This window comes from Raphanus sativus, chromosome 3 (genome assembly GCF_000801105.2).
Source record: "Raphanus sativus cultivar WK10039 chromosome 3, ASM80110v3, whole genome shotgun sequence".
In the NCBI taxonomy this organism is placed as follows: Eukaryota; Viridiplantae; Streptophyta; class Magnoliopsida; order Brassicales; family Brassicaceae; genus Raphanus; species Raphanus sativus.
This window is the reverse complement of record NC_079513.1, coordinates 1,430,258-1,572,077: the sequence shown is the minus strand read 5'-3', so window position 1 is coordinate 1,572,077 and position 141,820 is coordinate 1,430,258. Positions and strand designations below refer to the sequence as shown.

Below are 141,820 nucleotides of genomic sequence, written 5' to 3'. Positions count from 1 at the left end.
GAAAATATAATCTTTTTCCTCTCTCTTTCGATTGTCTAGAAATATCCTATTTTCTTTTTTTTTTCTTTTCTCTCTCTGTGCGACAAACAAAGCGAATCTCTGGTTCTCTATGGTTGTTTCCGGTCAGATCCCTCCGGCCTCAGTCGGAACCCGCGTCCGTCCTCCTCCCTCCCCCCGATCCTCCTGACCCCGCCTTGTCCCTTCCCCTTTCCTCCTCCTCTCCTCCCTCCCTCCCTCTCCCTTCCCTCTCCTCTGTCTCTACTGTTCTCCCTCGGCTCTACTCGCCGGCTCAAGGAGTCCCGAACCCTCAATCACCCACGCCCCTAATTGGAGTCTCAGCGGCTGAGCTCCTAGCCCTTTTCACTTCCTCCCCAAATCCCTCTGCCACAGACCCTAATTTCATCACTGTTCCCGAAGTTTCACATGCTAATCCCCTTCCCGTTAGGGCTTCTACAAGCATTCTAGGCTCTGTACCACTCCGGTCCCCTCCCTCCCCTCCTCCCATCCCCTGTCATCGAATCGTTATCTGCTCCGGCTTCCGCAGCGGTGACGACCTCCGCTCCGTCTACTACAGCGGCGGCGCCCACTTGGCAGAAAAAACAAAGGCTTCAATTGATAAAACGCTAAAAAAATAGCGTATGTCTCTACCTCCCTCTCTCCCGAGGGTATTCCCCGTGTTGCGATACCGGACGAAGTGTTTGAGCGCGGAGCTCAGCAGCATAAAGACTTCATAGTAGGGCGGTTTTTTTTGCAAAACTCCCGACGTACAAGACTATTCAAAACGTCCTAAACTTTCTTTGGGGAAAAGGTAAAAAATTGGAAATCCATTTGATCCATGCCACCAGATCGATGATTGTTCGTATCCCAAATGACCACATCCGAGAGAAGGTTCTAAAGAAGAGGGTATGGTACGTTGATACGGCGATGTTCCATGTAGCCAGGTGGTCTGAGGGAGAGGTAGCTAATCCTACTTCCCTGGAATCAATTCAGATATGGGCTCATCTTAAGGGTGTTCCGTTTGATCTCATGACAAATGAAGGTCTTTCTTGGATAGCTGATGCGATTGGTATCCCGAGAGAAATGGACGATTGGACTAAAAATCTTTCTAGTCTTTCTGTTGCTCATGTAAAGGTGGAAGCGGACGCTACAAAACCATTTCCAACTACTCTTGAATTAGTCCGGCAGAGTGGAGCTATCATCCGGGTGGAAGTGGATTATCCTTGGCTACCCCCCCAAGTGCTCTCATTGTGGCGAGCTGGGTCACATTATTAAAGACTGCCTCAAGATTACTCGCAAGTGGCTTCCAGTTCAAAGAAATGATGCTCCAAACCCTCCAGCCCCCATTCATTCCACAGTTTTAGAGCCTCCTCCTGCTGGTTCTCAACCCCAATCTCCGCCTCCACTTTCAGCCTCTCCTACTGATCCCCTAGCACCCCCACAATCACCCTCAGCCTGCTCTCTCCCTATCCCTCCCACCTCCTCCCTTCCCGTTCAAACATCAAACTCCCTCCATACCTCTCTCTCCCCTGATTTTCAAATCATTGCATCCACCCGGCTCCACTTGAACCTTCCTCCCCTCTCCCCCTTCCTCAGGCCCCCATTCCCTCGTCTCCTCAAAGAGCTATGGATATAGACTCTCCCATTATCTCTCGCGATTCCCCTCTCTACCTAGACTCGTTTCCTAGTCTTTCCCCATCTACCTCCCCCCCTTCTCCCCCCTTGATCCTCCCTCCCAAAATTATGTGTTAGCTCTTGCTGCTACCGTAATGCCCAAATCCTCTATTCCTCCTGCCCCTCCCATATTCCTACCTCCTCCCTCCCCTCAGGCTACCACCCAAACTGTTGAGTCCCACCTCTGCCCTCCAAATCAGTCCTCCTACTCCCTTGCCCCTCAAGCTATCCACTCCCCCACGAACTGGGAATCACCTAAACGGAAAAAAAAAATTCTCCATAAGTCCTCCCCTCCAGTATCTGCCCCGCTCCCTATTGACTTCCTAAACCCATTTGCCCCCCTTTCCAATCTCGCCCCCCTGCTTCAGCTTCATCAATTCCATCTGGCCTAGTGGTCACCTCGCCTGACCCAGACCCTGATATCTCTTCACCGCCAGGTCCTCAAGATTTGTCCCCTGCGATGGGTTCTCTCCTTACCCAAGGAGTGGCCTCAGCAGATTTTTAAATGTGTACAAACATTTTTTTTTTTTTGGAACGTCCGCGGTATAAATGATGCGGAGAAGCACCAACCTTTTGCTCAATGGCTTCTTAGTAACAAGCCATGTATTGGTGCTCTTTTGGAAACACACATTAAGGAAACAAACTTGATTCAGAAAATGGCGGTTCTTTGTCCTGGTTGGAATTACATCTCAAACCACAACACCGATGAAGATGGGAGAGTTATTGTTATCTGGAAAACCCCGGTTACAGTCCAAGAGATCCATCAGACCCGTCAGTCCATCACCTGTAAAGTTCTCCTCCAATCAGGTCAACCTTTCTATCTTCTCAGCTGTCTATGCGTCTAACCTGAGAGAGGAAAGAATTGACCTGTGGAACGGGCTTATGGAAGTTCAGCAAACATACTACTTAGAGGATCAGAGCTGGCTTATCGGCGGAGATCTTAATCAGATCATCCATCATGCTGAACATTCGTCTCCCGCTGTTGATCACCTAACTTCAGATATGCTGGAGCTCAGAGACTTCATGATGGATCTGGGTGTTGAGGACCTTCGTTTCCAAGGAAATGCCAATACTTGGACCAACAAATGTCCAGTAAGTCCGGTCACTAAAAAACTGGATAGAGCCCTCGTCAATCACCAGTGGATTCGAAACTTCCCAAACAGCATTGCCACCTTTCTACCCCACCTTTTCTCAGACCACTCACCCTGTCTAATTGACCTTGCCTGCCCTCTCCCCTCCTCCGGAACTAAGCCGTTTAAATTCTATAACCATCTCACCTCTCTCCCTACCTTCCTGGCCTCGGTTGAGGCTGCATGGGATTTTACCGGAAACAAAGCATTTGATCTACATTCGCTCGGGTTCAAACTCAAAAATATAAAGCAGCCTTTGAAAACTCTTCACAAAGAAAATTCTTCGGATATACAAAAAAGAGTGTGTGAGGTTAACAGTTTGTTGCAAATTGTGCAGGTTCAGGCTATGGCGAATCCATCTACTGTCTTATTTCAGGAGGAGAGAGAGTTACAAGAAAATACACTTTCCTGCGCAGGATAGAGGAGTCATTTTTTCATCAGAAATCACGGGTGAACTGGCTGAGACTAGGTGATCAAAATACCCTCTTCTACCTGAATGTAGCTGCGGCTAGAGCATCCCAAAATTCTATCAGGTCCATCACTCTTCAAGATGGCACTATTCTTATTGATCCAGACCTCATCAGTGTTGTGGCGCTTGCTCACTTTCAGCAAATCCTTGCTCCCCAGCAACTCCCTGATATCTTACCGTCTTATGGCTGGCTGCATGAGCTACACTCTCAGTCCTGCTCCACCCATGACCGGTTCTTGATGGTGTCAGCCCCTACTACAGCTGAAATAGCAAATGTTCTAAGGAAATTAAATCCAAGTAAGTCCCCAGGACCTGATGGCTTCACTTCTGCTTTTTTCAAGTCAGCTTGGTCAGTAGTGGGGGAAGAGGTGCTGCTGGCGATCTCGAGATTCTTCTCCTCTGGTTTCATGCCTCGATCTACAAACGCTACTATTCTCACTTTGGTCCCTAAGAAGCCAGGAGCTACATTTATCACTGATTATAGGCCCATTTCCTGTTGTAACACAACCTACAAAACCATCTCAAGACTGCTTGTGAAACGTCTGAAGCCAATACTACCGAGAGTCATCCTCCCAAACCAGACGGCTTTTGTACAAGGGAGATTGCTTATCGAAAACACTTTGCTTGCTTCGGAAATAGTGCAAGGCTACCACAGGAAAAGAGGGGAAAAAAGGCTAACTATCAAAGTGGATATAGCGAAGGCGTTTGACACAGTACGATGGGAGTTTCTCTTTGCTTGTTTGCGCAACTACAACATCCCGGAAATCTACATTCGATGGCTCGAGGGCTGTGTCTGCACCCCATCCTTCTCTATTGCTTTCAATGGTTCTACATATGGCTATTTCAAAGGGAAGCGTGGTCTGAGGCAAGGGGACCCTCTATCCCCCTACCTCTTTGTATTGGTTATGAACTGCCTCTCTATGGCTCTGGATAAGGCGGCGGCTCAAGGGCGTTTTCACTACCATCCTAGATGCGGGAAATCTAAACTCACTCACCTTTCTTTTGCTGACGATTTACTAATTTTCACTGATGGCTCTTTAAGCTCTGTTCAGGAAATCCTTACTATTCTGAAAGACTTTGAGGGACGATCGGGCTTGGCGGTTAGCATTCAAAAGACTTGTTTCTTTGCAGCCGGAATGAATGACTCTGAGCTTGACGACCTAAAACAGCAGACGGGTCTCACTCCGGGTCTTTTCCCCATTAGGTATTTGGGAGTACCTCTCCATACCAAAAGGATCTCGGTTCTTCAGTGTGCTCCTCTTCTCCAAGCCATAAAAGCAAAACTGAGATCATGGACTGTGCGCACACTCTCCTACGCTGGAAGACTACAGCTCATTACCTCGGTCATCAATGGGATAACAAATTTCTGGACCAGCTCTTTCATCATCCCAAAAACGGTAATAAAAGAAATTGACTCCCTATGTTCTAAATTTCTGTGGAAAGGTGACATCTCCGCTAATGCGAATGCAAAAGTTTCGTGGGAATCCTGTTGCAATGCTAAAAGAGAGGGTGGTTTAGGTTTGCGGAATATTGATGCGTGGAATACTGCCTGTGCAATAAAAATGATTTGGCTCATTTTCTTTGGGGGGGATTCGATCTGGTCTGCTTGGTTTATTTCTGAAATTTTACAGGGCAAACTGCAGAGTTTTTGGGTGATAAATACAAGACAGAAACACTCATGGCTTGTCAATAAACTGCTTGAGCTCCGTCCATTAGTGTTCCAGTGGATAAAGCAGTCTGTTGGCAATGGTGAAACCTGTTACTTCTGGACAGGAAATTGGTCCCCTTTCGGTAAAATGAGTGACTATCTAGAGACCACAGGTTCCTTGACGCTTCCGCTGCGTCGGGATATTACACTGGCAGAATTATGGGAGGATGACGCCTGGGTTCTCCCGCACGCAAGATCAGACAGGCAGCTGGAGGTCATCGCTTTCTTCTCTACCTTCGGGATCACTGAAGCACCAGACTCTCTACAATGGGCTCCTTGAAACTCCCTAAAAGCCACTTATTCAACAGGGGAGATCTACAACCTCTTGAGGCTGCACCAGCCGGAGGTTTCATGGCATAAGGAGGTTTGGTTCAGTGGAGGGATACCAAAGCATAAGTTTTTGACTTGGTTGTTGGTGTTAAACAGATGTCCGACTCGAGATAGAATGCTCGCTTGGGGTCTGCAAACTGATGAACTTTGTCTCTTCTGTAATAGAGCTGCAGAATCTATAGAGCATTGTTTCTTTCAGTGTAGCTTTACTTGGGAAATCTGGAAGGTTATTGCGGGGAAGTGTAAGCTCCAAACGCCCAGACAATGGCAGCCACTTCTCTATCACCTGTCGGTTACTAAGCCAGGGAAACATCAGAAAATATTAATCCTTCTTGCTTGGCAGGCTACACTATACACGCTATGGACAGAGCGAAACAATCGCATCCATCGTTCCCAGTTTATCTCACCGGAAGGACTTCTCAAGCAGATAACTCTTACTATCAAAAACAGGATCTCTAGCTTTAGACCTGACAGGCCACTACTTGCTTTTGCCCTCCTTCAGTTATGGTTCTCGGTATGAGATCGTTGTTTTCTAGCTAATCATTAACTGAATCAAGTTGGTATTTCCCCTTCCTTGGTGTTTAAAATATGTATAAGGCCTCTTGGCCTACTGTGTCTCAACACTGTATTATTTTCGGTCTCTCGCATTTTAATAGAAAAATCTTTGTCAAAAAAAAAAAAAAAATGGAGAACAATAGGTTGCGTTTTACAACAAAAGCATCGTAGTCATTCAGTAGCTCACGGAAAGTACAGTATACTAGATAAAGTCAATTTTAGAATACGGCCTTGAATGGGATCTAATACACATAAATGGGCGAATGGCTGAAATATCTTCTTGGAGAAATTATTTTATTACACTTCCACATATTTTTCTGGCTTTCAATGATATGTAAATTTTTTAATATATCCTCAAATATTATATATAATTAATTAAATAAGAAAATAAAATATGATATATCTTCATGGACATAATCATAGGCAAATCTAGATATATATACTATTATTAGATGATGATCCGCACACTTGTGCGAATTTTTAATTATCCAATTAATTTAAATTTTAACATAATTTTTGATTTTAATATATATTTTTAATTAGTTTCGAATATTAAATTAATCAGAAAATAAAAATTTACTTTTTATTACAACATAACATAAATAATAGTTTGATACTTGTAAAATCTTTTGTTTATTCTATTACTTAATATCAAATGTAAAAAGTATCATCATAGTAATAATCTAATAAAGTCTTATAAATACTTTAAATAACATAAAATTTAAGTGTACAAAATAAATCATAAGTACCAATTATCAGTAAAGTTTATAAAATCAACCCTTTTTCATCAAAGTATTAATTGCACTTTATATGAATTGCCTCTTCAACGGAGTTTATTAGTGACACATATTGATAAAATCTATAATTATTAAAAACATCAATTTAACAAAAAGTTTATAAACAAAAGTAATAAATTATTTATGTCTAGTAAAATCTGGACTCATATTTTATTTTTTTATGGGTGAAAAATTCTATTATTTATACTCATAGTTTTGATTGGTAAGATAATCTGGTGACATAAAAAATAAGCAAACTTATTTTTTAAATAATAAATAAAACATTTAAATAATTTAATATTAATCTAAAGTAATCATAAGATGAAAAAAACTATAAATTATTGCTAAAATTTGATAATACTTGTTAATAATATTTATCCTTGAATATAATGAAAATATTTATTAAATAATCACTAAAAATGTTAAAAATTAGAATGATTTAATATCGTTTATACCTTTAATGATAAAATATATAAATTATATAAAATAAAAAGGAATTTAAACTATTTTGATTAGATAAGTGATTAAAATTAATAGTAATAAGAAATTTTTCAAATAAGAAATTATCCAAAATCTATATAATCAATACTATTAAAACATGAACATGTCCTCTTGGTAATAGTTGTGTCCAACTTAAAATATAATTGTATCTAAGATATAACTACATAAAGTAAACTATAAATTCAACTAAAATATAACTGTATCTAAAATATAACTGCTCCACATTTGATAACCACTAAAAATCATATTTTATCTACCATAAAAAGTTATAATATGTCCATTTCATTATTTACATAATATGACATAATAATCAATAATTTTCTCTATTAAAAGAGGAGAAATTGCCAAAAATACCATTTTCATAGTACCACTTTTCATGTTTACACTAACCACTTTTACCACTACTTTTAATGAAGGGTTTAGATTTGGACGTTTAGGATTTTAGGGTTTAGATTTTATGTTTTAGGGTTTAGATTTGATGTTTTAGGGTTTAGGGTATAAATTTTAGGGTTTAGAGTTGAGGATTTAGGGTTTATAGTTGAGGTTTCAGGGTTTAGGGTTTAGGATATTGAATTTAGGGTATATAGTTTAGGGTTTAGAGTTGAAGATTTAGGGTTTAGGGTTTAGAATTTGGGGTTTAGGATTTAGAATTTTGGATTAAAATTTTGAAAAGCATATAAAAATAAAGTTATAAGAGTCTTTAACATTTTAATAAATAAAGTATTTTTGAAAATGTGTACTTAGTGGTGGTAAAAATGAATAATGGTTGGAGAAGGATGTTACAGAGGAAGAGATTCGTAAAGTGTTATTTGAGATGCCATCAAATAAAACACCTGGGCCAGATGGATTTCCTTGCGAGTTCTTTAAACAGTCTTGGTCTGTGATTTCTAAGGACTTTACGGTTGCTATTCAATCAGTATTCAGATTTGGTTTCTTGCCCAAAGGAGTTAATTCAACAGTTCTTGCTTTGGTTCCTAAGAAGTTAGACTCGATGGTGATGAAAGACTTCAAGCCCATAGCTTGTTGTAACGTTCTCTACAAGGTTGTTTCAAAGATTCTTGCTAATAGACTGAAAGTGATTCTGCCAAGGATTATTACAGCAAATCAGTCTGCTTTTATTCAAGGAAGACTTCTGATGGAAAATGTCTTATTAGCTTCTGAGTTAGTAAGAGGTTATCATAAGGAAGACATCACGCCTAGGTGTGTTATGAAGATTGATATATCCAAAGCTTTCGACTCAGTTCAGTGGGAGTTTGTTTTGAGAACCTTGGAGGCTTTGGGTTTTCCAAGCAGGTTTGTTCACTGGATAAAGCTTTGTATAACTACTCCTTCATTCTCAATCCAAGTGAATGGGGAACTTGCGGGATATTTTCAGAGTTCAAGAGGTCTTCGTCAAGGATGTTCTCTTTCTCCTTATTTGTTTGTTCTTTGCATGAATATCCTTTCTCTTCAGATTGACAAAGCTGCTAAGGAGAAGAAGTTCAATTTCCATCCAAGTTGTAAATCGATTTCCCTAACCCATCTCTGTTTCGCTGATGACCTTATGGTATTTGTGGAGGGTTCAAAGAGTTCTATTGAGGGGGCTTTATCAGTTTTTGATGACTTTGCTAAGTGGTCGGGATTAAAGATTAGCATAGAGAAGTCTACTCTTTACATGGCAGGGGTTCCAGAGGACGAAAGAAGTAGGATCTTGTTGAACTTCCCTTTTGCTGTAGGGAGTCTTCCTGTGCGGTATTTAGGATTGCCACTGATGACTAAATGTATGAGAAGGCAAGATTATTTACCTCTGGTGGAAAAAATTCGTAGCAAGATCAGTACTTGGACTTGTAGATACCTTTCCTACGCGGGTAGATTACAACTGATCAAAGCTGTGTTAGTGAGTATTGCAAATTTCTGGGCTGCTGTTTTCAGGTTACCGAGTAAATGCATTAAGGAGGTTGAGCAGCTGTGTGCCTCTTTTCTTTGGACGGGTCCTGTTCTTAAGTCTTCGGGGGCTAAGGTCGCTTGGAAAGATGTCTGCAAATTAAAAGCTGAGGGAGGTCTGGGTATTAGATCTCTAAGGGAAGTGAATAGAGTTTATGGTTTAAAGATTATTTGGAGAATGTTGACTGGTGACTCTTTATGGGGGCGTTGGATAAAAAGTAATTTGCTAAAGAAGAAATGCTTTTGGGAAGTGAAGGATGATACTCAGGCTGGCTCTTGGATGTGGAGAAAAATAATAAAAATCAGAGATATTGCCAAAAATTTCTACAAGAAGGAAGTGGGGAATGGGTGTAATACTTCTTTCTGGTATGATAATTGGTCTTCTGAAGGTGTTTTGGTCGATACTTTTGGTACTAGAGGACCTATTGTGTTGGGGATAAGAAATGAAGCTACTGTGGCAGAAGCTGCAATTGGTGTTCGTAGAACAAGAAGGCATCGTAATGAGGTGTTTAATGCTATAGCAATGGAGTTGGAACCTGTTAAAGAAAGGGTGAGTGGTGCTGTGGAAGATCTCAGTCTTTGGAGATGTAATGCAGGTTTTAAAAGTGACTTCTCTTCTCAAGAGACTTGGCTCTTAACTCGGTCTACCTATGCACAAACTGATTGGGCAAAATCTGTTTGGTTCTCTCAAGCTACTCCTAAGTATGCTTTCATTTCGTGGTTGGCTATGCTGGATAGGCTAGCTACTATGGATAGGATTGTGCGCTGGAGTAGTGGTGTCGACGGTACTTGTGTGTTGTGTAAAAGTGCATTAGAATCCAGAAGTCATCTCTTCTTTGAATGTTCTTACTCATCTCAGCTATGGGAGCACCTTGTTCTTGGGGTTGTGGGGAATTTGTATACGACAGCCTGGACTTCTATTTTGGATTTGCTCAAGAGGCCTGAGAGAGATAAGAGAAAATTATTCTGCTTGAGATATGCATTTCAGGTCGCTATCTATGTGATTTGGCGTGAGAGGAACAAGATCAAGCATGGTGAAAAGCCTCTTCCTGTGATTGTAGTGAAGAAGCTAGTAGATAAGGAGGTCAGAAATAAACTAAGTCTTATGAAATCTAAGGGGTGCAAGGGTATGGAGCTTGCTCTTCAATACTGGTTCAGCACAAGGGTTTGAGAGGCTTTCTTTTGGTTTGTTTGCAGCAGGTTGTGGAGTTTTTATTATACCCTAGCTAAGAGATTCTTACTCTTTTTCCCCATTAGAGTTTTGTCCCATTTGGGTTTTCTCTAATGTGGGTTTTAATGAGGAGAGTCTCTTAGCATTTCCAAATTTCGACTTGTTTCACATGGTCAAATTTGAGGGGTTTTGGTATTTGAGATGAGTAAGAAAATAGGTTTATTTCTTTTCTGAGTTTGTCGTTTTTTTCGCTTGTTCCGCAAGTATTCAGTATGCACTAGATTGTACAACGGCTTTTTTGATGAATAAAATTTAACATTCATTCAAAAAAAAAAAAAATGAATAATGGTACCTTCAAAGTGGTATTTTTGAAAATTCCCCAAAGAGGAGTACTATTTTTATCTACCATAATATTAAATATAAAAAAAATCCTACTGAACTTTTTAAAAGTCTAACAAAGTCCTACTAAACTTTTTAAAAATTTTATATTAAATAATGCATTAATTAATTTCGTAACTAATAATATAATATTAATTTTATTATAAAACAAAAAAAGTCTATCTACTTTTTATAAATTTATAATTATAGCATGTATTATATTAAAATACAAGTATTGTATAAATAAAACATGACAAAATTTTATTAAATTGATAAATTAACCTATTTTTTAATTTTTTCATTTAAATAAATTATCATTTACCACTAAAGGGGTTTAAATTTGTTAACTATGTAATATTTTTGTACCAAAATAAAGTTATTAACATATGATGAAAAATTATTTCTACAACTATATATTTTTCAAAAATCATATATTGAAGAAGATTCTTAATTTGATTATTTCAAACTATATATTAATTGTACTCAAACTCAAAAATGTAATAACATTTAATAGGAAGGTAAAACACATATAATAAACCATTATATATTGATAAAAAAAATAAAAAACATAAACAATAAGATTTAATAGTTATAAAATACATAACACTAAAATATAATTCATATATTAAAAAAATTACGATAATATCAAAGTTTATAAAATGAAAAATCATCCGCACGAAAGTGCGGATTAAAATCTAGTTAATTATAATAAATCACAACAAAATTCAACTACTCGAATATGTGTAGTACATTTTCCAAACAAGAAAATATCTTATAATAAAGAATCAGATTAGAAATTTGGTTTATTCTTTCGGTATGTCAATAACTTTTACAAGGAGCGAGTTTATAATTCTTTTGAAAATAACGAATAAGCATTTGTAGTTGGACAAAAAAATAATATGCATGACTTATATCTTACATGAGTAAAAACAGATGATCGACTTATGTTTACTATATTGACATTTTAATCATTATACAATCGTAATTATCTATCTATTTTTTTTTTTTGAATTATACAGAGGTATCTGGCCCCACATAAGTGGTCCAGACTAGTCACGTGTTGACACATGTCGGTCCTCTGTCCCTGGCGATGCCGAAATGTTAATTCCCCAGTGGCCGGGATTCGAACCCAGGTGGCGTATCTATCTATTTTTTACATTATATAGTATTACATTTTACTCATTATATAATCAAGCTAGTTGTCTTTTCCCTATGGTAAAACATTATGGGTGAGGAGATGGATTCGATAGTCATTTACATTAGGCGCGCAATGTTTTTGGACGCACTCAAGTTTCTAGAATTCAAAAGGATGAAAGGCAGCTGCTTCTCCAAACATCTGTCGGGGCCGCAGATCTATAACGTTGAAAGAATAGGTCAAGCATGCCCCATCAAATCAAAAAGACCATACAACAACAAGACTAAATTCTTCCTTGAAGATATCACACTTTCTTTATTTTTCTTATTATTCGAACTGATTTAATTTGGTGATTCCAATCATCACCAGCGACTCTATAGATACCTAAATGCTTACTACTAGAGATTCAAACTGAGTGCCACAAAATCACCACGCTAGAGGTGGCACATCTACTGATTTTACAGCTTTTTTTTGTAACACAACAACATTAATTCAAATCTAAAATGAAGATGTAGTTTTGAGAGATGTTCTGTAACAGTTCGTAAAATACTATTACAAACATGTGACACGAAGATGGGCTTAGGTTGAGTTTGTGTTTCATGATGAAAATTGGCTTGCTGAGCTCATAAAAAGAAAGAGAATATATGCTTGAAGACATATGGATATTTTACATAAAACAAAAGGAGTTTATTTGATGGTCAAGTTTTTCAATAAAGATAATGGAAATGTTTCATAAGTGTATTTGAAAGATTTGGAGAGAAAGTTGAAGACTTGGAAAACAAGTTGAAGATGTGGAGAGCAAGTTCTGGTCTGCTATATAAGGAGGGACATGCCTTATAAGAAAGGCAGACCTCACATAAGAGAGAGAGGGGTTTCATTGTATAGTGGTGTTTGTTACTATTTGGTGTCGAAGTAGTGTTGAAGTAGTGTCTGAAGTAGTTTCCGATGGAGCCTGATGTAGACTTAGTTTGGTGGCGTTGGAGTTGACGCTTTGTGTGGTGGAGTTGGCCATCGTGTGTAGCTCGTAGTGAGCATGTGGTGCTTTGGGGATGACGTACTCTTGGTGTCACTGGTGTGCGTTGGATGCTGACGTATTTGGTGAAGTACTTTCGAGAAGTGTAAGATTGAAGCCTAGATTCTGGAGGAGTTTAGCAAATGTGGTTTCATTGAAGAGATCTGTGAAGATTGCAGCTGTAGAATACAATGTGCTCCGGTGAGCCGGATGGTGATTTATGCATGGGTGCTTGATTCATAATCTTTGTAGATTGCTTCTTAGAAAAGAGTGGTAAACACTAGTGTGTATGTTGTACCATATAGCAATTGTAGGTTGCTCCTTGTTCTAAATCAATGAAATCTGGATAAGGTCCCGGGAATGTAAGAAATGAACTTTGTTAACAACTTTGTGTGATTTTACTTTATGCACTAGTTTTCCATCGTCTCATCTGCACTAACATAAAATGTTTCAGCGATTACAACTGGAGGTATACTCGACGGTAAGATAAATAACAAAGACAACAAAGCAGTAAAACAAGGGATAGAAGTGTTGCAAGGAGAGGCTAGCTCGAAGTAGAGAGATCCGCGGATAGTCTTCACTCGAATCCTTGAAACCACAATTCGGGAAAACTTTAAATAGTCTGAAGAGATGTTGAAATACCCTAGTGAAAGGAGTTAGAAGAGGGGTAAAAAGCCAATAGAGACTAAGTTACCCGTCAAACGAAAAAGACCTTCTCTACAACCTTCAAACGAAAAGACCTGCTCTACAACTGATTTTACAGCTTAAAATAAAGGAAACCAAAGTATGGGATCATTTAAAAGAACACAAGAAAATCTTGTGGAAATGAGCTTTGCAAGGTTTGGTGATGATGACAATGAAAAGGATGATGATGAACAACCCCCCATCAAATAGCCTAGCAAACCAACCAACAGCATCAACACAAAGGAATATATATATATATATAGTGTTATTCTTTGTAAACAAAATGACAAGTAAATTACTTAATAATTTGCAATGCGAGATCCGAGAATAGAATTTGAGGGTTTGGAACATTTTTTAAAGAATTTTAGTAAAAAAACTAAACAAAATTTGTAGCCAAGACGTATATAAAAAATCCAAAACTTTTAGGTGCCAAAACTAATCTTTCATTTGCCTATGCCATATCCGGCTTTGATAATCTGTAGTAGTTGCTGTCGGAGCTTCTGACTTTTCTGACTTTGGATAGCAATAGTCTTCTCCCCCGTCAATAGTCTTTTCTGACTTTGTTTTTTGATCAATTAGTACCAAACTCTAAGTTTGCTGTCTGAGTAAAAGAAACCTAAAAGCATTGTTATCGCAGGTTTTTGGGGGAAGTTTTAGGAGAAAAAATGGTGTGGATCTCAGGTAAAAAGGAAAAAATGTCCGGAAGGGAACACATTTGTTGTTGGTTTTGTTCACTGTTTGTGGGCACTACCGACACGTGGCGACCCGCAATTAGTGCATTTTAATTTTTTTTTTTAAGATAAAAAGTAAAAAAAAAAAATTTTAAAGAAACCCTTTCGGTCTGTGTCATGCTCTAAGGTAAATATATGGCGGCTGATTTGTAAAGACTGAAGTCTGTTCTCAAACCGGTTGCCGACTAAAGAAAACTCAATCTGGTTTTCTAAACCGGTTTTAATAATTTTCTTATCACGACTCCGGTTTAGTGTTTCAACCGTTTTTCTTTTTTTTTTGGCTTGCATGTTTCAAACGATTTTCATTATTATATTTATTCGTCTTCCCAATCGACAAGACACCGTACTGTATTTTATTACAACATAAGATCAACTACACATTTGTTTTTGATCATTAGTCATTGTTTGCGCATCAGTGGAGATTTTCTGTGGTAATATTTTCTTCCTCAATGTTGATTATTTCTTTGATTATCGTGTTTCTCCAACTTGATTAACATAGATCGTACTTTTGTAAAGTTCCATTAAGTGCTTAGTTTAATGATCAAAAGAGTGTTGACTTTTCATACGCTTTTAGAGATCTCAAGCTAAAGGATGAAGACTTTACAGTCCTGTCTAGCTTGTTCCTCGGATCTAGTCGTTTACTTTGATTTCAAGTTGACTTTGAAGTTGCTATTGATTCTTGATCAGTGATCTATCAATGTTTCGATCTAATGTGTTTAAGTTCTTATAATTCTTCAGATTTATGATCATGTATAGCTCAAAGAAGCTCAAGGCACCTGAACACCAAGTTGCTGGCCACTCTGCTAAAGAAGGGAGGCTTGGTCCACTCGTAGACGGGGAAGGCCGATTCTTCAAGCCATTTCAACGTGATTTTCGTGGGAAAAACGAGGATACGTTTTACGAGTTCTTCTCGTCGAACAAGAATGCTCCAAATCATATCCATGGATATTTCCCTTCGTATCAGGGCACTCAAGTAGTCGAAGCATCTAACGGATCTGGTAAGCTTCCACACATTGTTCTTGAAGATGTTGTTACGGGTTACCTAAAGCCGTCGATAATGGATATCAAGATTGGATCTAGAACATGGTACCCTAATATATCCCAAGAGTATTTCAAAAAATGCATGGGGAAAGATAGAGGGACCACTTCGGTTTCCTTGGGGTTTAGGATTTCGGGTTTTAAGATTTTTGACCATGAAGAATCGAGTTACTGGATGCCGGATAAGAAGGTTGTTCATGGATACAATGTCGATGAGGCTAGACTGGCTCTGAGGAAGTTTGTGTCATCTAACTCGCTAGCTGACTCGATACCAGACTGTGCATTTGCCTCGGAAATTTATGGTGGTCCTAACGGGATCTTAGCGCAGTTGTTAGAGCTAAAGGCTTGGTTTGAAACTCAAACGCTTTACCATCTCTACTCTAGCTCGGTTTTGATGTTTTATGAGAACGAATCTGTTTTGATGAAAGGAGGGGATGATGCGCGTGCACGAGTAAAGCTGATTGATTTTGCGCATTCTTTTGATGGAAGCGGTGTCATCGACCATAACTTCTTGGGAGGACTCTGTTCTTTCATAAAATTGATCCAAGATATACTTGAGAGCTCGGACAACAACAATGAAACCAACATTTTCCAGTTTAAAAATGGGCACTAGGGATCGCCCGTGTGTTACTTCTCACTCTGTTTCCAAATAATATTGAGTCTTTCCTTCGTTCCTTAAGCTATGTGTTGTTTGAACATAAACCTTTTGTCCCCTTGAGTTGTACAATAATTTGCTATACCTTCCGAACCAAACTATTGTATTGTAACGTTTCATTTGAGGAATAAGGAAATTTCCATGGTTTAAAGAAATTTGAAAAAAAAAAAATACATAAATGATTAAGATAAATCGTTAAAGTTAATATCATTCTATAAAGCTAATCCGCGTTAAGGGTCGGAGCGTTGAACACCAGCGGGATAAATCTATCTCGATGTTGCAACTTTTGGTGAAGATGATGTATGTATCACACTTTCTTTACTCTCCTTATTATTCAAACTGATTTTGATGATTATAATCATTACCAACGACTCTAAAGATCTTACTAACCTAAATGCTTAATTACTACTAGAGATGTGCCGCAAAATCACCTCTACATCTACTACTGATTTTACAGCTTAAAATAAAGGAAACCCCCAAAAAAAGTAAATGATCATTTTGAAAAGAAAAAAGAAAAAAACAGAAGAAAATTTGGGGAAAATAAGCGCTTTGCAGACAATGAAAATAGGATGATGAACCTAACCCCACATTTTCAGTTTAAGTATGTCCGGACCGGACGTTCAAGATGTATCCAATCACACAGCCGAGTAGACCCACCAACAGCATCAACACCAAGGAATGACCACCACCAGACTGCTTGTTGCTTGATTCTCTCCTCAGCATCTCCTGTGAATATATAGAGCAGGCAGGAATATATATATATTTTCTTTATAAAACAAAAACGACAAGAAAATCAAGTCAACTAGGAATCACACATACCAGTTCCTGTCGGAGCTTCTGACTTTGCTGGACAGCACTAGTCTTCTCCTCCGTCAACTTGTGAATCATGGACCATGCCTGAGAAAGAAAAAAACACAATGATTATGGTATTGAGAAGAAGAGGAAACATGTGTAGGCGTAGAATAGAAGAAGAGATTTGAGAGTGAACCTCGGAGGATTTCTCATTTGTTTCTTCTAGCGTTCTGGACACCTGAAACAAGAAAAGATAGGATGCATATTAGGCATCACCCACTCACTAAAATCTCTCTCTCACTCTGTCTTATCTTACGTGGTCATCAAATTGAGAGGCAGGAAAGTCGGTCCTTGGAGAGTTGCCTTCTTCAGAGCCTTCAGGGACAGGTGAAGGGGGATTAGCAGGGATGTAAACAACCCTCAATTTGAAATCCTCAATCACTCTACCAGGCTCCTTGTTGAACTGCCACACAACCACCAATGCAATGTAATGTAATGCAAGAAGACTAATCAGAGGAGAGTGGAAGATGAAAAGAGAACCATTTCAGCGAGGACATCTTTGGAAGTAGTAGCGTCAGAGACGATAACAGACTGAACAAGGAACTTGTCTTTGCATTGCATATCGAGAGGTGCCTCTTTCTGGGCTTGCATCGTCACTAATTACGCAACATACTTCAGTTCAGTATAAATATAGATATTATTTTTATAACAATTCAATTGATCTCACCTGTAACATTGCAGGAATCACCGGGTAAGACAACACCTGTGTTTGGTCGGACACAGTATTTGCGAGGATTAGTTGTCTTAACCTTAAATGCGACAACTTGAGTACCAGTCTTGTTGCTAATTTGCAACGAGCACGAGCTTTGCTTCTTCAACTCAACTTTCAATAGTTTTGTCAATTTCAACAACAACAGGACACGACAAATCACATCAAAAATTCCCAATCGTCGTCGAACGAACGAACCAACAGGAATATCGAAACATTTGTTTCAATTTAATTATTTGAAAGAAAAAAAAAACTTACAAGGGAACTTAAGCTCTGTAGGATGGATATTCACCAGATCTCCCGTCGTCATGATTCTCTCTCTTCTTTTTCTAGGGTTTACTCTCAATTTGATCTGTTACCAAAATATAATTTGTAGCCAAAAATGGTTAAATACCCTCTCTCTCTCTCTCTCTCTTTTTTTCTTAAAGAAAAAGAAGTAATTAATGCCATATAGCTATGCCGGTCACCGATTTACTTTGTTTTTCTTTTCTAAACAACCGTTATGTTTATTGGTGCAACCCCTAGTGCATATTTAAATAGTGAAAATTAAATTAAAAAGTTTTGTTAGAATCACATAATATTAGTTTCTTCTCAATAATAGTTTCTTAACTAAGGGTTCTTAAGAAAATTTACCACATTTTACTACATTGCCATCATCACTAGTTAAAAAAAAAAAAAAATTAACCACATTGCCGTAAGGTTTGGTTGGGGTATACACTCTAAACCCATGAGCCTCGTTACCACACTCAGTGCTTTAACTACATTGCCATCATCACTAGTTACAGAGGATGGATGCACAACAGCTAGAGTTGCTTCCCTGGTTGAAAGTTGACTTCTTTACAGACTGATCAGCCTCAAACTGATCACACAAGGAGGGCTCCTCCTACCAAAAGCATCTTTACCAAACAATAGCATTCTTGATCTCTCCTGATAGAGTTAAAGGTTATGAGCAAGTAAAAGAAAACAGCAACTGATAATTAAGAAGAAAACAACACCATTGTAAGCAAGAATGTTTCCACCAATGGCTATAGATTATATGAGTAAGTTCCTCTAAGCTGCAATGTGGAACCTATAAAATGCAGTTTGTTTACCGGAAGAACCTTCTTTTCAACTACACTATCAGGCATGACCTCTTTGTCCTAAAACGAAGATTTCCACATCCTCAACAGATAATTCTAACCAACAAAACACCAATCAGTTACCTTATCATCAAAACAAAAAAAACAGAACAACCAGTTCACTCATCTCATTACATTCTCAGTGAAAAACTGTAAAAAAAAAAAGAGTAATCTTTTCTTTCTACTTAGATGTTGAAACAGAGTTTGACATTCACTAAACAAACAATAATGTACGTAAGAGCAATCGTCGTCACTTGAAGACAGAACAAAGCCTTAAACTTCAAACCCACAAGTAGTTCATACTCATTTTCAAACTGTTAAAAACGGAACTAACAAGGTAAGAGATCAAAAGTAGATTTTACTTGTTCGAAAGGTGGCTCCGAGACAGACAAAAGTGTCGAGAGCGAGCGAGCTCGATACGAACGCCGCAAACGATTATGGTCAAATTGTTAGGGTTTGTGGTCTTAGATTAGTACTCGATTTGAATTGTGTTTACAAGTTCTGAGATTAGTCCTGGATTCGAATTGTGTTTTCTATAGAATTGTGTTTGCAAGAGACAAACCAGAGAGAGAAAGAGAGAAGAGAAGAAAGGAGGCCGAAGCAGTGCCGGACCAACATTTGATACTGCCCCAATCAAAATTTAAAATTATGTCCTCGTACATATTTTATCAATATTGCAAAATCGTAAAAATAGTGTAATATTTATTAAAAATCAAAATCTACAATATGTTTATAAAAACAGTGATATTATATACATCTACTAGATTTTCAATTCGCGCTACGCGCGAATCTATATTAATAATTAGTATCATTGTATACTAATACTAAGATAATATGCATTTTATATGAAATTTTATTCAATGTGTGCTTTATTATTTTTCATATTCAGACTTTTATACAAGTATATTTTAATAACTAATATTTAGATATCATCTTGTTGACCCAAAAAATATCTTATTCTGTGTATGTAAATTTGTTGTATATTTATAAATGTGTTTAAATTTTTTTAATAATATTCTTAAAAAATTATATTAACTGTAATATTCATATTAATTAATATTACACTATAATAATTATTTTATTATATTTTATCTACCTTTCTATTTGAAGGAAATACAAAAATTAATGCAGATGCACCATATCTAACTTTACTTTGTATTTACCAAAATTTTACAATAAAATTATAATTATTATATATTTTGGCATATGTAATTGAAATATTCATTTTAATTCTATTTAATGCATATCTGGTAGTATTATATTTAGGGATGTTCCATAAAAATGTTTTTTTGATTAGCTTAATGAATATTTTGATTATTATTCTTGAAAATATTTATGTAAAAATTTTATTCAAATTTTAATTGTTGATTAGTAAATAAATATGTTAATTCATTTGATTGATAAAAGTCAGTTTGAAACAACATAGATAAACGATTTGAAAACACATAGATAAATTACATGTTTAACAATATATGACCTTACATAAGTTTTTTTTTTGCTTAATTTCATTTCTTTTGTTATAAATTATCCTTATCTTATTTTTATTTTACTTTGAGATAAATAATTTTCTGACATTTAATATTTAAATATAAAATTAAAATGCTGATATTTTATATTATTGCCATGAATTTTTTAATTATATGTGAACACTATAAATAATATATATCCTAAGATTTACTTTCTATTGTTTCATTATTTTCATTTTTTACTAAATTTAATATTGACTTCTTTTTTTAGGAAATAGCATCAATTTTTAAATCATATGTTTTCAGTATGTAATTAAAATTGCTTTAGATTCTTATTTTTTTATCATTTAAAATATTTAAAATCAAACTGATTTTAATTATTTTTCTTTTTTACTAAATCTAATATTTATTTCCTTTTTATGTTGAAAGAAACATTTTTGAAAGTTTTAAAATTTTGTAAGATGATATCTAAAAGGTAATTTGGCATATTTTTGGTGCTTTAAAATAATATGTGGACATTCTCAATTATTTTGTGCAACAAATAATATATAATATATATTTTTGAATATTGTCAGTAGCATATAACCTATACTTTAAAAGATCATGTTTTTAGTTTTATATAGGTATAGTTGTTCGAAAGTATTGCATTTTAAAATTAATTATTAATTTTTTTGTTATTTTTATGTTAATGTTTGAACATTTTTTTATATTAATTTAAATAATACATGATGGTTTTAATTTTATAATATAAATTATTTGACATTTATTTATATTTTGTTTTGAAATAAAAAGTTTTCGTAATATTAACTTTTTAGAAATAGAAAAATTAAAAAAATGATCTTGGCATTGTTTGGTGCTTTAAAATAATATGTAGACATTCTTTTTTTTAATATGTAGACATTCTCAATGATTTATAATATCAAATTATATATTGTACATGTTATTTATTTATGAATATTTAAAACAGTATATAACCTAAACTTTGAAAATCATGAGTTTAAATTTAGATTTATATAGTTATAATTGTTTGAAAGTTTTGCATTTTTAAACTAATAATTTATTTATTTATTTATTAATTTTGAAAAACTATTATACTATGTTAACTAATATATAGTATTTATATTTTTGTAAATTCATCTTATTTTATATTGATTTATATTTTATTTTGAAATAAATGATTTTTGGTAATATTGATATTTTTAAAATTAATAAACAAAATAACTATTTATCATATTTTGATTGGTAGTCTGGCAATAATGCATGGAAATTCTCAATGGTTTATATAATCAAATTATATATAGTATATGTTATTTATGAATTTTTTCAGTGATGTAGTCTTTAAACGAAACTTTGAAAATTATGAGTTTAAATTTAAATTTATATAGTTATAATTATTTGAAATCTTTTATTTTTAAATTTATTATTGTTTTGTTATTTATTTGTTACTTTCCGAAAATAATATTATAGATTATGTTAACTTATATATAGTATTTATATTTTTATAAATTTACCTTATTTGATATCAAATTATATTTTATTTTATATTAAATGATTTTCTTGTAATATTTACAATTTTAGAAATAACAAACTAAAAATATGATTTGAATTAAGAATTTGTAAGAAGTCACCTTGTAACTTGTTTTGTTGTTGATGACCAAGAAGTTCTTTATCATGTAGATTACATCAGTCCTTAAATCTCCTTCATACTATTCAATTAGTTGGTATGAAAGCGTGGATTGTTCCTCTCTGTAAAAATTTGTGTCAAACAATATACACTGTTTATAAAGTTTTGGATTGACAATTTATAAATAAAATTCTTTATACCTTATTTGTAACAAAAGGGTGATTGTATCCAAAGGTTGATGATCTCAGAAAATTTTTTGTTACATCCTTTCCAAAAGTAAACCACTCTAGCAAGAACTTCATTATTAGTAAAACTTTTTCTAAGATCATCAAAAATCAACAAAGAAGCAACCATTGTGTAAGTCTCTCGTTTTCTTTCAATACTCCCCTCAAGTTAAACTTGAAAACTTTTTCAAGCTTTAGACAATTGTTTATAGTTACCAAATACTTCGTATATTAAAAAGTTTCTTCTTTTGTATTTAAGTGATTTTCCCTTTTCAGATGTTTAACTTTTTGTTATTCATTGACTTTAAATTTAGTTTTCTATTTTCTTGTATAAATGATACTTTTAAAATAAAAAATTAAATTATAACAAAAATGGTAAATTAACTTAAAATAATACATTAACTAACACAACAATCTAAAAGTATTTGTTATACCTAAAAATAATTATTTATTTTGCTAATATTAATATTTTCTTTTTATTTTCCTTTTTACTTTAATAATTAGCATATATAAGTAAGATGTGAACTGTTAATTTTTAAGTTTAAACTATATATGTAAATTAATTTAGTTTTTAAATATTTTTTGGAAATATTGACATTTTAAAAATCAATAAATTATGTTGCTGATTTGTCGAGTTTCTTAATTTGTTAATTTAACTATGTTGATTTTCCAATTTTCTCTAACATTTACCATTTATTTAATTAAGTTGTAAAATGTTAATATTTATTTTGTTAGTTTAATTATATATATTATCAATTTCGTTTTAAAAAATTGGAAATACTAACATTTTTAAAATAATAAATTAAAAGATGTGTGTCATATTTTAACTGGTCGTTTAAAATCCTATGTGGACGTTTTCAATGGCTTATAACCTCAACTTTTATATTTCAATATCTCACCCCTCAAGTTAAACTTGAAAACTTTTTCAAGCTTTAGACAATTATTTATAGTTACCAAATACTTCATATATTGTGTATTTAAGTGATTTTTCTTTTTCAGATGTTTAACTTTTTGTTATTCATTGACTTTAAATTTAGTTTTCCATTTTTAATAATCGAGTTTTCCATTTTCTTGTATAAATGATACTTTTAAAATAACAAATTAAATTTTATAACAAAAATGGTAATTTAACTTAAAATAATTACATTAACAAACACAAAAAAAAATCTAAAAGTATTTGTTATACCTAAAAATAAATATTTATTTTGCTAATATTAATATTTTCTTTTTATTTTCCTTTTTAATGTAATAACTAGATTTTGACCCGCGCTTTTAAAGCGCGGAATAATTTTTGTTAACAAATTTATTAACCCGTTTATCTGTTCACTAATATGTTTACGTGTGTGTTCGTTTCAGGTTCGTTTTTAAATTGTATTTTTTGGTTCAATTCTGTTGTGGTTTTCTATTTTTTTCTTCATCAATAAATATATATAAAACTATTCGTTTATTTATGAATTTGAGTTTGGTTTTTGTTTGGATTTTGGTTTTTGGTTTGGTTCGAATACTAATGTTAGGGATTGCGAGTTCAATTTGATTCTAGTCTGGTTCATGTTTGTGGATTACATTTAATTTTTTGGATAAAATACAAGATAAGTCAGAAATTCATCAGTTTTCAATTTTAACTTTTGAATTTTTATTTTATAATACTTTGTCGTCTTTGATTATAAATTGATAATTATTATAATATGGGACATATGTTTTTTTAAATATAGTTTTTTGTATTTAAATTTCTGAATTTTAATAGTTTACCCTTTATAAGTTATCAATGTAATATAACTAAAATGTATTTTAACTAATTTAGTTTTATGTAAACTTTGATTTTTCATAAACAACTATTTTATATTATTAAATAATAGATGCAAACAAATTAAATTGACTGCTATAACATTATCAGATATTGAGATATCTAATAAACTATTGACAATTGAAAAGTATAGTATATGATATGAGATTTAGTGGAAATGTTTATATATGATATGATTATTATACTACATAGTAAAGAGGAAGTTAGAAATGTCGCATATATATAAAACGTTTAACTTGCCCTTGTTTCAAATCATATATTACTCCTATATGATAAAGTGATAATATAAAACACTACTTTCAAATGCATTTACGCCTAAAAATCAAAATACTTGATATATTAAGAGTTATGATTAGGTGAGATATTTAAGGAAAATAGATTGTTGGTTACAATAATTAACATTTTATTTTTAAAAAATTAATAAAAGAGAGTGGCACTCCTGTAAATAATTTGAAACATTAAAGGGATGTCAAAAAAAAGGTTGCTGTTTTAATTGTATTGATTAGCATATGTAAGTAAGATGTAAAATGTTAATTTTTAAGTTTAAGCTACATATGTAAATTAATTTCGTTTTTAAATATTGTTTTAGAAATATTAATATTTTAAAAATCAATAAATTATGTTGCTGATTTGTCGTTATACGATTTGCTAATTTAACTATTTTGATTTTCCAATTTTCTCTAGCACTTACCATTTATTTAATTAAGCTGTAAAATGTTAATATTTATTTTGTTAGTTTAAGTTATATATATTATCAATTTAATTTTAAAAAAATTGGAAATATTATCAGTTTTAAAAATAATAAATTAAAAGAATGATTTGTCGTATTTTAACTGGTCGTTTAAAATCCTATGTGGACGTCCTCAATGGCTTATAGCCTCAACTTTTATATAGTATAAATTGTTAGAAATATAATTTACTTACATTTTTTTACAAAATCATCTTTTAGAGTCATATAGTCAAGTCTTTTAACCATAACCATTTTAATTGATAATATAACTAACTCATTTAATTTTTCTAGTAACAATGAAGATTGCAAATAAATATTTATTAGCATCAATTTCAAAAAACTTCTTTCAGATGTGGCGACTACACCGAAATGGTGAACAATATGCGATAAAAAATAATGTGTTTCAAACTTTTTCGGACATTGATTATTGAAGAATCTTTAGTTCTTTAAACAAATCATCACCAATTACATATGAAAGGGTAACATTCCTTAAAGAAACTTCCAGATTCAAACATGATATCCTCAAAATATCTTCACTTGCATCTATCAACTTTTTAAAAATTAAACAAAAATCCAAAACAATTTCATAATTTTAGAATTGTTCAAATCTGAATTCAAGAGAAATTAGAACTGGAGATTTAAAATTTTTTATTCTAACTAAAGATGCCTAGTAAATCTATCTTATTAAACAGAAACATTATGTTGGACCTAACATTTATTTTGTAAGTTTTTAAATTAAATATACCTTTATAGTTAAATCTACATTAAATCACTAATGTTCCTTTCTTTATTCTACTATCTATGTTTCCAAACAATATACTTATTTCTTTATATTACTATCAATGTTTCCAAACAATATATTTTTATATTACTATCAATTTTTCCAAACAATACAATAATTAATCATATTATTTTATATTTATCATTTTCTCTTTAAAATTTTGTAGAAACGTCATATTTTAATAAATTGCAAAATAATGAACTTTAAAATTTGGATTATAAGATTACAAATTATGAAACTATTACAATTTAAATCTAATTAGATTACATATCGGTCATCCATCAGTTCAATCGGTTAGTCTCGGTTTTTAATGATTTTTTAATATGAATATTTTAAAAACCAAAATTGAATTGTCAGATCTCCGGATTAACGGGTATAGTCACAATTGGGTTGAATTTAAAAATACTGATTTAAATGCAAAAGTATTTTAAATACATACTCTTTTAAAAATTACCAAAATATTTGTTAAGTTATTAGTGAAATTTTTTATCGTAAAATATTCCGCGCTTCCAAAGCGCGGGTCAAAATCTAGTTATATCTTAATAAAAAAACCTACAAAATTTACTTATTTATATATACAACTAATTTTTTTTGAAAAAAAATATGTCCCACTACTTTGGTTATCCTAATCCGTTGTTTGGGTGGCTTTCCCTCTGGACCGGTCCTGGACAACAGAAGCAACGCGAGGCCTCTCCTCTACCCAAATATTTTGTCACACGTGCCTCTAAGAGACGTGCATTCCCTCTCTTTAATAGTTTTTTTTTAAATCCTAATTAACCTAAGAGCCCATGTTAAGAGCCAGCGATAAACATGCTCCTCTTGTTCCACGTCACTGTGTGTTTGAAGATGATCAAAATGCCCTGATATTTTTGCACCCAGTCCTTACACTGAACTGGATAATATTCTAGGCCACTAGATCGACTGCAAATGAACTGTAAATTAATATATAAATTAGTTTTATTATATAATAATATATTAATTATGAAAATAAATATATCAAAACTAAATTTAAGTATTTACTAATTATTTTATAAAACATAAAATAATAGTTGGATATTTAGAAAATACTTAACATTACTTCTTATATTTTATCTTCATTTGACATACAAAATAAAAAAAAATATTTTATACTATCTAAAATTTTTGTGATAAATTAAGAGTTTTGACATCTAACAAATAATATCAAAATTTAAAATCTACATTATTATAAAAAACAGTTTGTTCTCTTCTCTTTAGGACACGTCAGTGCCACCTAAGAAAATTGAACTACTTCACGCTGACACGTGTTATAAAAAATTTAAATTCGGCGTTTCGTTTAGTCCAATTCGATATGGGCTTTGTTCTTTTGATGTGTGTTGGGCTGTTAATTTGGATGTTGTATCTGGCTCCGGTAGATGGAGATTGCCTTCTAACCCTAGTTCTGCTTGCTCGAAAAACGATCTCGGTGGCGTCTTAACTTCTTCTCACCATCTGAAACGGTCTGAGTTATGGCTTCGTGTTTAGTCCCACTGATTCACTTTTACCCTGGCGTCGTCTTCAATCGCCCACGATGAGGTCATTCAGAGTCCAGTCCTATGACCTCCTGTTCAATTTATCTTCACCGTCTTCTACAGCACAAGGGACATAGTTTTGTTATAAGCTCACTACACAAATACGCTTTTATTAGTTGAGAGACAAAACAGAAGTTTGAATCATAATTAAGTCAAATCAACAAGGAACCCAACTTCAACCCTCTATATACATTCATGATGTCAACAAGAATCTACTCTTCAATTGACTCCATAAGTTTTAAAAAATTACAAAATTAATTAGATACTTAAAAGGTTTATTTAAGTAAAAATGAAATATACATTTGTATTATAGATAATTACAAAATTAATTAAATATTTAAAAGGTTTTTTAAGTGAAAAACGAATTATTCATTTATATTTTAAATAAATAGAATGTATGATTATATTGTAAATAAAAAGATTTGAAAAGATTTTTATTCGGATGTATAGATAAGAGTAAATGTAGGAATATCTCAGACTTGGTTGTGCTGCAACCCTCGTCCTTTACTGGACTTAGTCGACTTCAGCTCGGCCATCTCGGCAGGAGCCATGCAGTATGGGTTCTTTGATATTGGGGCCGTCCCTGGTTCCAGTTCTATTGTGAACGGGTCAGCCCTATCAGGGGGAATTCCCTGTAGCGCCCGAAACACATCCTCGAACACACTGACCAGCGGTATCCCGTCCGGGCCATCAACCCCTACGACCTCCTTAGTGGTGGTTGTGGCTATATAAGCTTCACAACCTTGCTCCAGCATCCTTTTTGCACGGAATGCTGATAACACTAAGCATCCAGAGGCCGGATTAATACCTTGGTACTTGATCGGGGTCCACACCCACTTTCAAACTGCATCCTCTCATGATGACAGTCCAAGGTTGCCCGATTCTTGCCAAGCCAGTCCATGCCTATGATCACCTCGTGATTCTTAAGGCGGACCACAATCAGATCCACAAACTTTAAGTACCTAGATGAGTAAGATATCAGTTTGATCACACATTTGGAAAACGTCCCGTACCATTCTCCAAAGTGTCACACTTCTGTGAATGTCCCATACCATTCACAAGAGTGTTTATAATATACCTCAATCCCCATCATACTAAGCCACTTAACATCATGTTCTCAATCCATTCAACTTGATCTAAGGAATCCTACATTGACTTATACCGATTCCAAGCTGATCCATCTGATCCCAAGCCACTCGTATACTAGCCATGTAGCGTCTCCCTTAAACCAACTTGAACCTCGCAAATGCTCACTTGTTTTGAACAGCCACAAAGGATAACACTTACCCCTAAAGAGTGCTGCACGTTTCTTTCAACCTAAGCCACTCTCAGGTTCATGTTACTTCCCTGGTCCAGTCGTCCATAAAAGATCTTGCATTGCATCGATCCGTCCAACCCGTCTATTATTTCCAGATAACTAGATCAACCAACCTTCTGTTTCAGGATCTTGCCCTTCGGGAGTGCATCTTGGCCAAGCCGGTTCACCTTGGAACTTTCCCATTCACAAGCATGATACCATATCTTGCCTCAACTCCCTCTTGGCTCACCTAGTAAGGTTTCATGGTCATCTCAGTTTTCCAGAAATAATTTAGGTTTGGAACACAATACCTTTGAGCAGTGAGTTGAGCTGAAGTTACAACCCAATCAGAACCTCCACTCATCTGCCTCAAAAGGATCCACACTACCTGAGAAATACTTAGTTCTCATCTGAGCTATGTGCTCCAGCACCCTCAGGTAGTCCACTAACCAAGCTGTCCTAGCTGGTGGATCAATCTAGACCACCTCAGCTACTGGCCCAGCTTGATCATTAGCTGCCAAAACAGCTGCCCAATCAACCGGTTAGTCCTCTCATTGTTTGCAACAATTGTTTGGATCAACCCGGTTCACATCACAAGAGGATTCAACTTCCCCTTCCAGCTGCAGCTCAGCTCTCCCCCACTAGAACCTTAGTAGGGTTGAACTGACTTACAGTCAATCAAGCTTCATTGTTAACTTCCTCCAGCTGAGTCAACAATAAAACTGGTGGATTAATCACATCAGCATCTACTTGTCCGGATGCATGGGTGAACAACCACAACCCAACGATCCTAGAATCAAGCATGCTCTGATACCAACTTGTAAGACCCGAACCCGGCCGACTAAGCCGCGGTCGATGCCTCACGTCGCTCTGTCCATACCCTGACCGAACCTCTCAATTTTTTCGTCCTTTATCTATACTTTCGCCTAAGGGCGAAGTATATCTTAGACCTTAGCTTAAGACTACCTTAGTCATTCCCTAACTTAGATCCTTTCAACTTATGCACAGTGGAATATTATCTATCAACCATTGGTCTAAAACCAATCTAACACTTGTCAGGTCGGATCACCTTAGCCATGATTAGTATACACAACTACCACCAGCTCCAAGGTTGATCCTGAACCTAATCCAAGTCATACAATAACTGAGATTCCATTCCCCTAACCATTCTAACTAGACCTAAGCAACATTGGTAGATCATACCTTTGCCACATCCACGGAGCTTGATAGCTCATTGTATCAGCTGACTTAGCTGTTTAGACTAGCTCGTCCAGCTCAGCTGAGCTGAACCACTTCACTTGAGCTTCCATACACTCTCGTCCAGCTGATCGAGCTGCGAGGCAGCTTCGCCCAGCTACCCGTCTACTCGTCTAGCTCTCCTGTGTCTGCATAAACCCTTCCCTTGGTTACTTAGTCATTCAACCAGCCATCCCCACAGACCAAGTACCTTTGGGAAGTCTTCAGCTACAAAAACAACCTCAAGCAAACATGCTCCAAAAACTAATTAAAATTCATGATAATTCATGATAATTCATAACTAAGAGAATAGTCAAGTCAGATTTCTCAGAACTGGCCTCGATCATACTGATCTCGCCCATGAACAGCCCATATGGGCATAACTGACCACCTCTAAATCAATGAGATAAAACTAATCTTTCACCATGATAATTCATGATAAATACCCATTAAGAGATATTTGAAGTCGGATCCTAACAATTCCTTCAGGAACTATCAGATCTCCACATGGATGAATTAGTTCAACTATGATCCGCATCTTTCCTGAAGGTCATGTATCCCTAAAATACATCACAATATATGGTCTCCAAGGGCGTGCCATACTTGGCCTCATATGCACCTCAAGAGACACCAACATAAACCACAAAGTAATCATATGTACATGTTACCTTATACTTGATCTTACTAGATCTTGTGCTTCCTATATCATGTCTGACCATGCTCCTCCATTGCACGCCTCTACCAAGCCTTATCATATACCTCCAGTATTGATAAGATCCAATAATGGGTCGCACCCATCATCCATTTCATGGAACTTCTATGAAACCAGTTTCTGCACTGCATCCACCTTCAAGGTTGTACATGCCTTTGGGAGTGGAGTCCGGCCTTCTCCATTCTCTTCTGGCCATTTGCGTGTGTCCTTAAGACACAATAGGAATCCTAGGGTGTGTTCATACATGATCAAACACCACCCAAGGGTCGTCCATCACTTTTCACTTCAGTGCCCATGAAACTGCCTTTCTACACACATCTGCCTTCAAGGCTGTCTCAATCATTGGAAGTGCACTCCGGCCCTCCATCTTCTCTCCTGGCTATTTGAGTGTGTAGTAAGGATGTAGAGGAAACCCAAGGCGTGGCAAACCATAATTAAAACACACCAGATGGTCGTTCTCAACTCCCCTCTTGATTGCCATCAAAACTGCCTCTTTGCTGCCTTCATCCCACTCTTGGGGTTGGATGTTGCCATCCGACTTTCTCTCTGTTTTCTCTGGTTTTTCTTTGTGTTTCAGGAAGAAGAATGAAGCCCTGGCGTGCCTGCAAAAGCACGGACTTGCCCTTGTATTTATAGAAAAGGAATGGTCACATTTCCAGAGGTTGCACCCTTTCGGTATTAGTTCTGGCCATTGATTTAATCAATGGTCTAGATCACACCTGTTCTCATAGGGCAGTTACCAGACGTCTCTGACAGCCCTAACTGCTCCTAGACACATCACACACAAGCCTAGGCTGGTTGCCCAAGCCCCTAGTTCAACCACAAGTGCCCACCGGCTCACCGGCACACCCGGGTGGTCCACATGGTCCGACCACTGTCCGGACCTGGCCCAACTGCCCAAAACTTGAACACTCAGTCTAGCTGAGTTGAGCTGATCCCCAGCTGACCCAACTGAGTGAGCTAGTTCATCCAGCTCAAGGAGCTAACACACTCTTCAGTGAGCTACACTGAGTTGCACTACACTTCTTCTAGCTGGTCGAGCTTGCTTACCGCATCGCCCAGCTGCCATATCACTTATGCAGCTTGATATCTTCATATTAATCAATATGTCTATGTCCCATGATCCATTCCTTGACCTTGACTAAGCTTTCCCATGATCTCTCCTGATCATACAGCTCATTCCACCTTGTTCACGATCTAATCTGATGATCTGAACCAAGGCAGCTTGTTTCTATCGAAACATTCAAACCATAGGTCAAGTTCCAGGAACGGGGACATGACAGTTCCCCGTTACTCTTTTATTACGTGGCTGGCCCTCCGAAACAGACTCTCGACTGGTGACCGTACTCAAGTATGGGGTGAGCATCAGTCATGTCGTTTATGTGGTGAGCCAAAAAAGTCCCGCGACCACCTCTTCTTCGCATGCCCATATTCATCACGATTTGGACAGAGCTCACAGGTTCTCTTCTACCTCGGCCAAGCCCTGACTGGCAGTGGCGAATGTATGAATTTTATTTTGTGTGGGCATAAAATAAATAAAAGAGAAGTAAATGGAACAAGAAGGGATTTGGTGGAGGGACAAACATATGACTGAAACCAACTATCCTACAGAAAACAAATTAATTCTTATCCAAATAAATTTATTTCTAAATTTTTGTGGAGGCAACTGCCTCCTCCTTGCCCAACGTAGGTTCGCCACTGCTGACTGGAGCATCACGGTTACAACACTGTTGTCTCCTCGCAGGTCTACCATTGACTCATGTCTTCTTCGACTATCCTTCCAGGCTGTAATCCACAGTATATGGAGGGAACGGAACAGCAGGAAGCACACGGGTGCTTATCGTACAGCTCAACAACTCACGAAGTTTATAGACAAGACAATACACAATCGCATCTCCTCTCTTCGTTGTAGAAACACAGGTAACTGCAGTAGCCTTATGATTCGCTGGATGGGAAGGAATGGATAGCTTCTGATTCTCTGTTAAGCTGATGTTGCTTTCAGATTTTTGAACTTTTTCGTATTGTAAACTTTTTTCTTTTGTTGATAAATAAATTTAACATTTCAACAAAAAAAAATGTTCCACAAAACAGTTTGTGTCTAATTGCAGTTAGTTTTCTTCAAATAGCTAGTAAGTGTAGTTTAGCCACAAAATTCTAATTGTAGCTATTTTATGGTTATTTGTGGCTTAAAAATTTCAGCCACAAAAGTTTTGTTGCTAATTTGTAGATATATGATGTTTTTTTGTAGTGAAAGAAACCGAGATCAGAAAGTGGAAAAACAAAGTGCAAAAATTGTCTTACATAGTTTTGTTAACATGCATATTACATATGGTTTTATTGATTTACCAAAAAAACATTATTTTATATCACCACAAAATTAAGAAAAAATCGCATAAAAAACCTTTAAAATGGCACCCACTTACATTTTAAACTTTGAGCGTATTTCACAAACACTTTAAACATTCAAGTTGACAAATTTAGCATGTTAAACTTCCAATCTAACTTACTTATATATCAAGTCAAAAACGTAACCGGTACTGTTCAAAATTGATGATGTGTCGGTTTTTTTAATTATTTTAAGAATAAATAAATATAAAATAAAGAAAATATTAAAAAATCATAAAAATCATAAAATCATAAAAAATTACAAAAAATCACAAAAATAAAAATATAAAGTAATAAAAACTTGAAAGAAATCATAAAATCCCCAAAAAATCAGAAAATTCATTGAAATCAAAATAAAATCAAAAGTTAAATTTAAATAAAATAAATATAATAATAATAGATAAAATAAATATAATAATAATAGATATAAATTGAAAAATATAAATTCAAGAATAAACTATATTTTGATGTTTATGGGTCGGGGTTTTCTGAATCAGAAAAAATTCATTATCTTCAAGTGATTCTCGTAAACCAAATCAAAGCAAGCAAATTAAATGACCCACGAGTTTTACGAGTTTGGACCCTCAATTACACATACTAAGTCAATACTTTAAACCGTAAACCATGAGCTAACCACCTTGCTGAACCAGATTAACCATCCTCTTCAATCTTGACTTCTCAATTGACATAACCATTCGTGGTTTAAGTTAACCAGAATTGATTCTCGTCACCAAAGCACTACACGAACAAATTAAAGTCCAAGTGTTTCCTTTTGAAAAGCTTTTAAAAGACTTGGACCCTTTAATTTGTCCGCTTTGATTTGGTTCAAGAGAATCATTTGAAAATCATGATTTTATTGTGATTCAGAAAACACACAAACCATAAACACCAAAATACATTGTTTTCTTAATTTTTTGTAGAAAAATATAAATTTTATTCTTGAATTTATATTTATTTTATTTAAATTTAATTTTTATTTTATTTTTATTTTTATGATTTTTATGATTTTAGGGATTTTTTATGATTTCTTTCAAGTTTTTATTATTATTATTTTATTTTATATTTATTTTATTAATAAAATAAAATAATTATTGTTGTGATTTTTTTTTTGTAATTTTTATGATTCTTTGAATTTTTTATATTTTCTGTATTTTTATATTTATTTATTATTAAATAATTTAAAAAAAAAACAACACGTCCTCGATTTTGAACAGTATCGGTTATGTTTTTGACTTGGTGTACAAGTAAGCGAGATTGAAAATTTAATATGCTAAATTTGCCAACTTGAATGTTTAAAATGCTTGGAAAATACTTTCGGGGTTTAAAGTAAAAGTGGCTGCTAATTTGAAGGTTTTTATGCGAGTTTTCCACAAAATTAATAATAGTTCAACCGATACTTTGTTCGTTTATAAACTTGTTTTATTTGTTTTATTCATTAAACGGTTACATACTATGACCGATGACCATCACATTACAAATGCGATGCTCTACCTTCTGTCCAAAGAAATGATTCATCGAAATAATGAGTCTATATATACAATAGACGCATAGTGGTTAGTAGCTCATTTCGCAATTAGAAGCGAGTTTTGCTTTTTTTGAACGAATTCCAGGCTCGGAGTTGATGTCGAAGAAAAACTCGTAAGAAAATTTAAAGAATTAATTTTTTGGAATATTTTAGATTACATTCGGTCATGCAATTTTTCATATAAAAAAAATTAGAAAAGATAATTTACAAGTGTAATAAACTACACTACACCAAATCTTCCACTTAGGATGAGAATAATATTATTTGTGTTTTATATATTAGTAAAAAGACTTTAGCAATTTACCAGGACAAGACTTGGCAAGATAGTGAACGCAGGTCTTTAACAACGACATTTGCAGAAATGTAATGTTTCATTTTTGGGATGGCAACTGCAATCAAAAACTTTAAATCTTGATTTTGCAAAGCATTGAATAGCATTGCAGGATTGAACAGGTCCCGTGTAGTCGTCTATTACTTTATTGATTCCCGGACTACATAATCGTTTAGCACCTTCCCCACCATAATGTATTTATATGAAACAAAAAAGACGTTTAATTTTTAGCAGATAATCAGACTGAAGAATATATTTTCAAATTTCTCTTTTTTTTGTTTTCTTTTTAATATTTTTTCAAATTTCTAGATTGTGTTTATTCATCGTTTTGAAAATGTATTAGCTATAATCCTTCTATATTATGGTCTGATTTCTCAGGTCACATTAAATTTTAGTAATAAAATAACCGTTTAAAAGAAAAAAAATCAGATAATAAGTTTTGAGAGAAATAACTCGTAACACATAAACCATATCATTAAATTGTTTCGTATTTGGCATTTATTGGACAACTACTTTTCTCAAACCTGTAACAGTCAAATGATCATGGCTTAAACACTAGAAACTAGTTTTTAATATATTTTTGATATATTACCTTGAACATGGCTTATGAAGAGTGATATACACATACAGGAAATCATGAACGAAATAGTAGACTTCATGATTCAATATAAACTGGAGAAAAAGTTGCTTGTGATCTGACCAAAAAAAAAGTTGCTTGTTTTACTTGGTGAAACTTTTTGGTTATCTAATTGTTGTAATGATTTTGTTTCTGTTAAGACTCATATATATATGCACTACATTTTCTAAATATAACTCTTTTTTGTCACCGTCTAAATATAATTATTTCTATTAAATTAGAGGGGGAAAAGCTCAACCAGTTCAACGAAAAAAGAAAAACAAACGAAACTGGTAATTAACACACACATTTTTAAAAAATTATAGAGAATATTACTAAAATAACATCAAATTATATTATAAATAAGGTCGGCCCGTCCTCCGGGCGGGATGTAGTTTTAAAAATAATTTCAACAGTTGGAATATATGTTTAATAAACAGTGTTTGTGTTATTTTTTTATATTTTTTTACATTTGTTTCTTGAGTTATCGTTTGATTCAATTTGGAATATGATAAGTAGGTGATAGTTTCACTGCAGGTGAAATTCTGGAACTCTTTGACACATTTTAAAATTGATGTATCGGTAAAATAATGTTTTGATTGTGATTGTGTTGTGAGTTGTCTGTGTTTGTTTGAGATGTCATGTATGATGTATGAAGATATATAATTGTATCATATTTTTGAATATGTTCTATAAGCTTTTGAAAGAAAATGAATTATAATATTTAAGGTTTTTAAAAATGTTGGTGTCTAGAGGTTATATGTTACTTTATTCTTTAGTTTATCTTTTTAAATTTTAATAGTCTTACTAAATTTAGCCGATTTATTTGGAAATTTGGTGTGAAGATAATATTCTAATTTTTAACATAAAATTGACTATTCTGAATTATACAAATAAATTATGTGTACAATTCATGTATAACTTATATTATTATGAAAGAATCATTTATATAATTATGATCAATACTTTTAGTGTTTATAATAGATATTGCATAGCTATTTGTATTATATGTTTACAAAATTTTATATTTCGTTTAACATGTGATTTTGTTTATTTTTCTAATGTATTTTCGTTTTTTGGTTGTTGTCAAATATATATTACGACATTGTACTATTTTAGTTATTATCTTCCTTTTGTGTTGTATCTTTTTATTTTTAGTGAAAACACATCCTCATCGCATCGTTGTATACATCTAATTTAAATTAACATTTTTTATATTTTTATTAGTGTTGTTAGATATCATAATTTATATTAGGTAGAAAATATTTTCATTATCGTAATTGTTATATAGTTTCCTAAATGTTTGCTCAAAATTTAATATATACATATAGCAAATGGAATATAATTTTTATTATTTCGGTTAGGTTTAATATTCAAAACATTGGGTTTATTTAAAATATAAACAATAAAATGTAAATACATTATTAGCTGTTATACTGATAGATTACTTCATTCTATTCTTTTGGATCAATAGTTGAAATACATCAAAATGTAAATACATAATTAACTGTTATAGAATTTTTTTTTTAAGTTTGGTAAATAAAATGAAAAAAAAAATATTAATTATTACTATTCAGATAAAGATATTACTGGTTTGTTAAGGGCCTATATATTGAGTTTGTTATTATGACAGTGGGTTTTTTTAATGTTACTGTTTTGTGTTATTCTTCTACTACCGAAGGTTAGAAGTTTGGTTTGTAATTTTTTGGCTATAGATGCGAGGATGCTAAGATTTGGCATGGCCGAAAGTTGGGTGTAAGACGTTTTTTCTCGTACTTAATAGCTGTTAGTATCATGTTTTTGCTTAAGCATCAATTTAATATTTAACATGTAATTTATTCTTTAGTCTGTCTTTTCGAATTTTAACGTATACAACAACTGTGCTTTAATGGTACATGGTTTGTCTCTATAAAACCCAAAAAGGTGGTCAAAGATTTGAAGAATAAAGATGAAACAAAGCTCATCAAACTTATAATCGTTGTTACAAACAAAACAGACACTAGAAATAGTCTTCACAGCTAATGATGAGAGTTTTTCTTTTACATTTCAAACTCAAAACCTCCTACGGATTTATCTGCCTTCTTATACCTATGAATCCCATTTCACTTAGAGCCTCCTTGTATGTAATTGAAAATTGCAAAATTCCAAAGACGCTGATGTGGTATTGTTTATGTGCCTGCACATCTCTCACTGACAAGTGCTTGGCCCACTATTTCTATTAGGATATAATCCTCTCATGTTTATCTCTAGACTATTTCCTTTATTATGTTGTATTAGATCTCCTTTTACCGATAGACTTAGGATAACATATCTTGTATATAAAGAGGCCTTGTGGTCATGAATGACATAACACAGAACAATATTTATCGAATACAGAACTTCACATGGTATCAGAGCTACGAAACTGATAACATTGAAACGAACCTCGACTCTTGATTTTTTTTTCTTTGAAGATCATCGACCTGCGAACACACAACCGACTCAATCATGACCGGACCTCTTACAACAACGAAACCGACTAGGAAAACGATCTCTCCTTACGACTTGAGTGCTAGCGACAACCCTGGTGCGGTTATCTCTCAGCCTCTACTTAACGGACGAAACTATGATGAATGGGCACATAACTTCCGAGTTGCATTAAGCGCTAGGAAGAAATTTGCTTTCATCGACGGCTCTATCCCGAAACCGACAAACGACTCACCCGATCTTGAAGACTGGATTGCTAACAATCACCTACTGGTGAATTGGATCAAGTTAACGATCGAACCAAAACTTCGATCAAATATCTCTCACAAAGAATTTGCTAAAGATCTCTGGGATCACATCAAAAAGCGATTTGCTCTTAAGAGTGGAGCTCGTTACCAGCAGCTACGAGCTTCCCTTGCAAGTTGTCGACATATGGGATCTACAGTTGAAGATTATTTTGGACGACTAACAAAAATTTGGGATTCTCTGGCTGAATGTATACCATTCAAAACATGTGACTGCGGAAAGTGTGAATGCAACTTAGTCAGCGCTCATGAAACAGAGCGTGAGATTATTCGCGTTCATGATTTCCTCTATGGTCTTGACGATGTCCATAGCTCGGTACGATCTCAGATATGTGCTCAAATTCCTCTACCTGATCTTGACACTGTGTATCAGACATTCGTACAAAACGAAACTGTTCAGCAAAACTCAAAACCAGAAACTCCGGCAGTATTGAGTTTCGCTGCTCAAGCTCCAGCTGACCATAACCGATCTTCCTCAGCACCTCGACAAAACAGTAATCGATCTCGATATCCAAATCCTGATGCTAATGTCACGTGTACCAGCTGTGGACGCACCGGACATCGAGGGACAAATTGTTTCCGTGTGATTGGTTTTCCTGAGTGGTGGGGAACAAGACCTCAGGTTAGGAATAATCTTCAGGGACAATCAAACACGCAGCCTCCTACTCAACAATCGACTGCGCGCGCGAACTCCTCACAGATTATTCAACCAACAACTACGATAGGGGCCAACCTCACTCCCACAGACGCCGACAGACAAGGGCTGACTGGTTTCTCGGATGCTCAGTGGCAAACATTGGTGAAACTAATCAACCCTCCGAAACCTAACTCAGACGGTAATCGTCTAAGTGGTAAGATTACTGATCCAACATGGATCTTGGACACAGGAGCCACTCATCATATGACTGGCCGTCTTGATCTTCTCAAAGACATTGAACATGTTGATCCTATCTCGGTTACGTTACCAGCTGGTGCAAATGCTTTGACCACAAAACGGGGAACTATTCGACTAACATCACATTTAAACTTGAAAAACGTTTATTATGTCGATGGATTTCATACGAACTTGATCTCTTTCGGCCAACTACTCACTGATCATACTCTAGTTGGTCAAGTTACTGATAGACTTGTGGTTTTGCAGGACCGCATTACGAGGACGCTGATTGGAGCGGGTGAACGAGAGAGAGAGGGACTGTATCTATTTCGAGGCTTCGAAACTGTAACTGCTTTCAATACTACGACAAGTGATGAAGGTGTTTTATGGCATCAACGTCTCGGACATCCGTCTTCTCGAGTTATCAGCTTATTACCTGGTGTCCGTCTTAAACCTAGCAATATTTCGTTTTCTTTATCATCCTGTGATGTGTGTCTTCGATCCAAACAAACAAGAAATTCTTTTCCTGATAGTTTTAATAAAGCATCACGACCTTTTGAGTTAATTCACTGTGATCTTTGGGGACCCTATCGAGTCTCTGCATTTTGTGGTTCTCGATATTTCCTAACCATAGTCGATGATTACACCAGAGCCGTGTGGCTATATCTCCTTCCCGATAAACGTGATGTCTCTAACAGGATCCGCGATTTTCTTGCCTTAGTCAAACGCCAGTTCGAATGTAACGTCAAGATACTTCGAAGCGACAATGGCACAGAATTCATGTGTCTCACCAAGTTTTTTCGGGAACAAGGAATTATGCACGAGACCTCGTGTGTCGGGACTCCACAACAGAACGGTCGCGTCGAACGAAAGCATCGCCATATCTTAAATGTTGCTCGAGCTCTTCGGTTTCAGGCAAACTTACCAATTGAATTCTGGGCAGAATGTGCCTTAACAGCTTGCTACCTGATCAATCGAACACCATCTAAACTTCTCAACGACAAAACGCCCTTCGAGTTGCTTTACAATCGCCAACCTTCCTTTGATCAACTTCGTATTTTCGGCTGTTTATGTTACGCTCATAATCAGAACCATGGAGGTGATAAGTTTGCTTCTCGAAGCCGGCGCTGTGTATTCTTAGGATATACCTACGGGAAGAATGGCTGGCGTCTCTTTGATTTGGACGAAGAAGAAATATTTACTTCCCGCGATGTCTTATTTCAAGAAACAGTATTCCCATATCATGATAAGATTGTATCGTCAACCTCATCTCCGCCTATAGAAACAGTGTTCCCTGGCAACTTTGACGACGATGATGAGTCTTTGACACCTGATACTGATCCTGCTTTGACGACTCAGCCATCCGCCGATATTGTACCTCCAACCTCGACTACAACAGACACAACTCCTACAACTAACGAAGAATCTACTACGATCACCGCGACAGAACCAGAAACAGAACTTGGTCGCGGATTACGAACTAAGAAACCATCATCCCGTCTTACTGGTTTTATAGTAAATACAGTCTCTCTCACTCCTCTCACACCTCTCGCTCCATCGGCATCCTCAGGTATGGTCTATCCTCTCTCTGACTATTATACTTGTGATCGTTTTTCCGCATCCCATTGCAGTTTCCTCTCGGCTCTGTCTCTTGCTGTCGAACCACGATCTTACAGAGAGGCAATGCAGTTTGATGTTTGGACGAAATCAATGCGAGAAGAGATTGATGCATTAGAACACAATCAAACATGGGATCTAGTCGATTTACCTCCTGGAAAAGTGGCATTAGGATGTAAGTGGGTTTATAAAATAAAACTCAGAGCCGATGGCAGTATTGAGCGTTATAAATCTCGGCTCGTGGTTCTTGGAAATAATCAAGTCAAAGGCATTGATTATGAAGAGACTTTCGCGCCGGTTGCAAAGATGACGACGGTTAGAATATTTCTTGACGTTGCTGCTAAACAAAATCATGAAGTACATCAAATGGATGTTCATAACGCTTTCCTCCACGGGGATCTTGAAGAAGAAGTTTATATGAAACTTCCCCCTGGTTTCCGATCCGATTCTGATAAACGGGTTTGTCGCTTACGTAAATCTCTTTATGGATTGCGACAGGCACCGCGTTGCTGGTTTTCAAAGCTGACTTTGGCTCTTCGAGCGTTTGGTTTCACACAGTCATGGAGCGATTATTCATTCTTTGCCTCCATTAAAAACGGCGTTTCCCTTCGGGTTCTTGTGTACGTTGACGATCTAATTATCTCTGGGAACTCACTGGCTTCCATTAACGATTTCAAGTCCTATCTCTCATCCTGTTTTTACATGAAAGATCTCGGTGATCTCAAATATTTTCTCGGTTTGGAGGTAGCTCGCAATGCGGACGGTTTCTACCTATGCCAAAGAAAATATTGCATCGATGTCATCACTGAAGTGGGTATGCTCGGTTGTAAACCTGCTAGTTTTCCTATGGATCAGAGACATGGTCTTGCTCTCGCTACCGGTTCTCCTTACTCTAATCCTGAACGTTATCGACGACTGGTCGGCCGCCTAGTATACTTAGCAGCTACACGTCCTGATCTGACATATTCTATTCATATCCTTACACAATTTATGCAGAAACCAGATGATGCTCATTGGGATGCCGCTATACATGTTGTTCGTTATTTAAAAGGTACCATTGGACAAGGTATTATGTTGCGTGCCTCACCTCCGTTACACATCACTGGCTGGTCTGATTCTGATTGGGAGGGATGCCCATTAACCCGACGATCGTTGACTGGATGGATAGTTCAGATTGGAACGTCTATTGTCTCATGGAAGACAAAGAAACAGGACACCGTTGCTTTATCTTCGACTGAGGCCGAATACAGAGCCATGACAGAGTTATTAAAGGAATTGAAATGGATCAAAGGTCTGCTTCGCGATTTCGGCATAGATCACCAACGGCCCATGACTCTGATGTGCGATAATTAGGGGTGTCAAAATGAGTTACAACTCATGAGTTAGCTCAGCTCAGCTCATTTTTTCATGAGTATGATCATTATATTTTAGGCTCATTTAATAAATGAGTTTAATGATCGAGCTTAAAAAAGATCACGAGTTATATGAACGATCGTTAATGAACATGAGCTGACTCATGAGCTCGTTCATTTCTTGTGGGAAAAGATAATTTTTATATTTATCATATTTATTTTAAAAACTAAAATGTAAAATATACATAAGTAATATAGGAGTAAAACTTTTAAAAATTATCTATACTTTTTCCGAAGAAAAAAAAAGAGACTATCATGTTTAGAAATTATCAAAATCTTCTATATAAACCCACGTTAACCATATCATCTTTCTCACAAATTTCATTGATCTCAAATTTGACATACGTCTCCTCTTACTTTGCTTATCGTAACTCAGAACTCACGGTAAGTTATTTATGATTAATAGTTTTATTAAATTTTGAATAATACTATAGAAGTAATTTTATCGATGTTTAATTTAATATAGTTATAATTATTTTGTGTTAGATCACGAGTTAGCTCATTTAACTCATGATCTAGATGATCCGAGTACGAGTTTATATATTGAAGCTCATATAATAAATGAGCTGATCTGAGCTAACTCATGAAAGAGCCGAGCTTACTATGAGCTGAGCTGAGCTGAGCGAGCTAGCTCATTTTGACACCCCTAGCGATAATCAGTCTGCTATTTACTTGACCAAAAATCCCGTTTTTCATGAACGTACAAAGCATGTTGAGGCAGAGTGTCACTTCATCCGAGATCATATTATCAACAAGACAATTGCCACATCTCATGTGGTTTCAAAGGACCAGCTTGCAGACATTTTGACCAAAGCTTTGGGTCGTAAGGAATTCGAAATCTTCCTATACAAGTTGGGTATTCGAAATCTATATGCTCCAACTTGAGGGGGGGTATTAGGATATAATCCTCTCATGTTTATCTCTAGACTATTTCCTTTATTATGTTGTATTAGATCTCCTTTTACCGATAGACTTAGGATAACATATCTTGTATATAAAGAGGCCTTGTGGTCATGAATGACATAACACAGAACAATATTTATCGAATACAGAACTTCACAATTTCGCCGGCCCTCACACCGAACTCTTCATCCTGTCTTTTTATTTTTCTTGTCAAACAATGTCATCTTACAATCATGTCATTACAAACATTTTTTTCTTCGGTATATTCAATGGTGTTCAATGTTCCACATAAGGCTTCTCGCCCTTATTATGGTTCCCTCTTATGATCCATCATTTTCTAGACCCATGCTTGACTTTTGGTTGGTATGATCACCCACTCTTAACATTTGCCTTCCATATTCACGTCAACTCTTTTTCGTGTGTAAAAATAAAACTCTTGTTTTCAGTACAAATAAATACAACCATTACGTATTAGGGATTCCGTGCGGAGACATTAAACATCTAACCAACCAAACAGCCTCCAAAATCAAAACCCCGGTTCCGTTTTCAGGAAGTCTTCAATCGCTCATGTCAAAATCTTCAAATTAATTGACACAATCAGCTGCTTCATCCTCTGATTCGTCTGCATCTTCTTCATCTGTTTCCATTGCTTCATTTGGTCTTCTCCTTCTTCATCATCAGTGTCCTTGTCCTCATAGATCACAGGACCTGCTTCTTCTTAATCTAAATTGTCCACAAGCTACCATTAACCCAATCAATGAAGAATCAGTAACATACATAGTCTTAATCCGCTTATCGACGCAAAGCGAGCTCAAAACTTTCATTGCGTTATTTAATTCTCAAGGTGATCAATAGAATTGAAAAAAACCAAATTTAATGCTACCGCACAATGAAATCACATTCTTCCTCGTTTCAGGGAAATACAATACATACCAAGTCTAAGCTGCTTGAAACTTGTACGGCAGTGTGAAGGGTTGATACACAACCAATAAAATAGACATCGATCATTTATCTATTCCAGCTTTCAGTTTTACTAACAGAGATGCAATATGTAGCTCCTAACCTGATACATGGAGTTCAAAGCGAGCAAGGATGACTCTTGGGGAGTAAGTAACAGACACTTTATCCGCGGAATCACACAGGCTAAAACCGCACCCCTGCAGTAAAAAAAATTACCATTTCAAGATCCACAATACATCTTCAAAAGTCTCACCTAGATTGTAGTATTGGTAGAGGGGAATTAAGAAGCTTGAGAACTTGTGCTGGATTCAACATAGCAATCACCTGCAGAAACACATGCAATGCCTGTCTCAGAAGAACGTTCACAGAATTCTTATTACTCTCCGGCGGATGAACACTCGCCGGACTTCAAATCGGAGTTAGCCATCAAACAGTGAATTAGTAAACTATAAGAGAGAGATGAAGAGGATGCTTTCCTGAAGAGAAATACTGACATATTTATACCCGATATCCCTCAGCCTCACCGACGCAACGCATTGAAGAACTCGTAGTAGACGTTCAAATTTATCACGAAAAACCATAACGTGTTCCGTTTCAGAAGATCCTGAAGGAGTCACTGTCGGCGTCAAACGAAGATGATTGAAGAACACATATGTCTTCGTGAGGACCAATTTATGACAATATAATATGTATTTTAATGTTGTAAGATCACTGTTATTAGTCCATATATCTCATCTTTTAAATATTTTCAATTAGTTAATTTTTTATAATAAATTACACTAGATTTTGACCCGCGCTTTTGAAGCGCGGAATATTTTATGATGAAAAATTTCACTAACAACTTAACAAATATTTTGGTAATTTTTAAAGAGTGTGTATTTAAAATATTTTTGCTTCAAATCAGTGTTTTTAAATTCAACCCGATTGTGACAATACCGGTTAATCCGGAGATCTGACAATTCAATTTATGTTTTCAAAATATTCATATTAAAAAATCACTAAAACCCGAAACTAACCGATTGAACTGATGGATGACCGATATGTAATCTAATTGGATTTAAATTGTAATAGTTTCATAATTTGTAATCTTATAATCCAAATTTTAAAGTTCATTATTTGGCAATTTATGAAATTGTGACGTTTCTACAAAATTTTAAAGAGAAAATGATAGATATAAAATAACTAAGATTACTTATTGTATTGTTTGGAAACATTGATAGTAGTATAAAAATATATTGTTTGGAAACATTGATAGTAGTATAAAGAAATAAGTATATTGTTTGGAAACATGAATAGTAGTATAAGAAAGAAACATTAGTGATTTAATGTATGTTTAACTATAAAGTATAAAAGTGTATTTAATTTAAAAACTTACAAAATAAATGTTAGGTCCAACATAATGTTTCTGTTTTAATAAGATAGATTGGTTGCATAATTAATTTGAATCCAAGAATATTTAGTTCACGATTTTAAATGTAATTTACCATGTTTGTAATTTGTTAATTTTTTTATTAATAACTTACTTAATTTTTCATTTCGGATTACTTGCGCAACTTGGTATCATATTTATTGATTTGTTTAAATAATTTACTTTTAATTAATTCGGTTTTAATAACTTACCTTATATTGAATACAGATTACTTGGGCAAGTTGATATCATATTTACTGCAGGAAAGTAACACTAATTACTGAGCTTATTATATATTACTTGCGCAAGAATATTAATTAATACATGTATTAAATAAGTTTTCTTATTACAAATATGGTAAACATTCACTCTTGTTATCATATTGATTACATTGCTTAATGTGATTTAACGATTTGTATCTAATTAGGTTGTTTTTTATTAACTTACCTTACTAATATTGATTACTTGCATAAGTTAAAATCATATCATATGTATATTATTTTATGACAATACAAATATAATATCTTTCCTTAAACGATTTAATTATGCAAATTAAATATATAATTTTAATTATTTTATTACAAAATAATTAATATATAATTAAAATATTATTAAAATATTATTAAAATAATTATTTTATTAAAATTTAACATGCAGGTCCCGTGGATTACCCGCAAATCTGGATGGGGCGGGTGCGGGTATTGAATCTTTCATTGCGGGTCATGCGGTTCGAAAATATGAGTAAAAAAAAACTAGGTGATCCGCGAGTTGGCGGGGCGGGCGGGACGGGCTGGTCACTTTGTACTATTTGGTCCATAATTTGAATCTGTACAATGTCCACACATGGTGCGGACCGGTCACCTAGTATTCTAAAAAATACTAGGAATAATAAATAAGAATGATTTTGTATTAATAATATTGAAATGATTACTAATAAAAACATAAATATAATTATGAAAACAAAAATATGAAATTTAAATTTCTAAAGTTATACTCCTTTTTTTTAAAAGATAGTCTTTTTAGTGTTTTCTGTAATTTTTAATTTTTAACAACTTTTGGCCAATAGTAATCCAATAAAACTAATTATTTGTTTTAAAGTTTGCAATTTTTTCATAGAAAACATAAAACAACATCTTTTAAAACCAATTTTTTTCCCAGAACAATCATCTTTTAGAAAAAAGAAGGAGTATAAAACCAAAAAATATACCCGTCCTTTCAAAATCTAGTATAAATATAAAATGGATTTTTGGGCTTTTGGAGAGTAAATGCAACCGGTGTTCCCGGTATCCGGTTCCATCTTGCTTCCCAGAACAGTTCTCCTTTTTTATCATCATTTATATATTGAAAAGGAGAGATAAATGCAAAGAGAAAGAAAAAAAAAGCATTTGCAGATTGCAGAGTAATCGAGGCGGTTTTCTTTTCTTCTCTCATCGCAATCATCTTCGTACGGCTCTTATATATCCATAAGTTGATCTTTATCTTTCTTTCTTTCGTTCTTCAGATTTCATCTGTTAGTATAACTTGATTGTTTCGTCTGTCAACGATCTGTAGTCGTTAAAATTGGTACGTCGTAGAGAGGAACACGGTACTGGTCCGATCGAGATTTGTTTGGTTTAATCGCGATTGTGTTTGATGTTAGTTGATTGGAGGGTTTCTTCTTCTTATGTACATGTTATGGGTTCTGAACGTTCTCTCTTTTATCAGTTTTATTTATTTATGTATATAAAAATATTCGTTAATATAACATGTCTGTCAGAAACGGTATCATCTCACCTACATACATATTCATGGCTGACAAAGAGGAAGCATCATCAGGAGGTGAAAACACTACACGTGGAACTGATTGGGAAGTTGTTTCACTCACTGCCTCTGCTTATGCTGCTTCTCCTGGTCCTAAAGTACATGATGATGATGTTACTACTACTACTACTCCTTCCGAAGCAGAGACCTCTCATCCTCTCTACATGTCTGGCCACTTTGTTTTCCCACCCACGGAACCTCCTAGTGCACTAGATAATAATAATAATAAGGCAAACAAGAAGATTGATTCTGATTTCTCTCTGGAACCACAAGTTGGTGGAGATTTGTCTCTGGAACCAGATGAGTTTTTAGGACATCATGCCTTTTTGGACGAGGAGAAAGGCAAAAGAGATGAAAGAAACATTTACAAGACTTGTCTGCAAGATGAACAGAGCAGCGTCACCCCACCTGAACAACTGGAAGATGATGATGTCGCAGCTAACTCATCCCCATGGTGGAAAAGAAGCGCCGCTTCTTTCATTTCGCAGGCGAAAGAAACCAAAACTGTTTGGTCCATTTTCATAGCTGCAGCTGTGATGGGAGTTGTGGTTCTTGGCAAGCGTTGGCAACATGAGAGGTGGCAGCTTAACTGGGAATCAACCATTGCTAACAACGAGGTAGTAGTAGTATAGCTTTGAATCATTTATTATTATTTTGTATCTAAATAGTATTTTCCAAGACGTTTTTTCTTCAGAAAGCTGGAAGACTGATGGGACCCATCTCTCGACTGAAACAAGCATTTGTTGGGGGACAGCAACGGGATTCATTCATACGTTCCCAAAACGACAGTTAAAACCGAAAGGTGATTTGCTTTGTTGATGATGACAGATACAAACTGTAAGAGTATGTGACTCTTTGTGTCCGAATGTAAGAATGGATTGTAAGTAAAATCTATGGGTGTCTCTTTTATTAATGTTTCGGTCTGGTTTGTGATGTGTGTACATATATGGCTTTCTGTTTGTTCTCAAGTGCACGCTTTTACTTCTTCTTCTTTGTTTTTTTTTTAATTTATTTAAGGATTTGGTTGCTTATTGGTTTCAAAATCTTCACGAGGATACAATACAATATATGTCGGAGATTTAGCTACCGGTCCTATTTATTTTGGTGAAGACTTTAAAACATACACAGGCATCCGTGATTCACCAACCTCCTCAGAAACTTACGAACCGGTTAGTTTGATTGGTTCACAGGTCCCTGAGAGAGAGAGAGAGAGAGAGAGAGAGATGATACACGTCAACGTAGTTACTGACAAGTTTCATATTTTCACGTTTAAAGAAAAAGAGTATTAAAAAGGAGAAACTTGATGTGATCTCACAGCGTAGCGTGGGCCAATGTCTTGATGATTAGAGTAGAGACCCGACTGAGAGAATGCATCAGAGCCCTGCTTGGGGACAACACATCAGAGCTGTACCTCTCACTTTTAGAAGAATAAACTTGTGTAAAAATGGGGTATCATATTCCAAAATGAGCTCTTTTGAATCATGTTACCTGACTACATGCCATGCAGAGAACCGCCATTGCTGGAGTTTTGACACGGCTCAGTTGAGACAGGAAGAATGCAGGACCCAGAAAACCAATTGATTGCATGATCTGCCACCCAATTGCTATATGCATATTTAAGCCATAGCAGAAACCATATACTTCCAAGGGAGCCAAAGGAATAGAAAACTGATGGATCAGCATAGGAGAGAATCCAAGTCCTGTAACAGAACCGAGATACATGCCACTATAGACAAGTGCAAGTGATGTGCTTCTCTCTGAGACAGGGATCCATTTAGAAAGCATCTTGTTCATCGCAACACCCTAGTTAGTTAGTTAGGACCAAAAAGAGATAAGAGATCAAATTTGGAAAATAAAAAAAGACTTACACGGTCCATATTGCAAAGAAGGAAGGAAGCAAAGCATAAGAGGACGATGATCCAGCGCCTAGGAAACTGCTGCCACCATGGGGAAGCCTTATTTCCTCAGATTTGTAGGAAGCAGGAGATCTCTTGTCCCTAGACCTAGGTCCGGATAAAAGGAAACATCCAAAAGTTCTTCTCTTGTGTCCAAGTTCATGCTGGAGACATAAAATCTGCCTTTGCCTTTGTTGATGAGACGACCGGCACAATGCTACAAATAAAAAAGAGTTTTGAGCATAATAAATAAATTTGGTTGGGTTGGTTCGATTACAGAGCTCCTCATAAAGCATGGCCCTGTTGGAAATACCTTTTTGGTTCTGAAAACCATTTTTGCCTACAAGAAAAATTGACATGGAGAATGTGGCACAAGAGTTTGACTATAACAAAAACAAGGATATGGACGGATGGATGGATGATAATGCACAATCAATCAGTCAAATTCCAATCTGAAGGTCTAAAATGATACCTGAGGAGGAGGCTATGAAGGAACCACAGTTCCTGTTTGAAATCAACCCACCAATAGCCATGCTTATGCTTATGCTTATGCTTATGCTTGCTTTTCAGTAAGTAAGAGAGAGAGTAATCTTCAAGCTGCTGCTTCTTCTTCTTCTTCTTCTTCCATACAACAAAGGATGATGATAGCGGAGTCAACGAAGAGAGGATACAAATCCCAGTCAGAGTCTGAGAGGCTTCTGCTGACGCAACGGCAAATTCTCGCTAGTGGCAGCCAACCCATATGGAGGAGGATGGGTCGATAATGTGACACGTGGCTCTTCATCTTCTTCCCCTTCCTACCTCCCTTCGTCTGTTACTCCCCCAATTACCATTCTACCCCCTTGCTATGTAACACAATCCCCTGTATAGAATATAGATCAAAGGTGAAACATTATCATTTGATATGTTCACCTTAAGTTTGTTACATGGTAGTCTCGCGAACGAATAGCAGACATGTCACGCTTAGAGAGTCTCTCATCCAAATTATTACATAGATACGTTCATACTGTATATTATTTTACGTTGTTAATATAAAACTCATATGCACACTTATACGGATTATACAAAATTTTACATGAAATGATAATTAACCAAAAAAACTACTATCGTTTAGGTTTATTTTATTTTTACTTAATTTATTTTAATAGAATTCATCTTTCATGTGTTATTTTGAACAAAAATATCTTTTAATGTTAATTACGTAATCTTTATATATTTATCAGCTACATTTATATATATTTTTACATATACATACATGTAAAAGGGGGCACGAGTCGGATATCCGAAATTTTGGAGGTATTGGTGATCCAATCTATTTCATGATCCAATCTATTTCATCTGAATAATCAATTATCCGATTGGATTCGGTTTGTAGCCATCTGTATATACGGTGTTCCGGATATCCGGAAAAATTAGATTTTAACCGGTTTTGATCTGTAAAAATAAATAAAATAATTAAAAATAAATAAAAATCTAAAATAATAGATTAAATAATAAAATTTTATTACAAATAAAAAACGGATTTACTTTTATGAATACTAATACCTAATTTAATAAATTTAGTAAAAAAAATATTGTAAAAATTATATAGAATATATTATTTATATAGCTTAGATATATATAATTCATTAAAAATATGTGTATATATAAGCATATAAGGAATCAGATCGAATATCCATTTTTAAAAATGTTAGTATTTGTCATTTGGTTTGTTTTTTTTACGGATATTGCATATTATTATTTGTTTTTCTTCGTAGAGTTACAGATATCTTGATTTTTTGTTCGAATCGAAAATGATAACAAATCAAATCAAAATTTACAAATATTTTGGTCAGCCCTACATACATGTGCACATTGACGTGAGCACCTATATAACTAAAATCCACTACAAGTGAAGATTCTAATTTTTTGAAAGCTGAAATATTATCTTTAATGTTTCCATTCACAGTTGACCAAATTGTAATAAAATGATTTGTGTTAATAATTTTATTTTCTTTTTCTTCAGTTATTATCTAAATTTGATTTGATTTTCTATGCATTTAGAAATTATAATACTAAACTATTGGTTTTGAGATAATCATATCAAAATATATTTTAAATAGATAATCATATCAAAATATATTATTTATGTGTTAGTATCATTTCAATTTAATATATGTGTTAGTATCATTTAAATTTACCATAAGATTGCAAATAGATACTATGTGTCCGTGCCAACTTAATTATATACATAATAGTTACTGAATTTTCAGTTAACTGTTATATATTATTTTATTATTTCATAATCTATCTTATTAAAACAGAAACATTCTGTTGGACCTAACATTTATTTTGTAAGTTTTTTAAATTAAATACATCTTATACTTTATAGTTAAACCTACATTAAATCACTAATGTTCATTTCTTTATACTACTATCCATGTTTCCAAACAATATACTTATTACTTTATACTACTATCAATGTTTCCAAACAATATATTTTTATACTACTATCAATGTTTCCAAACAACAAAATAATTAATCTTAATATTTTATATCTATCATTTTCTTTTCAAAATTTTGTAGAAACATCATAATTTCTTAAATTACAAAATAATGAACTTTAAAATTTGGATTATAAGATTACAAATTATGAAACTATTACAATTTAAATCAAATTAGATTACATATTGGTCATCCATCAGTTCAATCGGTTAGTCTCGGATTTTAGTGATTTTTGTTAATATGAATATTTTAAAAACTTAAATTGAATTGTCAGATCTCCGGATTAACCGGTATAATCACAATCGGGTTGAATTTAGAAACACTGATTTAAATGCAAAAATATTTTAAATACACTCTTTAAAAGTTACCAAAATATTTGTTAAGTTATTAGTGAAAATTTTCATCGTAAAATATTCCGCGCTTCCAAAGCGCGGATCATAATCTAGTATATAACAGAAAATAAGTAACAGTATGTAAAATAATTTGTATACATAATGCTTAACTTAGTTGATTTTAAAGCTCAGTATAGGTTCATAATATATAAGATTTATAATTTGATATCATTTTTCTTAACTTATATAAGTGGATTTCAAAATCTTTGCTATATTTACTTTAGATTTTGTTTTTAATACTATACTCATAAAATATGATGTACCTTACTTCAAATGATTTCAAATACAAAGAGAAAATTCAAATTCATTTGAATAATATTGGAGTTTAGTGAAAAAAATCTGAATTTATTATCTAGAATACAAGATTTACAAATATAAAAAATAATACATTGAATTTCAAAACATAATTTATAATTCTTGATTGAGACAGATCAGATTATACAGTAGTTGGATCTAAATCATTATTAAATTCATCGTTCAATAATACCCCAAAAAATAAGTATTTTTCAACACTCTGAAAAATGTGTTATTCAGTCTTGTATGTGCATTAATTAGTTGAGATATGTTAATTTTGGTCAAAAGTATTAAAAATATTTTACAAAAAAAAAATTATTGTAGTTTACAAAAAAAAAAGTATTAAAAATATTTTCCGGAGTTGATCTTCAAGTCAAAATGGCATCTAGTGAGTGTATAAGGAAAGAGGGGGCGCCAGAAAAAGGAAACGTTGAATACTCCCCCTATAAAGCCAATAAGCTTTTGCATTTTAACTTATTCATCTTGTAAAAAATCTTAAAAATCTCTTTGATAAATCTTAAAAATCTCTTTGCTCAGATTTTTTTTTTATGGATTCATCAAATTCCGACCGTAGTTATGGCTTTGCCTTCAACAATGTTCGTTTCTCCGACCGTCTTCTTTGCATCGAGATCACTAATGGCGGTGAATTCACCAATGTCGATTCGGTTCAGGATCACAAACGCAGGAGAACAGATGTCAACACTCGCGGTTTGTTTTGTTTAATCCCAAATTATTCAATATTTCGTGGTTACCAAGATACTGGTGGTCTAGTGGTTATGCGAGGGACTGGTTCTCTCATACCCCCGGATTCAAACCACTTTTAATACGAATTGTTATTCTTTAAATCAGAATTTCTAAAGACTGATTTGGAACCTATGAAATATTATGGCAGCTGTAGGTGGTGAAAATGAGAAAGAGTGTAACCCTCCAGCTCCGAGAGTTACAGAATTACATATAAGCTCTCCCATTTTGGCAGACAAAGGCCCATTTTTCTTCAAGCTATTCTCTAATGGAATGATTGAGTCGGAGCAAAAGCATATCACCTTGAGAATCAAAGCTTATGGTATTAGTTTTGAAAATTTTAACTTCATTCTGGTATTGTGGTATTGTATTATTTATAAAAAAAAAAGTGATTTTGTTCTCCATTTGTTTGCAGAGGAAGCAGCTGTAATGGAACTGTTGAATTTCATGTATACAAATTCACTGTCATCAGTCACTGATGTCCCTGCTTTAGTTCGTGTTCTAATGGCCGCATACAAGTTTGAAGTTGCTTCGTGTATGATGTATTGCACCCGTTCGTTGCTTAATGTTCCTATGACATTGCCTTATGCGTTGTATATTCTTCGTCTTCCTTGGCCCCTGCTACTTGCTGGTTCCGTAAAGCCTTTGACAAATGCTGCAAGGCATTTCATCATCATGCACTACAAGGATATAACCAAGTAACTACTCCATCTGTTTGGAAAAAATGTGCGTTTTAGAATTTTTACCTTTATTAATAAACATATAAAATTTTAGTTATCAATGCATTCACTATTTTCATTATTAATTATTTCCCACAACTTTTAACCAATAAATTTTAATAAACACAATTTTAGTTTTTGAAGTTTACAATTTACCATTGATTAATCCATTGAAAATATAAAATATATATCGTTTTAAAACTATTTTTTTTTCTAAAACATAATCTTTTCGGAACGGAGTGAGTATATATATACATTGAAACTTTCAAAGCTTCTTTTTGTGTGTAAAATATGTATTTTTACATTTTGAGTGTTTGATAGGTTTTCAAAAGAGGAGGTGATGGCTTTACCGTTAGTAGGTATCATCACACTACTAATGAGCAACCGTCTGATGATTGCGTCTGAGGACACTGTCTACGAAGTTGTCTTACAATGGGCAAAAGAAAATTACTCGGTTCAAGAAGAACGCCAAGGGATCCTCAGTCATCTCGCTCGCTATATCCGTTTCCCTTACATGCATGACGTGTACCAGACTCCATAAAATCTTGACATCAGATGACTTTGAACCTTCTGTCGGGTACAAACTTATCCTTGAAGCTCTCTTGTTCAAATCAGAATCATCACTGGCTCATCGAGCCTACACATACAAACCCATCAAAACTGTGGAGTTCGAGGTGCCTCACCGTCAGTGCATCGTCTACTTGGACTTTCTCAGTGGCATGCAATTGTAAATAACAGTGAAAACTAAGGGGTATTCTATATGTGTACTTATGTTTTAATAAGATAGACTAGATTTTGATCCGCGATTTTAAAGTGTGGATAATTTTTTCTTTCCAAATTTTATATACATATCTAAGATATTTGTAATTTCATGTGTATATATATTATTCAACTTTATTTCAGATTTGAAGATCATATGGAGTTCAAAGTTGTAGAGTGTTACTATTGAGAAACGGGTCAAACCCACCCTACCCACGATTCAAATATATTTTAAGATATAAGTAGATTTATTTGATATGCACCCATACCCGCGATTTAAGTAGATTTGGAATATAGTATATTTTCATAGTATCTCTTCCTTTTAAACAAAAATATATAATGTAAAATCTGTTTTTTTTTACTTTTAAGATAAGAATATATTTAATCAATTATTCTACAGCTATTGAAATTTTCGGGAACCTATATTTAAGATGAATATATTTTTTTTTAAAATGGTTGTTTTAGAGAATATTATTGGAATTTATTTAATTTGAATCCGAAAAATTGTTGACTTTCTATATATTATTTTTATATTTATTGTTTAAGTAAAACCTTTAAAATAGGAATAAGTTAGCAAATATATTTTATTTTAAAATCTGATCTTCTTGAAATCGATTGAGAAAGCACTGGAAAAAAAACCAGATGATGTTCACCATCAAGAGACTTAAAAGGTTTGTATTCGAGAATCAATTTTGTATTAACAATTTAAATTTACTTCAAAAAGTTGTTTACATGATTTAAAAAGTAAAAATTGGTCTGAAAGAAAATATTACTATTCGAGAATCAATTAATTTACTATTCGATGGACTATATATTTAAATTATTGGGATGTTTTGTTAAGTTGGACATTATTATTGATTGGGCTTTTAATTTTTGTAAACTATTAAAGGTATTTTTTAAAAAAGGAAAGAAAATTTGATGTTTTGTAATTAATTAAAAAAGTCAGGGGCATGTTCATAAACTGCCTTCTGCTTTAGTAGTATAGATATTATGAAGAGAAAGTGATGATGATCCCACCGGCACAAACGAGGTATACTAATTTCGAAGAATCATGATTACTAATGTAATCTAAGTTTGATAAACCCAGCTTTAGCAAACTGGGTTGATCAAACCCATTTTACAATAACTCATCGTAAACATCTAAGCCGAAGTAATCAACCATAAATACAAATCCTATTAAACCCTTGGTGATTAATAGAATAGATGCCACGTTCGAAAGCGCGGCCTCGACAGCCGGTTAATCGCTGGAAAAGCATGGAACGACCGGAAACCGTGGTGATTTAGTGTTAACTGGGGAATAAATAAAATTGAAAGAACTCAACTTTTTGTCGATTTTAAGCTTATAATCAGATGTATACTTTAGGTTCGTTATATTATGACTGAAACATACAAGAACAACAAGAGAAATCAGTGAAATAAAAACAAAAGACGGCTGTAAAAAATGACAGACATCACATGTTAAAGAAAAATGAGAGACATCACAGGTCGAAGGTTGAAGGTTGAAGACAAGGCCATTTTTATAATTTCCCAAGTAATCTATTCTATTAATTCTCCTCTATGACCAATTGATATTTGATATATGTTGTGTCTACCCTTTTAAATATTATAACTGCAATGATATACATATTTTTTTTATATGATAACTGCAACAAAATTAAATAAAGAACATCACCACTATTTAATCACGCCTAATAATCCGGGGGAGGGGATAATTAGTTCAGTTCAAATAATAAATTCACTACGTAACCTACTTAAATAGTAATAAACTAAATATTTTATAGATATAAATCAAATTCTATTAATCCTAACTAAAGAAAACTACTTCTAAACCGCCGTATCTAACACTGGTGCATGGACTATTGATTTCATAGGACAACTACGTGACTATTCTTTGTTTTGTGTTTTTCTTATATAATTATTCATCTTTGAAAGAAAAAATATATTTTTTGTGTTACACTTTTTTAGAAATTTATTTTTAGTCATATTTATGTTTTTCTTTGTACAATATTTATCTTAGATGATTAATAAAAAGTTTTAATAATTGTATTAAATTCTGAGTATATTTTTTGTTTTACATCTTTTTAGAAATTTAATTTTTATATTAGTATTTTATAGTCATATTAGTGTTTTGTATAATATTTCTTTAAAATAATTAATAAAAAGTTTTAATGGAATATATTAAAATAGTTGGATCACATCTATATCAATAGGTCATGTTCATGTTTTAATAATATTGATTAAAATAATTGGACCAGAGTTGGACCACACCTATATCAATATGTCATGTTCCTCTTTGAATAGTATTGATTAAAATAATTAGACCACACCTATATCAATAGGTCATATTCTTATTTTAATAGTATTGATTAGATTTTGACCCGTCTTTTCACATGGCGGGTATATTTTTTGTTTTAATTTCTTTTGAAAATTTTAGTTTTCATATTTGTATTAGTTAGTATTAAAATAAAATTAGGTACAACTATATAAAGAAAATAATAACGGGATCATTAAACAGTTGGACATAACATTCGCAAAAAGGTCATATTTCTAATTTAATAGAATAGATTATAAATATGTCATTATAAAAAAATCATGTTTAAAAGTATAGTAAAGTTTTGAAATCTATTTTCTTTATTTTTTTAATTTCACATAAAATATAATATAAACACTTTTAACAAGTTGAAAAGAAGATATAATAAATATAATAAATTAAAAATTAAAAACTAATTGAGTATCTAATTAAAATAATGAAATCAATACTATTAAAATATGACCTATTGATCCAACTATTTTAATACAATTATTAAAACTTATTATTATTAATTATTTAAGAAAAATATTATACAATGAAAGACATATATATGACTAAAACACAAATATAAATATTAAATTTTACAAAAATATCAAACAAAAAGGGCGGGTCAGAATCTAGTTTATTCTATTAATTTTAGATCATGACTAGTTAGTAAAGGTTTAATCCAATTATGTGTTATTTTATTTAGAGGTCAGTTATTATTTTCTTTATATATACATATCTAATTTCATTTATAATTTCCATTTGATTTCCATAATTTTTGGATCCACTTGTGTCAAAGTGGACTGTTTTTACAACAATCAATAAAATTAATTATATTAAACATGTTTGATAAAAATATGATTGACCTCAACTTTTTTTTACCATAAAACCTAATTTCAATTCCATTCTTAACAACTACACCTTTTATAAATAAATTTAATTCAAAATATTCTGATAGGTTTAGATAGATACAAACATATCAATATAAATATAACAAGTCTAAATAGATAATCCTATTAGATTTTAATATTAAATAGGTTGATTTGTTTTATTGTCAATTATATTTGATATGTATATACTCTGAAAGATTAAATGGACTAATTTAGATACTTAATCATTTTAAGAATATTTTAATATATTAAGAACTAGGATAGGGCCTGCCCTACGGGCGGGTTAATAACTTAAAATTATATAATATATCATAAATTTTGTTGAATATTTCAAAATATATAGGTCAGTTTAAATTGTAAATAATTTTTAAATTGTAATATAAAAATTACAGTTAAACATCATTCTAAATTTTAATGTTACAATAATACATTTGTATATATTATATATTTTTGATAACTCTGATAATTTGGTTGAAATGTTGTGTATTATATTTTCATTGTGTTTTTTCATGTCTATGTTTTGAATATTCTTTTTGCTTTAAACCTGGAATGATGCTGATAAATAACCACACATTATAAGTTAGTTTTATTTTGCTTTCAGCGAGCCTAATGTTTATGGTTGTTGGTAGAGCAAATGCTGATGTGAGAAATCTAAAAGAAGCCAATGTTATAGGTCAGAGAAGGTGCATCTTTATATTGTTTATTTTTTCTTCTTAAAACCATAAAAATGTTAGGTTCACAATGTTTGTCTTAGTTACTTCAACTTTGTAGTGATGTGTTTTACTATGATTTATATTCTTATTTCTTCTCTTGAATCTCTGTTAGTGTTTTTTTTAAAAGAAAAAACTTTGTTATTAGGCTTACAGCTATGTATCTCTTTACTGCTGTTACTACAACTTTTTTCGTTATTGATTTATATTTTAAGAGTAATTAAAAAATGTGAATAAATGTTATAATATGTTTGACGTAGTCTCGCTTCCAATTTATATTTATTTGACTAAAAAAAATTTTACTGCATCATTGTTCGTTTTAGTGCTGTCCAAAAAATCATTTTAATAATGCTTTCCACTTTTCAATCATCTTTTCTGTTGTTATTGCTCAAAGTTGTTACAACATCTATTCTATTAATTCTTCAACATGTCCAATTGATATGGAGTTATGTCCACTTTTTTATTTTTATAACTGCCACTAAATACATCTTTAATATATCTTTTTGTATTAATATAACTGCCAAATCATGTAACTGGCTATTAATCACGTAACGGTCCAAAAGGGCGTATGATTCGATATGATTTGATATCGTATTTTTTGTGAACGCCCATTACTGCATAATTATATTTCTTAATTTTTTAATCATGGTCATTAATCACGTAACTGGCTAAAAAGATATTATACAAAGATTATAATTATTAAAGCCTTTTATAAATCATTTTAAAAAGATATTATACAAATTAAAAACAAAAATAATTAAAAACACAAATATAAAAATTAAACTTTTAAAAGATGTAAAACAAAAAATTTACCCAGCGGATCAAAATCTATTCTATTAATTATCATGTATGACCAATTAATAAAAGGTCCTTTAGAGCATTGTTAATCGTTCGTAACTTCCCTCGGCATATGAAACGATAATTTGGGCTTCGAATATTGTTAACCGTTCGTAACTTCCCTATATTCCTGTTTTTATGTTCAAATAAAAAAAACAAATAATTTGGACTGAATATTGACAAAAAGACGAAGCCTTACCATATGATACATGTACATACTTACAAAACTTATCTATTCTATTAAATTCATATCATACAGAATATGATTATATAAACACACAAACATAAAAATTATGTTTCTTTAAAAAATAAAATTAAAACTAAAACTAAACAACTAAAATTAAAATTAAAAATTATTATCATGATCCGATATTCTACAGATTTTAGTTTAACGGGGTTTAAATAGATTTCTACATTTGGACCCGCCTTTTTATATTTTTTAGTTTTATATTCTGTTAGAAATTTAATTTTTATATTTATATGTTTTAGTCATATTTGTGTTTTTCATTGTATAACATTTCTCTTAAATAATTAATAGGAGGTTTTAATTATTGTATTAAAATAGTTTTACCATACATATATCAATATGTTATGTTTCTATTTTAATAGTATTGACTAGATTCGGATTCGCCTTTAAAAGAGCTGGTATATTTTTTTGTTTTACATATTTTAGAAATTTAATTTTTATATTTATGTTTTTAATCATATTTATATTTTTCTTTGTATAATATTTCTTTTAAATAATTAATAAGAGGTTTTAATAATTATCGTAAAATAATTTGACCACACATATATCAATAGGTCATATTCCTGTTTTAGTATATTGATATTATATAATGAAAAAAACGTAAATAAAAACATAAATATAAAAATTAAATTTATAAAAAAAAATGTAAAAACAAAAATATACCCGCCCTTCTAAGGGCGGGTCAAAATCTAGTTTCTATTCCTTAAAATAACAATTTCATGTTGTTATGAAGATAGTGATCAAATGCAGATAAGATAAAATGATATTATCACTTTATTTTAGTGGGGAAAGAAGCCATCTTATTGATTTCACAGAGAGACCCTCTGGTTTATAAGTGTTCCTCTTCATCTTGATGCAACCTTTCTCTCCCCATGTTGGTAAAAAAAAATTCACAATGATCTGAACCTTGCTTGATTCATACCCAACTACAGCAACACCTTGGTTCGTGTTCACCCCGCATCCCCCATCAAAAAACACCTTTCATATACCAAACACACAATATTTCAAACATCAAGAAGTTTAATCATTTTCCTGATCATGGGTCTAACAATGTACTTACACCACTATGAACTGGAACTCCCTAGTGACACTGAGAGGTTGATGAGCCAATGCTTTCAAGAGAATTATCATCATTTCTTGGTACATCTTGGTGCCCACTGATGGTCACCATTTCAGGATCATCCTGTTTAAAAACAAAGAGAATTAGTATGACCAATTAATCCCTTTTTCGCAGTAACATAAAAACCTTTCGCCTCTAGCAAGTTCCTTCTTCCATGGAGTAAGGATAATCCTCTTCCTTGTGAACACCTCTGTTCTTGAGATCTACTCAAAAGCATAATCCATGAGACCACCATTGCAACCATTGTTGTAAGTTGTGTCACAGACTGACCGTCTATGAGTTCATGTTCAGAGAATGTTTCCAAGTTTCCTGTCACAATCTTGTTTATACCTTCCACTGCAGTAACTTTCGAAAAAGCCCAATAATTTCCAGAATAAATATTCAAAAAAAAAATCTAAATAAAAAAGTTAACACTATAACACATGAGTCAAAGATTTTAGCTTACCGCAAGAGTTTCGGTTCTTGACATAGCGCACAGCTCCTTTCTTTCTCCAGTCAACAGATTTAGGCAAAGCTTCTACGTCAACGTCCTTATAAGTGAACTCTTGTTAGGATCTTTCATCATCGCCTCTTTCTATACCAGTCTTGAGCCCAAATACTTGTTCTTGAATTCTTCGTGGCTCAAATCTGCAAACTCGTTGAGACCAAGCCAGTATCTTTTCACTTTCTTGTTAGTTTCAATGCAACCAAGTCTGTTACTGGCGCTTGCTCACATCCTAAGCCAGACTCATATCTCTAAACCTCGAATTCGCTTCTCCAAAAGTCCTGAATCTCTCAAACATAGCTAATATGTAATCTTTATAACCAACATGAAATCCTAGGTAAATTACTTTATGACACTTGAGTATTTTCTTCAGGAAGCTTTAAGCTTTAAAATTAATATTGATTTGGAACAAACCATGTTCATATACTGTTCATACAAATCTATTGCTGAAACAGTCCAAAACGGTTGAGAAAACTTACATGGAGCTCGTCGCTGTATAACCATTGATAATATCAACAACTTATTGTTCGGGAATGTACTGTCTTCTAGTGGTGTCAAGTTGAGGCACAGAATAATATTAAGATAAATATTGCTTCCCAGACCAACATCGTATCGTAAATCAGCTGCAGTATCCTCATCTCCAAGAAGTTCCACCACTTGTGCCACTGTGTTCTGATAGTTAAGAATTGTCCACTAAAGGTTATCCTTTGTCCCTTCATTCTCAAAAGCAGAAGACAGAAAAGTTATAGTTTTGTCTTATATGGAAACAGAGACTCATAGAGAGAACGATATAAAGATGGTTTGAATTAAAACATATTACCGGCTTAAAACCAATCTTCTGCAGCTCCTTCTCCATGTCAAATAAGTCGTTTGGGAGTGGATATGCCACAGAATAGATGCTTGAGCTTTTCATCAATATCACTGATATTTATTTGAAGTAGATATTAAGATAAGCTACATGTGAAACACCACAAGAGCTCAACTAATACTTTATGAGCAGGAAAAAACGATACACACATTAATATGATAGCAATATAGCATTGAGAGAAAGTCTCGTTAGCATCATAAGACAACATCACCCACTAAGATTGTTTTTATGGATGAAAGTAACTGTTCATTATATATTTAAAATATCAATCTTTCCATTCTTCTTCACTTGTTATATCCCACACATAACACATTCCCACATCACAATTAAACCAATCAACCAGTTCAATATTGGATTTATTGGAAAGAAGCTTGAAAGCTTTACCTTGAAGATAATGTTAGGAAGCAGATTGTCTAGCGTCTCTGAAGCTCTCATCACCTCTTTATGTGCATCTTGATTATTGTTTGTCCGATCCTTCGGGTGCAGAACCTGGTCTTCTCATTAATCAAACACTAAACTATTAAGCAAAGTCTGACTTAGATAGCCAACATGAAACAAAGTAGAGATCTTTTTTTGTGTGTGTGTATAAGATGGTGTTTGGAGATATGTGTACCTTCGTAAGCTATTAGACTGAAGGCTTGATGAAGACTCAGTTTCTGATCCTCCTCTTAAATTTCCGTTCATGGACTCTGTTTTGCTCTGTAAAAAAATGTTGATCACTGAAACCTGAGCAGAGCATGGACAAACAATTAAAGTTTTTACTAAAAAACATGATCGACACATATGCAGACAACTCGGGAATAGTTTCTCAAATCTCTTAAAAAAATTTTAATCTCTGACTAAGACACTTGAGAACCCGCCTTGAGTTCGCCATTCTACTGAGAAAAAAAACTTCAACTGTTGTTTGGATTTGTGAAGATGATGTTTACGGTATGTAAGATTACCTTTTTATAGTTGGGAGATGCACCGCCTTGAAGTGAGAAAGATACAATGAATGAGAAATCGTGGTTGCAGCGTGGGTCGAATTTAAGAACGGCTGTGAATAAGTTGGTCCTGTAACGGTTCCAGAGAGAAAAACGAAGACGAAACGACATGAAGAAAGCCCAATCCAGGGAATCGTCTCGCAAATATATTGTTGAATACACCATTGTCGCTTTGGTTAGCAACAGAACGAAGAACAGGATGAACCCTAGTTCCAATGGCCGCCATACGGGAAGGAAGAAGGTGAAAGATCCGCGATAAGGAAACTCTGGTTCTGTCTCGACATGGTATGGCGGAGACGAAAGCTAAGCGCAAAACCCTAATACGAAAACGACGCTGGGAATCGCGTTTACAACTGGATGAAGTAAAAACTATAAAGTAATAATAGGAAATCTCAAAGTGATTTGCCGAGAAATATCACCTGCGATGTATATATGCACATTCCGAGTGATAGAGCAGGGAGTAAAAATCAATTACAGTTAACGTTTCCGTTGATAGAAGAGAGGGCAAAACATCGAATTGAAGATCTACAAAGCAAATCATCACGTGGATTGAAAATCTCAAAACTCCATAGCTAGTATCTGAGATCATCGAAGGAGAAGATAATGGGACGAAATCATAGAATCAAAAACTTCGCTTTTCAGGCAATGACTTACTCTGCGTTTCATTGGGCTTTATAAACCAAAACAATGACAACGAAATAAACAAAAGCCCAGACGTAACACAAACATAAGTAAATGGAACGGTGAGTTTTTACAAACTGGACAGGTGTTGCATTCTGGTTAATTGAATTAGTGACGTGGCACTCTCAAAGAAGAGAGTGCTTTTCTTTATAGTATTAGAAGATGTTTAATACTAATAATTTTTTAAAAAATTATACACAAACATATAAATTAAAATTTTTAACATATAAGAAAAGAGAAATTGGCTCCAGTGCACTCAAACACTAGTATATTTTGCTATATACCCTAAATTAAGAATCATTTTTTTCTGGACGTTTTTGCCCCCACTAGCTTACAGCAAATAGCATCTGTCGCGTGTGGATGTGTGTCATGTGTGTCAGATTACTGCTTCACATGCATCATTCTTTTTCTTTTCTGTTTATTTTTATTTCAATTTTCTTTTTACTTTGAAACTGAAACGTGATTCTAGATGGAAAAAAAAAAAGCTGAAACGTGATTCATCCAGATTAAAATTCAACAGCATCCAATTACATTTATTTTTATCATTCCATATATTCTTACTCTTACGTTTATCAAAGCTCTATGTTCCTCTCTCTTGTTCTCTTTTTTATTGGTTTGAAATATTATTTTAAAATAATTTTGTTTGTTTATATTATTTATCTAACCACGTGAATCCATAAATATACAAATATATATATATATATATATGATATGATATTTTTATTATTAATATACATAGTATTATTAAGTTCTAGATTTTTTAACGTGTTATAACAAAATATAATTAGATAACAAAATTTGAAACATGTAAAAAGTAGAATTTAATTTTAACAAAGTGTGTAACATGTAATAAAATATTTAACTCTTTAACAAAATTTGTAACATGTTTGATGGTCAAATTTATCGATGAGCTATAGTGTAGTTCATCATAAACCAAGAAACAAGTTGTAGTGTAGTTCATCAAAAATTCATCGACAGCGTCGTTTGTCCGCGTCGATGGCTCGTTTCTGCGGTCAAGCTCAGCCCATGTCCTTGTTCACTCCGTCGTGTTCTCAGCCTTCGTCGTCGTCCAAATCAGTCTCACCAAAGAGTTGGTTGCAAAAACTTGATGATCAACAATGGCCTGTTTTGGATTTATTACATATATGGTCTTCAAATTTTGCTTCTTTTCTCCATTTGACCCCCAACACTTTCGGATTTGCAGATATAACCTCACTAATTTGCTATGAGATCTTCATTTGTACAATTTAGCCATTATGTGTAATTACATAATTGATCCCTCCTTTTTATTTCTTTCATTCTGGTCCAAAAGTCATAACATTGTTTAGTGATGGAAAATCTATTGTAGTATGTAACTCGTATTTTTACTGATAATTACATTGTTAACTGTTAATAATATTTGTTGATTAGTGACAATGCTCTCATTAAAGAGATACATGAGTTTATGTATTTGCTAACCGCTAACATATTTTTTAGCAACCATTATATTAGAATTTTGCCAGTTTATTTTTACAAGAGATTTTCCATGATTAAAAATTTGGCAGATCTATGTAGCTGAAATAGAGTTGTTTAGTGATGAAAATCTCTTGTAGCATGTAACTTATATTTTTGCTGTTAACTACACTAGGAAACAAACCCGCGCAATCGCACGGACATATGAATTTTTAATAAAAACTTAAATTACTTTAATAATATTAACAATATGTCTATAATCGGTTTAAAAATTAAAAATAACACAGAAATCTTTATTAAAGTTTCAACCGTTGATTACCAAAAGTTGATCATCAAATGCTACTAAAGAATGCAATGGTTATTTTAACAGTTGCAAATACTAATTTACATTTTCCGGTTATTCATTTAAATGATTGCATTGATTTAATTTTATCTCCAAAAAATTATTCTGCAAACTGAATTTAAATTTTATATCTTTTATCAAATATATTGATTTTTGTATAAAAATCAATTTGAGATATTCGAAAAGTACAATATTTTGAATGAGATTTTAAACAAGTTGAAATAAACAGAGATCTAAAAACAACTATTTTTAAGATGCAAATTTCTTATAGAAACGGTTATAAGCAAAAAGTATAATTTATAATAAAGTACGAATTTTTGTAACATTATGAAAGACATATTAAAAGAGATCCACACTCTTGTAAAAATTATTATTAATATTATATGGTTATGAAAGAAGTTATGATAAATTTGCTAAAATAAATTAAAAATATTATGTTATAACTATATTTTGGCACAAATAATTACCAATAACATAAAAATTGTTTTATTTAATTTTACGAAATTGAGAAAGAAACAAAATAACCTTTTCAACTTAAAAAATAATATTTAAAATTAAAACAAAATAATAATTTATGAAATCCAATGTTTTAATTATAAGTATCATATTAATAAAATAAATTATGTACTTATTTCTTATTTTATTATAAATTTATATATAAGTATACTAATATTTTAAATCAATCGGTTTCTTCAGTTTATTAGGTTTGATCGGTCGATACACCCGACTATATCCATATAATGCAATTTATTAAAAATAACATCTATTTGGATTATGTGGTACTATCAAATTCAAATCGCTTATTCTATTTTGGTTTAATCCGATTTTAACTGGTTCAGTTTACCGAATTGAAGACCTCTGGTTACTTCTTAACTTGGACTTGATTAAATAATATGTGTTTTGAGTATAAACAAAATTACATCATTGGGATGATACGATCCACTCAAGTTCATTTTAGGAGATTTTAGTCATATATGTATTTATGTATTTGTTAACTGTTAATAATATTTGTTGGTTAGTGACACTTTATTCGTTAAAGAGATACATTAGCTTATATATTTATTAACCACTAACATATTTATTAGCAATCATTATATTAAAACTTTGCTACATATGCTTTGTGCTTCATACATAGCCACTCTTTTATTTTACAGAAAACATAAATCTTTTATCTAATGTTATCAGTGGTCGTTACTGGTAAACGCACCTCACTAACATGTAACTTAGCATCTTTGTTACTATCGATTATCCAACTTTGTATCAACAAATTTATTAAGCATATTATTATAGAAGAATGAATAATCTTGATCTTGTAGATGTCTGTTTATTTGTACCAAATTATATGTATAGAATATCACAGTTAGTGTGTATTATCCAGCTAACAACAAATGTTCAACTAAATTTTACTGTTTATCCTTTCCTCCATTACATTGGTATATATTTACCTGCTAAGACTTATATTAACTAATGAGTTTAAGTTCATATTTAACTGCTAAGAAGTTTATAAATAGTGGATAATATATTACAAAAGACTTATCCATAAATAATATTTTTTTTGTGTAACTTATAAATTGTTTGTTAGCTTATATATTGTTTGATACTTATTTTGTTATCGCACAAATTGATTTATACATAATTTATGAATCACTATACTGTCTGATAAATAGTTTCTTATATGACATATGATTTGTTAACCGCTACAAGTTTTGTTAGCTGATTAATGGAATTTTTTAAATGTATATATGATTTGTTAACCGCTACATGTTTTGTTAGCAACTTTTAAATGTTAGTGATGAATAATTTGATACCAAAAGTTAACTTTTGTTATTACATAGTGGGTGAACATCATTGAAAAAATGAAATTCAAATAAAGTGATGGTAATCCCCTATATATTAAAAGGGAAGACTTTAAAAAATATGAACCTCAATTTTGTATTAATTAAAAATACACCACATCCTATGTGGCAGTTTATTATGCTCTTAATTGTCTGACGTGGCAGCTTTATAGGCGATTTTATTAACCTTAGTCTAATATTTCGGTCGCATTATATTTATAGTATAGTTTAATATATCATAGGCTATATAGTTGTATTTATTGTTTCACAGGCTTTCCTTAAATAAAACATACGGAATTACCTAATGTGATTAAAATATATATAGCTATGAATAATTTTCAATTATAAAGATTTGATAACAATCTGTATACTTTTTCTCACTTTGTTTATTCTTTAATATTAAATAAATTACATAATTATATTAATCATAAAATAAAAATCTGGATTTTTTTTGTGTATGTTGTATTTCGAATTTTTCAAAACGAGTATAAATTACTAAAACTGTTAAAAGTCTCATATAAGCTTTTAGGATCAAGGTTTTAATTTTCTTTTCTATATTAAAATATAATGATTATAAGACCATATGAAGAAATAATTTTATTTTATAGTTTTTATGTTAATATACACATATATATATTTTTCATGTCGTTTAAATTAAACTATACATCGTATGAAAATACATACTTATATTTTGATATTTGCATTGAACATATATTGAAACATTAATATTTTAATTTTTAAAATGATTATAAATTATTGAAACTACTAAACATTTCACATTAAAAAAAATTCATTGGTGTAAAGTTTTGTTACACAAATATGCAAATAATCATAAAATCATATGAGTAGAAACCTCATTTTAATAAATATCCATATTAACTGTGCTATATTACTATGTTTATATCATTGAAATTTAATTATTTATCATATATGATATATAAGATTGATTGTTTTGATTTATTTTCCCTAATTGCGAATAAACAAGAGTGATGGTTAAATTTATATGCATACGCCAATTTATTACATAATAGTAACTGATTTCTTAGTTATTTAATATATCTATTTATTATTTTATTATTTTATAATACGTAGAAAATTATAAAATAAATAATAAATATAAAATACTTACTGTGCATAAAGTGTAGATCTTAACCTAAGTATGTATCTCTTTAATTATTTTAAATCTTAAGTATTTTCTACATTCTAGGTCAAAACAAACAAACGAAATGAGAATAAACTTCAAAATCAATATTTACATCGAGTAATAACAAAAGAAAAAACACAACAAGAGAAAAAATTGAAGATAAATAGGTAGAGAACTTGCTAATACTCTACCAATCAAGCCCAATGACACTCCGTCTATTTTCCATCATCATCCACTGAGAAGTGAAAAGATATATGAAATCGGGTCCATTAAATTCTAAGCTTTGATCTATAGTTCTAATTACAATTGTTTCTGATCCTACGTATAGATAATTATATAAAAATTTCAAAATTCTAAAATTTCAAATACATATAAAAACAATTATATGTAAATTTCAAATTTGTCAATACTAAAATTTTATATTTTAATTACATATATTCACCCTGCGCAAGGCGCATGTCTTATCCTAGTATTGATTATATAGCAAACAAAACTACATAAAAAAAATATGATTAGTATTAAAAGAAGCTGCAAACGAAAAATCTGTAAAAGAATTAGAAAAAGAAAGTGTCAGGTACTCTGGTGCGTCTGCTATAATGCGTCAGTTTACTGTGTTGCGCGTGTGTCAAAGAAGAGGGGTAATTTCGGAATTCGTTGTAACATTGTACATCTGTCTACCTATTTATTTATTATCATGTATACTTTGCCAATTTTGACTCTAGTTAGGGATATTAACCAAATTCTCTCATAAGAAAAAGTAGAAAGTGATATATTTACAGAAAAATAGAATTACAAACCAAAACTATATTTGCGGGTCTTTTTTTTTACATCAAACGGCTATTATATTATTCAAGCTTGAGGTGGTCTGGGTAGCCAGACCGAAATAGAACAACCAAAAAAATAAAGAGATCTATGAAAAGTGTGAACGGTCCTAGCTAGCGAATCATCAATTCCATTTTGAGCTCTTGGAATGTAGTAAATTTTGAAGTCAGAAAACACATCTTGTAGGTTTGAATACTTTCAAGATCTGTAGAGAAGGTCGGCCATGCTTGTGGATCCATTAGCATTGTAATTAAGTCCTTGTAATCAGTACCAAATGTCTGGCAGGTCGAATGTTGTAACATAATCTCCATTGCCCATTTAAGTGCTTCCAGTTCCGAGTGTAGTGCTGACTCTCTTATGCTCAAATTACGAGTTCCCATAAGCTGAATCTTTCCCATGCTATCCTTCCAAACCCATCCCATACCACTTAGTCGGTCTGTAGAGGTCCATGAACCATCCACCATACAAATATTACTCAAGCTTAAGACTTGTGGTTCCTCGTCATTCTGAACCTGTATAGGAGGAGGTAGAGTTTCATGTGCTTTATACCAGGCATGTCATTCACTCTCTGCATACCTAACTAGCTCAAATGGATCTTTATCTATTCCTCTGAAGAGCTTGTCATTCCTCGCTTTCCAAATATACCAGATTATCCAAAGATAAGGATTCCTATCTTGTTCAGGCTCCAGAATATCATTCTTCTTCCATAACAGGTAATCCATGTTTGAATATATACTCGATAGATGGAAGATCTGGGGTTTGATGGTGTAAATGATAGTGTCCATGCCTGTATTGCAAGTGGGCATTCGAAAATTGCATGCGTAGCCGTTTCCTCTGGTTCTCCACATCTCGGGAAATAGTTATCACATCTCATATTTCGACGTGTCAAATTCCTGGTGACCGCTACATGCCTTGTAATTGGTTGCCATATAAAATGACGAATCTTTTGTGGAGCATTAACTTTCCAAGCAAAGGCTTGGAGTTTAGTTATACTGAGTTCTAAATTTTGTTTTTCCTCATTAGCTAACAAAACATTTGTAGCTACCCAATATCCAGACTTAACTGTATATTGCCTATGTTTGGTATAGCTCCAACAGAAAGTATCCCGTCAATGAGTATGACTTATGGCCATACTTTGAATCAGTGGTATGTCTTCCTGATCTACATACTGCTCTAATAATTGACCATCCCACTCGTTAGACTCAAAATTAATGAGTCTACTGACAGTCAGTCTTGGATGTAAAACAGGGGCACTTGGACGAGCTGGTCTTGTTGGCGTTGTGGGAATCCATGGGTCTTGCCACACATTAATTTCGTATCCTAAATGCACCTTATTCTTAATTCCCAAAAGCAAAAGCTTCCTTGCCGCTATTATACTCGTCCACACATAAGATGGGCTATCCACTGCTGCAACTCGCAACGGCGAGCTTAGACGATAGTATCTTCCTCGTAGCACTCTGGCCACCAAATAATCTGGGAATTGAATAAGACGCCAAAGCTGCTTTGCTAGAAGCGCAAGATTAAACTCATGAATCATACAAAATCATATTCCTCCTTCCTCTCTAGGTGCAGAAATCTTTTCCCATTTTGCACAGTGAATTTCTCTTTTTTGGTGGGTTTGAATTCCACCATAATTGTGCAATGGCACTTGCGAGGTTTTCACATACTTCCATTGGTAACAAGAAACTGGACATGACATATGTCGGAAGAGCAAGCAAAATAGATTTAATTAGAACTTTCTTTTCACCTTTGGATAGCCATCTACCAGTTCAACCATTCACTCTGTGTAGTAATTTGTCTTTTAGGAAGACAAATAACTTGCACTTAGACCCACTGATATCCTCTAGGATTTCTAAGTATACTTTACTCATATCCGTTTTGATAGCCATTATATTTGCGGGTCAAGATATAGAATAGACAAATATGATAACAAAAAACGGACGTACAGACATATGATTACAAGGAACATAGAGCATGCTAGATCAACTTTTAATTGCTATTATTTTATAAAATAGATTTTGATTAAAATTTATGCACAAATATGATTACAAAAAACATAAATATGATTATAAAGAAAAACACAAATATGCAAATTAAATTTTTAAAAAATAAAAACAAAAAATATACCCACCTTTTAAAGTGCGGATCAAAATCTAGTTTTTTCTTAAAGCATTCGTGTTTATCAGCAAACCCTACATAAAATAGTATGTTTGTCCCCTGACTGAATTAAGTTGGAAGACTTTATCAGCAAGATGGTTAAACTCCCCCAGCTATATCAGGAGAATGGCAAGATGTAGAACGACTTCGTTATGAGGATTAAAAAGAGTTGGTCAATGAAATGAAATATAATGGAGTTGGTTGAAACTTTCCATAAGCAGCCGCGCGAGACCACTAATGACGTCGCCCAGTTTCCTTTTCCAACCTTATGTGTTGTAAATAATTGTCACAGTATGACCCCTATCTTTTTCACTTTGATCAATTCAAGCCCTTTTTTTGACTGTCTCTCTTCTACACAGAATCTTTCTTCACTGCCATTTTTTCTCAAATTCAGAGCTTTCAAGAAAGAGAGAGAGAGAGAGAGAGAGAGAGAGAGAGAGAGAGAGAGAGAGAGAGAGAGAGAGAGAGAGAGAGAGAGAGAGAGAGAGAGATTATTTACTGGCCAGGCTAATAATGATGAAGGCTGTTGAAAAAGAACTCTGCAAATACTTTTCTTCCATCTAAAGCTTCTCTCTTTTTTTTTTATCTTTTCTGTAGAGAGAGAGAGAGAGAGAGATGGGCCCATATGAAAATCTCTTTCTTTTTTTTCCAACTGTGTAGCTTACTTTTTTTTATCTCCTCTCCTGTGAAGGGAGCTTAATGCCACATGACGTTCGCTGGGTTGTAAAAGTTCGAATAAAGCGTCCACCTCTCTCACACACTTTTTCTTTGCCGTTGCCCAATAGAGAGAGATTCCTCTCTCCATGAAAACTAATGCTTTTGTCGGTTCGTCGATAGATAAGACACTCACTTTTAATATTTTCTCTTTGTTTTGTCAAAATATGCCCACTAATTAAAAAAAAGAGAGGAAAATATCTCTCTTTTTATTTGAATGTTGAACAGTATTATTATAAAGTTTTCATTTTCGTTTTGTTGAACCAACTTCCCCAAAATTGAATACTATCTTTTGTTTTTGGTTGTTGATCAGCTCTGGAAAATTAAAAAGCTTACATTTTCTGATTCATTCATCAAAGCTTTCCCCCCTTTGTATGATTAAGGAAGGTTGGTTTCTTTCTTGACCAAAAGTTGTCAGATCAACAATGTGGTTGGATGGAGATTAAAGCGTCAAGATACGCCAGCTCTCTCTCTCTATCTCTCTCTGTCTTGTGAAGTTTTATAAGCTTTGAGAAAACTGATCATTTGCTTTAGTGTTTTAACCTTTTTGACGTCTTCTCTCTCGCCTTGCCTTGAAAGATAATCCCAAATTCTTTCTTCTCTTCTTGTGTGTGTGTGTTTCTACCGTCTTATCCGGCGATCAAAGCCTGGTTCAGGCCATCGTGCTACCCTGACTGAATCTTAGCATCAAATAAACGTTTTGGAGCTAGTTTGAGATTTACTTCCGCTTTGCAACTTGCAACATTTTTTTTTTGGTTTATGGCTGTTAGCCCTTCAGAGAAGTTTGGAATCCAAGGAGTTCACAAGAATCTAAGGTACTTTTACTATGCAGTCTCTTCTGAAAGGGAAAGGTATCTGATTTTGCTCCATAAGTCATGGGACTAGTTTCTCTATATCATCAAAGCTTTCCTTTGATATTTGCCTAATCAAAACCATTTGAGTGCAAAAAGGATATTGATTTGGATTGTGGAAAGTGGTAGATGATCCTTTACTTCTTCTTTTAATTTATTCCTCAAGAATTCCATTTGCAGTGTTTCACAAGGATGGCCTATTTTCTCTTTTTAATCTTTTTTTTTTAAATAAGACTACTAGTTGTGGAAAACTTTAGCCTTGTTATGGTAGTTTGTTTTCTCAAGGATCTGAGATTGTTTAGAAGTATTATAAGAACAACTTCCAAGAGTTGTTACCCTTTCTGTGTAGTGTTTTCTGTCTTAACTTAAATAGTTTTCTTGTTGTTTCTTCTTCAGCTTATCCTAAGGTACATCATTACAGAAAGATTAAGAAAAAAAGAGCATTAGAAAGAAAAGAAAACTGAATAAACCATAAGAAAGCCATGGCCAAGAAAACTAGACGGCGTGCAGATGGTGGACAGGAGAGGGATCATTTAGGCTGCATGTGGGGATTTATGAATATGTTTACTTTCCGACATGGACCACTTTCTCACAAGCTACTTTTGGAACCAAAGCATGGTAGCTTTTTTTTTTTTTGATTTTTCATTACATTCGTAAGCTGTTTTTTTTTCTGGATAATTAACAGCTATGTTAATTGTTCCATCAGCTGACAAGGATGCTCAAGAAACCCATGTAAGCTTTTAACCTTATTAAAAACATCATTAACTTTTATTTTTTTTTTGTTTCTTTTGGTCTTGTTGAGAGTATCATGTGGATTAATCTAAAGTTGCTACTTGAACTGTTTAAAATTAAGGTTGGTGAAGAAGGCAATGTCACGATTACGATTATAAAGCCAAGTGTGAAGAAACTCATAGCAGAAGAGTTGTTCAATGATAAGAAGCAGAGGGAGAATGCTGAAGCAGGACAGTTGTCAGACTCTGAACTCGAAGGAAGAAGAAGGAAACACCATAGGAGAAAAAACAAGACACGCAAGAACAGTTGCGGCAACTTTAGCCATACTTTAAACACAGCTGAAAGTGAAGCGCCTAAAGTTAACCGCAGAACTAAGAAGGGCTCTGAAAGGAGTCTTGACATTGATAATATGGTTGAAGAGTTATGTACCGAGATACATCGCAGAAGTAGTACAAGCCGTGGGAAGAATGAGATGTTGAACCACAAACAAGGCCAAGATTATAAAGAAAAAGTGAGGGAGTTGGTCAAATTTTTAATCAGTCAGAAGCTTTTACATGGAGAAAATAGTGAAATCCTTACATCCAAGGACTTGATGGAAGTGTTTCAGATTCTTGGGTCTGATGAGGATCTGTTTCTCAAACTTCTGCAAGATCCAGAGATACTTGTGCCACACAGTCAGAAAGGAGAAGAAAGCTTGAGCTTGTTTGAGAGAAGAGGACAATCTTCTCTTGCTGATAAGAGATGGTTCAGGAGGAAGAAGGATACACCACAACAAGAAGTGACTGATGATGACAAAGAATGCGAAGACCGTATTTTCATTCTGAAGCCAAGATCAGCAAGCTTTTCAAGTTTGTCACCTGATTCTCATTTGTTGAGAAACAAAACACACAAGGAGAGAAACAGTTCACATTTCTTTCTTTCTGAGATCAAGAGGAAGCTGAAACAAGCAATCAGAAAGGAGGGGGAAGGGTTTCCAAAGAATGTGCCAACTAAAGATCATTTCTTTCTCGAGCGGATGGCAAAGCCTTCAACAAAATCTCATAAAGAGGATGATGATGATAAAAAGCAAAGGGTGGTATCTAACATTTATATAGAGGCCAAGAAACATCTGTCTGAGATGTTAAACAATGGAGATGTAGTAGATTCAAACTCAGCTAGCAGACAGTTTCAAAACAGCAGCCTGGGAACCATTCTCTCCCTTCCTGAGTACTTGTCTCCTCTAAGCAGCCCATGGGAAAAGAGCTCACCTTCACACAGGAAGTCTGCTTCAGCTGATTTCATAAACGCTGTGCACATCAGCAAGAGAGAAACTCATGTGAGCCAACCAAACCATGCACTGAACAATGATCATCTTCCGGTCTGCAATCTAAGCAAAGAAGAACCAACTGAAAGTGTTGATAAAATCTCTGCTGCAGGTTAAATCCCATCTCTCTTGTTAACTCTTTTTTTTTCAAGAATAGAGTAATTAATCTTTTTATGTCCTGCAGATAGTGTTATGATGATCAATGAGATAGATATAGTTCCAGAGGAAGCAAGCTCTACTTTGGTTGTTGACTTACCCAAAGCTGAAGCTCATGATGAACAGAGAGAGGGTATTATCTCAAAACAGGCAAGTCATTTTTAATATCTTCTTCTTTTTATAAAAATAGAGTTTGAATTTGAAGAAAATTGCTGCTTTGCTTCTTCTACAGGCCTTTCATGAAGAGAGACAACCACCACTGTCTTCCTCTGTGGCCTCGCCATCTCACTGTTTACCTAAAAGTGAAGAGTGCAAATCAGCTGCTCATGATGTTCCTGAATGGTCAAGCCCAATATCAGTTCTTGAGCCACTCTTCATTGAAGATGATATAAGCCCACCAAAAATGCGATCTCAGCCTGGTATGTTAAAAATCAAGATCCCATCATCTACTAACTACTGAACTTTTGGGTTCTAGTAATTATTAATTAGCAAACATTGACTGACTCATCAGATGAAGCACAAGTGCAACCATGGTGTATCCACTTTGATGATAAAGAAGATTCTGCAGAGGATTCTGTCAAAACCATTATCACAAGTGACAAAGAACTGGTGTTTAAGTATGTAAGAGATGTCTTGGACGCTGTTGTCTCAGATTTTGAAGAGCTCTATCTGAAGGCGCAATTCTCTGACCAGCTTCTTGAACCGTCACTGATCAGCAACATACCGTTCTGTCCAAACCAGCTTTGTCATGACCATGAGCTCCTCTTTGACTGCATCAACGAAGTGATCATGGAGCTCTGCTGTTGCCCTCCATGGGCTTCGTTTGTTGCACCAAGAACCCGAGTCTTCTCTACCGTCAAAAGCATCATTCACGAGGTTCAAGAAGCGGTCTACTGGCATCTCTTGCCATTGCCACTCCCTCACGCGTTGGATCAAATAGTTAGGAAAGATATGGCTAAATCTGGAAACTGGTTAGACATCAGACGTGACATTGACTGCATTGGACTTAAAACTAGTGAGCTGATTCTCGAGGAGTTAATTGAAGAGCTCATCACTGTAAACTGCCTCAACAACAGTGAGCACTCTCTCGTTCCAGCTGAGTTGAAGACTGATGAGAGCATGATCCCTGTTTTATAAAAGGTCATGAAAAGTGAAAAGCTCTCTACATAAAGACAAAGCCATTGAATTGATTGTTGAGAGCACACAAGCTCTGAACATAGCCTCACTCTCACCATTATTAACTTTCATTAGCTCAGAACACAATGTAGATACTTTGTATTACTTAATAATTCTCAGAGAGCTGCTACTTCTGAGAGAGAGAAGAGATTCTTTTAAGATCAGCCCGGAATGTGTTTGTGGTGGGGGCCATTATAGAATCACTTTCAAAGTCTCTTCTTTTAGAATATATTTAGTTACTTGTAATTTGAGTACTGTGTGTTTGTATGTTGAGATGCAGATAGATGTGGTAGTGTTTCGGTTTCATTGATTTATTTGTGTGTAATATTTTCAGAAGTTGACGTAACAAGGTATCATTGATTAAGAGTGTGATCTGGGCGGTGACAAGATTGGTGAATTGATAGCAAGAGTAAATTAAAAGTTTTTTGAAAAAGTAAATTAAAAGTTGAGATTGGTTGGACAATAACGTGGAGTTTATAGTAAAGAGAAAGAAACACAAACCTCTAGAGATTTTTACTCAATGAAGAAATGAAGGATCATGATATATATGTATAAAATTTCGGATAACGTTTTGGGAGTTGTTGCACTTTATACCCTACTTAGTGGATAACATTTTTTGTTGATGTGATATAGTTATCAAGTTATGTGGACACAATGGATATAGTACACATGATAATCAGATAAACTGTAAGTAAGCTACCCAAAGTGAATGAACTTCATAATTTCATATACTAATTAACTAGGTTAACACCTACGGCATGATGAATATTATATATAAGTTATTTTTATATAATATGTGTTTTTTACATATTATAAAATAATAAATATATATTGAATAATTAAAAATTGAGTAACTGCTACATATATAATTAAATTGGTGCAAACATATAAATACATTTTATTAATCCAAACAAACACTTTTTCTATTTTTGATCATTTGTATATTTTAAAACCAAAAACTTAAAATCATTGATAACAAAAAAAATTTTGGGATGTTTAATAGTTTTAATAATTTATCATTTTAAAAAATTTGAATGAAAAGTTTAGAGTATAAATATTAAGTTGTCAATATTCGTTCAAAGTTTTTCTCAAAACAAATCAAAGCAATTTTCAAAATTAAAATAATTATGTACTTTTATATGGTATATAATTTATTTAAACAATATATATATTAATATTATAAAACTTCCTAGTTATATAATTTTATAATTATTTGTATTTTGTTATAACATAAGTTTTAAACCATGGATCAAAAAAAATCAATATGAGATTTTTAACAACTTTAGTTATCTATAGTCATTTTCAAAAATTCAAAATACAACATATACAGAAAAATCTAAATTTTTATTATATAGTTTATGTGATTGTTTAATTTATTTTTAAGAAATGATAGAGAATAGACTAATTTTTATCAAATATTTATTATTCAAAATCATTAATTTTAAGCCACATTAGGCAACTCCGAAATTTTTGTACAAGGCTTTAGGAGCTCTGGCTGATGAAACAAAGCTTAACTAAAGGCTCAGTTATATTTTTTCATGGAAAATCAATTTTGCAGGGAACCCTCGTTTAGGAACACGAGACATACACTTGCATCTACAATAGTTTGTCTGCTTGGAAGCCGAGTAGTTTATGAGGACTCTGCTGCATGTTCTCCTCGTAGTGACGTATCAAAGTCGGAGACAGAATCAACAATAGATCCTTCTTCGCTGGCAGATCTTTCTAGTGATGTCTTATTTGACCGGTTATTGTTTGTACTCCATGGGCTGCTAAGCAATCACCAGCCAAATTGGCTAAAGCCAAGGACTTCTTCTAATGAATCATCCAAAGACTTCACCTTGTTTGATCGTGATGCAGCAGAGAGCTTACAGGTTTGTCAAAAGAAGAATTTTTATAAATAAAACCCTCCACAGTCTTTGAGTCTACTTGACTTGAAAATTACGATTGTTGAAGTTTCTTGGCTCTCTGTTGTTAATAATGCAGAATGAGATTGCACGGATGCAGCTTCCAGACACCATTAGATGGCGGATCCAAGCAGCGATGCCAATCCTCCTTCCTTCTCTGCGTTGCTCTCTCTCATGTCAGCCACATTCTGTTCCGCCAACCGCACTCACACTTGTTCAAACCTCGGGATCTGCTGCTGCTGCTGCTGGGGGGCTCAATCAAAGAATCTCTCCTGCCACACCAAAAACTGTGACAGCAGACGATGTTGTCACAATGTCAACAGGAAGAAGCAGACAACATGGATGTGGTTGACCCATGGACGCTTTTAGAAGACGGGACAAGCTCAGGTCAATCAAGCAGCAACGCTTCAAACAGCAGTGACATGGGCAATCTTCGAGCCACATGTTGGCTAAAAGGTGCAGTAAGGGCCAGACGGACTGATCGGACATACGTTGGTTCAGTGGACGACGACAGCTAAATGAGTCCATAGGTGTGTTTTAATGATCATGAGAGAGCTCTGGTAAGTGAGAAGCAAAGGAGCAAAGAAGCTTGGATCTTCGGTGCCCGTCATTCATTAAGGGGCTCATAAGAAGACTGAAGCAGCAAGTCTTAGTGTGAGAGAGATAGAGATCTCTATGAGTCTGTGGAGTAACTTCTTCTTCAGATCTTTGTATTTTAACTACTAACCTCTTCTTTTGCTATTTTGGTCACACCACCCGGACCAATTGCTGGTTCGGAACCACCCTGTTGTTGTATATAATAGGGATTCTAAAATTATTTGACTAAACATTTATTAATATTCTTCCCCTTAAGAGATTTATAATAATGTAGACTTCCTTCTTGATGAACACTCTTCTCACTTTTTTGCGTATAAAATTTGATTGGCTGATTATAATATCCGGAATTTGAGAAGAAAAGAAACATTGTTTTTACTTTTACATTGATTGATATTGATCTGATTAAAATTTACAAGAAGAAACAAGTTATTCACTACCGCTCATGGTTTTGTCTACATAGAGAACATCATCAATCCAAGCAACTATGTTAAAAGCTAAACCTTCAAGTACTCTTGAGTAGCTCTCCAACACTGCTTTCCCAACATCCTGCATACCAAAAGAGAAAACATTTAATCTTAGTAAAATAAGCCAAATTCAATGTACTGAATCTTTCTTTTCTTTACCTTGTTGTACTGAATCTTGCATATATCTAATGATGTCTGAGACAACTCTGGGTAACGCTGTTTCAAACAGAAGAGCAGAGTCTCTGCTCTCTCAGCCATTACATAGTTCTTGTCTGTTCTCTCTGTAGTTGACATAAGATCTTTCACCATGTTCCATGAGTTCTTAGAGTTACTTAGACAAGCCTTGCGTCTCCATGTGTACATTGAAGCTTCTACTCTATCTGCTAACTGAACAGCCTCATGTTCAGATGCTATCTTCAGACAATCTAAGAGTTTATCTGGGAAAAACCGACCCGAACCACTCATGTAGCGGTAGATTGAATCACCAACACTGCTTTTACCACACTGCAGACACAAAAAAACATTAAGAATAAAATTCAAAAAAAAAAAATATTCTAGTAATTTAGGTTTTGTTTATAACCTTTGGAAGAGTAGCCATGTAAGAGTCAGGAATCTCCATTTCACTGAGGATGCTACTGTTGATAGCCATTGCAGCTTTGTGTATCTGATTAGTACTCTCCCTCTTGTTTTTGAGTTGTTTTCTGGCAATATCTGACAAACCTTCCGGTGGAACAAGAGGAACTGGCAACCACCATTTCTCTTCTTTCCTCTGTACTATGACTTTCCTGAAGGATCCAGTGGCAGAACGTGCAGATTTCATGGATAGACTTCCTTCTTCTGCGTACCAAAACTCTGTGTTCTGGAAACTATCCAATGCTTCCTGTTGAGAAACAAAAAGATGATCATCATGGAAAAGGGATCCTCATAATAATCATTAAGATGGGTGGGTACCATAAGCATAGAATCTAGCTTTCTCAAAGCAGGTAAGTTGATATAGATATCTGCTCTTGGTCTACTCTCCATCACTTCAACAGTAGTTCCATTGCTTAGGCTCTGACATCTAGGGATAAACTCCACAATGTAGTCGCATACCGACAAAAGACAATTCATTTCTCTCTTCCACAATCCTCTCTTCTCTGTTTCTAACGGCTCTAACCTCAGATTCTGTCCAAACACTGTAGCTGCAAAAACAATGATTTTACATTAGTTATTGAAAAACAAAGAACATAATTATAGGCTGAGAGAGTCTTGAAATTACCATAAAGATTGGTAATAGCGTTAGAGATGGTGACTGCAGTGCAAACTCCTTTACCACTTCCTGACATATCTTCTCCAAGCAGAAGCTTTGAGAATCTTTCCTTCATTGTCTCAAGTTCTATAAGCACAAACAAACAAACAAATACTTTATTATTAATCTCAGATTTTCTTAAAAGAGAATGAGAGGGAGAGAGAAAGGACACAGCACCTGCTTCAGAGAATTCTTGCACTCCAAGATTTTCATTTGATTGCATCTCTACTAAACCAGTAGTGAGACATTTGGAGCTCTTGGATTCAGTGAGGACAGGCCAATCAGAAGGAGAAGCGTCACTACAGAAGCTGTTTGTTTCATCTATTTGGTCTGAAAAGCCTGAAGTACTCTCTGAACATGTTCGAGGATAAACAAAAGAGTCTATGCTTATGGTCGAGTAAACCGGAGTTTCTAATGCTGATTGATGATCTTCGTTTTCATCTGTATTCGACAAATTCTCCATCTTTTTTTTTTCTAGCTGAAAACAGAGGATTATCTCTCTATCTCTCTCTGTTTTTCTAACACAGAAAAATGGTTTTAAAGCATTAAACTTTTGCTGCGTGTTAATCAAGAGACTTAAGAATATGAATCAGAATATGAAATTTGAAAACGGGAATGTGTGTTTTGAGTTTTGGATAGTGAAATTTCAAAGGACCAAAGAACAATAAAGTGATCAGAACAAGGAGAAAAAAGTTCAAAAATTTTAAATTAAAAACGTTAAAGTAGTAACAATCAAAGCAACGGTCATTACCTTTAAAGCCTCTTCTGCAAATTCACTTTCAAGTTTTTGAACCGTTTAAAGCAATATTTAAACGAACGTTAGAAACTCAATTCCCTCCGGTTGAAATCCGAAACCTTCTCTCTCTCTTTTGGAAGTTTTCAGGTGAAGAAGCCGGTGGTTGACCGGAAAAGGGAGTATTGTGGACCGTTGGATGAAAAAAAAAGGACCGGTTGATGTTATGGTCCAGACAATGATGAAGCTTGCCTTTTCCTTGGCTTCAACAAGTGTTGTGGTTATTATTATGAAGGAAATACCTCTTAAAGAGATCTGTTGAACTATTTGTTTTATTGCTACTATTATATCGTTTTCTTGTTGGCTAATATATGGAGTATCATAATTTTCAATCAGAATATAATTGTTTATTTGGATAGTTTAAATTGTTTATTAGTGATTTCACATTTATCAACGATTTTATTTATCTTCTTCGTTTCTCAAACAAAAATAAATAAACTATATAGATATAATATCCTAGTTTCATCACTTGAGATCTCAACGTAAATTCATAACTATTTATTTAAACCGGGATTATTTAAGTAAGAATTAAAAAATTGATCCTGATTAATTTGTTTCAATTTTTAATTTTACGAAAAGATCTTGATTATAGATGAGATACGAGTGAATGTTCAACGTATATGATTATATCACCTCTTGACCTCTATAAGTATTCTTTTTTAAATTAATCCTTTTTTTTTGGGGCAACAGCTTTTTAAAATTAATCTCTGGTCGGTCTTGTAACGCCTGTATTGGAAATTTTTATTTTATCTTTGTGTCAACTATTATGAAATTAGACCAATTATCACATGGATGGGAGTTTTAGCTTAATCCCCATGTAGTCTACACGATTAGCTGCAACTCATAATAGGTGACTATCCTATATTATAATTTCAATTTGAATTATACCTATAATTATTTAGCACATGATAATAACTTAATGTCATGGAGAAGACAAAGTGTATATATATTGCATGGTTCGTGCGTGAGACAGACGTGCGTCCCATTTTCTCGTCGTAACAGAGCCCGCTTATTTATATTTAATTATATTTAATTTATATGTTATTATTTTATATACTATGGTATTATACAATATTAACTACTTTTAAATTCAAACGTACCTGCTATAATTTATTTTTAGTGGTTTATTCAACATTTCTAACAAATTGAGAAGAATTGAAAAGAAGAAATTAATTATACACTGAAACTAATGACAATGCTTAATTACATAGTTAAATATTATTAAAATGTTAAATTATTAACTGAAATCTGTGTTATTTTTATCCAAAGAGCGATTATATATATGCGGGAGCAAATACCTTACCACGCAACGGAACTTAAAAGAAAAAAAAAGATTAATTCAGAAAAGGTAAATAAAAGTTTTTTTTACCATTTAATTGTTTCTCGAAAATATGTGTAAGGTCTTTTAGATTGGTTGAGAAATTAAATGAAAGTAAGAAAAATGTTACATCAGAATGTATAAAAGCATGTCATTTATTACATTAAAGATTGTAGGTGAAAAAAAAAAATCATATCGAAAGTTTCTTATTCTTGCCCATGATCACGATATCATGAAAGGATTGATTGAGAAACCGCAGCTACGAATAGAACACTGCTTATAGCCGACGAAAAAAAAAAAAAGTTGTGCATTGATGAGATGACGAGACCTTGTATACACTTGCCCATGCAGCTGTGAACCTAAAATGTTTGCACAAACTCAGAAATCAAAATAAATGTCGTCGCTAGTACTTGATGAATCCGAATCGGGTTTTACACATAACGCAATTCTAAAAAAAAATATTTGATAAAGAAAAGAGTTTTGATGCTAACCCTTTTAATCATTTTAGTTATCTTTTAGTTATCTTTTAGTTGATATTTGGTTGTTTTCTGGAAGCAATAGAGGAAAAGCCTTAACAAAGGGAGTTTCATCAGACTCAAAATTGGAGAATTCATTGCTTCTTCACTGTTTTTGCCGTCTATCTTCTGCTCCCATGCCTTTCTCCGCAATTTATCCTACAAAATATAAGTTTTTTCTTGAGAATACTTTATTTTATTTCTGTTCTAAAGAACTCCAGTTCTAGCTAGGGTAGTTACTGAGTTACCGCTGCAGTGAATCTGAATCCGAGTTTTAAGACGCCTTTAAAAGTATCATCGTCAAGAACAACATTGTATGGAGTTGGTTTAACTTCCATGTATCCTCTGTCACCTCCTTCGGTTAATATCCCTTTAAGATCAATTCTGTACCAAATATGAGTCACATACACATCACATGATGGTATTACATCTTAATATTGTTATACTAAACCACTCATTTTGAAACAAAACTTACATGGTTTCACCAACAAATCCACCATCTTTGAAAAGCTCTTTGTCCATGATTCTAAACTTGATATGTGTCAGCTTCTTCCATTGAGACATTGGGAAATCAAACACAAACTTTTGATTCCACAATGCCTTGTCATGATCACCTGCTTTCACCATGAATATCATTTAAAACACGTTTGGTTTAGAAGAGTAATTAACATAATCAAGCACTATAACAAAACTTGAACCTTTTGACAATTTGCTTCGGTACTCCTTTGTCCCACATTGTAACAACACATAATACACAGGACTTCCTGTTACACAAACATTCAAAATAAGAGTTACTAAGTTAAATATAATGTATATGTGTGTGATTATACAAACATATGAAAACAGTTTGTCTTTTTTTAATAGTCACCAATAAAATTTGTGTGTGTGATTCCATGAGCATCAACGAGAAGTACTTCTAATATTCCTCTCTTCATATGTACCATTTGGATTCAAATCCTGCCAAGAAATTACAAAGGTTAAAAAAAAGCTTAAAAGAAACTGAGGTAATGCAAGTGAAATCATCAACTTTTATATTGCTCCATAACATGTACTACGTACTACTTCTTTGCAGGCTCTATGAGTTACAAATGAGCACCACAGATAATGCATTTAGTTAACAAAGACTAAACAGTTTTGAGTAAATAAATTTTAAGTTACATTCTCTGGCTAGTAAAATTTCAATCCGTTTCTTGAGGACTCGGCAATAAACTGAAGTGTAAGCTTTCAAACATAAAAATAAAAAAATAAACTGAAGTGTAACATATATGATGTAAAAATCACCAATAACAACCCAATGAATCTGATAATCTTCCGGATCAGTTGATTTTTTTTATTAGTTCCAGTAAATTTGATGAAATAAAGTGACAGGAACAAAAATTGATAATGTGGAATCCAAATCATTGATATAAAAGATGCCTAATGATCAGGTCCAGCAAACACTGTATATAATAACTAACCAAGAACCATAAGTATATATCTTATCTTATAGAATAGAAGATGACAATGTCGAAAAATCCTGCCAATCTCGGCGAATATTACATAAAAAAAAATACTCGAAAACGCCATGTAAATTTAAGGACTAAAGATTCACCAAAGTCCAAAAATAAACATTTCATCAAAAGATTAAGAAAAATAATGTTACTACAAAAATCATTAAAGAAACCCTTAATTAGGTGATTCTCATATACTCTCACCAATGACTCTCCTCAGCTCTCGCTTAATCATCCCAACTGACGCAACTGCAGCTCCACGCAGCTGCATTATCCCCAAAAACGTTACGTGTAGGTCAAGCAAACCAAGAACATCAAGAAGATTGTTTTTTTTTTTTTTGAGAATTTACCTTTGCCTTGAGATTAAGTGTGAGGAACCCATTAAGTGTGTGAGATCTAACAGAGAAAGCATCCATGTGAAGTTTGCTCAGAGTTTCCATGATGTCTGCAACTATGTAGTCTCTGTAAAAACATCTTACTTCCATCACAACATCTGTTTCATTCAGTTTAACTCTCAAACGTGTCTCATCTCTGAAACTTGTGACTTGTTCGGTTTCTCCTGAGTTTCCATCGATATTCGTGCTGTCATCGTAGTTCCCTGATGTCTCCTCGATTAACACAGAGTCGTTAAGGCTCTTTCTTTTTCTCTCTGCGAAATTAACTGATCCCATACAGGATTCTAGCTCTTCTACTCTTTCCTCTAGTTCTTGCAAGTACTTGATTGTGTTGTTCAGTATCTCTTCTTTATCAATCTGCAGAGTTATTCAAAAGAAGATTCTTGTGTCTGGAAACAAAGGCAGCCTTTTAAGGATCAAAAGAGGTCTATTATTATTACCTCGTTGACAGTGGGAACCATAGTTCTTAGGACACTGAACTTTTCGTTCTCTTTTCTTTTAACCGAGGGGTCATCTTGATTCAGACCAAACGTATTATTTGGGAGCATTCTCTTTGCGTCTACAGAGTGCATCAAAGGTACGTCATGCAATATCTTCCGCAGCACGTTCTGTCTCAACGGCTTAAGATTGCTAGGTTTCAGAAGAAGATTGGAGTCTGGTTGCTTCCACCGCAAGAAACTTGAGCCAGAATTAGAAGAAGCGAGATCAGGTGGCTGACGATGATGACTGTTGTTATCAGAAGCGTATTTGAGTAGTGTTGAGACAGTTGTTTTGTAATGCAAGTCTTCATCCAACATGAGATCAGAGATACCAAACTGAATCTCATGGTTCTTCTTCTTATCATCATCATCATTGTCTTGGTGAGCAAAGAAGTTCTTTGAAGAGCAATCTGGTTTCGAAGTCTCCAACAAGCAAGATTTGATGTGTTGAAGCAGGCTAGGATCTTCTGAAATCTTTCATAGTTCATGGAAAAATAAAGCAAGTTAAGGCATTTGAGTGCCTTGTGATGCAAGTTGAAGCTTTAGGTATTAAGATGGAGAGTTACCAATTCAGTGACGCCCAGCTCAATCACACCGCCCAAGTAAGGGAAACATACAACAGTCTGGAGAAGTCCCATAAAGACATAAGACACACAGGTGCACACATATACATATAACTCTAAAAGTACATTATTGATAATCGGAACCTTTGTCGAGTCTAACAATTATTGCTGACTCATTTATATAAAGAGAACATTATATACCTGAATTGATGCGCTCTAAAGGAAAGAAGCCATATATGAAGAGTCATGAAGAGCAAAGCAGATAGAAAGAGAATTATATATAGTCAGATTCTATTCTTTGAAGAGACCAAAAAAATCATGAAAAAAAGAGTTGTAGAAGACTTACTCTTGCTAGCAAAGAACGAGAGAAGAATTTGCTATCCGCGTACTGAGCGTTGCAAAGCCATATGGTCTCACCCGTAGCCAAAGTTCTTCCTGGCAAACTAAACGTACATAAACAACCAAAAAAAAACATATTAATATTTAGTTTAAATCCTAAAGAACTTAAAACTCCCAACTTAGAATTTCTTAAAATAGCAACAGTACAAGGATCAACAACGCAAAGAGCTCTACTTGAATCCCTCTTAGAGCACCTTTACTAGTATATTATCTTAAGGACAAGACTTGGGTTCACCCTATATGGTGAATCTTTAAATTCACCACCTATTTAATAACCAACCAAAGTGCCAACTAGATTAACAATTAAAAAATATTAAATAATTTTTTAAAAACCAAAATAATTAAAAAAATAAATAGTTTCAGTTTTAATAATGTTAATGTTACTATCTAATCAATAAACTCAAACTCTATACCCTAAATCCAAATTCTAAATCCTAAATTCTAAATTATAAACCCAAACTCTATACCCTAAACCCAAATCTTAAACCCTAAACCCAAACCATAAATCATAAACCCAAAAATCTGAACTCTAAACCCAAACCTATACCCTAAACCCAAATCCTAGACTTTAAACCCAAAACGTAAATACAAAACCCAAACCTTATACCCTAAATATTTAGATTAATATTGATGTTGTTCTTTTGAAATTTAAAGTTAAGAATTAAAGTTTGGATTTAGAGTTCATGGTTTGGGTTACGGTTTAGGATTTGGGTTTAGGGTATACGGTTTGGGTTTAGAGTTTATGGTTTGAGTTTAGAGTATAAGATTTGGGTTTATGGTCTAGTTTTGGGTTTAAAGTTTAGATTTTTTGGTTTATGATTTATGGTTTGGGTTTAGGGATTAAGATTTGGGTTTAGGGTATAGAGTTTGGGTTTATAAGTTAAAATTTAGGGTTTAGAATTTGGATTTAGGGTATAGAGTTTGAGTTTAAAAATTAAATAGTGACATTAGCATTATTAAATATGATATTATTTATTTTTAAATTATTTTATCATTAATCTAGTTGGCACTTTAATTGATTATTAGGGAAGTTGTGAATTTAACGGTTCACCATAGGGGGTGAACCCAAGTCTTGTCCTTTATCTTAAGTGAGATTCTAAAATACAAAATTTAATATTTTAACAAAGTTTAGTTACTGATTAATTTTTAACAAAATTTAACACATGTCATTATAATTTCTACGAATTTCTTAAGAGTTTCTTTTTCAGATATTTTTGTTGTCTCTTTTTTAATTTTTTAAAAATATTTTTTAATTGGTTAGATACTGATGGAGATGTTATCAGACCATATACAATGGGGCTCTTGAATTTTCAATTCAACTATTGAACTCCCACAATGAACATACTTAAAAAAACTAAAATATTACGTGGATACAAATAAGTTAAATTTTTTTAACATGTTGAAAAACAAGAAAATGGGTCCACAATCATGTGTCAACTTTTTAACAAAAAAGGAGGGAGAAAATAATGTATTTGATATTTCTTATCTTAATTGTTTGTGATTAGTTTTTTTATAAGTAGATTAATTTATATTTATTTATTTCATATCAAAGTTTATTATTTTCATACTTTACAAATAGAAACTTATTTTATTTTATTTGGATACAAAATATTTATGTTCATATATAATTCTAATATTTATAATGAACTAATTTAATTTTTATTATATGCAAAAATATAAAACAAAAAATCAATTTTATTTTAAGCTTACTTCTCTTTTTTTATTTTAAATTATTATTTCTGTTAATATGTAGATATTTTATATAAAAGTTAATATGTAGATATACAAGTATATAAAACTAACAATATAAAATAAAAATGATGGGATATAAATATGGTGGGATATAATATTGAATTTTATTAAACAAAATCACTGTATGATATCAAAGTACAACGAGTGTTGAATAATTAGGTAGAGAAAATAATAATATGGAATGTTAAAATGTAAAAAGCAGGGTGCTAAATTTATAAAACATTTGTATATAGTCTTACATTTAATCAAATATTTTTAGTATACAAAAGTCTACCAATTAAGACAGGACTATTGTAAAGGAAAACTCTCAAGAAGAGAGGAAGTACTTATTAGTTTCAGTTGTTTCCTCTTTCTTATTTTATCTATTTACTTTATTATCAAATTTGTAAGAGCTATTCTCATTTTTAATGAGAATGCCCAAAGGAATACCAAATTAAAACTTGTTGGGGGTACTCTAGTTCATAAACAGTACGAGTCATGAGGCATCATCAACCCCTTGGCCAAACAAGTACATAAATAGTAATAGTCACAAGGTATTAGCCCCTTGACCAAACAAGTACATGAAATCTATAGGCGGGGATTGACACTGTGAGGAAATCTGTAGATATCCATCTTCTTGAGATTAAAACGATGGGACATGGTTTACTCTACTTTCATTCCGAATTAGTACTTTTACCATATCTCGAAAAGAGCTATATATATTTATTAATGTAATATTTTTATATGAGAGAGAGAGAACAAACCATTGAGAAGGAGAGAAGACATAGGACATGGAGACTATATAGTACCACTCTTCATCTGAGAGGTCATCTGGTGACAGCATCATACTTCTACTGTTACAATTTTGATAATCATCATCATCATGAGTAGTACTAATAGTAGTAGTACTGTCTCCTTCACGCATACACAGATACAGTGTCCTAAGTTGGCTGCTTCTCTGCAACACATGTTTATAATGAGCTTCGTTTCTCTTCTTCCTCTTCTTCATTTCTCCATTGTAGCAACCTTCTCCCCACTCCAAAACCCTAAATTTAGAATATAGTGCCCAAACACAGTTATATTTACACCTTCCAAACCGATAATTTATAAGAAGAAAAGGGCAATGCAAAGATAAGATCAAGATCTAATCCTTTTTTTTTTGTGTATGACCAAACATAAATTAGTTTTGTTATGATGCAAAGATCAAGACCATGATAACTTGTTTCTTTGGAGTAAAATAACTAAGACCATGATAACTTAATTTTGTTAGATTATACTTACCCAGATTGAGTTGGTGAAGAGGACCAGAAGATTGCGTAGCTCCACTGAACACTTTTTACAGCTACAGCAAGTTGTTTACTTAATAAGCTGTTTCTTCTGCTGCTTCTTCCTCTTGCTGCTTCTACACCATCATCCTTTGTCAAAGACATTCTGTAAATGTCTATAAGAAGAGTTTAGAACTCAAAACATAAGATATACAAGTTACTCAATAAGGAGACAGCCAAAAGGCCAAGATTTATTAAAGAAGTTTGGTATTGAAGCTTTATCTTCTTCTTTTTCTTTCTTTCTCTTTATTGCTTTCTCTTTCTCAGCTGGTCGTGATGGAAAGAGACTTAAGAGAGACTGACTTTAAAGTTGAGTACTGTCTTTAAAGGAGAGAGAGAGAGAGAGAGAGAGAGAGAGAGAGAGAGAGAGAGAGAGAGAGAGAGAGAGAGAGAGAGAGAGAGAGAGAGAGAGAGAGAGAGAGAGGGAGAGAGAGAGAGAGAGAGAGAGAGAGAGAGAGAGAGAGAGAGAGAGAGAGAGAGAGAGAGAGAGAGAGAGAGAGAGAGAGAGAGAGAGAGAGAGAGAGGTTGACTTTGGTCATAATCTTGGTTTTTGGAGCGACTCATATTTTATACATCAATACATATGGTAAGACTGAAGAGAGAGTGTTGGATTCTATTTGGTGAAACCCAAGAATGTTCTCAAAACAAAGTAAGCTGAAAAAATGCAATTGAAAGATTCGGTATTTTTTTAACTTTTTCTTTTATCAGTGATAGATTGTTATTCATCATCAACTTGGTTACTGGCTAGTACTACAATTATGTATATATTTTAAAAGTATTTATCTCGTGATATTCAATTGTTTTTATATGGAGTATTTGATAATTATTTTATGATAATTCCAATAAAGAATTCAAGTGTAAAAAAATTAAACCTAAAAACAACTACACAATAAAAATAAATGCCATAACGTATATATAACTCCAAACTATTAAAAATAACTAACATTATTATTATAGATTTTGACACAATACAGCATAAGGTACATTTAAAAATCAGCAAATTTAATTGAAATTTAGTAACACAAAATAATGTGTATATAAATTTTATTATTAATATCATATAATATAAATTTTATGATCAGTGCGGTATTAGTTTTTATGGTTTTATCAACCATTTAATTTTGGGTCCACGAAGATGTCAAATAAAATAGTTGATTTCATCAAAATTCAGAAAAGTGTATAAGGTAATACAGTAATAGCAATACACTACTTGATAATATGCGCCAGTGGAGTAACTTTTTAAAGATTGTATTTACTTATTATAAACAATACACATCCTCTTATCTATAATTTTTATTTCTTTTTTGCATCTCATAATAACAAATTTTAAACCAAAGTGATATTGGATCATATTGATGTTGGATATGTAAGGGCACTATAGCAATGGTGTAAATTCGACTAGTGCTCTAAACCCTAGTTTTGTATTTATATATATCGTTATCTATGGAATAATAAAAGAACAATCAATTTTCTCATTCTCTAGTTCACAATACGTTATCAGCACCACGAAATCCTACTCACAAAAAAAAATTGATTTGTTTCTAGTTCTCAGTCTCGCCCTATGCCTCTATTCAGATCAACGAGACCTCTAGCCTCTTATCCTTCGAATTTCAGATAAGTCCATCAGAGCTTTATATTATTGTCTCACATTCATAATCACTTTCTAAGGCCATTTCTAACTCAACTCCAAAACACCATTTTTATGTAATTTTTACATAAAAACTTATCTAACCCAACTGCAAAAATCATACTATTTTAGTGTAAAACTATAGTACCACACCAATTATGATGTGTTACTGTTCACAACGATAAACACTGTTCACATGTACTGTTCACATATTACTATTGTTCATGAACTACTGTTCATCGACTATTTATTATTTTTATTTATAAAATATTAGTTTAACAATTATTAATGACAAAGCAAATACATTTAAAATAGTAAAATAAATATATTAAATCAATACAATACATGTATTGAAACAGTTTATTTTAATCTATTATTTTCATATTGTTATATGTTAAAATTGTAAATATTTATTTTAAAAAATAGCTATGTGTGATATAATTCTGTTCAATATTATTACATAATAAATAAATTTATTATATATATATATTAACTAATAAAATAAAATAGTTCAAAATAATATAAAAATGAAAAAAATATAGCTTTGATGTAAATTTTGGTGTCATGGTTGGAGAAAAAAAAAATTTAGTGCTAAAACCACAGTAAAATAATGTAGTTTTTACACCACAATAGTGTTATAGGTTGGAGATGCCCTAATGGTAAAAAATGTTCTCAAAACTCTAACAAATGCTCTCTTTCCCCTCTTTTCTTGTTTTTATATAAAAATTAGTTAGAATACCTCTAAGAATTCAATCATTACTGATGGCCTAACAGTGATAGAACAAATACACATTTTGCTGTGTTCGGTACATTAAGTTAATGATAAAAATATGTTAAAATGATGGACTGAACTAAAAAAACTCATCATTTGTTTTAGATTGTCAATCGACAATCAAATATATTTTTCTCGGTGATGCAAAATTGTGTGATTCATGTGTGATTCATGTTCTCGCCAAGTGATTCAATAGATTCTAAATACATTTTTGTTGTTTCGATCTCTTGTAAAATTTACCAACAATCTTATGTAACATCTAGTTTATCTCCAGTTTTAATTCTTGTATGATATTATCTATGAAATTACCGAGCTTCGATTGACTGCGAGAAGAATAATTGATCAATAAATGAACTGATAGTTCGCTTGCAATGCTCGGAATCAACTTTATAAATACACAAAGTTACCATTTTGATTTGTAGAATTTTACCGGATTATATTTATGTTGCTAACAAAAAAAAACAAGCCGATAGTTATGTCTCTTTTTATCCGTTACTAATGAATGTTGAATGTGGGTTTAAACAATTTCAACGAAAAATGTTTTTTCCCAGATTAGTGTTTAAAATTTTTACGTATTGCGTAAAAAGATATTTTTTTATTTGTTAGGATGGGTTCGGGCCTTCGACCTTAATCTTCCCTGAACCCTGTACCAACCTTCGGTCTTAATCTCCCCTAGATCCGGTATCAGCCTGCGTCTGTACACACATAATGGAGCCTAAGTTATACTGTAGTCAGTACAAATCGAATCCGGAACCGTATTTGCAGCTGCAAACCATTCACCACCAGACTAATTCGTAACGGGGCCTAAATCATACGTGGTGTAGAAAGATGTTTCAACTAAAACACCAGATATTTTACTGAAATTTGATGTTTTATTAATACGAAGAATAAGAAAACCTATAATGGAGCGAAGTGAGATATTTTAATAAGAAAATTTTTTTATCAACGAAGGCGTATTGATGATTTTTTTATAATAGGGGATGATATACCACGAGAAGAGAAAGTAAGCTATTTAAAGTGTTTTTCATATAGGTTTTCTTATTACGATACTTTCACATTAACTAAGGTTGATATACTAAAAAAAGGTTGTTACTTTAGTTTTGGAATAACCGACCTCTTCAAAATGAAAACCTAATAAATTATTGCGTAGTAAATTAATGTATAAACCCCCCTATTATATGTTCAAAAAAAACTCCCCTATTATATATACATGATATTGAGGTTAGTGTATAAATGATTCATAAATTACTGCATAATAAATTAATGTGGTTTTCGCACTAGTGATTTGACATTTTTTTTGAAAGTTATGATTTGACATTTGGATATAAAAATGTACAACATACATTTATGCAATAATGATCTACAGTGACAATTATGTGATTACTTTAGTAATTTATGCCCGTTTTAATAGAATTTGTGAAGAGGGCTGAGGTTATGACACATAAATATTGAAATATAACTCATAATTTAAAATTGTTCCTTAATTGATATAGAGGAAATATAAGTTACATGGAACTAGAAATAGGGCGTGGTTTAACCACATGTCCTTTTAACTATCAAACAACACGCCACCTCAGTTTTTTTGTTATAGGGTTTCATCACCATTTGGTATTTTATCCATCTTGTTATGGGGGGAATGAAACATATTTTAACTAAAAACGATGGAGCGTTGTTTTGTTTCTCATCAATGTCAACAATGATAACTTTTTATTACCCTATCTTACATTATATGACAAACAGAATCCACTTATACGTAGTTGCAAGAAAATGGAATATACTATTTGGATATTTAAGGTTCCAATTTCAATGACAGATTATATAAATGCGCATTTTCTCCGAATAATTCCATAATCTATACAATTAAGACGTAAGTTAAATATTGAAACAAATACAAAGCACTGTTCAAGTTTCTAGAACTTTTGTTTTGAGTAAAAGTTTTTAATTTAAAGCTGAACGTAAGTTAAATAATGTAATTCGGTCTTAATCTCCCCTAGATAGTGAAGTCTTTTTTTTCTTGTCAGCGTATTTATTTATTTCTAACTTCAAGGTACTATTTTGTGTGAAGTTCAAGCAGTAAAAAATAAATAAATTTGAAAGGCAAGAGAGACACTGGTGAAAATAATTATTGGTCTATCTGGACCATCTCTATCCACGAATCCCACATAATTTAGTAACGCACCACTTGTGGTTGCATGCATTAATTTCCATAACGACAAAACTTTGTGTTTAATTGTAAACTACATTATTTCCTTCTGTCAAAACATAACCACTGTAATCAATAATATCATATACTGTAGTATTTGTGTGTGCTTTCTATATTGTGTATTTTCAAAAATTAGTATTGAATATGTGCTATAGAGTCTAGACTCCTTCATATATAATAAATTTAAAATCATAGTCTGAAAGTCTATAAACTAATTTATTACATTAATTAATCTACATATAACAAATCATATAGTCTAAAATCCTATACACCAATTGGACACCACGATAAAAAGAGAAGTATAACAAATCAAAACATGGTACGAGCTACAGTCGTTCAGAAAAAAAAAGAGGTACGAGCTACAGAAGAGTGATCATGTCACGATAAATATAGTGAAATTGAAAATTTAAAGCCTCAATTATTTTGTTAAGACGCAGGGACATAGGCATTGATTACCCGCGACACAACTGACATTCAATTTTTTTGTTTGTACTATTTTTTTAACCACGACAATGCACGTCTTCAGATAATACATCGTTTATGGCAATCATCTTCTTAATTTTATTTTTAAAATGATTTACATACATTCGTGCTAGAAAACTAAAACAGTTTAAAAATACAACATACTCCATCACACACATGAACAATAAAACAATTTAAAATACAACTTTACATGTAGTATAAAGGTTTTTCATACGTATTAAAACTTTAATTGGTAAAACATTAGCATAATCACTATGTTTTTTTATCATCCGATCAATAGTTTTTTAAAAATTATTTACAAGGTGCTAATGTTTGCCAAATACTCTTTGTTCAATACTCATAAATGAAGATTTTGGTTGATCATTTACATATAAAATATATAAAAACTAAAAATAATTATATATAATTAATTTTTTATTTAATGATATCAAAAATTTATGCTTATATTCAAAATTTAAATTTATATATAAAACGAAATTTACAATAAAAATAAATTTAACCTTTTTAAATAATAATATTTTACATTTAAAAATAATTTAATTTATATAATAATATATGGTTCACTATTTTAATAACAAAAACATAGAATAATATATATTAGATACTACAAATATATATATATATATATATATATATATTTAGAAATAAATAAAATTTTATACCACATATTAACTTTTATAATAATATTATATATTCATCATTTACCACTTTACCAATCACATAATTAAATATATAAACGAAAGCATATATCTTCTTTAACATACTGATTTTATAGCACGCTGCTACTGCTTTATCATCAACTCCACCAATCAAAGTGTAAGAAAGTTATTAAATTTTCTTTTATACCATAATTTATACTCTATGTGTTCCATAATATAGAAGTTTTGAGATTTTCATATATTTTAATAATAAATTTACATTGCTAAAAATAACCTTTATTTAATATTGTAATTGCAAAAAGTTCAATTTATTTTAATAGTAGTTGTTTTAATTAATGTGGGTAAAACTACTAAACAAGCTTAAAATTGCAATGAAACACAAAACTTTTATCTTTGTAAAATAAAAATATCTGACAAAAGAAAACAAATCAAATTTCAGAATTTCTATCTTCATGGGACTAAGAATGTACATTGTTTTATTTGATTTTGATAGTTATTTAGCTAAAAATAGAAAAAGTGAAAAATTATCAAATATATGCATTGAAAATATAAAATAACACTTATAATAAAACAGGTCCATTTTAAAATGTACAATGACATTTAGAACAGGTGAAGTGATAAATGGAATGGAGGGAATAGAAGGACATTCTTTAAAAAAAAAAGATACAAGGACATTTGAAATGGAACAGAAGGAATAATAAATATTTTTTACGAGCGCATTGAGGGCCTTTTTGATACAGAGACTTGAGAGACACTTATTAACTCTGTGGGCCAAATAGAAGTTTTTTTCTCGAAAGCCTATTGATAAACCTTCTTTTTTTGTTAGTTAAACCCGAAAGTTGGTTAATGTTGAGGATTGACTTCTGGTAGGGAATTGTGGAGGGAGGCCCATGTACAGCACAAGAAACTCTTTCAGATGATTTGGAAGCTTGGACTTTAACACATGTATTATCTTAACAAACAACACTACAAGTTCACTAGGAATAGTTTGCCTACTTGAGCTACCCTGAGTCCCAATTCTCAGTTCAGTGAGATGATCTGTAGACACTTTGAGATGAACTGTTTCTTTGTTCTTCTTAACTTCAGGTTGTCAAGTCAGGTCAGTGTTGGAGACAGGCCCGGCCCATGGCACAAGCCACATAATTAGGGTCCAATCCTTGAATTAAAAAAGTTTCATTACAAATTTGTTGTGTTTATGTGTATTGTACGGTTTTTTTATATGGGCTTAGGACATTGTCAAAAATTTGTTTATATTGGTCTGGCGCTGGTTGGAGATGAAGGATGATACAACTTGCCCGAGAGAGTTGGGGGGAGAGAAACTGGTCAAAACAATCCTGTAAATGACTTACATGGGGAATGACAAGAAGCAAACATGTTTTAAGAGGAAGGACTTATGCACTGAATGTATGGACTAGTTTTAGGTAACAATAGGTTTCCCCATGAATTTTTTGAAGATAAAATCATCACTAAAACTGAAATTTTGTGGAGCTAAGGTATCATCCTTCATACCCTGCAGTAATAGAGGTGGATGGCCCAAGAGACCAATATCGAGAGGAGTGTTGGATGGAGTCAAAACCAAGTTTGTAGTAATACTAGAACATGCTACTGACTGCACAAAAGGTGCTGCAGCATCTTCACATCAGACATAATCCCAAATTCAATGAAGAAAATTCTCAATAATCTACAACTTCTTTTTTGCTTCTCTGATTCTATATTTCTACATGTACACCTAAATAAAACAAGATCTCGTGTTTCTCACCTACAACAACAACAAAGCTGGAGATTCCTCTTTCATATCTCCACTGTCATTATCATCATCATCAATAGGAAAATGACGATCTACAAACCGGTTCCATTTTCTTTTCATTCCCTTGAAGGACCACATGGATGGGGATCCTCCTGCAGAAGAGCTTTCTCCTTCTTCTTCTGTATCATGGAATGTTCCATACGAAGGTGATGGAGAGGACATAGGGATGTTCAGAGAAGCCGCCTTCACCATAGCCGCTCTGTATTCTTCGTCATGTTCCTCAACTACCGATTTCTGCCGCACGATTTTCTGCTCCACCGGTATCTCCATAACTGCTTCCTCTTCCACCATCAACTGAAAATTGTTCACATTTCATAAATCAACATCTTCCAAAAAAAAAGCTGAATAGAGGTACTACTCACATCGAGAGCTCTCTGTGATTCCCTTTGAATCCAGATGATGGCGTGATCCGCTGTGGCGTTACATGAGAGAACTAACTGGTCAAACCTCCCATCAACTGGAACAGCTGTTCTCACAACGGGTGGATATCTTCCTAATCTGCACCAAGGAAGGAGCATTCACTTTGATGCAACTTTGGAGTTGATGGACTATAAATATAAAAGTGGTATTAATAGCTACTACCTCAAGGGCTTGCGCACAACGATGTGGTATAACCTACCAGGTGCATATAGACGCCTTGTATCCTTGAGCTTCTTCTCCTCGAATGTGAATGTATCTTTCACACATGTGAGACACAACAGGCATGGCAAGCTTGTTAACATTGCAAAACATAGACCCCATGATTAGATTCTTCTCTACACACTTGATGATGCTTCTAATAATAATAATGTAGTAATAATTAAATCAAATACCAGATGATTGACTTGAAGACATCCTCCAGAGCTGTGGTAGTCCGAGGTAAGAAATCATCCTGTAGAACGACAGAGTTGATGACGTCAGCATAGGAGACAGCTAGATGGAGAGACATACACCTGGGAGGAGCAATAGCAAAGCATCTAATCCTATTCCTCTCAATGTTCCCCAGCCTCCCACTGTTCTGAACAAGAAACAAGACGAGCAAGGACACAACCCCTGCACCTAGAGAATGCCCAACAAAGGTCAAGGAATAACTCGGGTTCTCCTCCAGTAATCGATTCAAAACCTCACGCTCCTCCTCAAAGACCCACACGGCGGCCTTTAGCAACCCGTTGTGAACGTAACCTCCGTCAAACTTAGTCTGGCCAAGTTTGTTATCAAGCAGAAGCGCGTAATCGCTCTCCTTGGCCAAATTAAGCCCTCTGATGGCAAGCACAACGGCGTCGTTTTCATGATCCAGGTAGATCATGTAAGGGGTGACACGGCCTTGAGTCTGGTCATAGTCTTTCTTGAGGATGACGTGATGAGGGTCGAGGCCGTAGCCGCCGGGAGGAGCCCAGATAGGGTTGTGGAGATCGTCTTCGTAGACGGCTAAGATGAAGCGGCAGAGCCGAGGGATGGGGTCGAACTCATGGGAAGTGGCTAATCCCCAGCTCTCGCTCTCGTGGCCTGCTGAGTACATACATTTCTTCCACAGCCAATGGGAACAGCCCAAGCAGTATACACATTCAATCACAGGGACACAACAGAGTATCGACATGGGAACTGTCGAGCATTATATATATATATATTGTGCCGTAAAGAAGTCAGATTTGCAAAAGATGAGGGAATGAATCGGTAATGGGATGGGGATTTTCGGACAGAAGCTACTGATCGGAGATTGATCAGTGTGTGTGGCTCTAAGAAGAGAGAGAGAGAGAGAAGGGAATCATAAGCTGGTCGGATCAAGCTGGATATCAGGAATTTGTATCACGAGTGACTGCGAAGAAAAAGCATCAAAGTGATTTCAATCCTGGCTGATGAAAGACAAATTAAAAACACTAATTAGAGAGAGAGAGAGAAAGTAGACGAGTGTGATTTGATTTATCAACGAAAACTCTCAAGTCAAAGCCAAGTTCGTGGTAGTGGTTTACAGACAGAACCGATGAAGAAAGAGAGTTGTAAATAAGAAGAATCTAACAAACTCACCACAGAGAGATGCTGGGAAGATTCCATTTAGCAAGACAGCTAACAACAAGAGTGGAGAAGAGTCTGGAGGACTAAAAGACGTGCACTTTCGTCTTACTTTACTTAAAGAAAGCAAGGTAAGGAGGAATGATTTTATTAACATCGACGAGTCAGTCGGGTCATGAAAGGTAGATGGGCTTTTTAAGATAAAGGGCCCATTAAATTTGTCATATTCGTCCTCCACGCTCATGATTAACACGTTTCTCCACATGCACTCTAATCTACAGTACGCCCGAGCGTACGCGATCAGTACTTGTCCTTTACTTAACGTCACCAAATCCATTCATTCGATTGACTTTTTGCCGGCCAATCAAAAATAGTTTGGTGCCCCATGAACACTGGATCAGGTAAGTATTCCGTCTGCTCTGCTGGAGATCCTACTACTTGTGTCGTTCGATTGGGATGATTTTGGCATATTGGTCTTTGTTTTGAAGCAGAAGTAGTTGAGTTCCTTGGGAAAGTGGCCTTATTGCAGGGATTAAATACTTCTTCTCTCAATAGAATCGCCCAGGTCCTTGTTCTCAAGCGTTACGGTCAGTATCATCAATATGATTTTCTTTTCTATTATTATTATTATTGTTATAATGGTTTTTCCGTCCATCCACAATGATTTGGGCAGAGAGAGGGGATTATGTGGTGCGTAGAGATGAGGAGGTGGAGGGTGTTTATTTTCTCCTTCAAGGACAGGTTAGGTTCTTCTTTCTGTGTCTTTGGAAAATACTATATCTTTCAAAAAGGGTTTGTTTGTTTGAATAGTGTTTTTTTTTTTGTCTCTCTTTATGTTTTTGCAGGCTCAGGTTGTGGGATCAGCAGGAGATCACGAAGACGACTCCTCGGAGTTCCTCTTGAAACCATTTGATTTCTTCGGCCGTGGTATTTTTGGGAATGTTTACTCTGCAGATGTTGTTGCTCTCTCACCACAGGTATGCTTTTCTTCCCTTCCCTTCCCTTCTCTTCTTTCTTTATACTCTGCCTTTTGTTGACCTCCTCAATCATGTCTCTCTTCTTTTCAGCTTACATGCTTGCTGCTCATGTCTCACCATTCTTCTTTGCTTGACACCAACCCCATCTCTGATTCAGATAAGGAACAACCCTGTCTTGTAGAACGCATTTTGTCTCTCGATCCTTTAGATGTACGCATTCTCACCCCTTTTTACCATTCTCTTTGTGGAATCAATCCCTTTAAAACTATTTGTTGTGCTTTCTTGTAGCTGACTCTTTTTCGAGGTTTCACTATACCCAATGCTCCAACCTTTGGAAAGGTTTTTGGAGGTCAATTAGTTGGTCAGGTTTGTAATTACTACTCCTACGGCCTCATCTATCTTACTAACCTTGTATGTATAGCCTTTTTTATGTGCGTAGCTATTTATACCAAATGACTAGTGTACTCACGATTGCCTACAGGCACTTGCCGCAGCAACAAAAACTGTTGATTTTGCCAAGATTGTTCATAATTTACACTCCTACTTCCTCCTCGTTGGAGATATAAATAGTAAGCAAATTGCTGCTTGAAAACTATTCCTGCTTTTCTCCATGCATTTTTTGAATATTAACTCTTTTGCTTGGCAGTTCCCATCCTATACCAAGTTCACCACTTACGTGATGGCAACAGCTTTTCCACCCGAAGAGTAGATGCTAGACAGAAAGGCAAAACCATTTTCATCTTGTTTCCTTCCTTTCAGGTCTCTTTTTTATAACATTCCTCCAAATACCTCCTTGTTTAATTGCTGCTATAACACACACAACGAATTAACTTCTTCTTTTCTCTTGTCTAATTACAGAGAGATCAACAAGGTTTCGATCACCAAGAGTCGAACATGCCTCATTTGTCACCTCCTGAAACGGTAAAAATCATGTCTCCCATACTTTTGAGGCTTATTATAAAGAATGGCCCATCATTGTCATTTTTCTGCTGCAGCTTGTAACAAGGGAGGAGATGATTCAACGGCGTATAACTGATCCTCTGCTACCTCGGTATGTATGTATGTTGAAGTATTGTCCCAGAGCAATTATTTCAACAGTGAAATCACTTTTTTTATTCTCATTTCAGGGATTACCGAAACAAAATTGCAACTGAAAAAATTCTGACATGGCCTATAGACATTCGATTCTGTGAGCCAAGTTATTATACAGAACATACCAAGTCTCCTCCAAGGTCAGGTCATCATTGTTCTCTAAATCCTGATAAACCAATTATATTGTGGGCCATATTTCATTTCGTCACTCTTTACCACCAAAGCTAAATATTTATGTGTTTACTCATAGAAAAAAAAGAAAAAAAAGCTTCTCAACTCATCTTGCAGATTGAACTATTGGTTTAGAGCAAGGGGAAAACTTTCGGATGACCAAGCTTTACACCGGTGAGAAACTCTACTTCAGTGGTATCCTAAGCATCGCCAGTTGATATATTTGAAATGCTAGACTATTAGAATCAAGATCATCTTAGGTCATTGACAACTTCGGGGGGCTTTGTTTTGACATATATCTACTCAAGTGTTTACGAAAAGCTTTTGATTATGCTTAGGAAACTAAATATATTGGTGAATACCACTGTTGCACAGATGTGTGGTTGCGTTTGCTTCAGATCTGATATTCGCATGTATCGGTTTAAACCCTCACCGCAGGAAGGGCATGAGTACAGCTGCTCTTAGCCTCGACCACTCGTAAGCTTATTCTTTTTCTTTTCTTTTCTTTTAGCCAATTGTGTGTGTGTGTGTTTGCACTATTCTTGGAAACCACTCGTAATATAAATTCTACACTTTTAAAATATATGAAGGCAATGGCCTCAAGCGATTGTTTTCAACTCTTGTTAATTACCTTTGCATTGCAGGTTGTGGTTCCACCGACCTATAAGAGCTGATGACTGGCTGCTCTTTGTGGTAAGAATACAGTGATTTTCTGAAGAAGTAAATCCAAATGGTTGGTTTTTGTAAACTGAAACTCAAATTGCATAAAAACACTTGAACAGATTTGAGAGCCATAAACCATTTATATTCATGTGAAGATGCCACTGAAGGTTGTTTAGATTAGAACAAGTTGCTTGTTTAGCTGCTACTCTATGTTTGGTTTATATCCATACTACTTGTGTATTGTTTGGTTAACCAAATTCAGGACGAGAGAAATGTACTCACAAAATTAATGATCTTGTGCAGATGGTGACTCCCACATCATTCCAGAGTCGCGGTCTGACCACTGGAGAAATGTTCAACAGAAAAGGAGAGGTACGTTGTTTCATCCCTTTTACCCCAATAAAAGAGACATTATATACTAAGAGACCATTGAAGAAAGAAGAACCTAGTGTACTTGTGACAGCTCTTTATAATCATCAAATCTTTGTTAAGAAAAGTTATCTAGTTGAATACAATTATGGATCTCTTGTTATTGTTTTTGGTCAAGCGTAAAGAGAGTGTAATTTCTGATAACATTGACGTGGGCAGCTGGTGGTATCATTGACGCAAGAAGCTCTGCTAAAAGAAGCTGTGAATATTAAGCCCATCTTCGGCGCCAAGCTCTAAGTGACAGACCATAGAATTTATGCGACAAGAGTTTTTGCATCTGTTACATTACACCTCGCAGTCACACTCTGATGCTTAAATCATGAATCTATTATATTAAAATAGAGTCTACTGTTTGACAAATTGCTATTTAATTATTTTTTATAACATATTTGATTATTTACATTAATCAAGTACATCACACATTTATGATTCATAAATATTTTTTTATTTATCGTTTTAATTCTTAAAAAGTTAATTCATAAATACATCATATTAGCTTTTCTAAATTTAGTTCGTAATTTACAAATTAAACCTAAATTTAGCTCGTAATCTACAAATTAAAAGAAATAGTCATTTTTATTTCGAAATGCAATAGTTGATCATTTTCACTTCAAAATGTGTTATTAATATAAAATTTTATTAATTAATGTTGTTGTTTTTTGCTTAAAATAAATTAATGTTGTAATATTTTTATACATGTGTTAGTTATTTATTAAAAGTTTATGAATTTATATTAACTATAAAAAATATAAAGAACCTAGTATAAAATACAAATAATTTTGAAGTTAAATTTTTTTTTTTCCGTCAAGAAGTTTTTATATTGAAAGAATGGGCTAAGCCCAAAATACATTCCGAAATCCACATACATAAACAAAGGCCGTAAACCAACAAGCCCAAAACATATTCCGAATACTAGGTTCTTTATATTTTTTATAGTTAATATAAATAAACTTTTAATATTTTTTAAAGTCATGGTTTTTAGAGTGAGAAATATTTTGAAACTTGGAAGAGTTCTACAAACTTCAAAATAAACTTTTTTGTTGACAACAAACGGGGTCGTTTAGTGGACAAAAACTTGTAACGTCATTATTAATAATCTATTACTATAAAGAAGGGTGTATCCTTCCTGTTGCGACAGCTAGGACGCCACGTCATAAATAAGGCATGTGCGACGTCGACACGTGTCATATCTTACCAATCCGCTGCGTTTCATTAACTAATCTGTGCAACCGTTTGGGCTTTACTCTTTTATGGGCTTCATGTTAATTTCGTTTGGGTTGGTCGTTTTTTTTTTGTCACAGGGTTGATCATTTTGTTGTATCCAACCTTTTGTTATTAGACATAGATGAAGTGTCGCATTTCAATTAGGGTTAATCCCAGCTCTTCTTCGTCGCCTCCCCAGCACCAATGTTGCTTTGTTCTTCTCCATCGCTCTTTCATCTTCTTCCTCAGATGCCAAAACGGTACCAGTAACTGAAACTCATCTTAAAACCCTCCATTAAATCTCTTACATACGATTCCTATTCAATGCGATTTTTCTGTTTCTGAAAAGCGATTTTTCTGTTTCTATGGAAATTTATGTTATAGAGTTTGCTTAATGCTTGAGAGGATTGAACTAATACATTCAACATAACACCGACTGAGATTATACGGCGGTGGTATGAACATGTTCAGAACTTCTGCGGCGACCACCTTCAACGGAGGGCTTCTTAGAAATTTATCAACTTTCCTGAAGCGTCAAAGATATCTCAAAGCGTCCACAGCCATGGAGAGATCCAAAGTCCAGAGTATTATACGGAGCCAATCGTGCGTTTCCTTAGATCTTTTTCTTTCATCTTTTTTAAAAAAAAATTTTGGTATGCTTACTTCCTCTGTATTCTTTTACTGGAATTCTCTTTGTCTTCCGGTGGTTTCACGGCGGATCCATCACTTGAGTTTAAGGTTGTTCATAATGTGGGCTCCCAAATAATGGATTTGACAGGTTTTAAGTATTTTTTTCATGCATAAAGCTTGGATTCATATTTAGCTATTTAGTAGGAGAAATGAGTACTGAAGAAATAATTAATATATTATCTAATATTTTCTTGCACAACACATTATTTAGCAACAAATCTGTTTCTAAGAGAGCTACATATGTACGTACTATGTAATTCCTAATTTAGTTTTCTTGGTAAATCAAGTTTTGATTTAGAAACATTGCGGCTATCTCTATAACTATGCAGATCTGTGTGAGAGTATATGATTGGGCAATTGATGTGTCTTGGTTTTTGCAAGTGTTAAGGAATTCATGTTGTTTTCTTTGTGCTTCTGAACTCTTATCTTGATCCAGAGTACAAAGACTACATAGGTAATTTGATCAACACTCTTTGTGCATTTTCAAAAGTTACATATCAGTTGATTATTTTCTTTGATGTCCTGTGTTATAATCCCTCAACATTATAGAGTGTAGAAGTTTAGTAGTCCAACAAGTTGATCACATATAGAAAATATTGAACTGCTTTTTCATTGTGTTTAAAAGTATCCATTATTCATACTTCATCTGTATGAATGATGACATGCCATCGGGTTTGACCGAGAATGTATTACAGCGGACGTAGCGCTGGTTTAACTCCATTGGTGCAGGCTTAGCAATATCGCCAGGTGATGTAGCTTTAAAGGTTTCTAATCTTAATCCCAACTTCTCATCAGCCCCTCCATCATTCACCAAACAGATTTGTGGGCCTACCAAAATAGAAAAGCAGAAACGTTTATGCAGCTTATTTGCCATTTCTGCTGGAGAACAGAGGTAGCTGCTGCAAATACTGAAGGAAGCTGAGAGCTTGACTTCTTGAACGGCGTCAACCTTGGTTCTCAATTTCCAAGTCATTTTTCAGTTCCACGGTAAATTCTTTACTCTTTAGTTTGAGATATTATACCATGCTGAGTGGCTATTTCTTTGGTAGTTTTGCTGGCTGTTTTAGATTGCTAAACTGGAATATGAAGCTAGAGTGGAAATCATTGTGAAGGATGGCTTTTGTCTGATAAAATGATGCAAATGAGTGATGGAAAAAGGATAGAAGCATTGCAAAGGACAAGAATTCTGAGACAACTGTGAGATCTACATATTTACATTTTGATACTACGGAAACTTAAAAAATCTTTCATCAGTTTTAGACTTTCACCCTAATTGATTTATGCCCACAATCTCAAACAAGTAAGACATCTGCATATATTCTAACAGATGTGTGTTTCTTATGTTGTCTCCAACATGTAACTAATAGTGTGATCTTTCTCTTTCTTTTTTTGAATATTCGGTGGCCACAATCAATGATTTCCAAAAAGCTTTTATATCTAAAGAACTATGATGCTATGTATTTTCCTCCATTACTCTATTCCAAACTTTTTATACCTTTCTATCGGAGGAGCTCCATTTCTAACATTTCCAGACTTTGTCACTCACTTTCTCTATAATTGACTTAAAAGTAATTTAAGTTTGGCTCCATTTTCTTAAATTTTGGTTTTCTGGGTTTAATGTAGTTTTGAAGTAAATTGTAAACTCAATAACATTATGCAACTTATCGGAACATGTATATTTGTTTTGTTTGATTCTTTGTAAATGGACATCTGACTCTAAAGACTAATTACAGTTAGGTTAGAGAGTACACCAACGAAAGTATAATTTTAAAATGAATGGTAAAACAATTAGTTACAAATGTTTTTAAAAAAATTGTAAACGTTAATGCTACTTAAATTAAAAATAAAATTAAACATTTAAATAAATTTATACTGTTATTTTATTTATTCGTCCGCCCGTAGGGCGGGTTTACCCTAGTAATAATAAAAATCAGAGTCGAAAGAGAGTAGAGGAGACGCTTCCTTGTTGACAAAAAGAAAAAGAGACGCTTCGTTAATCGTTAATAATACGCTCTCTCGTTCGCTCTCTACCTTACTTTTCGAGGCACATCAAATCTGAAACGGGTTTCAAAAATTGGGAAGGGAATCAATGGCGGAGCATGAGGTGGAGAAATTGGAGAGGGAAGTGAGGGAGATGGCGAAGAAGATATCAGAGTACAGGAATACCCTACCGGATCACCTCAGCAACACCCTTGACATTGCTTCCGGCTCGGATCCTATGCCCTTGTCTTCTGAGCGCCTCGCTATCCCACCAGGTTTCCCTTTGTTTTTCCCTTAATTTCCAAAATAAAAAAAAAAAAAAAAACGAATTTTGAATAAGCAGATTGAAAAATTAGGGCTTTTTGACATTTTGGGTTCATTCAAGAGAGGTTAAATACATCTCCTACTCATATGGGACATTTGAGGAGATTAAATACAAATTGATTATTATTACTCTTTTGCAGAGTGTCTTAGAGTATGATTGTTTCTTTTTTTTTTTGTAAATTATTATTTGATGCAGAAACACAAGCAGCACCTCTTACTAGGTTAGTAGGAAGTGAAGAGCAAGAGCGTGAACAGAAAATGGTTCAGCTCAAGGATATTGTGTCTAGGAACGCTGAAAATATATCTAAAGCTGTAAAGAGAGTGCGTGAATGTGCAGACCGGATTCACAGACTCGATTCTTTGGACAAAGGAACAAGAAGAACCATTCACCCTGCTTTCACTAGGCGCAGAATTAACTGACGACTCCCTCCTCTTTATCTCTCCTTTCTCCTTTAGATTCTATTCTCTCTTAAAGAGCTACTGCTGATTTGTTAAAAGAATATATATATGTTATCCTACATTAATTGTGGCTGTGTACATCAATCTCTCTCTCTTTTTTTTTTTTCTTAAATCACAAAAGTATCCTAGCTACATCTTCATTTTGCATTATCATATCAAGTTATCTAATCATTCATACACAATCTTAACTCCTCATGTTCTTGTTGTTAAGCCCTCTTTTGGCACTGATTTAAAACATTATCATCACTGTTTTTTAGAGAACATATTTCGAAATGAAAGAAAGAATGTTGTTTTTGTTGATCGCAAATGATACAAGATTATTCCTTGTTTGTTGGGGTCTTTTGGAGAAAGAGTTCTAAGAGTCACTATTTGTCTATTTCTCGTGCACGATAGGGCTGTAAATTGGAAACCACATGTTCCTTGTTATGTAATCAACTGTCTCCTCCTGTTGATTCAAACCCAAAGATGCAATCAGATTCTAACTTCTAGTAGTAAGTACATTGGTGGTCATGTTTTGATACCTTAGACATGTGACTGAGATCTCTGGGACCAACATCCCCATGCCCTTCTACTATGTCATCGCATACGGCAGCTCGTAGAACAGCTGCCCCAACCTCTGCTATTATGTGTCGGATGCTGCAATTTTGTTCCAAACCGTTTTTTAGATAACTAAACATACGAGAGAATGAGAGGGAGTCAGAGGAAATTAATACTTGTTGATTGAAGGGTAAAGGATGCCTTTTTGGACTTCTTCCGTCAGTCATGTAAGAAGCAAGGCTGCATTATATATTTTCAAAAATTATATAAATTTAATCGCCAGTCTTACTATATATCATAAGAAAGAAGAGAACCAAATGCAAATCTTCTTACCATTCAGCAGCTGCTAGCAGCATTCCATCAGTCACAATCCGTGCACCGGATAGAAGAGTCCCTAACCCGATCCTGTACAGCACAGTTGATATGAGCTCAACTTATGGATTAAAATGTGACTCAATGAAACAGCTTTCAAGAATCAAAACGAACCCGGGGAAAAGGTACATGTTGTTGGCCTGATTCACATGCCCAACGTTACCATTCTCTGCAAATGCGAAAAAAAAAATGATTTTTTCTTTCCAAGATTTTCAGCAGCTAGAGTTAGAAAAACCATAATCACTATAGCATACCAAGTTGAATCCACTTCCAAAGACTATGTTTTCTCCGGCGTGCTTAAAAGCATCAGCAGCAGTGCACTCGGCTGTCACACAAAGCAAAAGTTTTCAGATCAGATCAGATCTTTCAAGGAAAACGTTACATCATTTTGGAAAGACAAAACACACAAACCATTTAAGGTGGGATTCGACATAGCAAAAATGGCGAGTTTGCATGAATCAGATTCTCGCATTGCCTTGAGGACCTTTGCATAATTGAAAACCAGTAAACCATAGAGGTCAGTACAACAGTTGACTAAAATATCATGAAAGTTTGTTGAAATCAGGTTTCACCTACTTCTTCATTGAAGATGCCACCAACTCCAGATAAACCAAGAAGAACATGTGGCCTCACTGTCTTTACCTTAACAAATTTGTACAAGGAAAACATGACAACATTCTTATGTCTCAACTATCAAGAACACATGAGGCTTAAGTTTACCACTTCAACGATACTTGCTCCCTCACGTATCTCAGCTGGTGGGTCAAGTTTTGACCTCTCCGTGGTGACAAGACCCTGAAGCACAATCGGAGTCGTTTTCATACATTTATCCAAGATCTTATGAGGCAATCAGATGAAGAAAACAATATGCAGAAAATGGATCAATTTTAAAAATGTTTTTGATGACGTCAAGTAAGGGGATGTCAGAGACTTACATCTTTATCTATCAGGTAAAAGTTTTTAGTTGCTTCAGCGAAGCTGATGCCAGCCATTCTCGCAACTGCCTGTACTGCCATCTTAGTTACACCGAGACCGGCACTTAAAGGAACATAATACAATATTAGTAACAGAATTTTCAAGTGTATTAACCAAGTAAAGTACCTTCCAGCTCCCACCACAACAATCTTTTGATTGACAAAGGCCGACCTTGGGCTCTTACAGTTCCCAATAGTCCAGCGAGAGCAACACCAGCAGTTCCCTGAAGTAACCTATTGTTGTTAAAAAGAGTTGGTATAAAGTAAAAAGGAGCAGAAATTGAGAGCCACACACCTACCTGGACATCATCATTGAACATGCAAAACTTGTTCCGATATCTTTCCAAAGTTTCAAAAGCCCATTTCGCTTGGAAATCTTCAAACTATTATATGATGGAAGAAAAAGAAACATTTTTCGTCATCATTACCACACCAAAAAAGGTATATATATAATCCAAAGACGTAACCTGTACGACAGCCTTAGGCCAACGAGTGAATGCAGCTTCCATAAATTCATCAATAATCTCAAGGTACTCATCTCCTTCCAACCTAGGCTGTTTAAGTCCTAATAAATCTGTAAAATGAAAGGGAAGTGGGGTAACACATCCATAGAAAGTGCATCATCATATCGACTAATCAGAGTATAGCTTACAGAGAGGATTCTGTAGGAGCTTTTGATTATTGGTGTCCACATCCAACATAATTGGCAAAACCTGAAGAAGAAGAACAAGGAGATGAAACCTGTGTCTTATAAAAAAAAAACAGAACATCTGGTGAAGGGTCCACATACTCTGAGTGGATTGATTCCAGCAGCAGCGACGTACATGTCAAGCTTTCCAATAGGAATACCAATACCTTGGACGCCAAGATCTTCTGTATGTTTGGTAACTAATTCTCGACAGTGATTACTTATAGAACTAAAGAAACTGAAGGCAAAAGACACATAGCACATCTATTAAAGACCAATTACGATTCCGAAAATAGAACTCCGACGAGAAAAACAAACCAAAAATATTAACCAAGTGAAAAGAAAATAACCTGAACTCTTGGCGTGATCTTTGAAACCCAGAAGAGAACTACATGCAAAAAAAAAAAAAGATAGAAAGATGGAGTTAGACGACATGGTAAGCTTGTTCAAATGGAAAAATAACATTAAATTCTTGTACTGATCTTCTGTATGTTTGGTCACTAATTCCGATAGTGTGTAAACACAATGAATTTGTACTACTGAGGTCAACCTGCATAAACAAAACAATGATTAAACTTAAGAGTCGAATGTATGTCTAAACTAGATCAAGGAAAAAAAGCATCATATACATAAAGAATTAGAAATACGCATAACTGGAACAGAAGAAGGATAAATACTTACCTCATCTCTCAACACTAGGAAGATTGTGTTGATGACAAGGAACAGAGGCAGCCAAATCTCATTTTCATTCTAGAAACTCGGCAGTTCTTTTGTTTTTTTTTTCTATTTGGTTTGAGCATTTTCATTAGACCTGGCGCGAGGCCTTTTGTGTTTAACTTAAGTGACCAGAAACCTCATCATTTGTATCCTTTAGTCTCTTGGCTTTCATTTAGCTTGAGTGACTAGGATCTCAAGCAATTCCAGAGGATAGAGTAATTAATAAGGTGTGACAGCCTCATTTGCATTTTAGCATTATGGGACTTTCGTTTGGCTTTTAATTTCACTTGAGTGACTAGGATATCAAGCAACTCCAAGTGTTTAACTCTGGTAACTAGTAGGAACTTTTCAGAGAGGTAATTAAGATTACCTTGTTACGAGGCATTTGTTTAAAGGCCGAGTGACTAGGAAAACCGAGTTATGCATGGAAATTCCGCAGGACAAGCCACATGTGTTCTGTCATCAGGGACATTTCGGAAAGGTAATTAGAATTACCTATAGTACGAGGCATTTGTTTATCTTTGTGACCAGTTTACCACAGGAACAACTCTTTGTTCAATCATTTTGAGATTACCTTGTTTCAGAGCTTTTGAGACTAGAAAACCATGGGACAAGCTCTGTGTTCTATCATCAAGGACATTTTAGAAAGGTAATTAACATTACCTTATTTGCTTATAGCTCGGTTGATTAGAAAAGCCAACTTATTCAGGGACAAGCTTGTTCGTGTAGAATCAGGGACATTCAAGCAACTCCAAGTGTTTAACTCAGGTAACCAGGATCCAAAGTAGCCCAAAGGGACAACCTCATTTGCAATCTAGCGTTAGGTGACATAGGGACGTTTCAGAGAGGTAATTAAGATTACCTGATAAGCTCACTTGAGTTCTGTCGTCAGGGACATAGGTAATTAAGATTACCTGATTTCGAGACATTGGTTAAGAGCTGGGGTGACTAGGAAACCGAGTTAGGCAGGGACATTCTTGACTCTACCGCATGACAAGCTCACTTGTTTTCTGTTATGAAGCATTTGTTTATAGCTCGGTTGACTAGGAAACCAACATTACCAGGGACAACACATTTGTGTTATGGTAGCAGGGACACTCCCAGTTCTACTGTGACCAGGACATCGTGGGAAAAGCTCCTTGTTTCAGAGCATTTGATTATATCTCTGAGACTAGGAAACAAGTTCTATAAAAAAAGCGGGACAACCTCATTTGGGTTCTGGCATCAGGGACGTGTTAGAGAGGTAATTGAGATTACCTCGTTTACAAGTCATTTGGCAACATGACAAGCTCGCTTGTGTTTTGGCATCAGGGACGTTTCAGAGAAGTAATTAAATTTACCTCGTCACGAGTCATTTGTATAGAGCTTGGGTGACAAGGAAAATCGACTTATTCAGAGACAAGCTCATTTGTGTTATGGATCATTCATAGACATTCTCCACTAGGGCAAGCTCTGTGTTTTATCTTCAGGGACATTTCAGAAAGGTAATTAAAATTACCTTGTTTCATAGAATTTTCATTATAGCTCTGAAACTATGAAACGAGTTTTATAAACTTTGTTATGGCATCAGGGACATATCAAAGAGGTAATTAAGATTACCTCGTTAGAGGCATTTGTTTATAGGACTAGCTCTATTGTGATATAGAGCCAAAGACTTTCACAATTGTATTGTCACTAGGAAACAGAGGGGCAAGCTCTTAGTCCTATCATCATGGACACTGAAAGGTAATTAAGATTACCTTGTTACAGAGAACCGTGGGACAAGCTGCTCTTTGAACCATGGGACACTTCAAAGAGGTAATTAAAATTACCTGCAGTACGAGGCATTTGTGACTAGTTAACCACAGGGCAAGCTCTTTGTTCAATCATCAGGGACATCTCAGAGTCATTTGTGTTATTCAAAGAATCTGAACAAGCTCATCAGGGACGTTTCAAGGTAATGACTACCTTGATCCTAAGACGAGGCATTTGTTTATAGAACCGTGGGACAAGATCTTTGAACCATGGGACACTCTTCAAAGAGGCAATCTGCAATACGAGGCATTTGTGACTAGTTAACCACGGGTCAAGCTCTTTGTTTTGTTCAATTATCAGGGACATTTCTTTTATGAAAGGTAATTAAGATTACCTTGTTTCAAAGCATTTTGATTATAGCTCAGAGACTAGGAAACGAGTCTTATAAACAAACGGGACAACCTTCTCTTTGTTCTGACATCAGGGACATTTTAGAGAGGTAATTAAGATTACCTCGTTATGAGTCATTTGCTTATAGCTCGTGAAACTAAGAAACCGTGGGACAAACTCAATGGCATCAGAGACACTTTAGAGAGGTAATTAAGATTACCTCATTTTGAGTCATTTGCTTATAGCTCGGGACAAACTCAATGGCATCAGGGACATTTTAGAGAGGTAATTAAGATTACCTCATTTTGAGTCATTTTCTTATAGCTCGGGACAAACTCAATGGCATCAGAGACACTTTAGAGAGGTAATTAAGATTACCTCATTTTGAGTCATTTGCTTATAGCTCGGGCAACTAAGAAACCGTGGGACAAACTCAATTCACATTGTGGCATCAGGGACATTTTAGAGAGGTAATTAAGATTACCTTGTTATGGATCATTTACTTATAGCTCTGGCAACTAAGAAACCATGGGACAAACTCAATAGCATCAGGGACACTTTAGAGAGGTAATTAAGATTACCTCGTTTTGAGTATAAATAGAATAAAATAAAACTCAACGCTAAAGACATAGAAAACAAAGCGAATTTGAAAGGGAAAAAAATCAACATACAAAGAAAAAAATGAAACGAGTAAAACTGAAGTTGATAAGATAAAGAAAAGACATGTTAACAGAAAACAAATTAACTATAGAGGGGTGAATACTAGAAAAGACAAGCTATAAGAAGTAGTACTTGTTTTCAAGCATTAGTGTTCTTATAGTAAACCGATTATTCTTACTTTTTTTATAAAAAGTTTAAAGAAAGAGGAAGTACGGTACCTGGGGAAGAAAGGTGTTGTGAGATAGAATAGAGACTGACACAGCGGATCCTTGTCCTGCAGATCGAAACCGTGGAGCCTCGAGGAAGATCTGCAACCTGTCGCTGCAAGTGGATTTCGAGGGTGAGGAGAGAGTCGAGATCCCACGGAACGAGCTCGAGACGCAGTGAGGTCTGGTTCGTCCCTGTCAGATAGGATATGCGGATTGAAGAAGACGACTCTGCACGGAAAAAAATCAAATTAAGGATCGTGGATTCACCAAGATTGCGACTTTGAAGAAGATCCATCGGAAGGATCGCAATGCAGATTCAAAAACCCTTAAAAATTGAAATAAAATCCCTAAATAAGCACCAAAAAGTGAAATAAAAAATCCTGAATGTCGAAATTGAAATAAAAAGACTAATGAAATAGAAGGAAAATGGTATAATCGTATAGAGAAACAGAACAGAGTAAAGCTAGAGATGATGATTCGATGATCTGTCTCCTCCGGAGAAAAAAAAAGAGTAGAGAGAGAGATTAATATTATTTCTGATCTAGAAGACGAGGGATTTTTTAAATAAAGTATTTGGTTAGGCGGCGTTTAAAACGATGCGTTTAACTTGACTCTAACTCTAACGGTCAATAGCTTTACATACAGCTGTTTTAATTGTCGCACCAAGAGTGTATTACAACGGCTAATTTTTGTTTCTTTGGAATTTCTCGAGTATATTGAACGTTTTTTTTTACAAGAGGAGTAAGATTGGTTATCAGGTAAATAGTTTTTCTTCTTTTTTGATATATATTGATATCTTACTATTATATTTTTACTACAAAATTCAACATTTTTAAAAAAGTTAATAGCCATAGGTGTAATATAATTAAAAAATTTGACAAATAGTACTAAATAAATTCTTAAATTATAACTAAAACATTTCTAGTTTTTAGGAAACCTAACATTAATTATTTATTCTCTCTTTTTAGGAAGCGCGACAAAACAGTATTTTAACCCTCTTCTCCGGCGTTTCTATTCTCTCGGAGTGGAGATTATTATCTCAATGTTTGTGTAAGAACTCAATATATAAAGAACTCTCTTTATTAGCTTAAGAAACTTCTCAAAACTCAAGCACTCAAACACAAACTATAAAACTCATAATCTATGCAACACTCTTGCATCTTATTATATAGTCAATATAAATCCTAAACTCTTAGGTATTAACTATCCTAATCCTAACTCACTTAGGATTGCTTTAACTTACTCCCTAAGTTAACTTCATGTTTATCTCCAACATTCTCCCCTTTAAACTTGAAGTTAATTTCTTCAATGTCTTGAACTCCCACTAGTACTTTCATTTCCTTGAACTTGATCCTTCCTAAAGCTTTAGTTAGGATGTCCGCCTTTTGTTCAGTTCCTGGAACATGTTGAACATCTACTAGCTCATTCTCGATGCACTCTCTAATGAAGTGGTAGCGCTTGTGAATGTGTTTGCTACGACCGTGAAAAACCGGGTTCCTTGTAAGTGCAATAGCTGATTTATTATCAAGCTTAATAACGACTCGTTCACTTTCTCCACCGATGACCTCTCCCAAAAGTTCCTGCAACCATATAGCTTGTTTAGCAGCTTCGGTTGCTGCCATAAACTCCGCCTCACATGATGATAACGCCACCGTCTCTTGTTTTTGAGAACACCACGTTATGGGACACTCGTTTAGGTAGAATATGTGACCGGTTGTACTCCTTCCATCATCATCATCGATATTGTGACTTGAATCACTAAACCCTTCCAACCTTACCGTGCTTGCTTCTTTGTATACAAGCCCTAGCTTAGTCGTTCCTTTCACGTATCTTAGCACCTGTTTTAATGCCGCGCCGTGAGACTTCTTCGGACAGTGCATGTATCGGCTGAGTAACCCTACAGGGAAAGCAAGGTCAGGACGTGTGTGCAGCAAATATCTCAAGCACCCAATCATACGTCTATATTCCTTTTCATCAATACTATATTCTTCCTCTGCTTTCGACATCTTTAGACCGAACTCCATGGGTGTGTGCGTCGCATTACATTCCTCCATTCCTGCTTCACTCAAGATTTTGTTTGCATATCTAGCTTGGCTCAAAGTTATTCTTCGCTTCTCTTGTCTTACCTCGATCCCGAGATAGTATGTTAACAGACCAAGATCGCTCATTGAGAAGATACTTGACATCTGCCGTTTAAACTCACATATCTTGTGCTGATCCGACCCAGTGACTAGTAAGTCGTCAACATATACAGCAACAAGAAGAAGCTTATTTTTCTCTGTTTTACGATACAAAGCTGGTTCCTTGGAGCATCGCCTGAACGCTAACTGTTCCAGCACTTTGTTGAGCTTCTCGTTCCATGCTCGCGGAGCTTGCCTGAGCCCATATAACGCCTTATTAAGTTTGTACACTTTATCTTCCTCCCCTTGTACTTCAAACCCTTCAGGTTGCTTGACGTATACATCCTCTTTCAAGTCTCCATGGAGGAAGGCAGTTTTGACGTCGAGGTGGTGGATTTCCCATCCTTTTGTCGCAGCTAAAGCAATGAGAAATCTCACCGTTTCAATGCGAGCAACAGGAGCAAACACCTCCTCAAAGTCGATGCCATGTCTTTGTATGTATCCTTTAGCCACCAATCTCGACTTGTATTTGTTAATGCTTCCATCCGCATTCCTCTTGATTTTAAAAATCCATTTTAATCTGATTGCTCTAGCTCCAGGTGGAAGATCAACTAGATCCCATGTTTTGTTTTCCACAATTGAGTTGATCTCATCTTCGCAAGCTTCTCGCCACACTCGTTCCTCTATTGCTGTTTTGAAATCCCATGGTTCCTCATCTAGCAGTAGTAATAAACGTTCTCCCTCTGCTTCTGCTAGATAGATGTAATCCTCTAGGTATCCTGGCGGTTTACTAACTCTAGTAGACCTTCGAACTTGAGGTTCCTCTGTTTCCTCTGTTTCATCTGTATCCTCTGTTTCCTCTGTTTCCTTTTCTTCTTCTGTGTCGTTATTTTTCTCTTCTTTAACGGTTCCTTTGACGCCTCCGTTAGTGGTCGTAGTCTCTTCGAGACCTGAGTTCCCAAATTCTCCGAATATAATCTTAAAACCTCCTGGTTTCTCTGTTTCCGCGAGCTTAGATTTGTTCCATTCCCACTCCTTCTGCTCTTCAAACACAACATCCCGGCTCACCACAATCTTTTGCTGCGTAGGGTCGAGTAATCTGTAAGCTTTAGAACCTGGTTCAGTGCCTAAGTGTACAAGTGTACGAGACCTGATGTCCAGCTTCTTTAGATGCACTGATTCTACTTTAGCATGAGCTACACAACCAAATACTCGAATATGCTTGACACTCGGTTTCCTATTTCTGTAAGCTTCATATGGAGTTTGGGAAACCAATTTCTTGGTTGCAATTCTGTTAATAAGATACGTCGAGTGCCTAATAGCTTCACCCCATAAGTAGTTTGGTACACTCATGTGAGTCAAAATGCTCCTTGTCATCTCCAACAAGGTTCGATTTCGCCTCTCCACGACTCCGTTTTGCTGCGGCGTGTAAGGAGCAGTTAGGTGTCGTTGAATCCCAGCCTTCTCACAAAAATCTCGGAACTCTGAACTGGTGAATTCACCTCCTCTATCCGTTCTGAACGTCTTGATTGTTGTATTACTTTCGTGCTCGACTATCATCTTGAATTTTTTAAATTTTTCAAACGCCTCTGATTTCTCCTTTAGTAGGATAGACCACATATACCGTGAGTAGTCATCAATGAGCACGAATATATACTTGTTTCTTCCTGCAGTAGATGGTGATATTGGTCCACAAAGATCCCCATGTATAAGCTCTAGGACTCTGTTTGCTCGATACTTAGTGGACTGTGGGAATGGACGTCTTGTTTGTTTTGCTCGTAAACAAGAACTACAGACTTCTTTCTCAACTCTTAGCTCGGGGAGTCCATTGACTAGCTCTTTACTCACCATAGCCTTTAAAGCATCAGCTCCAAGATGTCCAAGGCGTGCATGCCATTGTGATGTTTCACATTGCATTGTTTGCAGACACGTATGATCTGCTATATTCATTGCTACCTTGTACAGCCGGTTTCTTGCTCTTGGTGCTTTGACTATCAGATTTCCGTCTCGATCGTGTAAGGTAAGATAGTCGTCTCTCATTCGTACATCGCATCCTGATTCTGTGGCTTGCCCGAGACTGATAATGTTGCTCTTAAGATCAGGGATAAAATACACATCTGCAACTATCTTTCTCTTCCCGTCTTGACTAACAAATAGTATGGATCCTTTCCCTTTAATATCTATTCTCGAGTCATCTCCAAAGCGGACCTTCCCTGTAATTGTGTCGTCTAGAGAGTTGAAGTAACTTAGATTCCCTGTCATATGGTTACTGGCTCCATTGTCTAAGTACCACACTCTATCACTATCTTCGTTTGACTCAAAGTTCTTTGGTGTCACATTCCTTTCGTTGAGATAAACAATCTCGTGCATCATGAGATGATCTGCTTCTTGAGTATTATCTCCATCTTTACTTTCAGTTGCTTCTTGTAGCTTTAGTAATCTATCAGGACACGTTGCTGCATAGTGTCCTAATTTATCACACCTGAAACAAGTTATCTTAGATGTATAGCGATTTTCCCAATACGAGCGTCCGTTGTCTCTACTGTCCCAATTCGATCTCCCGCGTCCTCTTCCTCTGTTATAACCTCTGCCACCTCTGCCTCTTCCGTATGATTGTGACTCGGCATTAGTATACATGAGTTTGTTCTGTTCTTGTGCATCTTCTTCTTCATCGGTTATTCTCTCTTCATATGTTTTCAAGCGTCCTATAACTTCTTCGAAGGTTGCTGTCTTTAGATCCAATAGTTGCTCCAAAGAAGCCACCATAAGTATAAATTTCTTTCGTGGTAAACTTGCCAAGAGTTTTTTTACAAGTTTAGTTTCTTCTATTGTTTCTCCTAACGCCGCTGCCTTTGAAGCTATTTCCGATACCTTGCCCACAAAGTCATCTATCTTGTCGCTTTCTTTCATCTTCAGTCGGTCGAATTCTATCATTAGTGTACAGAGTCGTGCCTCACGAACTCTCTCTGCTCCAACATAGCGAGTCTTTATGGCATCCCACACCTTCTTTGCAGATTTATTAACCCCAAGTTGTAGGACTAATGTTTCTGGTATAGACTGACAAATCAGAGCGGTTGCCATGTTATTTTTCTTCTTGTCGGTAGTTTCTTCCTCAACGACCTCCCATACCTCATGAACGTTGAGTAGAAGCTGCATACGTATCGCCCATACCGTATAATTCGTAGCATTCAACATCGGACATTTAATGGAAGATGAACCTCCATCCTTCTTTGATGCTACAACTAGGTCTCCCATCTCTCTTGATTATCTTGCTCAGATTATGGCTCTGATACCAAATATTATCTCAATGTTTGTGTAAGAACTCAATATATAAAGAACTCTCTTTATTAGCTTAAGAAACTTCTCAAAACTCAAGCACTCAAACACAAACTATAAAACTCATAATCTATGCAACACTCTTGCATCTTATTATATAGTCAATATAAATCCTAAACTCTTAGGTATTAACTATCCTAATCCTAACTCACTTAGGATTGCTTTAACTTACTCCCTAAGTTAACTTCATGTTTATCTCCAACAGAAAAGAAACAAATCTTTAGTTGCAGGCAACGAGAACGAGAATCTACAATATATAAATAGCAAGACCACTCACTACCAAACCCTTTATATAAGAAATGTTTTTGTGCAGATGGTCATGAACATGGCTCTCTCTGGTTGCTCAAAGTTTCTAAGGAAATAGTCGCATATTCTCTTCAAAATATAAAACAAGGTTTTTATAGCATAAAAATGATACAAAGTTATGTCTCAGACTTTTTATCTATACTATTAAAGCAGAATCCCTCATAGGATTCTGCCCCTAGCTTTTGAAATAATTTACAAGAAAATGCCACTCCTATATTTAATGCAATAAAATCAAATAATTTAACAAATTAAATTAGTATATCTTGCTTTTACCGTATTTTTCGTGCCATAAATAGTACTTTCCTATTTCGAAGTAATTGATAATTTTCTTACTATATATCCTTGCTTAGTTTTATAGACATAATAACTAATTATAGGAATGTTATTAATACGATGTACCTTTTACCTTAGTATTTCTCGAAAATGATTAAATATTAATATACCACTGCTTTTATAAACTCATTAATATAAACTCTACGACCTTTCAAAAATGAATGCCTATTAATATAAACTTATTAATCTATAAAACTATTTACCTTTTACAACATGAATGCGTTTATATATATTTCCTTTGTTTAAAATGGAACACATGTTTCAATTTATATACTTTTTCTAAAAACAAAACCTGTGACCTATTATTGATATGAGTTTTGACAATATGATTGCTATACGGTTGGCATTCCTTGATATAGGTATAGTTATTCAATTATATTCAATTATATAGTAGCTATAATATATCCTCATATAAAATATAGAGGTTGCCATAACATTTATATAACATTTACTTAACATTTCAATAGGAGATATGTTTAAAATCGTGTTAATAGTATAGTTAACTGCAAAACTAATAAAAAAAACAGTTTACTTTTAACTCTTTTTGTTTAGAACTAGAAGAGACCAACAATTATTTGGTAACACACAAGATATTCTCACTTTATAGATATTAAAAACTGTTGACAAAAAATGTTAAACATAATTTAAACAACAATATGTAACCGTTGACAAAAAATGTTTGGTTCGGATTCGGTTCGGATCTTTACGGGTTCGGATAACCCGTTGAAATTATTTTTAAAAAATTAAAAAAAAATATATCTACTTTAAACTTCTCAAAATCTATAAATAAAATAAATATTATATATAAGTTTGAATAATGTATGCCAAAATACATAAGTCAACATATAAATTGGTTTGATATCAATATTTTGATAGAAAATCAATAGATTTTTCAAGTTTTTTTTTGGTGTTTTGAATATTTGTTTCGCTATTTTAAACATTAACTTTTAGAAAATTTCAAAATATCATATATATTTTGGATCCTTTTTTATGTATTAAATCTAAAAATAATTAGTATATTTAATTATTTAAATATATTTCTGATACATTCGGGTATCTAAAATATTTATGTTCGGATAAGAGTTCGGTTTTGGTTCTCTAGATACAAATTTTTGAACCCATTCAGATGTTTAACTAATTTTGGTGAGTACTAATTAATTTTTCTGATCAGATTCAGTTCTTCGGATTCGAGTTTTTTGCCCGGTCCTAACCAAAATAGTCAAATTGAAACCAAAACCAAATTCATAAATAACCGAACAGTTCCTATATCTTGGATTGAAAAACCAAAAAAAAAAAATTAAACCAAAACCAAACAAAAAAATAACAAAATGTAATTAAACTAAAAATACTCCCGCGCTTTTAAAGCGCGGGTCAAAATCTAGTCTATACTATTAAAGCAGAATCTCTCCTAGGATTCTGCCATTGCTTTTTCAATTTAATTACAACCAAATGCCACTGTCTTTTTCCTTTAATGAATCTCGTGTAATTAACATATTAATTGACCAATCAGAAAACTTTTTAAAGTCCAATCACAACAACATTAAAGTCCAAACAGTTCGACCCCATCCCAAAAACAAAAATAGCCCAAACTATAGTTTTAAAATTCTGTTTAAGAATTTTCAACTAATGGGCCATTTGGGCCATGATATTCAACATAATCGAAGCCAATTATATAATTTGTCTTCTCGGATATAAACCTACTGCATTTTTGTATTTAATTTCATTATTAGATTAAATTTTAATAAGTTTTTGCTTGAATAAACATTAAATATGTATAGTTAAAAACATTATCTTTTTGTTCAAAATTTAAAAACATTATCATTTAATAAATTTAAAAAATAGATTCGCTTATAATAATTAAAAATATACTCCATCCATTTCTAGGTAAATGTCACTTTGACATTTTTCACACATATTAAGAAAGTTACGGAAATATATGAAGATTGTTATTAGTTACACTTCTTTGACCAATAGTATTGTATATAAATAAAATTATTTATAAAATCAATGCAGTTTGAAATTAATTGTCAACTGAAAATAAGTATAATTTGCATTGGAATTGTAAGTAGAATTGTAAATTGACACTTTTTGTGTAATAAAAAGAATTGTTAAATTTTTTAAAATGAAACTTTTTGTGTAACAAAAAAATTGACAATAAACTTTAAAACATATAAACACTGGATAACTTATATTATTGATTAGAAACATAACACTTTTTGAATCCATTCTCAATTGTATTCCTATTTTGTACACATAAACAATCATTTTAAGCAGAATAAAAAAAGAAAACATAAACAATCAGCACATTTTTAAATGTATGATAAAATCATGAAATCTTGCAAAATATTCATACTCTGCAAATATTTATACTTTTCAATAAAATTTTAAAAAGAAAACGATCCGCGCTTTCAAAGCGCGGGTTAAATCTAGTTTATTTATAAAGCAATGGCAAACTCAAGACAGTTCCTCTTGTAAGCAGGACAACAATCACTAGCCAGGAGGCCAGTTCATTTGGCGTCCTCCAATGAGATGAACATGAATGTTATACACTAACTGACATGCAATAATACCCCACACGAAGGTAGTTAGCATCAATAAACGACAGTCCCTTCGTTTTTTTGTATAGATGCCTTGTGGACCATCATTGATCACAATTCTAAACCCTGTCATCTAGGCCTTCTTGTTTGGCTACAAGTTTGGCAGTGTAAAGAAGGCGGCCCAAGATGTCGATGTGCCTCTCCTCAGCCTGCATTAGCATAACCACACATGTTACTACTAGCTTGTTTGTCTTAATGAAATCTCAAGTCTCAACAATTCTCATGCTTTTAGCTTCTGTCTTGAATTTGTTTCGAGGGTTCAACTTTGAGAGGTGTAAATAAATTCTGTTACCTTGGAGGGGCCACTTAAGCCATCCCCACGTCTATGTTCCTCCAACAGTGCATTGTGCCTCATCTCCCCACCCCAATAAATCAGCATTGGGCACTACGATACGAGCTTGAACAAGCAAGTTCAAATGAGAAAACGCTGCCTCTTGAGTTTTGACCAATTTCTTTTTTAGCTTTTCATAAATAAGCAATTGCGACTCTCGAGTTTCTCCAGAAATGTGGCCACAATCAAACACACTTTCGCTCAAATCTCTCTTTACGCCAAGTACTTAAAGCATCTAACCCCTTAGAAAGGGATTATCTCACCATGAATTTATAAACTCCTCAAACATAAGACAAGGAAGGAGTGTGGACTTGAAGCACAAGGAGGGGAATGATGTCATATATATATTGTTCGTGTCAATATGTTTCTATAACACTTCTTACTGAATGGGAACAGAAAGATAATAGGAGATAGCTGATATCCAATCCAACATGAAAAACCAAATTATAGAAACATCAAATTAAAATTTCCAAAATTGTTATTTCAAAATAATAGAATTCCATAAAACTTAAAATAATCAAAAGACTCATTAAAAGAATCAACTTAATATATATATATATATATACTAATTTTCAATTTTAACATATAAATAATATTTTTAAAAGAATAAAACATTAAAATTTAAACATACAAATTTTAAAATATCAAGATTTCCAAACAATATTTTGAAAAAGATATATCAAATAAGAAAAACATAGGAAAACTTATTTTACAAAATCTTTTTAATATTAAGATCATTAAGATAAACCAACTAAATGATTACTTCTTATAAACCTATACAGATTTTATATCATACGTAAATCTAAAATGATCTTATACGAATTTTATTAAATAAATATATTTATAGAATAATGTTTATAGTATATAATATAATAAAATGTCTAAGGACGTACATCAACAAGTTAAATCAATTTTAGATAAACTTTATATAGAATACAAATAATATATTAGAGTATTAATGATAATTTAAAAACAATAGGAAGAAAGGTCAATAATTATTTATCACTATGATAAAATAATATACAAAGATGCTAATAAATTTATCAAATAAAAAGATAGGTAAAATGTATAATTATTATATGTAACTTTAATCATACACAATATGAATTCAATAGTGTATTAACAATTGTTATCATACATTTTATCTAGATTAATCAAAACATCATGATAGATAATTTAAATTTCTGATTAATATGTATGATAAAAAACAACTATATTAAACAGAAATGTATGATAAGAAGTATTTACAATAGTGTAATACCAGTTTCTATGCATCGAAAAAATTTATATAATAGTAAAAAGATAAAAATTATAAAAACATTTATAAATATAATTTATACATTTGTCAATTCAAACAATAAACAGCTAAGAAGTAATTATTTTAATAGGTATAATTTGATAAACAAACATAAATTAAAAAGAAAACAGAAAATCACATTTTAAACTAATTTTCATAAAAAATATTTCTATAAATTTTTGTTTAAATAAACTAAATTATTATAAAACATAAACTAAATTATTAATACAGACGGTATAAAATCTAGTCTTGTATAAAATGGGAAAGGGTTAATGAATTAGAGAAGAAAATAGAAGCCCAGAGGGCCGGATTGAGTAGCTCTCCTTGTCTCCCACCAGGCCTAACCGTATTATGCCGAAGAAACCACAAAACTATAAAAGATTTGATTATATATATATACTAGAATCCGACCCGCGCTTTAAAAAGCGCGGGATTTTTTCTCTTTAAAATTTTATAAAATTTGTTAATTGTAAGATTATGTGTTGTTATATAAGATAATATAAATACATTTAAAATTATGTTTGAAAATAATTATAGATGTAATGTTATAAAAAGTTGTATATTTATATTTATAGAAAATCATTTTTAAGAATTTAATTTGATAAAAAAGAATTTAATTATTTTATAAAATATTATATTAATTTTTAATTTATTCTAAAGTTTTACATTTACAAACATAATACTAAAGATATTTCTAATTGCATATTTTAATATTATTCTTTGCATTTTAGTTTTTGATAAAAATTTAAATAATTTTTAATTACTTAGATGCATATATTTGTTCCAACCTTAGAAAAACATAACTATAAAGGTTGTAAAATGAAATTTTATGATTTTGTTATTCCAAGAATTTGAAAAATACATTACAAAAAAGACACATCACTAAATTTATATAAAAATAAGTGATATCCGTTTTAATATTTTTTACCTACAAAATTAAGTATATGTAATTGTCTAAATAACTAATTAACATTTATGATTAGAACCTTACCGAAATAAATGCTACAACTAACTAACATTTATGATTTTTTTTATTTGTAAAGAAAATTGTTTCGTATTAAAGATAAATATATTTGTTACCATAAATATAGTGATATCACCTTGTTCTTCTCACCCACAAATTCATATTTTCCTTAATAAAAGTATACCATTCGTCATTAAATCCAATTGTCTGAATAAATAGTTGTCACAAATAATTAAAATATTTTTTAAAATGATAATGGCATAACTTTGTAAATAACTTCAAAAATTAAGGGTAGAATCCTATGAAGGATTCTGCTTTAATAGTATAGACTAGATCTTGACCCGCCCGACCGGGCGGGTATTTATTTTATGTTTTTAGTTTTTTTTTAATATTAAATGATGTATCTGTAATATTTAAATATAAATTTAGATTGAAAATTAATTTTGCAGTTATAATAAAAATTAAAATTAAAATTTTGATAAAATATTATGATATAAATTTTAAATTTCTTAATCAAAATAATATAGAGGTGGGTCATAATTGTTTCCAATTCAAAAATCTTATCATTCTTCAAAAACAAAAAAAAATAAATTTATAAATACACAAAATATATAAACATATTTGGAATTATAATTTCTATAATTTTTTTTAAAATAATGTTGCGCTGTTTTTGTTTATTTCTAGAGCTCGACCCGTTCGTATAAATATTTTCTTTCACTTTTAATTTTTTCTTTGTACTAATGGTATACTATATATATATATATATATATATATATATATATATATATATTTGTAAATTAAAATGTATTACATAATTGTTAATATAACATTTTAAAACATAATGATTTTATTTATTACTTTATAATAATTATATTTTGTGATTTAATCGTCTATTATATCATAATGTATTGTATAAATAAATTTTATATTTATAACTTATTGGACTTATATTATGGAAGCATTATGCTAATACTATATGAATAAATTATTTTATATTTTATTTATATAACTATGATGTGTGATTTTTTATTTTATTATTTATTACTAATAAATATTTAAAATATTTAATATGTTAATGCGAAATATATTAGGAAATATATTTTAGTTAAGATTTTATTAAGGACATCTAGGATTAAAATTTAGAAAATATATTAAATGCTTAAATCTATTATTTAAATAAGGAAAAGACAATCATACTTAAATATAGCTCTATTTAGTACTTCATTTAATAGGATCAGTGGCATGTAAGTGTAATTAACATTGAAAACTTAGGATATTTTCTAAGCGTACTTCTCTTTTAATAATAGAGATATAAGAGATTTGCCTTCCTTCTTGTGTCCCTCTCTCTCCCAGAACCCTTTGCTCGCTCGCTCGCTCTCTCCTTCCCTCGGCGTAGACCCTTTTCGGAAGTTGTTAGTAACTACTATTTATCAAATCCCCGAATCTCGCTTTTCTTTCCTCTTTTTTTTTTAAAATATTCCAGATCTGCTCTCCGATTTCTACAAACCCTAAGATTAGATTTATCCGATAAGAGTTTTGAATTGAATCGCGAATTTTGTCAATATATCTGAGACTGCCCTGCCCGCCCCTAGGTTTTGTGTTACAAGTAGGAAACCCCTAGACTAGACGTATTATTGCTGTACAGATCTCTCCACTCCTCTCCCTAGGCAGATTTATCGTAGATCGATCGATAGAAGAAGAAGAAAAGGTTGTGATGATGAACAACAACAACAACAACAACAACCGAGGAGGTGGAGGAGGAGGAAGGTATCCTCCAGGGATTGGCGCTGGCCGTGGTGCCATCAACCCTAACCCTAATTTCCAGTCCCGGCCTGCTTATCAACAGCAGCCACAGTACGTTCAGCGAGGCGGCGGTTACTCCCAACAACAACAGTTTCAGCAAGCCACCTCACAGCCTCCTCGTCAATACCAACAGCAACAGCAATGGCTTCCTAGACCCCAGATCTCTACCAACGGCGGCTCTGCTGTCGCACAAGTTGAAAAATCCGAAGCTGTCGACACAAAGTTAGTTAGTTAGTACTGCTTGTTCAATTTTATCTCATAATAGAGGGAGGCGAGGCGTGCGTGTTTATATTCATTCTTTTGTTTTGCTGTTTAGTTCGGAAGACTGGAAAGCGAGGCTAAAACTACCTGCTCCTGATACTCGCTTCAGAACTGAGGTAGTAACCCCCCCCCTTCATTATCTTACTTAATGTTTGGGTATGACATTTTCATGATTTTCATTTTTTTATTAGGATGTGACAGCCACTAAGGGAAACGAGTTTGAAGATTATTTTCTCAAAAGGGAGCTTCTTATGGGTATTTACGAGAAGGGTTTGAGAGACCTTCTCCTATTCAGGAAGAGAGTATCCCTATTGCCTTAACCGGCAGAGATATCCTTGCCCGCGCCAAGAACGGCACTGGCAAGACTGCCGCCTTTTGTATTCCTGTCTTGGAAAAAATTGACCAAGATAACAATGTTATTCAAGGTACCTCGACTCCTCAACATCAACTCTTTCTTTTCTTATTTAGTTTTTTCCACTGATGCTTGTCTTTTCTTCTTTTGCAGCTGTGATAATTGTTCCTACTAGAGAGTTAGCCCTTCAGACATCCCAGGTGTGTAAGGAGCTGGGGAAGCATTTGAAGATTCAGGTCATGGTCACCACTGGAGGCACCAGTCTCAAAGATGATATCATGCGTTTGTATCAGCATGTCCATTTACTCGTTGGAACTCCTGGCAGAATTTTGGATCTCACCAAGAAAGGTGTTTGTGTTTTGAAGGATTGTTCTGTGCTCGCTATGGACGAGGTAAAATGTTTCATGCTCTGCTTACTTGCTCTTTTCTCTTTAGTATTTTTATTAAATTTTCCAAGCTCTAGCAATACTGTGATCGTTTCCTCTAAACTATTTCAAATATAAATCTATTTTCTTCAGGCTGATAAGCTTTTATCTCAAGAGTTCCAACCTTCCGTGGAACATTTGATCAGCTTTCTTCCCGAAAATCGCCAGATTTTGATGTTCTCAGCCACTTTTCCTGTCACTGTCAAGTATTTCAAGGATCGATTTTTGACAAATCCTTACATCATTAATCTCATGGATGAACTTACGCTCAAGGGTATTACCCAATTCTATGCTTTTGTTGAAGAACGTCAGAAAATTCATTGCTTGAATACACTCTTCTCCAAGGTTAGACCATATGAACACAAGTATTGGCTTTTTTTTTCTGTTTTCTTAGCTGCTATTTTACTCTCTTCTCCTTCTCCCGCAGCTGCAAATCAACCAATCGATCATATTCTGCAATTCCGTTAACCGTGTGGAGCTCTTAGCTAAGAAAATTACAGAACTTGGGTATTCTTGTTTTTACATTCATGCAAAGATGCTGCAGGACCATCGTAACAGAGTGTTCCATGACTTCCGCAATGGTGCATGCCGGAATCTTGTGTGTACTGGTATGTCTAAATACTGTTATTTGTTATCACAGGAGGGCAATGAATAAAATGCTCACTTGTCGACTTTCTAGTACTCAATAGTGGCTTTATTCAAGTCCTTAAGAGGACCAAGTGACACTGGCTTTATTATTTTCACTTTTTGAAATGAGCTAAGTTCTCACATGAAATGTTCATTCATGATTTAATGATTGTTGCTGCAGACCTGTTCACACGTGGGATTGACATTCAAGCAGTCAATGTGGTGATAAACTTTGATTTCCCAAAGAATGCAGAAACATATCTTCACAGGGTAAGCCGAAAATCAGATGTCTACACTGTACTATGTTTCTACATATTGATTGATGGTCATCTGATTATGATACCCATCCGGTTGCTGTTCAGGTTGGTCGATCAGGAAGGTTTTGGCCATCTTGGTTTAGCGGTGAATCTTATCACCTATGAGGACCGCTTTAATCTGTACGTCTTTCTCTCTAAACTTGATCTCTTGCTCATGTTGCCTACGGCATTGTTTAACATTAGTCTTACTACATATAAACAGTTACCGAATTGAGCAAGAGCTTGGTACGGAGATCAAGCAAATTCCTCCACATATTGATCAGGCAATTTATTGCCAATAAGTTTGATGGCCTTGGTCTTCTTTTAGGTCTATCAGTAATAAGTGGTAAGTAATATCAACTTACTGGCAAACTTGAATTGTTCCTACTACTACTACTTTTCCATACTTCATGTAGACTCGAGATTCTCTAGGATCTACAATACACACTGTTGTTGGAAAGATCATGTTGTTTAATTCCTATGGAGGCCAACTCATTACTCGTCCGTTTGCACTAGAAATTTTCTTTTGAGTTAGGTTTGCTCCCCATATAAGAGTGATCCCTAAAATATTATTTGAATTTGTGTGATGTTTCAGGTTTGTTGATGCAATGTGTGACTTGTCTAGCCGTGCAGGATAAACCAGAACCCAAAAAGTCTTCACATTCATCCTCTTATCTTACCTTCAAAATGTTTTCTGTGCGTCTTTGGGTTTTCCTTCTTTCTAAATAATCAACTACATATAGACAAAAGGCCTGGGAGGTGTGAAATTCCTGGTAGTAGTGGAAGTTGGGAGTCTTTTTTATTTTATTTTAACAAGTCGTTTGGTGCTATGTTTCTGTCATTGTCGTAGACTGGTCAGTGTTGTGATACGTGTTCAAGAAGCGTGTGGTTTCTTGACTCTTTAATGCTTTGTTTGCAGCTTTTCCAACTTCAATAATAAGTCTTTGAGACCCTAAGATGGTATTCTTTCCTTTTTCTATTCAACCGGTTTCTGATTTTGATTCTAGCATGTTTGGTGTTGTTCCGTAAACAATGATTTTAGCACCCTTGTTCGGTTGTTCCATTGCCAACTCAAGCAAAAATGAAAACAAATACAAAATATACAAGTATAGGTGATAGTTATAGGTTCTGTAACATATGTTATCGCTGAAATTAGAAGCAGCTGCAAGATGGCTTGTTGGGAATCTGTCCAGCGGCTTGAAACTTAGCCAGCTTCATCTTCTGCATTGAAGCTCTCTTGAGCAGGTCGAGTTTGAACCCATGCCTTCTTCTCTTGTGCTTTTGCATGAACGGCTACTAACTTGGTTTCTCTGCTTTCTCCATTTTCTTACTGTCCAGAAACAACCCTTTTTGTCCATTAATAGAACAGTATTAAGCATTAAGTAGAACAAGAGTGGACAGGTTTTTGTGGAATCACCTGGAGAGGCTTTTGTGAAATCACCTTGGTATTATTAGCGAGCTGAGATTCGATCTTTGTTGTTTGCTTTTCCCATGCTGAAATCTCAAGGAGCTTCTTCCGAGTCCTGCAATCGAAAAATTTGTCCTCCGATTAGAAACAGCACTTTTGAAGTAGATAATGTACGATTGGATTGTTTTTCCTCGTTTTTTCTCTCAAAACGAAGTACCTTTGGATATGATCTGTCTGGCATAAAAGGTGTAGTCTTTATTGTCTTAGTTTGGTTTGGACTTATTTCCATCCGTAGTTCAACTCCATTGATTTTTTTCCGTTCATAACAGTCCAGTTACAGTGATTGTATTGTATCAACTTCTCGAAAGTCATAACATCCGCCTCCGCCAGAGCAATCTGAAACTCCCCAAAACGACAGTGACTACAGAAACTCTAAACCCTAATTCAGGGTTTTGTTAATATAAACCTCAGAATTTTATTATATTTTGTTTACATATGAAAATTATATATAAAAATTTTCTACACAGTTTATTTTCGTGAACAGGTTTCACATCGGATATTAGACATAATAAAGATTTTGATTGGTAACTGAGTTATCACTGATTAAGTTTGATTTAGAGGGATAACTCAAAAAAATGTTACCAATATGAATTAGCTTTGGAGTTTTTAGTTACTATTGCAGTTGAGTTACACTTTTGAGCTATCTCTTTAGTAAAATTGATAAATCAAATGCTAATTCAATATCAAGAAAATTTTCATGTGTTAAGATTTGAGTTATGATTCTTTTTTTTTGGTTTTCAACTGAAAACCCACGTTCATATGAACTATATTTAACAAACTAATTTTTTAAATTCTAATACTACATGTCACCAATCGGAGCCAAGTCTAATATATATATATGGTTCAATCTTATTTTGTATGAGGCATTTTGAGAGTAACGAGCCAAGAATAATTTCGTGAGGGGGTTTAGACCCAAAATAGACAATATCATACTAAACGAGAGATTAGACATCTGATGACGAACGTCTAACTCTAGTTGAGTGTCTGGTCTCCAACACGGTCATCCAGTCTGGCTCTAGTAAAGCATCTAGTCAATCACAACACATTTAATAATGCTTTTTCTAATGTTGTTTCTACTGGTTTTATTTCGTGTGTCTTTCCATTGCATAAATATTTTTCATTACATCGTGACTACTGATAGAAAATCTATATTATTAAAATAGATGTACATTTTAAAAATGCTCTTAAATATTTGAAAGTTATTTACCTTAGAATGCCACTGAAGTAATAAATTTAGTTCCCCTAACTATAGTTGTCTTTTCTGATTTATAAATGCATTTTTCTAATTCGAATTTAAACAAATAAACACTGCAGCAATAATTTAAAGTAGTTAGTAAACATTATTGTAGATCTGTTATATTCGTTGGTTTAGATTGATGGGGGATATTTAGGAATATTTTTTTTAGATGACTTGTTTAAACTGAAGAGAGATGGAATCTTTACGTAAAATACTTGAAAATACATATATTAATATAATATTATTACTAGCTTTTAAATATGAAATAAAATTTCAAGTCATATGATATAAATATTGATTAAATAAAGATATAAAATTTTAGATTTATTGTTATAATATAACAATAAAATCGGCATTTTAAATGTTCTCAAAATTATTAAACCACAAGTCCACAACAGTCATCTATAGTATTAAAAGAGAAATACAAAAGAGAAATATCCCTTACTTATACCATTTATTTACATTATAATGTCACTGAGATATTTATTGAACATATATTTAAATATGTTTGATTTTTCCTAATTTAAATAATAGATTTAAGTATTTAATGTCTTTTCTTAATTTAAATGATAGATAATCCTAATCAATTTTTTTTTGAAAATATATTTCCCAATATATTTTGTTTTAACATATTAAATACTTTTTAATATTTATTAGTATAAATAATAAAATAAAAATCACATATCATAACTAGTTTATATAACATATAAATAAATATAAAATAAATTATTCATATATTATTAGTATATAATGGTTTCATAATATAATTCCAATTAATTATAAATATTGGATTTGTTTATATGATACACTGTGATATAATAGACGATCAAAATCACAAAATAAAATTATTCAACGTAATAAATAAAATTGTTATGTTATAAAATGAATGTTATATTAATAATTATGTAATGTATTTTAATTTACATATATATATATATATATATATATATATATATATGTATATTATACCATTAGTTCAAAGAACAAATTTTAAACGAAAGAAAATATTTATACGGTCACGGATCAAGGTCTAGAAATAAACAACAACATCGCTAAATTGATTTATAACAAATTTATTTTAATAGAAATTACAGTTTCAAATATGTTTATATATTTTATATATTTATAAATTTATTTTATTTGGGATGCTAAAATTTTCCAATTGGAAAAAATTATGACCCACCTCTATATTATTTCAATTAAAATTTAAATTTTATATCAAAATATTTTATTAAGCTTTTAATTTTAATTTTTTAGTATAAATGCAAAAATTAATTTTCAATCTGAATTTGTGTGTAAATATTACAAATTCATGATTTTATATAAAAAACTAAAAATAGAAAATAAATATCCGTTCGGTCGGGTCAAGATTTATTTATATACTTAAGTTTAGAGGTCTTAGGGAATATAACTAACATGTGATTGATACATTGATATATACCACGTATGGCATGTGAATGACTTAGGGAAAGTCACTTGGGTCATCGATATTGATGATGTAATATATGAATAGATATTAATACGGTATAATTTTTTTTTTCCAATCCGATGCTATTACAAAGTAGAAACTATGAGAAATCATACGTCTATCTAAAATCACTAATGAAATTTTAATTAAACTATTGTAATTAAAGGATTTTCATAGTATAATCTTATTTTAAACAAGCATTAAATTGTTCTGAGTGAAGGTATATATGAGAAAATCACATGTTGAAACAATAAAATGGCAATGGCCTGTTTATCATATAAGAATAAAATTAAGGGTACCTCAGAAATAGATTTTCTGTTTTAGTAGTATAGATAGATAAATTTATATCAATTTCTATGGCATTTGTGTCTTTAGAGTTCTTATGACAACTTGATAAAACTCTTCCATAACATGTTTCCCTCTTACAATATTTGATGGAGCTTTCTTGTCAGCACAACGCGTATTAGCTTTTTGTTTTGTGTTAGATGATATAGATAATTAATTGTGAGATGTTCAAACTGCAAGCGCTCATTTATTGATTAGTTTGATATGGGTAATACATAAGCACTAACAGAACAAGGATAAGGAACAAGACACAAACATAAGCTGAGATGAAAGAAGGAGAATAGCATGCAACAATGACAAGACAGAATTAACTTTGAAATATCATAAAAGGGATAATAGACACGGATCATCAGTTCTTGCGAAGCACGATGAGGTACTGCATTCCGGGTTTGGCATTTTGAATGCGAGAAATCTCTTCACGTGCCTTGACCTCGACAAGTTCAAAGGCTTTGATCATTGTTTCCACTCCAAAATATGCCGAGAGGAAAGCTCCATAGGAAGCTCTAAAGGAGACGGCCAAGATCTTCGGGTCTAACGGAAACTCCCCGTTAGGATGGATGATATCCTCAAAAGCCTCAATTGTGAACTTCCCATTCTCCTTTATGATTTGCCTCAACTCACCTTCTTCTGCAACGTAGAGTGGTGTGCTAAAAGAGTCAACCTTGTCTTGGTCGATAACGCCCTGTTTTATTTATTTTTTAATCATTAAAAAAAAAAAAACTTGTTAGCCTTGGAGATAATTAAAATTAGTTTAAATAAATGAAGCTACTATGTACCTGTTGAGCAAGATCTTTAAGAGAAGCTCCGATGAAATCCATCACAATTCCTTTAGAGGTCTCGGACATCTTAACCCCGTCTCTTAGACACGATCCGAAAAGCAACATCAATCCCCCGGGGACGAGCTCTTCAGCTCTAGCGTCTAATAGAGTCTTGGTATCGGCCGAGTACTGATCAAGATATGCTTTCTTGACTACTGCGTTAAACCCAGTGCAATGCAAGTCTCTGTTCCACAGAGGAGAGTCTCGGTCGGTGATCCCTTTAGGGATTTTGGAGGTGAAATGGAAAGCGTAATTGATGACTCCTATGTGGAAACTATGCTTAGGGAGAACACGGCCGAAGAAGGAGCCGGGAACACCAGCGCTATAGTAGCGTCTCCCCGGTGGGAGTGCTTGGAAGAGAGTGTTGAAATCGTTGGTTGTAAAGTCGTTGAACAGGACTTGGAACTCGACCTTCTCCCCCGGGTTTTCTCCGGTTTCCTTGCGGTACTTGTCTTCTACTGCATCTATTATGTTTTGTACTGCCACAAAAGTGTTGGGTCCACTCGCACAACCGAAATCCGCAACACTGAAGCGACCTCCAGAAATCAAGTCGAGGCTGAGTTTCGCTGAGATAGCCTCGTTCATCTTCTCTTTTGCGGCTTCCAACAATGCTCTCTTCAAACACACATTTAAAAAAAAGAAAAAAAAATGAACCACGAGATTGTTAATACACACATGACACATAGATATGAAGTTCTAACGTGTCAAAATCATATATTATAAATAAACCTGATACGAAGAGTGTTGGTTGTAACTCTCAGGACCTTCTCCTCCAATCATAATCCATTCTGGAGTAGTTGCCATGATTCTCTTTTCTTGTTTGATCCTTGGTATTTGATGAGAACTGTGTGATGAACTATGGACGTCTATATGCATATTTATACTAATATTCACTGTGCTTTCTCCTTATTTTATTTTAGTATTTTACTCCATGTCTCTTTTTTTCTATTTTAATAAACGCAGAGCAGAGATCTAAAAGGAGGAGGGATTTAATTTACAAGAATAATATATGAACAAAACTGTCGTGGCTAGGCTGTAGTCGTTTGGGAATCTTTTATAAATTTTGGCAATGTACTTTATTTTATTTATGACTTTTGCTATCATTTAAAAATAACCTTTGTGTCCGCGCTGTACTCTTTTGAAAATTAGTATTGGCTCTATGCTACACATGGGGATATTCTTTTTTCTTCTTTTGGTGCAACACATGGAGATATTCTTACTTACAAACTAGGTGTCTTATCTACTCATTCTGACATAATTATTTTACAAATATTTATTTGTATATGCACTATACCAGTATCAATTTATTGTTTCTAATTTCAAAAGTTCTTAATCAAACATAATATTATTTATATATGACAATTTAAATCAAAATAAAATTTGGTAAACAATTATTTAATCTAATCAGAAAATATTTGAAATCACTACATTTTATTTTTGTTATAAAAAAATCCAATTTGCAGTTGATTGGTATTTAATTATGTATATTTCTGTTTCTTAATTTTAAAAAATCTATAATTAAAATATTATTTTTGGATAACAACAAAACATATATATGTATTCATTATATAGCTATTATTTTAATATTAGTTATATAATAAAATATAATTATTCACAGTATTATTTTTATATATTCTGTTTCTGCTAGAGATTTAGGAATAAATTAAGCATAAAATAAAATGTATAGTGTGCAGCAAAGATTTAACTTGTTCATCTGTCTTGAGAAACATGAATGAATCTTTTGGACACTCTCCTTTACAAACGCATTATCCAAATTATCGAAATCGATTATTGTTCCTTTTGAATTATACAAACTTTTGATTAGCATTTTTACATATTTTAAAGTCTTTATGATTAAATATATGTTCATATAATAATACAGAATATATATGAATTTTGTTTGTCTTTAAAACACGTTTTTATTTTTAGCCAATCTTTTTTATATTAGTTATCTAATAAATAAAAGATTAGGTGCCAACTGCCAACTGTACTAAACTAAAATACTACTCCATTACATATGTGCACGTTATATAATGAACAATAGTTGTATATTATACATATCCAATACATAATATATTAAAATATCTATCTATACTAATAAAGTAGGTTTTTTTATCTCCTTGGGGGAAAAAATATCATGTGGCATTCTCCTTTTAATAATTAATTTTTTTTCTCAATTCCATTTAATGTGTTTTGGTGTTAATTGTGATTAGGTGTTAGTTTATTTTTGATATTGACAATTTATTGCAATGATGTTTTAATTTTGGATTGAAAGTTTAATTTATTATGAATTTTATGTCTTGATTTTTTTTAGATTTCATAACTCTTATGTTACATATTTTTTAAAAATACTTTAAACTATTTCTTAATATTTTGTATGTCAAATAAAAATATTTTGTATGTCAAATAAAAATACAAAAATGGAAACTAAAGTTAAGTATTTTCAAAAAAAAATTAAACATAAAATAGATACATATCTAAACTATTACTTTATGTTTGAAAACATTTAAAATATTAACTTTAGTTTTTATATATTTATTTTCATAGCTAATATATTATTATATAATAAAACTAATTCATTTATTAAACCGCAATTCACCCACGGTTGATGCAATAATCCAGAGATCCGGTAAATCGTCCGGTTTAATGTCCGGGTCGGGTGTCAAAACACTGGTTTATAGGATTTCTTTGTATTTGATGTTGACGATAGAGAATAGATCCTCTACGATTCTCCTTCTTTAACGCAATCGACGTAACCGTCATATAATCAATCTAGAAATTCCACTCATCCCACTCTAATGATGTTTAGTAATTGATGGCGATTCAAGTCCAAAAGACTAACATTTGGTCTATTGATATTGACACATAAACTCTATGGTATCTTCCCATGTTACACTATACAATGAAACCAATAACTTCTCTGATCCATGCTATCCGTGTTTACATTTTAAAAACCGTGAACATGATTAATATAATCTTAAAACTTAACTAAAAAAAAGAATCATTACTTCCATCTGAGAGAAATTTTAAAAAGTTGTCTGGTTGCTAAAGTTATTTAAAATTAATGTAAACCACACACCACCATCACCATTAATCTTTTGCACCACACTAACCATTTATTGTCAAAATCATTACTAAATGCAACAAGCCAGCAAGCCTGAATGTCACAGATAGTTAGAAATTGTCTTTCTCATGATCGTTATAGATGCTAACATCTCATTATTAATTAACAAATTGACTTTTTACTAGGAAGATTTGGTGAAACTGTTCCATTCCGGTTAAAATAGAAGTTTCCATTAAATAGAGGAGTTTAGGAACAATTTATAGTTTTTAGATAAAAAAACATATTTAGATTCATATTAAGATTCATTGATATTCTAACTAAGGATGGACAAACAAGAATTTTGTTATGAACACACACAGAATCTTCCATTATAACAAAACTAATATAGAAAATAATTTTATGTTTTTTATTTTAAGATACATCTTTTTGAGAGATCTTGAAACCAAAGTAACACATACAACTCACACCTCTATATTTTAAAAGTCAACATGGTAATTTTAAAAATATATATTAGATACTCACAATTATTTTACCAAAAATTGACACTTCACCCTTATTTTTTTATAAAATTTATAAAATCTGAAATGTATTCCTTCTTTCTATTATTTGAACTAAATATATTAGTAAAAGTTTTATAGTTCATATATAATTATTTTAATAATTAATAATATAAGTATGTTCTCTATATAAAACTTCAACTTGGTTTTATGTTTAAATTCCAGCTAAATTATTTTTTTTTATGACTATTGGCTTTTTATTCTATTTTTTATTAAATCGATTAGTAACAACCATTTATGCTATTGCACTTTGAACTAAACAACTTCAAACAAAATAATGCACTACGGTCACTAACCACTATCAAAAAATTAGAAAATATCATTTTTAATATATTTTTATTTTCATATTTAACATATTTTATTTGTTAAGACCATATAATAATTTATGTAAAAGTATAACATACGAACCCGGCGCGTAGCGCCGGAAAATCACTAGTAAAATATATATGTGCACGTTATATAATTATGTGTCTCTTTTTTAAAACATGAATAACTCGCATGCACAAGACGAGTGTATACAAAGATATTTGGTTTAAAGTCAAATAAATGAATAAATTTGTATCTTTTTTTTTTGAACAAATAAATTTGTATCTATGTCAACAAATAAACGAATAATATTTTTAAAAAGTCTTTCATTTTGATCATTTTTATAATTGTAAATTTATGAAAGAAGACTTCTTAAGAAGTCTACTCTACAGAAAACATCTTAAGAAATCTTCCTTTGTAAATATTGGTTTACTTTTGAACTAGGTAGAGACCTGCGTCTTGCGCAGGATGAGAGTATCTGAAAATAATTGAATTTAGTTTACATTTTTGTTGAAGATCTCTACATTCCTCTTTTCTGTTCAAAAAAGTAAACAAAGCTCAGTTTACTAAATATGTTTATCTGCGGAAGGTAGAAGCACACTATGTGAAAGGCGTAAAGGAATATTTCCAAAAGAAAGTCAAAGTGGGTGATTGGTTTGGTTGTATCTCTTTATTTTATTTTTATTTATTTTTAAATCACTAAATTTTACCAACATGTTGTAGCTTTATTTTTAAAAGTTAAAACATACAATAAATTTCTATTAATTTTTACCAATCATGTTTCAGCTTTACTTTTAAACATACATCAATAAAATTAAAGCAACTTTTTCTTATCTATTTTAGATAAAAACCCTACATCTTTGTTTTATATGATGTAGAAACTGTAAAAATGAAAACGTTTACATATTATATCAAATAAATTAGATAATGATAGTAAAAACATTTATAAATATATAATTTTGTGTGTTTTAAAAATTATTGAAATATTTTAAATAACAAAAATATTATTTACATATCACATTTTAAATAAGAGTAAACTTTGATAATTTATAAAAATCATTAATATAAAGTATTTTAGTTGATAAAAATAGTTATTTTATATATACATTACATACTTTATTTTGAAATATCTACAACATATAATTTACATCTAAAACAAATTTAACTACAGCAAATCTGAAGTAACAACTCTACAGTTACAACCAACTTACTTACATCTAAATTTTTACACCTAATTTTTTACAGTTGCAGTCGAACCAATCATCACCATCAGGTATCTAATTTATTAAAATAGAGTCCTATTTAAAATTTACCATGACATGTTTTATATTTGGACACATTGAACATGTGATTAAATATAAAATATGTTTCTTATGTAATTTTGTACTAAGATAAGACACGCGCATTTCGCATGATGAGTTTAAATTACAACGTGAAAATGACAAAATTTTCTATAAATATAGTGTGTAATTAATATAATATAAGAATAACAAAATTGAAAATATTTAAAATGTATTACTGATTTGTTATTTAAATATGTGTGGATATATTCAGAAAGTGTATAAAAGCATGATCAATTTGGGTACAGAATTTTTAAGTATCATCTCGAAAGAAAAAATTAATGTTGTTTTATTGAATAAGTTAATTTATAAGTTGGATAGGACAAATGAAAATTTCAAAAAACATGAATTATTTTTAGTGTTGACTTGAAGTTTTGATTCATATTTTCAAAAATATCATTAATAATTTAGTTTATATCACTTAAATGTAAATATATTCCATATTTTTGTTAAATTATTTAATTAGTTAATTAATTTATTATTTTAAAATGTCTTACCTAAAATTAAAATGATAAACATTTAAATATATATATATACACACATATTCAAATAATCAAACACATATATACAAATGGAAATAAATGAAATTTATTTTCTAGAGTTTAAATGTAAGTAAAGCTGAAAATTGAAATGTCAAAAGAAATATAACTTATGAAAAAAATATTTATATTTATACTGAAAACCCTAATTTTTAGAAACATTATTAAAATTCGAATTTTACATTATTAAAATTCGAATTTTACTTTAGAAAAATATATTTTTATAAAAATCATTACCACTACGCATGTCGTAGAAAACTTCTTAGTTGCCTATAATTAGTTTGCAAGTATAATATCTCATTTATGGTGGCCGGTGTAATTGTTCTAGTCAATATATATATGCTTAGAATTGCATAAATATTGCCTCTATTTACGTTATTTTATTTATGGAAACTTGAAAGCTAATACCTTATTTCCTGGCGTGACCATGTTGAAATCAATGATTGGATCATTTCAGGAAATGATTTGGGGGCTAAATTAAATATTGTATATTGCGCATTCCCACCTATTAATTGGTTTATGTTATAACTTATAATGCACTAACAAAATATGTAATATAAGTACTAACTAGATTTTGACCCGCGCTTTCAAAGCGCGGGTTTATATTTGGTGAAAATTTTACATAATTACATTTATATAATCCGTCTTGTATATGCATTTATATAACCCGTCTCATATATGTGTTTTATATCCGGGTCTATGTTCGGTTAAAACTATATTGTACATGTATTTTTAGGTTTTTATTTTTGAATTAGATATTTTAAATATAAATCAATATAACAGTTTTATAGTTTTGATCGGTGTTTTGAAACCCGACTCGGACCTGCGGTTGAACGAATTACCGGTTTGTAACCCGGTATTTTTTAATATTGTGATTTTTTCTAATGATAAGACAAATTCGGTGATCATAAGTTGGAAATTTGTTTAAAATATATTTATATTTTTCAAAATCGTTCTAAATGATAATGATTGTTGTCAAAATTAATAATTTTAGAATTAGAAAACCGGTGGTTAATAAAAGTATCAAACATGGAAATAATCGATGCAGTATCAAACAAAGAAATAATCGCAGGCCGAAATTAAATTAGGAAACCGGTGATTAATGACAAATCAAAAAATAATTAAGAAGAAATTGACGTAGAATGTCCAGAATATCCTTAATGAATACAAAGGAAAGGTTCTTCGGTAGGGGTAAAAAGAGTAAAATTCCAAAACATGCTTGTACTTTAATAGTATAGACTAGATCATGATCCGCTCGACCGAGCGGGAGTCATTTTTTTTTATCTTTGTTTTTACTAAATGTTATACATGATCGCCAATGTGTATTAATATAAAATTTTGATAAATAACAATGTGTACTAATGTGTTTAAATAAGTAATGTGTTTAATTACTAAATTTAATTTTTAAATTTTAAGATAACGTAAAGTAGATTTTTTCTGTATTATTTAAAATATATAGTGTTATATATTTTGTATTTTCAATATTTATCATACAAAACTTACATTGGGGTATTATTTATATGAAAATATGTGTAACATAATATATTTATATATTATATAAACATATGCACACCCACACGGGTTTTATTTTTAAAATATATTCTATATTGTTTAGTTTTATGTAGTATCGAGTTTGTATAATTCAATTTTGTGTTTAAAGAACAATATCAAAACTGTCTTTTGTATGTAAAAATAACATTTTGCAAGCGCGAGTTGTGTCTTTTTATTGTAACACAAAATTTTATATAAAACTTATGTTTTTTGTACATTACGGAATTTAATTTTTTTTAAATAATTATTATGTAATTTCAAAGTGAATTTTATCTCTGAGGTCCAATATATTTTGTGTGTAATGGTTCAAAGCATTTTTCGATATATATTATATTTCAGTTTGGTTTGTTTTTAGTATTATTAATTGTATAAGTATAATACTATACAATATTACTATATTCTATACAATATATGAAGCTATGTGTTATTTGTTTTAGAAAGTAGATTAGGCCCAACGTAGTTATAAGAATAGTCATATCTTTATGTATGTGTCTATGACTTATCTACCTAATGTTATTCGTACTAATAAAATTAATATGGCCAATGAAAGTATACTGATCAATTTAAAATGAATTGTATAGGGTAATTATAGAACGATTAATATTTTTAGTATTCTTAGTATATATTTTATTTAAATCGACATGTAATAAATGTAAAAATCATATATGGAATATGGACAAAAAAAAACTGTATTTAAGGAAATACATCAATGCAAAGTTAGACTATGGTACATATTATATATAAAGAATGAGACATTTAATTTAAATATATGAAGTCCACCTTTAAAAATCCACATAGAAAAAATTGTAATGTTCCTGTTTTAATAAGATAGATGACAATTATTGTAAATTTTCTAGTAATTAAAAGTCTAACAATTAACATGATTGAAGAGGTCTCTAAGTTTGACACATAAACTAAAATGGCATAATTGTTATTAATCTACTAATTTAAGTTTAAGTTTAGTCTTAGATTTGCTTCTTTTTAATAATAAAAGGATTCTCGGAACTTGTATTGACTACTTGTATTAACTACTTTTCTTATGTCATTTTTTTCATGTCCAAAATATAATAATCAATACTTGAGAATAAAAACAATCAAAACACAGTCATCAACGTACGGATTCACAAAACAGCCGTTCGTAACGTAAATCACGTATATTGTATTGCCATATAAAACCATAAATACAATTATTACAAATCAAAATTAATGTTTATATTTGATTCCACTAAATCTAATTTAAAAATCAAATAAATAAAACGAACTTAATGGAAATCAAAGTATATTGTATTGTCATGTAAGACACCAAATTAATAAACATCAAATTTCCTATTTATACTCGATTTTGCTAAAAA

At 33.1% G+C, this 141,820-nt stretch overlaps 14 protein-coding genes, 4 long non-coding RNA genes and 1 pseudogene across 48 annotated transcripts; 8 read left to right on the top strand and 11 right to left on the bottom strand.

Annotated features, from left to right (window-relative positions):
- The first annotated feature begins 14,502 nt into the window (after positions 1–14,502).
- On the top strand, positions 14,503–16,022 carry LOC108829829 (inositol polyphosphate multikinase beta-like). Its single transcript, XM_018603417.2, has 2 exons — positions 14,503–14,605; positions 14,913–16,022. Exon 2 carries the CDS (start codon positions 14,917–14,919, stop codon positions 15,823–15,825), a length of 909 nt encoding a protein of 302 aa, XP_018458919.2. The 5' UTR covers positions 14,503–14,605; positions 14,913–14,916; the 3' UTR covers positions 15,826–16,022.
- A 227-nt stretch (positions 16,023–16,249) lies between these two features.
- On the bottom strand, positions 16,250–17,846 carry LOC108829830 (vesicle-associated protein 1-3). Its single transcript, XM_018603418.2, has 7 exons — positions 17,687–17,846; positions 17,387–17,542; positions 17,200–17,315; positions 16,976–17,122; positions 16,856–16,897; positions 16,687–16,764; positions 16,250–16,593 (listed from the first exon to the last, which is right to left on the bottom strand). The coding sequence occupies exons 1-7, from the start codon at positions 17,736–17,738 to the stop codon at positions 16,465–16,467; spliced, it is 720 nt and encodes a 239-aa protein (XP_018458920.1). The 5' UTR covers positions 17,739–17,846; the 3' UTR covers positions 16,250–16,464.
- A 24,976-nt stretch (positions 17,847–42,822) lies between these two features.
- LOC130509500 (uncharacterized) lies at positions 42,823–44,092 on the bottom strand. Of its 2 annotated transcripts, none has more exons than XR_008943514.1 (2): positions 43,338–44,092; positions 42,823–43,143 (listed from the first exon to the last, which is right to left on the bottom strand). It is a non-coding gene; the product is annotated as an uncharacterized LOC130509500 (long non-coding RNA). The 2 variants fall into 2 exon arrangements; XR_008943515.1 differs by having other exon boundaries at positions 43,468–44,092.
- Positions 44,093–46,067: 1,975 nt separating this feature from the next.
- On the top strand, positions 46,068–47,559 carry LOC108843178 (ATG8-interacting protein 2). Of its 6 annotated transcripts, none has more exons than XM_018616298.2 (3): positions 46,068–46,216; positions 46,529–47,189; positions 47,252–47,559. In XM_018616298.2, exons 2-3 carry the CDS (start codon positions 46,560–46,562, stop codon positions 47,363–47,365), a joined length of 744 nt encoding a protein of 247 aa, XP_018471800.2. In that variant the 5' UTR covers positions 46,068–46,216; positions 46,529–46,559; the 3' UTR covers positions 47,366–47,559. The 6 variants fall into 6 exon arrangements, with proteins under 6 accessions (XP_018471800.2, XP_018471801.2, XP_018471799.2 ...); XM_018616299.2 differs by having other exon boundaries at positions 46,129–46,239; XM_018616297.2 differs by having other exon boundaries at positions 46,130–46,335.
- A 59-nt stretch (positions 47,560–47,618) lies between these two features.
- Positions 47,619–49,426, bottom strand: LOC108843179 (ascorbate transporter, chloroplastic). Of its 13 annotated transcripts, XM_057006065.1 has the most exons (6): positions 48,940–49,426; positions 48,781–48,807; positions 48,441–48,684; positions 48,061–48,357; positions 47,888–47,953; positions 47,619–47,766 (listed from the first exon to the last, which is right to left on the bottom strand). In XM_057006065.1, the coding sequence occupies exons 1-4, from the start codon at positions 48,998–49,000 to the stop codon at positions 48,249–48,251; spliced, it is 441 nt and encodes a 146-aa protein (XP_056862045.1). In that variant the 5' UTR covers positions 49,001–49,426; the 3' UTR covers positions 47,619–47,766; positions 47,888–47,953; positions 48,061–48,248. The 13 variants fall into 13 exon arrangements, 11 of the variants coding, with proteins under 11 accessions (XP_056862045.1, XP_056862048.1, XP_056862042.1 ...); XM_057006068.1 differs by lacking the exon at positions 48,781–48,807 and having other exon boundaries at positions 48,061–48,375; positions 48,940–49,415; XM_057006062.1 differs by lacking the exon at positions 47,619–47,766 and having other exon boundaries at positions 47,777–47,989.
- Positions 49,427–52,185: 2,759 nt separating this feature from the next.
- LOC108832872 (BTB/POZ domain-containing protein At4g01160-like) lies at positions 52,186–53,828 on the top strand (annotated as a pseudogene).
- Positions 53,829–59,441: 5,613 nt separating this feature from the next.
- On the bottom strand, positions 59,442–62,948 carry LOC108847971 (uncharacterized). Of its 7 annotated transcripts, XR_008943790.1 has the most exons (10): positions 62,711–62,947; positions 62,253–62,608; positions 61,922–62,007; positions 61,693–61,802; positions 61,261–61,361; positions 60,920–61,153; positions 60,402–60,721; positions 60,083–60,301; positions 59,897–60,019; positions 59,442–59,814 (listed from the first exon to the last, which is right to left on the bottom strand). It is a non-coding gene; the product is annotated as an uncharacterized LOC108847971 (long non-coding RNA). The 7 variants fall into 7 exon arrangements; XR_008943791.1 differs by having other exon boundaries at positions 59,897–60,292; positions 62,711–62,948; XR_001949025.2 differs by having other exon boundaries at positions 59,897–60,301; positions 62,253–62,625.
- An 8,259-nt stretch (positions 62,949–71,207) lies between these two features.
- LOC108844438 (uncharacterized) lies at positions 71,208–75,969 on the top strand. Of its 2 annotated transcripts, none has more exons than XM_057006058.1 (7): positions 71,208–72,254; positions 72,687–72,908; positions 72,976–73,022; positions 73,144–74,437; positions 74,510–74,631; positions 74,714–74,900; positions 74,993–75,969. In XM_057006058.1, exons 2-7 carry the CDS (start codon positions 72,773–72,775, stop codon positions 75,616–75,618), a joined length of 2,412 nt encoding a protein of 803 aa, XP_056862038.1. In that variant the 5' UTR covers positions 71,208–72,254; positions 72,687–72,772; the 3' UTR covers positions 75,619–75,969. The 2 variants fall into 2 exon arrangements, with proteins under 2 accessions (XP_056862038.1, XP_056862039.1); XM_057006059.1 differs by having other exon boundaries at positions 71,212–72,254; positions 72,997–73,022.
- A 2,508-nt stretch (positions 75,970–78,477) lies between these two features.
- LOC108833026 (rop guanine nucleotide exchange factor 3) lies at positions 78,478–80,961 on the bottom strand. The gene is made up of 7 exons (XM_057005891.1): positions 80,662–80,961; positions 80,088–80,428; positions 79,881–79,997; positions 79,574–79,803; positions 79,203–79,502; positions 78,782–79,126; positions 78,478–78,704 (listed from the first exon to the last, which is right to left on the bottom strand). Exons 2-7 carry the CDS (start codon positions 80,371–80,373, stop codon positions 78,585–78,587), a joined length of 1,398 nt encoding a protein of 465 aa, XP_056861871.1. The 5' UTR covers positions 80,374–80,428; positions 80,662–80,961; the 3' UTR covers positions 78,478–78,584.
- A 1,575-nt stretch (positions 80,962–82,536) lies between these two features.
- LOC108835872 (elicitor-responsive protein 3) lies at positions 82,537–83,471 on the bottom strand. Its single transcript, XM_057005663.1, has 5 exons — positions 83,405–83,471; positions 83,235–83,300; positions 83,012–83,150; positions 82,785–82,920; positions 82,537–82,695 (listed from the first exon to the last, which is right to left on the bottom strand). The coding sequence occupies exons 1-5, from the start codon at positions 83,469–83,471 to the stop codon at positions 82,537–82,539; spliced, it is 567 nt and encodes a 188-aa protein (XP_056861643.1).
- A 531-nt stretch (positions 83,472–84,002) lies between these two features.
- Positions 84,003–89,225, bottom strand: LOC130509528 (transcription factor MYC1-like). The gene is made up of 8 exons (XM_057005662.1): positions 88,875–89,225; positions 88,358–88,639; positions 85,810–85,906; positions 85,665–85,679; positions 85,467–85,523; positions 84,862–85,374; positions 84,377–84,778; positions 84,003–84,291 (listed from the first exon to the last, which is right to left on the bottom strand). The coding sequence occupies exons 1-8, from the start codon at positions 89,021–89,023 to the stop codon at positions 84,217–84,219; spliced, it is 1,590 nt and encodes a 529-aa protein (XP_056861642.1). The 5' UTR covers positions 89,024–89,225; the 3' UTR covers positions 84,003–84,216.
- A 7,001-nt stretch (positions 89,226–96,226) lies between these two features.
- LOC108844060 (uncharacterized) lies at positions 96,227–98,605 on the bottom strand. 4 transcript variants are annotated; one of them, XM_018617259.2, is made up of 5 exons: positions 98,474–98,605; positions 97,282–98,301; positions 97,052–97,180; positions 96,832–96,967; positions 96,227–96,763 (listed from the first exon to the last, which is right to left on the bottom strand). In XM_018617259.2, the coding sequence occupies exons 2-5, from the start codon at positions 98,043–98,045 to the stop codon at positions 96,422–96,424; spliced, it is 1,371 nt and encodes a 456-aa protein (XP_018472761.1). In that variant the 5' UTR covers positions 98,046–98,301; positions 98,474–98,605; the 3' UTR covers positions 96,227–96,421. The 4 variants fall into 4 exon arrangements, with proteins under 4 accessions (XP_018472761.1, XP_018472763.1, XP_056862127.1 ...); XM_018617261.2 differs by having other exon boundaries at positions 97,282–98,264; positions 98,474–98,575; XM_057006147.1 differs by lacking the exon at positions 98,474–98,605 and having other exon boundaries at positions 97,282–98,161; positions 98,207–98,425.
- Positions 98,606–98,727: 122 nt separating this feature from the next.
- On the top strand, positions 98,728–102,212 carry LOC108844512 (acyl-CoA hydrolase 1). 2 transcript variants are annotated; one of them, XR_008943421.1, is made up of 16 exons: positions 98,728–98,859; positions 98,950–99,045; positions 99,132–99,199; positions 99,304–99,435; positions 99,526–99,645; positions 99,724–99,801; positions 99,917–100,004; positions 100,082–100,194; positions 100,294–100,356; positions 100,431–100,486; positions 100,563–100,667; positions 100,816–100,872; positions 101,037–101,175; positions 101,343–101,391; positions 101,665–101,733; positions 101,950–101,974. XR_008943421.1 is itself a non-coding variant. In XM_018617776.2 (16 exons), the coding sequence occupies exons 1-16, from the start codon at positions 98,844–98,846 to the stop codon at positions 102,025–102,027; spliced, it is 1,290 nt and encodes a 429-aa protein (XP_018473278.2). In that variant the 5' UTR covers positions 98,728–98,843; the 3' UTR covers positions 102,028–102,212. The 2 variants fall into 2 exon arrangements, 1 of the variants encoding a protein (XP_018473278.2); XM_018617776.2 differs by having other exon boundaries at positions 101,074–101,175; positions 101,950–102,212.
- Positions 102,213–102,918: 706 nt separating this feature from the next.
- Positions 102,919–105,346, top strand: LOC130509587 (uncharacterized). 2 transcript variants are annotated; one of them, XR_008943616.1, is made up of 4 exons: positions 102,919–103,253; positions 103,378–104,430; positions 104,502–104,670; positions 104,733–105,346. It is a non-coding gene; the product is annotated as an uncharacterized LOC130509587 (long non-coding RNA). The 2 variants fall into 2 exon arrangements; XR_008943615.1 differs by having other exon boundaries at positions 103,378–104,670.
- A 290-nt stretch (positions 105,347–105,636) lies between these two features.
- On the top strand, positions 105,637–106,524 carry LOC108833064 (uncharacterized). Its single transcript, XM_018606516.2, has 2 exons — positions 105,637–105,938; positions 106,184–106,524. Exons 1-2 carry the CDS (start codon positions 105,773–105,775, stop codon positions 106,405–106,407), a joined length of 390 nt encoding a protein of 129 aa, XP_018462018.1. The 5' UTR covers positions 105,637–105,772; the 3' UTR covers positions 106,408–106,524.
- A 195-nt stretch (positions 106,525–106,719) lies between these two features.
- LOC108847837 (NAD-dependent malic enzyme 2, mitochondrial) lies at positions 106,720–113,240 on the bottom strand. Its single transcript, XM_057006057.1, is given in 19 exon segments — positions 106,720–106,891; positions 106,968–107,082; positions 107,160–107,200; positions 107,202–107,223; positions 107,317–107,388; positions 107,470–107,524; positions 107,600–107,680; positions 107,767–107,839; positions 107,932–107,997; positions 108,076–108,150; positions 108,291–108,393; positions 108,457–108,493; positions 108,496–108,553; positions 108,629–108,712; positions 108,797–108,903; positions 108,982–109,042; positions 109,120–109,202; positions 109,368–109,567; positions 109,699–113,240. Coding segments are annotated over 19 exon segments (1,410 nt in total). The 5' UTR covers positions 109,704–113,240; the 3' UTR covers positions 106,720–106,819.
- A 12,098-nt stretch (positions 113,241–125,338) lies between these two features.
- On the top strand, positions 125,339–128,731 carry LOC108847736 (DEAD-box ATP-dependent RNA helicase 8). The gene is given in 12 exon segments (XM_018621063.2): positions 125,339–126,036; positions 126,131–126,191; positions 126,267–126,339; positions 126,342–126,500; positions 126,581–126,819; positions 126,946–127,197; positions 127,280–127,460; positions 127,661–127,749; positions 127,842–127,859; positions 127,861–127,916; positions 127,999–128,121; positions 128,371–128,731. Coding segments are annotated over 11 exon segments (1,518 nt in total). The 5' UTR covers positions 125,339–125,725; the 3' UTR covers positions 128,078–128,121; positions 128,371–128,731.
- Positions 128,732–128,880: 149 nt separating this feature from the next.
- Positions 128,881–129,608, bottom strand: LOC108847737 (uncharacterized). The gene is made up of 3 exons (XR_008943769.1): positions 129,401–129,608; positions 129,193–129,298; positions 128,881–129,105 (listed from the first exon to the last, which is right to left on the bottom strand). It is a non-coding gene; the product is annotated as an uncharacterized LOC108847737 (long non-coding RNA).
- A 2,848-nt stretch (positions 129,609–132,456) lies between these two features.
- LOC108846159 (paraxanthine methyltransferase 1) lies at positions 132,457–134,002 on the bottom strand. The gene is made up of 3 exons (XM_018619383.2): positions 133,841–134,002; positions 133,070–133,726; positions 132,457–132,975 (listed from the first exon to the last, which is right to left on the bottom strand). The coding sequence occupies exons 1-3, from the start codon at positions 133,985–133,987 to the stop codon at positions 132,643–132,645; spliced, it is 1,137 nt and encodes a 378-aa protein (XP_018474885.1). The 5' UTR covers positions 133,988–134,002; the 3' UTR covers positions 132,457–132,642.
- Between the last annotated feature and the right edge of the window lie 7,818 nt (positions 134,003–141,820).

What these genes read in the sequence shown, in the direction of transcription:
- LOC108843178 (XM_018616295.2), top strand. Translation starts at nt 46,518, where the DNA reads ATGTCTGTCAGAAACGGTATCATCTCACCTACATACATATTCATGGCT. An exon ending in CAACCATTGCTAACAACGAG is followed by an intron (nt 47,190 to 47,251) that starts GTAGTAGTAGTA and finishes GTATTTTCCAAG; the next exon opens with ACGTTTTTTCTTCAGAAAGC.
- LOC108835872 (XM_057005663.1), bottom strand. Translation starts at nt 83,471, where the DNA reads ATGAAGAGAGGAATATTAGAAGTACTTCTCGTTGATGCTCATGGAATC. An exon ending in CCGAAGCAAATTGTCAAAAG is followed by an intron (nt 83,151 to 83,234) that starts GTTCAAGTTTTG and finishes TGGTGAAAGCAG; the next exon opens with GTGATCATGACAAGGCATTG. An exon ending in GATTCAGATTCACTGCAGCG is followed by an intron (nt 82,696 to 82,784) that starts GTAACTCAGTAA and finishes TATATTTTGTAG; the next exon opens with GATAAATTGCGGAGAAAGGC.
- LOC108829830 (XM_018603418.2), bottom strand. Translation starts at nt 17,738, where the DNA reads ATGACGACGGGAGATCTGGTGAATATCCATCCTACAGAGCTTAAGTTC. An exon ending in AAGATGTCCTCGCTGAAATG is followed by an intron (nt 17,123 to 17,199) that starts GTTCTCTTTTCA and finishes GTTGTGTGGCAG; the next exon opens with TTCAACAAGGAGCCTGGTAG. An exon ending in AGAAGCTCCGACAGGAACTG is followed by an intron (nt 16,594 to 16,686) that starts GTATGTGTGATT and finishes ATATATTCACAG; the next exon opens with GAGATGCTGAGGAGAGAATC.
- LOC108829829 (XM_018603417.2), top strand. Translation starts at nt 14,917, where the DNA reads ATGATCATGTATAGCTCAAAGAAGCTCAAGGCACCTGAACACCAAGTT.
- LOC108844060 (XM_018617259.2), bottom strand. Translation starts at nt 98,045, where the DNA reads ATGTCGATACTCTGTTGTGTCCCTGTGATTGAATGTGTATACTGCTTG. An exon ending in GTCTTCAAGTCAATCATCTG is followed by an intron (nt 97,181 to 97,281) that starts GTATTTGATTTA and finishes AATGTTAACAAG; the next exon opens with CTTGCCATGCCTGTTGTGTC. An exon ending in AATCACAGAGAGCTCTCGAT is followed by an intron (nt 96,764 to 96,831) that starts GTGAGTAGTACC and finishes AACAATTTTCAG; the next exon opens with TTGATGGTGGAAGAGGAAGC.
- LOC108833026 (XM_057005891.1), bottom strand. Translation starts at nt 80,373, where the DNA reads ATGGAGAATTTGTCGAATACAGATGAAAACGAAGATCATCAATCAGCA. An exon ending in ACATGGCTACTCTTCCAAAG is followed by an intron (nt 79,127 to 79,202) that starts GTTATAAACAAA and finishes TTGTGTCTGCAG; the next exon opens with TGTGGTAAAAGCAGTGTTGG. An exon ending in GCAAGATTCAGTACAACAAG is followed by an intron (nt 78,705 to 78,781) that starts GTAAAGAAAAGA and finishes TTTGGTATGCAG; the next exon opens with GATGTTGGGAAAGCAGTGTT.
- LOC108833064 (XM_018606516.2), top strand. Translation starts at nt 105,773, where the DNA reads ATGGCGGAGCATGAGGTGGAGAAATTGGAGAGGGAAGTGAGGGAGATG. An exon ending in GCGCCTCGCTATCCCACCAG is followed by an intron (nt 105,939 to 106,183) that starts GTTTCCCTTTGT and finishes TATTTGATGCAG; the next exon opens with AAACACAAGCAGCACCTCTT.
- LOC108843179 (XM_057006065.1), bottom strand. Translation starts at nt 49,000, where the DNA reads ATGGCTATTGGTGGGTTGATTTCAAACAGGAACTGTGGTTCCTTCATA. An exon ending in CTTCATAGCCTCCTCCTCAG is followed by an intron (nt 48,808 to 48,939) that starts GTATCATTTTAG and finishes TTTTTCTTGTAG; the next exon opens with GCAAAAATGGTTTTCAGAAC. An exon ending in TTCTTTGCAATATGGACCGT is followed by an intron (nt 48,358 to 48,440) that starts GTAAGTCTTTTT and finishes GCGATGAACAAG; the next exon opens with ATGCTTTCTAAATGGATCCC.
- LOC108844512 (XM_018617776.2), top strand. An exon ending in ATTTTCTCCTTCAAGGACAG is followed by an intron (nt 99,200 to 99,303) that starts GTTAGGTTCTTC and finishes ATGTTTTTGCAG; the next exon opens with GCTCAGGTTGTGGGATCAGC. An exon ending in GAGGTCAATTAGTTGGTCAG is followed by an intron (nt 99,802 to 99,916) that starts GTTTGTAATTAC and finishes GATTGCCTACAG; the next exon opens with GCACTTGCCGCAGCAACAAA.
- LOC108846159 (XM_018619383.2), bottom strand. Translation starts at nt 133,987, where the DNA reads ATGCATATAGACGTCCATAGTTCATCACACAGTTCTCATCAAATACCA. An exon ending in ACCAACACTCTTCGTATCAG is followed by an intron (nt 133,727 to 133,840) that starts GTTTATTTATAA and finishes GTGTGTTTGAAG; the next exon opens with AGAGCATTGTTGGAAGCCGC. An exon ending in TTAAAGATCTTGCTCAACAG is followed by an intron (nt 132,976 to 133,069) that starts GTACATAGTAGC and finishes TAAATAAAACAG; the next exon opens with GGCGTTATCGACCAAGACAA.
- LOC108844438 (XM_057006058.1), top strand. Translation starts at nt 72,773, where the DNA reads ATGGCCAAGAAAACTAGACGGCGTGCAGATGGTGGACAGGAGAGGGAT. An exon ending in TGATAAAATCTCTGCTGCAG is followed by an intron (nt 74,438 to 74,509) that starts GTTAAATCCCAT and finishes TATGTCCTGCAG; the next exon opens with ATAGTGTTATGATGATCAAT. An exon ending in AAAAATGCGATCTCAGCCTG is followed by an intron (nt 74,901 to 74,992) that starts GTATGTTAAAAA and finishes CTGACTCATCAG; the next exon opens with ATGAAGCACAAGTGCAACCA.
- LOC130509528 (XM_057005662.1), bottom strand. Translation starts at nt 89,023, where the DNA reads ATGTCTTTGACAAAGGATGATGGTGTAGAAGCAGCAAGAGGAAGAAGC. An exon ending in TCTTCACCAACTCAATCTGG is followed by an intron (nt 88,640 to 88,874) that starts GTAAGTATAATC and finishes TTCTAAATTTAG; the next exon opens with GGTTTTGGAGTGGGGAGAAG. An exon ending in TGGTTCCCACTGTCAACGAG is followed by an intron (nt 84,779 to 84,861) that starts GTAATAATAATA and finishes ATAACTCTGCAG; the next exon opens with ATTGATAAAGAAGAGATACT.